The 142,188-nt window shown below is 50.1% G+C and overlaps 3 protein-coding genes across 11 annotated transcripts; 2 read left to right on the top strand and 1 right to left on the bottom strand.

The window, feature by feature from the left end:
* The first annotated feature begins 43,416 nt into the window (after positions 1 to 43,416).
* LOC128343595 (uncharacterized) lies at positions 43,417 to 55,649 on the top strand. The gene is made up of 3 exons (XM_053292933.1): positions 43,417 to 43,697; positions 45,595 to 45,643; positions 46,645 to 55,649. The coding sequence occupies exons 1-3, from the start codon at positions 43,479 to 43,481 to the stop codon at positions 55,539 to 55,541; spliced, it is 9,165 nt and encodes a 3,054-aa protein (XP_053148908.1). The 5' UTR covers positions 43,417 to 43,478; the 3' UTR covers positions 55,542 to 55,649.
* Positions 55,650 to 56,558: 909 nt separating this feature from the next.
* On the bottom strand, positions 56,559 to 105,082 carry GALT (galactose-1-phosphate uridylyltransferase). 9 transcript variants are annotated; one of them, XM_053292936.1, is made up of 11 exons: positions 104,915 to 105,082; positions 100,540 to 100,709; positions 96,513 to 96,588; positions 94,918 to 94,966; positions 93,523 to 93,652; positions 87,073 to 87,129; positions 85,394 to 85,516; positions 85,185 to 85,320; positions 82,452 to 82,482; positions 81,262 to 81,416; positions 77,313 to 80,522 (listed from the first exon to the last, which is right to left on the bottom strand). In XM_053292936.1, the coding sequence occupies exons 1-10, from the start codon at positions 104,946 to 104,948 to the stop codon at positions 81,302 to 81,304; spliced, it is 921 nt and encodes a 306-aa protein (XP_053148911.1). In that variant the 5' UTR covers positions 104,949 to 105,082; the 3' UTR covers positions 77,313 to 80,522; positions 81,262 to 81,301. The 9 variants fall into 9 exon arrangements, with proteins under 9 accessions (XP_053148913.1, XP_053148911.1, XP_053148910.1 ...); XM_053292935.1 differs by having other exon boundaries at positions 82,452 to 82,535; XM_053292940.1 differs by lacking the exon at positions 81,262 to 81,416.
* Positions 105,083 to 105,090: 8 nt separating this feature from the next.
* SIGMAR1 (sigma non-opioid intracellular receptor 1) lies at positions 105,091 to 114,025 on the top strand. Its single transcript, XM_053292944.1, has 4 exons — positions 105,091 to 105,492; positions 107,640 to 107,840; positions 110,673 to 110,765; positions 110,848 to 114,025. Exons 1-4 carry the CDS (start codon positions 105,318 to 105,320, stop codon positions 111,072 to 111,074), a joined length of 696 nt encoding a protein of 231 aa, XP_053148919.1. The 5' UTR covers positions 105,091 to 105,317; the 3' UTR covers positions 111,075 to 114,025.
* The last annotated feature ends 28,163 nt before the right edge of the window (positions 114,026 to 142,188 follow it).

The raw sequence follows: 142,188 nt of genomic DNA on the forward strand, positions 1-142,188 counted from the left end.
ACAACCCCCCTACCAGATAGTATAAGTCATGTCAGACAAGGGTCAAGAGAATAGGTGGTAGGCCACACCATTCCAAGCAGCTTATCCACACCCTAAGGAGTCACAAACTGAAACTGATCTATCCAAACCATCTAAGAGGAATTGCTGGAATTGTGGAGTCTGAGTCTAATTTGGCCCAAATATGAGATATGTTTTCTCCACAAAGAACTCATTAAAAATATCACAGTGTGTAATTGATGGTTCCAAATTCTGATTCAAGGGAGGAGGGGCATGTACTGGCCCTCTTACAACCCTAAACAACTCCACTGAATGTGAGCTTGCAGATGCAATATGGGCAGAAAAGAATAGCTTCTTTGATGTACGTATAGCCTGAGCATAGGTCTTCAAATACACTCTCTGTTGCAATCTGTCAGATTCGAGTTGCGTCATTCTCCACTTGCACTCCAGTCGTCCACCTTGCCGCTTTAGCTCACATAGTTCTTCCACATACCAAGGGACCAATTTCAAAGAGGGTCAGAGAGGATGCTTAGGAGTGATGAATTTCACCAGGGCATCAACAGGATCACTGGCAGAGCCAGCACTAAATCCATCCCAGGCTTCATGGAATCCCATTGGATCCAACAGACTTCTCAGGTGGACCATCTTAATAGGCCCCTCACCCCTGCAGAGGTGGGACGTGATTGTGAATCCAACCTTAACCAGATGGTGGTCCGTACATAAAGATATTTCCCTCAGGGGATGGAGCCGCTCTGGGAAGAGCAGAAAGTTTCAAGTTCCCTCCCTGGCTTCTCCAAGATAGGGCTGAGAGAGAGATTCCTGCCTGCAACCTTGGAGAAGCCACTGCCTGTCTGTGAAGACAATACTGAGCTAGATAGACCAATGGTCTGACTAAGTATATGGCAGCTTCCTGTGTTTGCCTTCTAGGCTCTAAATCCAAAGGTCTTTATCATGTGGAGGATCAATCTACAGACAGAGAAAGACCAGCCCAGTCCAAACCTGAGGCATACCAGCCTAATGAAGTGAACCTTGCTAAGTCATGCCTGCATGAAAACTGCTTGCAACTGTGGCATAGACGCCTGGGACACAGGAGCTATGAGTCAATCCAAAACATGAAGGAAAAGGGATTAGCTAATGGCATTGCTTTTGTACCATGTGGCATTTTAACTAACTGTGTTTGTTGTCTTGAGTCCAAAGCAGTTAACAAGTCATTTCCTAAGCAGAGTGAAAGGAAGACCGGAAGACCCCTAGAGCTGATCCACAGCGATATATCTGGACCACTACCAGCAACCATAGGTAATCAAAAATATTTTCTAACAATAACAGATGATTTCTCACAATACATGTGTGTATTTCTACTAAAGGAGAAATCACAGATGCTGGAGAAACTACAAGAATATGTAGCCATGGCAAGCAACAAATTTGGCTGGAAGCCAAAGATCCTGCGCACAGACAATGGAGGAGAATATATGTCCAGCGCCACACAGCAGTTCCTGAGAGAACATGGAATCATGCATCAAACCACGGTAGCTTCCAGTGCATCACAGACTGAAGTGTCAGAAAACAGAAGTCTACTGGACATGGTAAGATGCATGCTTGCTGACGCACACCTCCCACAGAAATTCTGGGGAGAAGGCATCATGACTGCTGCATACATACAAAACAGAATGCACACAAAGCCTATAGGAACAACACCATATGAACTTTGGCATGGTCATAAGCCATCCATGACGCATCTGCGTGTCTTTGGAAGCACGGCTTACTCATACATCCCAAAGGAAAAAAGGACTAAGTTAGGGTCTAGGGCCACAAAAGGGATTTTTGTAGGCTACTCAGCACAATCCAAAGGCTACAGAATTCTGGATCCTGACACCAACAGGATAACCATAATCAGAGCGGTGTATTTTGATGAGAATTAGTCATGTGCACGGACCGGTTTGGAGGCCATTCTAAAGGCCTCCAGACCGGTCCGGTCACGGGGTGGTTTTGGTTCGGGTGGGGGGTTCCAATTTAAAAAGGGTGGGCTTTACTCACCCCTTCCAGCAAAGTCACGTATTTTATGTAGTAATCGGGTGGCAGGGTGCCGCCCGCTTCAATCTCCGCTGCGCGGGCTCCTTTGTAGACATAATCGGGCGGCAGGATCGCTTCCAGTTCCTGCCACCCTCTTCAAGCTAAGCAAGCCCCCCTCGGCTGGCGGCCGCCCCCTGCAGCTAGCCAGCAAAGGGGAAGGGGATGGCAGGGAGTTCTCCTGCCGTCCTCTTGTAATGGGGGGCCATTTGACAAGAAGGGGGCGGCGGGGAGGGGGAACCCCTTGATAGCTGCAGGGGGCGGCCGCCAGCCGAGGGGGGCTTGCTTAGCTTGAAGAGGGCGGCAGGGACTGGGAGTGATCCTGCCGCCCGATTATGTCTACAAAGGAGCCCGCGCAGCAGAGATTGAAGCGGGCGGCACCCTGCCGCCCGATTACTACATAAAATATGTGACTTTGCTGGAAGGGGTGAGTAAAGCCCCCCCCTTTTTAATTGGAACTCCCCACCCCAGTGCCAGACCGGTTCCGTGCACACCCCTAATGAGAATGAAAGAGCTACACCTTCAGAGGGGGACTACACCAAAGCAAGCAACCAGACCAAGCACCCTGATGACTGGATCATGCTTCCTGATCTCAGAGGAATTGAGGAGGAGGAGACAGCAGATCCAGATACAACCACGCTCGACACAGAGACCCCCTGCGATCCACCAGATGCATCTGAGATAATGGGAGAGACCACAGAGGGTGAAGTGAGGCAATCAACACGCTCAAACAGAGGTGTTCCAGCTCCGAGACTGTCCTACCTCGCAAGAACGGCGGAACAACCAGAACCTTCATCATGGGAGGAAATATCCCAGCTACCACAACCAGAAGCCCAGAAGTGGAAACAAGCTGCAATTGAAGAGCTTGAGGCTCTACAGAAAAACAAAACCTGGACTCTTACTAAGTTACCTCAAGGAAGGAAAGTTATAGGCTACAAATGGGTTTTCAGACTCAAACATGATGCTGATGGTGAGATTCAGCACTACAAAGCCAGATTAGTAGCAAAAGGATATTCACAAAAATATGGAGAAGATTATGATGAAACCTTTGCACCAGTGGTTAAACATACCACAGTAAGGACTCTGTTAAGTATTGCTGCTAGCAAAGGAATGCATGTTGAACACCTAGACGTGAAAACTGCATTCATACATGGTGAACTAGAAGAGGACATTTACATGCAACAACCACCAGGTTTCTTAGAGGAAGGCAAAGAGGACTATGTATGCAAACTGCAAAAGAGCATTTATGGTTTAAAACAGGCTGCCAGAGCATGGAACATAAAACTAAATGATATGCTGCTTCAAGCAAACTTCAAAAGAAGTGACGCGGATCCCTGCCTATACACGAGGTGCATTGATGGCAAGTGGACTTAAATTTTGGCATATGGTGATGATTTGATTCTTGCCTATGAAAATCCAGATGACAGCAAGGAAATGATGCATCATCTGAACAGAGATGTGGAAGTCAAGCAACTTGGCAACATTGCACACTACTTGGGCATTCAAGTACAAAGAGAGAAAGATGGAAGTTTCCTCATCAACCAAGAACAGAAAATTAAAGACTTGATAAACCTGCTCAGACTGGAAAATGCGAATCCTACACCAACTCCAATGGAAGTGAACTACATAAAGCAAGAAGATCAAACTGAGCCACTATCTGACAACCATAGATATCGTGAAGCATTGGGTAAGCTTTTATACATTAGTACATTCACTAGACCAGATATTAGCACAGCAGTTGGCTTACTTTGCAGAAAGACTGCATCACCAACAGTCAAGGACTGGAATGCAATTAAGAGACTTGTTAGGTACCTAAAGGGTACTGCACACTTTAAGCTCAAGCTACCAGCTAACAGTCAACCAAAACTAGAAGCATACGTAGATGCAGACTGGGGTGGAGACCTAACAGAAAGGAAATCCACCAGCGGTCACATAATTTTCTATGGAGATGAAGCCATAAGCTGGTCAAGCACAAAGCAAGACATAGTAGCATCATCAACCACTGAAGCGGAATATGTATCAGCTGCACAGGGCAGTCATGAGATACAATGGCTGTGTCAACTACTGAAGGACCTAGGTACAGAGGTACCACAGCCCATACCAGTGTATGAAGACAACCAAAGCTGCATTCAACTCTCCAAACAAGAAGATGTAAATAGGCGTACCAAACATATTGATGTGAAGTACCATGTAGTGAGAAGTCTGCAGAAGGATAGACTAATCAAGCTGATCTACTGCCCGACAAATGAAATGCTTGAAGACATACTCACTAAGCCACTACCAAGACCCTGCTTTGAAAAGCTGAGAGAGAAAATGAATCTTGTGAACTGAGTCACGAGACATCGAGAGGGGGTGTTGGAAGTTAAGGACTTTGTGCTGTCTCATCTCAGGACAGTGGAGGACAGACTAGTGAGTCAGAGGGCTAGAGGGTCAAGACACTGGTCATCCCTTCTCCACTGCTCTGATACTATCCCTTTGAAATGTAGATTGCTAATCTCAGGGACTAACTTCCTTCCTCTCCTCTCTTCCCTACCTGTCTTTCTACCTTGCAACATGGCAAGCCTCTCTCCCTGCACCATATGTGCAGAGAAGATGCAGAATCCATCTGCATCCATCTAGATAGATAGATTAGAGATCCTAACTCCTCACTTTCCTGTCTAGAATGGAGTTCCTTAATAATTGCTTTATATATTGATTTGAAACTATGAACTGGTTCCAAGTTACTTTACTCTCAGCATACATGCATGCCTAACTAAATTCCGCTGTGTTGTGCCTCTGTGCACTCTGCTATAATGAGAAAGGGATTCTCTCACCACAGAGAATTTCCAACAATTCTTATAGACCACAGTCACTCCACCTCCCTGCCCACATCTCCAGCTCCCCTCACCTGCTCCTCAACAGAGGGAGAAGCTGGGACCAGACTGGGCCACCATCCTCCACCGGCCAAGTATCTGTGATACATACCAGGTCGGCCCCTTCATCCATAATCAGATCATGGATGATTTCTGATTTATTCTGGACTGATCTGGCATTACAAAGGAGCAAGGTAAGGCTCTGTGGGTAGTTGGCACTGCTCCCCAAGGTCAAAGAGAAGAGCTTGCAGGATAATCAGAAGGGGAAACAGCTAGGAGATTTCTCATTTCCCTTCCCCTGTCATGGCCTGCTGACCTGCCAACATTACTTCCCCAAAATCTTCCACAAAGAAAGGTCAGATAGAAATTCCTTCCTTTCCTAGAATCTCTTACACAAGTGCTAAATTTTTGTTTGTTATTATTAAAAGATTTGTACCCTTCCTTTTATGCAAGGGGCATAGCTATCACTGAGTTCATGGGTTCAAAGTACCTGGGCCCCCCAACTCCTGAGAGCCCCTGACCCAGTTCCACCTCTACCTATTTTCTTCATTACCTCCCTCACTCCAAGGGGCTGCTGGGGAGAGGGGCAAATTCGGGCCCCCTCTCCCCTAGCTACGCCCCTGGTTGTGCCAAAGCTCCCCACCAGCTGACAGGAGAAAACCAAAAACGAAACCCTGAGATGCATATTGGAAAACAAGAAAACAAGCAGTCATCAAATATAAAATAAAAGTACAGTCAGAAGTGGGAGGGAGAAACCATAATCTCCACAGAGCAGCTCAGACACGCCCCCCCCACCCATGCCCTCTGAAATTAAATGGTCTTAACTTTCCACCAGAAGTCCAGCAGAGAGGAAGCACACCACTGATAAACCACATCAGCTCCTTGACTTGAATCCACCCTGCTATTTTGCACGTTAGGGAAAGCTTGCAGGCACAGTATCTGGCATTCTGATATTGCAGCAGCCTTGAATATGGGCCTCTGGGACAGGGACCCTCCATCTGGCTGGGATCCAAGTATCAGACACTTGAACCTCTGCATATGTGTGCCTTCGACATCAGAGTTTGCCTCTTGTAGCAAAACGAGAGAGAGAAAAGAGGCAGCCGCCGCCACCACCCCCTCTCAAATGCATAAGCGATGGTCAATTTTAGGAGGGAAGTGAGTGACACCAACACAGGACACTCCCTAGGGTCACAGAATCCGAGGAAGTGGGAGTTGGAAGGGACCTTCGAGGTCAGCTAGTCCAACTCCCTGCTCAGTGCAGGAGTCTTTTACAGCATCCTGGACAGATGGACGTCCAGACTTTCAGACTTTCAGCAACAACTGGCAGTGGTGGCCAGGGGTGCCTTTGCACGGCTTCGGCTAGTGCGCCAGCTGTGTCCCTTTCTCGAGAAGGCAGATCTGGCCACGGTTACCCACGCCTTAGTCACGTCACGGCTGGATTACTGCAGTGCGCTCTACGTGGGGCTACCCTTGAAGAATATCCGGAAACTGCAGCTTGTACAAAATACAGCAGCTAGGGTTCTATCTGGAGCTGCCCGGTGTGATCATATCACACCTATTTTGAAAGAGCTGCTCTGGTTACCAGTGTGTTTCTGGGTCCAGTTCAAGGTGCTGGTTTTGACCTTTAAAGCCCTTAACAGTTTGGGCCCGGGGTATCTGAGGGACTGCCTGCTCCCAAGGGTTGCTGCCGGCTTCACAAGATCATCTGAGGGAGCTCTGCTCCTGGTGCTGACAATGAGGGAGGCTTGGTTGTCGTGCACTCGGGACAGGGCCTTCTCTGTTGCTGCCCCCAGACTTTGGAACGCTCTCCCAGTGGCCATTCGCTCCTCAGACTCCATCACATTTTTTAGAAAGCTTGTTAAATCTTGGCTTTATCCAGGCCTTTACATGATTGTTTTATTGCTGCTTCTTCGTGTTTTTATCCGTGTACAGTTTTTATGTTTCTATTTTTATATATTTTAAATCAGATCTGTTTTCATATTTTTAGCTTAATACTTTTAACTGTCATTTTTATTATATATTTTTTAACATTTGTAAATCACCTTGGGATTGTTTTTAATGAAAGGCAGTATATAAATTTAACAATAAAGATAAATAAAATAAAACATTGTAAAGAAACCCAGAGTGCCCCTCACAGTGGAGTAGGGAGCGCATGGAGGGCCCCTGAGCTTGCGGGCAGTCTTCTGAGGGCAGTGGGGGCAGTAGGCTCTCTATACCAGTGCAGACTCCCCCAGTGGTGACAATGGTGGAGACATGGAGGGGCTGGCCTCCCTAACCCCAGCGATGGCAGAGGCATGTTCCTGCCCACCACACTCCAGCCAGTTCTGACCCTGAGGCAGCAGGGAATGAAGCGCATGCACACACACACACACACACACACACACACACACACACCCTCGCTCCCAGTCACCTTGAAACTGCTAGAACCCAAGTGGGAGCTGGGAAGCAGCAGCTGGCTGCAGGAGCACCATGCGCCTCTTTGGGGTGAGGAGTGCCCTGCACCACCACAGAGAGCAAAGTGTGTGGTGAGGCGGCCCCAGAACCTTCCCACACATCGCTTCCAGCTCTCGGGGTAAATGTTGAGCGAAGCCACTTCAAATTACACTTGCAGCATGAGGGGAACAGCCTCTCCTCTCTGCTCTCAGGTTTCCTTTTTGTCCAGGTTCACATTGCATGGCTCCATGTTTTACTTCTAGCCAATGGTGAGGGATAGAGAGAGAGTGTGTGTGTGTTTGGGAGGAACACAACCTTGCCTTCAAAACTTCGTGTTCTAGTCTGAGAGCATTTGTTTACACTAAGAGATTTCTTCCCTTTTTTTTCCAACAGATGCATGGTGTTTGTTGGTAAAACTTCTTTTTTAACCAGTGAAAACCGTAAGCAAGCAGACTAATATTGTTCAAAAAGGTCAACTTGAGCATACACAGAGGTTTCATAACTAGAGTTTGCTTCCTGGAAACTGGTTTTTCCACTCTTCACATCTAGGCAAGGCAGTTCTATTTGCATTCCTGCTTTCCTCTTCTCATGTTAATGACTCTAGTCAGTGTCTCTCCCTGGCATTTGCTGTGGTGTTCTAAGAAAAACCTGCTTAAAACTAGGATTTTTTAAACCCGGGAATACAGTGGGACAAGCTAGGATTCAGAAGACAAAGCCCGATTTGTGTGTGGGGTGCTTCCAAAGATCTCGAATGGACTTCAGGGTATGCCTGGCCAGTGTGTGAATGCACAAGCTCTCTTCCAAAGGGGATTTGCAGTAACCACCCCATGTGAAAACCCTCTTGGAGGCAGTCCACTATTAGTAATTAAAATCACCCCGCTAATTAGCCAAAGGTCCCTGTGTCCCTGAGCATGGGATGGAGCCACACCCCATTTCCATCTCATGCAAGATGTGCAGATCTCATGAAGAATGAAGGAACCTCAACACTTAGCTCAGTCCAACAAGCTTAGCGTGCCCTGGGCTGGCTTGGCAAAGCTTCTTCTTTCCACACCTCACGCAGCCATTTCAGAAACGATGCAACTTTAAGGCAGGAGGTGTGCACTCTAATGAGCTGGGGGTGGGGGGTGGGGGTGAGTGCCCAAGGAGGAACAGCTTCCTCTGCTTCCCACAGCTCCATTTTTCCCCTCTCCAGCATTAAATGAGAGCTACATTAAATGAGAGCTACACTACAGGCTGGCTATTCATCAGGTAGAGCTGAGCAAGGAAGAGCAAATGGAGCTCCAAGAAGCCCTCCCCCCTCCTGCTTTAAGGCGGTTCACACGGTTGAAAACCGGGTAGGACAAGGCTGTCCTAGCATTTGAACAAGGTGGGAGGAGCCACCATCCTACCCAGCTCCTCTCTCACACACTATGACTTGGCCCTTCCTCCTACCTGGTTCTTTGCTGACCAACCAAATCAGAGATCAAAAGTGCTCACAATTCCTGAAGTGGGGCAGGACACTTGTCCTCCCCAGGGCGCTTTCCAGACTAGCTGCTCAACAGCACCAAAATGACTCCGTTCAAACAATTCGCATTGAAAACGTAAACAGCAGGGGGAGCCATCTCACCAAAACCGACAACCCGAGAAAAGAGCAACCTTTTTACACTGGATATACAACGTCCTAGCTCTATATTGCAGCGATTAAGTTTGAGACAAGGCATTGGAAATGTGAAGGACACCCTGCTGTCTGCGTAGGGACTGCGGTGTCACAACACAGGAAGTGTGGAAGCACACTTCGGAGATCCAATGTGACCCCTTTGCAGGGTCTAATCTGGAAAGCGCCCAGTTTTTGATCATGTGAACTACCTTTCCCCCCCCTCTCTCCGGCTTTCCTTTGTAGGAAGATGCCTACATTTGAGCTAGCTGGCCCACCACAGAGGTGTAAAGCACAGTCAACTTTATTTGCTTCAAAGCAAATCACCTGATTAAATCAGCAGGTCCCACTGCAAACTGCCAGAGCTTCAAGTGGCAGCAGGTTCTCCACAGAGTTGATGCAGGCCTGGCCAATATGCCTGGCCAATACATCAGCATGGCTGCCTGGCAGAGGCAGGGATAGGGTGCTCCCTAGACCAAGAGTACCCCTAAGCAGAGAACTGGTCCCGTCCAAGTTCCTGGACCACAACGAGGGCTCCTCCCCTCCACTCCGCCCCTTGCTCTCCACGCTGGTGGTGTGCCTATTCAGCAGTTCCTATAAATTGCTTTCCCAATTGCGCTGAGCTGTACCTGCTGCAATATTAAAAGGTTATGGAGGTTTTATGGAGGCAGGCCGACAGCTCCCATGAATTTCAATGCATTTACATCGCAGCCAAGAGTCTCCCAAAGCTCCCATGACATTTCTCTAATTGTCACATGAATTCCCACACAAGCAGCACCCAGACACCTTTCCACATGGAGAAAAGTGGCCAAGAGCAGAAGGCGAAGAAATATCTTGCTGAAGCAGACTTAACCAGGCACCCTCTTTCCAACAGCAGCCAGCCAGATTGCCACCAGGAGGCTCACGAGCAGGACAGGGAAGGGGAGGCCTTCATCTATTCCTTGTCTCCACTCAGGGGTAGACTGCCTCTGAATGTAGAGGTTCCCTTCCATGACCATAGACACTGGTAGAACTGACCTGTCCTCCAGGAATGTGTCCAATCCTTTTCTTTTTTTAAGCTATGTAAGCTAGTAGCTGTCCGCATGCCTCTTGACCCTGAATTCTGTGCCACTGCCAGTGAACCTTCTTGGGATTAAGACTTCGATGGGATGCGATCTTCCCGGGACTTTGCTTCCGGATCTGTTTTCTGTGTCAGTGCAGCGACTTGACTCATCTCTGAGACCCGTGGAGCCAAGAGCCAAGCTTAGTGCCACTGAGTGTGCTGAGGACATCCCATTGCATCAACAGATTTCAGCCGCGAGGTTTGCTAATGTTAGCTATGTTCAGGGGTGTATCTAGGGTAGGGCAGGCAGGGCACGTGCCCCGGGCGCCACTTGAAGGGGGAGCCATTTCGTAAAATTAATTAATTTTTTTTTTAAGGCTGCCAAAAACCAAATGGCCACCGCGCATGGTCAAATGGCCTCTGTGAGGCCCTCGGCCATGCCAGGCCTTGCAGAGGCCATCTGAGCATGCACGGTGGCCATTTTGTTTTCAGCGGCCATTTTTTTTAAAAAGCTTATTTTTTTAAATGGCCACCGCACATGCTCACATGGTCCCTGTGAGGCCCTAGAGGCCAGTGGGGGGAGGGGGAACCTTTGCAGACCCACCCCCCACAGCCTTTAGGAAGCCCCCTGAAGGGGCTACAGGTAAAAAAAATTAAAAAAATTAATATAATATAAAACACTGTATACATATTCAGATTGGCACTATGTACAGGGAATCAGGGCTTGTGAATACTGAGCTGAAGCTTATGAGCTAGGATTGTTTTCATTTGCTCTTACTTTGCTTCTTGTGATAAGTGAGTTAAATGTGATGTCTTAATAATATGGCTATTAATGGTGAGTTTGTCTTTGAATCAGTGTGAAATCCTTAGTATTAATGCCCACTGGGAGTTTCTTGCTCTCTTTCTCTCATTTTAACTGTCTTTCTGAAAGACTAGAATATATTCCAAGCAGTGGCACAGTTTACTCTGCATATCCTTTAATTATTTTCCAGAGTATATGGGCAAAGTCCAATTCTCTATTTATTTTTAAAACTTATGTAATAGTGATGCTACAATGCATAGTAGAGAATTAGACAGGCACTTCTGTTTAGTTTTCCAAGTACACCTCCACATAGTATTTAGGTATTTCATGAGCCCCAGCATACTGAAATTTGTAGTTTTCCAGCCCTTCTTGGTCTGGCTACGTCCACTGCTAAATAGTTTTTGAAATATTAAAAGATTAACGAGCTTGACTTGTATTTTTCAGCTGATATTATGGTAAAGTTATCTGAAAGATGGGTGTCAGATGCTTGGACAGGGGGCGCAATTTCAGTGTTTGCCCTAGGCACTATTTTCCCTAGATACACGTCTGGCTATGTTTGAATGGTGTCACAAATCTGCAGGTAGGTTTCACTCTGCGGAAGCACGCTGAAGCTGCCAAGCTGTGTTGTGTCTGTGTTGTCTCTCTCTCTCTCTCTCACACACACACTCACACACACACACCGCAGAACAGGGAGTGTGCGGAGGGCGGGGAGCAAAATTGATCTTACCTTCCCCTCAGATGACCGCTCTGCTTCCCTCTGGCCACACGGCTTGCACAGCCACACAAGCAGCTCTGCTGAGAGCCACGTGGCGTTTGGGAGGCCGGGGAAATGCAGCCCAGCCTCCAGAAATCCCACAATGCACTGTGCAACGAGTGTGCTTCATGGGGGGGTTCCCCATGTGCCAGGTGCTCTAAGCACCTGGCTGTGTGTCTGCTGGGCCTGCCTGCATCCCCAGTAGACACATGACCGGGGACCGAGGTAAGAAGGCACATGCACTCCCTCTTACCTCAGGAAAAGCCTGGGGAATAATTCCGGGTTACCCGGCAGAGCAGTGCCAGTATCGGACTAGATCCCAGTCCTCCAGACAAGCAGCAGCCCCACCCAGGTAGGGATGCTCATGTGAACAGCCTGAGCGCCTTACAGCTAATATTTCCTCTTGGTCTCCCAACTCAAATATAGGTGCCATGGCGAAGGCTATCCTTCCTCAAGAGGCTCCTGCCCATATCCAGCAATTCAAGGCGCGGTGGGTTCATTTCTTCTGTTTTTCCACGCTCAGGTGTATAATCTTGAACTTTCAGGGCTGCCAGCGGAAACATCCAAGTTCCTTTTTCTTTTTGAATTTCAAGGTGAATGCATTAGAGGCCAGGGTTCCTAAAATGCCTGGGCCAATCCCACTTGCAAGGCTTTGGGTTTAAATCCCAGGAACAACAAAACCAACCACAAAAGCTGTTCCTCAAATCCACTTAGGTGCGCTCTCTACTCTGATAGATTTCGCTTTCCCTCCAGATCACATTTATGGGACAGCTGAACGTGCGGATGTGCTTGTGGGAGTGTCTGTGTGTCAGGCGGAAGCCCCGCCCTGTTAACTTAAGGCCGATTGACTCATTAGGTTCAACGGCCTGTGTCCAATCAGCTCACAAAGTGGGAGGGGATCGTGCTTGTGGTCCCTGCCCCCAACCCGCACACACTAACACATCCCAGAGACTGCCTGCACAAAGGCAGGCACAGCCCAGGCAGGGAGGCCGGAGGGGTGGGTGGGGTCAGCAGGTGTCATCCCCTCCCACTTCCGGCTTGTCTTGCATGTGGTTGGAAGGCCCCATGAAAAGGACTAGAGACCCTCAGCCCCAGCCCTTTCCAGCTGACCAGTCCTCAGCCTCTCACTTGCTCCTCTCCTGTCCGGCCTGATCCCAGGCCGGAGGCTTTCCCTGCAGAAGAGGAGCCCGTTCTGCTGACGCTGGCACCGGCGGGCAGTTTCCTGGACAGTGGCCAAGCTGCTTCTGGCTTGACAAGGCTTTTCTGTGATGGATCTGTCGGGAGCTCTTCCTGCCAGAAGCGCTGGGGGAGAAGCGAGGCAGGAGGCATTGCTGGGAAAGCATGTAAAACTTCCGCTGATGCAGCATTTGGAGCTGGTGGAGAAGCCCCGAAGGGAAAACCCTGGCCTGTCAAGACCAGAATCCTGCACTTGCATCGCCCTCTGTCCACAGAATGGCCAAATCCTGCTCCAGTTTGATGTTGCCTTGGCAGCCGGAGGCAGTTCAGATGGTGTCTTTATCTGATGTCTCAGATAAACAAGGAATTGGCTGTCACACCTGTTGGTTGGATTCAAACCCCCAGACATCCGCTTAGCTGCTGTGATGTCTCACATTTGTCTTTATCATCATGCTTTTTGCTTTGTGATCATCTAAAGCTGAAAACATACATTTAAAAAAGGAAATGAAAGTCTGCGGAGTAGATATGTGCATATTTCTGAGAAGTTGCCATGTGCCCACAGCTGGCATAGTGTCGTGAATGTTTTGGAGGGACTTTCCTGGGCACACATCATGAACGTGTCCTGAGATTGCTGTGGTGGTGGTGGGCGCTGAGCCCCGTGGCCGGCCTCATAGAGCCTGCCTGGGAATGCAGCAGTTCTTCCAACCCAGCCGCTGCAGCCTGATTGCCACCTTCTTTCCTGAGTGGTGCCTCCATCTCGTTCCGAAGCTGCTTTGGAATCCCAGTTCCTTCCCTTGGAGCAGCCAACATTTGCTACCTTGGCAGAGAGGCTCTGTGGCTCCAGAGCAATTGCTGCTGACAGATCATCTCAGGAGAGCCAGAGACGACGACGACGACCTTCCTTCCGGCTCTTTGGAAAGCAAAACCGTAACAGATGGGCAGGCCCCTTCTCTGCTGGTGAATGCTATCTGCCAGCCCGTTTAGAAGGTGGGGTGGACTGAAGGCTTGATGTGGTAGTAGCACGTGCGGCTACGCTGTGCAGATTTCACTTCCAGAACTGTCAGCATGCTCAACATGAGCTAAGGCTGCAGTCCTCTAGGCACACTTTCTTGAGAGCAGATCCATTGCACTCATTGAGCTTTACTTCTGGGAAGACATTGTACCTTCCCACAGGATGCACTTTAAACGTAACAAGGATCACTGCCTCCACACCTCTCCCATTATTACACATGGCTGAAGGCTCAGCTCTCCCTGTGGAATTCATGCGCTCTGTCGTGACTTTTCCTCCACGGATCTGAATGCCAGAAGGACGTCTGCTCTTTGGGTGACAGACAGGCATAAGAGGAAAACACAGTGGCTGACACCACTCAGAATGTGCCTCAGCATCTGCAACATGTGAAATTGCACTTCTGCACTGCATACTGCGTTCGTTCATGCACATGCAGTTAACTGCACATGTGCTGCAGAAAATGTGCATCTTTCCCCACTCTGAGGTTTCAGTTGCAGAGGCCTGAAAGAGGAATTTGGAAGAGTGACTGCTCAGAGCTCTCACACCAGCACATTTTTAAAAGGCAGAAATGGAGACAGGTACCAGAAAACAGGGACTGGGTGGAGCATATGAAGCATGCATGAAATCAGGCTGCACACCAAGGAGTCTCACTCTGTCTTGTGGAGCCCCATGAGGTCAAGGGAACCATCGGTCACGCTTCTTTTCACACATGTTCATTGACTGGCACTACAATGACCGTTTTGACCTGGCCAGCCATGCGCAGGTGCTGCTGCAAGGCTTCATAACAATCAGCACCAGAAGGAGAACTGGGTACTTCTACGCTCTTTTATGATTTCCCATTTTGTTTTAAAGTTTTATTGCCTTTTCTTCACTATGCTCCACACAGCTTTGGATGCTTTGCAGAAAAGCAGTTTATAAATATTGGAAATGAATAAAATCCAAAGCATCGTTGCCTTCCTGCCGGCTGCAGACAAAACTCAGCATGAAGCTCTTTGGAACTGACTTCCAGTCTGGAAGGCACGCCCTGAACACAAGGCAGACAACCAGGCCTCTCTCCCTGGACCGTCAGTCTCTGGAGAATGCACACAGCCAGCCTAGTTCGGAGGGTGTGTTCTGTTGGGGTGTGCAGCACTTCGGTTTTCATTCCCTCCTGTCAAAAGCAAAGGCCATCCAATAATCTCTTCTGAAAATGGGGCCCCACTGGGAAATACCCCTGACTCATTTCGGGTGTACGTGTAATCTGTTCTTGTAAGTGTTAATTAAATGATTGATTTGCGGAGTGCTTTAACTAACTCTGATAAGCTCACACAATTTTCTGGCCAGTGATTGCATTTTCCTCCAGGGGGCAGTTGAGAAAGTCATGTTGGGGCAGAGAGAGAGAGAGAGAGAGAGAGAGAGAATTTACAAGAATTTTAATAGGAGTTTTGCCTTTTGGACCCGAGGAGTGAGAAATATAAAACAGACTAGGCAATACCTTCATAGAATTGCCCAACTTATATGGTTTCCTTTTTATTTGCATAAACAGAACAAATGGATCCTCAAAAAGTTTACTGCATTAAAAGCAGCAGGCTCAGTGGGTGAGTATCTGTAAGTCTTTGCTAGAGCATGCTGCTAGACCTCATGGACATGGTTTTTATGCAATCAGCTTGTTCACTGACTGCCTACTATCTCCTGACACACTTTTGCACTGTTTTAATCCAGCAAGTATTAGAGGCTAAATGAATAAACTCAGTGATGTTTGTTTGCATTTCGGATAGTAAGGGTCATGGTCAGCATCTAGTTTTATTTGTGGGTCATTTTGAGAAAGACATTAAGACAATGAACATACAAAGCTGCCTTATACCGAGTCAGACCCTTGGTCCATCCAGCTCAGTATTGTCTACACTGAGTGGCAGCAGCTTCTCCAAGGTTTCAGGCAGAGGTCTTTCCCAGCCAAACTTGGAGATGCTGCCAGGGATTGCCACTGGGGCCCTTCTGCATGCAAAGCAGGACCTGTACCACGGAGCTATGGCCTGAAATGGTTGCCAACTTTTTGCCATCCTGGGATCCTGCACCTTGACAGCAGCTTGATGTGCAGAAAGACACCAACGGGGATAACGTCCGTCTCCATGTCAAGAAACGCTGCACCCATTGAGTTGTGCAGATCTTCCTAGGCTAGTTCGTATGATTTATATGTGTTCCCATTTTGTGCTCTTGTGCGAGTAAAAAACAAGATTGGAGGTGCAGGCAGTGATGGTCTGCTAAGCATCAGCTGAGTCGGAGGGCTCCATCCAACCCAGCAACTTTAATGAGGGAAGAGGGAAAGCACTCTCACCCAGCTGACACTTAGCAAGCGATCACGGCCCACACCTCTGACCTTGCTTTCTACTCACACACAGTCACAAAACTGGGGTGTGCGCAGCTCCCAAACTGAGGTAGGACACTTGTCCTACTCAATTTTGGATTGGGTGAACCAGCCTAGTGTGGCGAAGCACAGTTTTTTTGGTCAGTTGGCAACCCTAGTCCTTGTCGGAGGAAACTGACTGGAGACGGAGCAAGACAGGATGGAAGACCGGGGGGAGGGGGGAATGAGTGTATGAGCCCCAGTTGCAGACCGTGGACCTCCGTGTGCCTCCTGGAGCAAAGCGTTGCTGAAATGCAGCCGAGGACGGGAGCAGCCAGTGTCAGAGTGTGGACTTGGATTTATTGTGAGGTCTTCGTCTTGTGTATGACCTCCTGACTCGCCTGTCTGGCCTAAAGTTAGAAGTATCTAGTTTAGCTTGTCAGAAACACTTACAGGATGATGGAAGCTGGAGTTTGTGTCAATACACAATGTCTGTGAGAGTAAAGATTGCTTCAGAATGGAGACACAGATTGCAAAAGGAGATTATTTTCTCTTATGGCTTCCAGGAACTCCAGTTCCTGGCTCTGAGGTGGTGAAACTAAATCTGGGATCTTTTCTTTTTTAAAACAACAACAACAAAACCCTTGAACGTAGAAGTTGCTACCAATCGGACTATCAAGAAAAATGCTCCTCAACTTTTGTGTTTGCTTCAAGAGTATTTGACCAGCATGGGACTGTGTGTACCATTCTTGCTCAAGGGGATGCTAATCAATCCTGAATATTTGCTAATCATTGTTCTCTGACTTGATTGTTTCCTGTGAGCTCACATATGGAATTTGTACTCTGGGAACTGAACGCTGCACTCCACACCTCACCAGGATATTGGCTAGTGCAGAGATGTGTAAAATCTATTCATTGACTTCCCCCACAATTTACGGTTTTGAAAAAAGTTGGCTGAGTCTTATCTTAACCAGCAAGCGTCTCTGGCTGCATTCACACATAACGCGGAACGGAGGGGCCAACGGACCCGCAATCCCATCAGGGAGACTGCAGAGAGGAGGGGGAACTGGCCGAGTGGGCTTCCTTCTGGAATGAAGAGCAGCCCCAGTAGCCAATCACAGTCAGAGCGAGGGAGGAGCTTCCTCCCTCAACTCCGGTTGGCTGGACTGCAGCGTCCAACATTCAGACGTAACAACCCAGCAATGGAAGCTCAGGTACAAGCGCCGAAACTCACTACAAACCAAATGTTCAAACTGAGCACCTCGAGTCCCGTTTTTGTCCTAACCGTGGTTGCACGCATTCGGATGTCCCACAGATTCTACCTCCATAGCCGTCTATGGTGGGTAGACCGGGCCTCCACTCCCGACTCGGTCCCTTCGCCCTGGTCGGTGGTGGTTCCGTCCGCCCCTTGCCTGCCTGCAAGCAGGGCATTAAGCCCGGGAAGGGGTGTGTGTCTCGGCCTGGGGAAGCGGAGCGTTAAGGCCCGCAAGGAAGGGGGAGGCTGTGAGCCTGAGGACCCCTGTCCAAAAACATGCCTCCTTCAGATGCAAGTGACCCTTTGCACTGGCGTATAGGGCAGTGTGGGCCTGTGTTCAGCCCTCACCCCATTGGGACCCCAGCAGTGTGCACACCCTCCACCCCTACTGGGGTGCGCACGTTGCTTCTTGCTGCTGTTTCTACTGGCCACGAGCCACCCACCACTCAGCTATCCGGTGCTGGGGAAGCAGGGAGGCTCCATTTCATGTCGTTCCTTTCTGGAGAGAGGAACGGATCGGAGCCGCTCTGCTTCCCTGCACCCTGAGTCAGATGAGAATGGGGAGGGTGCATGTGCACTCCATTCCCATCCGGTTCGGGGGCTGCTAGGAAGCAGAGAAACCCCGTATCGTTCCCCTCTCCAGAGATGAAAAGATGGGGACCTCTGTGCTTCTCGGGGCCCGGCATGCTCGGCCCTGACATTTCTATAGTGCCAGCAGCCTTGTTCACCTCCTCCGGGGTTCCTGGGGGTTCCTGGAGAGAGGAGCTTTTGCCCCCTGCGATCCCCTTCTCCAGAGCTCCCCAGCACGGCTTATGCCTCGCCCTCCTTGGAGTACTGCCCTCAGCAGCAGCCACTGCCCCCTTACACACCCTCCCACAGGCCTCACGCGAGACTTGGCCCAGATCCCGCGCTCGGGTTTCGCGAGAGCAGTGGGGCCTGCTGTCCTTCCTCCTCCTGGCCCTGTCTGGGCTTCAGCAGACCCCTCCCCCCCATCAGTGGGGCCGCCACATCCATGCCGATCCCCAGCGCAAGGGAAGAGGACAGCGCTTGAGCGTGGGGGCCACAGTGGGCCCAGCCAGTGATTGTGCCCCTCGTCACTGCCGTGCCGGGGCCTGGGGCAGCCACACCGTCTGTGACCTCGGCACACAGCAACACCCTGCTAACTGAGCAAAGAGGCCCCTTTTCCCAGGGGTGATCCTCTTTAGGGAGCAAGGGGGGAGGAACTGGCCTGATCCAAGCCCAGCCCAGCCCCCCTCCGGAGGCCGTGGCTGGTGTCTGCCCCGTGTCTCTCTGGAGAGGGTGAGCCCTTCGGGGACAGGGGGGGAGCCATCTTATTTATGTTTGCTTTTCTGTGTGGGATATAATTCTGCAAAGTAGTCAGTAGTCGTCATCAAGGAAGCAAGCCCAACTTGTCCTAGCATGGAGAAAAGCGGGGGGCGGGACGTTCCCTGCTTGATTCCTGTGTGTCAAGCTGCCACTAAAGGCACTGGGGCAGGAGCATAAGAAGAAGAGCCAAGCACTAGCCCAGGCTGGTGGTCCCGGTAGCCCAGCATCCCCCTCCCCACAGTGGCCAGGTAGATACCACATGGAAGGCACCAGCAGGGTGTAAACACAGGAGCACCCACCCACCCCTTTCTGTCCCTCCCCACCCCCCAGTGCTGTGGCTGAATACCCAGCAATTGGTATGTCGAGGTCAACTGTCTGGGAACATGAAGGTCCCAGGTAGCCATCATGACTAGTAGCCAGCCGTGACAGAGCTCTCCTTCAGGAGGCAGCTGGTGGGGGGCGGGGCGGGTTGGAGGAGATAGAAGGAAGCTTGCAATCTCAGCATCCTTCGCCTGTTGCGAAACGCACCCAGCTGCTTTCGGTTTTCCTTGCCACTTTGTCACTTGGGGCTCCTTCATGCTCCCAGAGCTGGGCTCCCTTGTAGGCTGGCCCTGGAGGCAACCCCCAGGCGACCTCCCCCCCAGTTCCTCTGCAACCAGTTAGGCACAATTAGGGCTTAGATGCAACCTGGGTATTCGTGACTCAGTTACAACCGACCATGCTAGACTTGGGTGTGTGGTGATGAAAGGAAGTGGGCAGTAGGTGGTCAGTTACAAGAGGGGGCATCGATCCCGTGGGCCCCTCGGGGAGTGCAGGGGCCTCCCTCACTCGCAGCTTGGCTGAAGGCACTGAAGGGCTTTTCTAAGACCTACCCTCTAGTTTTAAACCGAACGACAGACGGAGCTTTTAAACGGAAAAGAGGTCGAACCCGGCTGTACTTCCCAAGCTGCCCTGAAAGCTTAAGGTGAGCTTGAACGACAGGCTACGCTGGTCACAGAGTTCTTCATCTCGCTCAGTCTGTGCTGTGGCTCTTCTCAGCCGAACACGGCCTGGCACTCCCCCTTTCAAGACTAGCTTTTCTTCTTGGGCTCTAGTTAAGGCTTAATTGCAGCCAATCAAGTTGTAAGGGCTACAGCAGAACGGAACATATGGCAGTTGCTACTGAACGGTCTCCCAGGGATTCAGCTCCTGACATGCAATGCCCCGTGCTCCAGCATCAATTAATTCATTAATTAAATGAGCAGGTGTGGCTTCCCTTCTCCTTGCACAGGTCCTTAACTCATCTGGCAGCTTGCTGTTATCCCTGGCCCTTTGTTGCGGGGCTGGGGCAAACAGGGGAAAGGCGGGGTCTCCAGTGGGGAAGGAGCTTGCTCGGGGGTTACTCCCTGTGGAGTACCTTCCACAGGTACTCAAAGTCCTCCACTTTTTTTTTTAACTTAATCAGTAGCAGGCTAGAGAATAGATGCTGCTGCAGGCTTCTCTGTATTGTGTTTTGCCAAAGGATGATGTTATATTAGCACCAAGGGTCATCTGTCAAAGTGGAGTTGAAGGTTCACAGCAAAACACTCTGCAGGACATGCAAAGGGGCTGACCATCCCCAGAGCTGCTGACCGAAATGGTGGAGGGAGCCATCCTGGTCTGCACATGTGCAGGATGAAAAGAGGGTGGTATTTAGAAGAGTGCCTTCTTTGTCATGCACCCTGCCGCCCCTATTACAGTCTTCTGGAGAGGTCCAGTTATGGTTGCCACCAGCCAGTTTGGTGGCGACTTGGGACCGGGCCTTCTCTGTGGCTGCCCCAGGGCTTTGGAGTATGCTCCCTGTTGAAATAAGAGCATCTCCTTCTCTCTTTGTTTTCAGGAAGACCCTTGAGATGCACCTGCTCTCACAGGCTTTGACCAGGAATGAATTTTCATAATTTGTTTTCACAACTTGTTTTATGAGGTTGTTTTTATTGTGGATTTTTGAGCTGTTTTTACATTAAATTTTGTACACCACCTAGAGATGTACATATCAGGCAGTATAGGAGAGGGAGAGGGAGAGAGCGAGAGCGAGAGCGAGAGCGAGCGAGAGAGAGAGAGAGAGAGAGAGAGAGAGAGAGAGAACACATAAGATCTTAGGAACAGAGGAATAGGAACCTGCCTTATACTGAGTCAGACCATTGGTCCATCTTGCTCAGTATTGTCTGCACAGACTGGCAGCAGCTTCTCCAAAATTGCAGGCAGGAATCTATCTCAGGCTTATCTTGGAGATGCTGCCAGGGAGGGAACTTGGAACCTTCTGCATACAGATGCCATTCCCAGAGTGGCCCCATCCCCTAAGGGAAATATCATACATGCTCACACATGTAGTCTCCCATTCAAATGCAAACTAGGATAGACTCTGCTTAGCTGAGGGGGCCCTTCGTGGTAGCTACCACAAGACCACCTCTCCTCCTAAACATGATTATTAGGATGGGAATAAACAAGCACAGCCGCAGGAAGGTGGCCCTCGTCTCTTGAGGAATCTTTCCCATCCAGGAGTGCCACGTTCTTTCCTTATATCTTTCCTCTTTCTTTCTTCATCTTTTTTTATCTTACATATTTTATTCAACTGTTTTCCACACTGTTCTGTGCAGCTCTCTCAGAAAGACCATTAGACTGCAGAGAGAAGTTGCGTAACAGCAAGGAATCAATCTAGCTTATCATGGCCATATGCAGAATGCACAGCAAGACAATTTTGTCCACACAATGGCAGACTGACGTGAACAAATACAAGCCTCCCAGAATGTGGGGAAAGGATACAATCAATTCATCGGGCTGAGGGTAGGGGAGTCAACTTCTCAACACGGAAAAACTAGAAGCCTTTTTCTGATGTCCATTAGGAGTAATGCGTACATATTTATTTCATTTATCTTCTGCCTCTCTTCATCCAGGAATTATCCGATGAGCACTCATGCAAGTATTGACTCAGCCTAGATCAGCTTAGCTGTAGCAAAAGAGCGAGAGCTATCCGGTGCTTTCAGACCATGTCCTGGGAGTTAGACCCATCCACACCTGTGAGGCCACCTAGCAGCAGGATCAGTGGCACGAGGGTCTGCAGCCAGCCCCCCCCACACACACACACAATGGGGGGCTTTCTCTCTGCAGTTGTTGTAATGGACACATTGGTGGGTGTTCAGAGCCAGCTGCCACAATGCCAGCCCCACCCCCAGGTGTGTTCATTTGATCCTCAATGAGCCTCTGAAAGGGGCTGGACTCTTCTTCGCTTCCTCTTACAAAGTCTAATAAAGTTCAACGGCTACAGTACTAGCGGGTAGGCCACTGAATGGCGCAGCGGGGAAATGACTTGACTAGCAAGCCAGAGATTGCCAGTTCAAATCCCTGCTGGCATGTTTCCTAGACTACGGGAAACACCTCTATGGGGCAGCAGCGATCTAGGAAGATGCTGAAAGGCATCATCATCTCATACTGCACAGGAGGAGGCCATGGTCAACCCCTCCTGTATTCTACCCAAGACAACCACAGGGCTCTGTGGGCAGCAGGAGTCGACACCGACTCGACGGCACACTTTACCTGTACAGTACTAACACTGTCCTCCTATACAGATAGAAAGAGCCTTGTGCTCTGATGTATTTAATCCCTTCTCTGGGCTACTATCAACCTAAGAGATAAAGGGGAGCCATCCTGAGAGACAACCCTTTAGTTTGCACTGACCTCTTGCAACTTTTAATTGGTGAGAAGGTTTCTTCATTATCCGAGGACCCCAGGTTTGAGAGAGAAACAATTCTCCATGGCTGAGATGATTTCGGCTTTCCAGAATGTGGCAGTCACATGCCTGGTGGTTGCTCATAATGGAACCATCCGCCATTTTCCATGAACTGAGCTTATAGAGGCCCATGCTCCCTATCAGCAGGAAGAAGCACTTCTTGAGGAAAGGGAGGGACTTCCTCTTGCAGAATATCTCTGGTTAATGTTCACCGGTCGAGTAGGGGCAACCCACCACATGTGTAAGCACCTTTCTCTCACAGCCTCGACAAGAAGACCAGTACAATTGTTGTCAATGAAATTTATTTTCAGTGGTATCAGGTACGCTCTGCTATTATTTGAATCAATTTCTTTGTTTAAAAAAAAAACTTTAACACAGATGTCCTCAAACTTGGGTCCCCAGATGTTGTTAGACTACAATTCCCATCATCTCCAGCCACAATGTCTGAGTGGATGATGGGAGATGTAGTCTAATAACATCTGGATGCCCAAGTCTGCAAACTATTGTCTTAACACATACTGACAATGATGGGCCTTCATACCTGCTTTCCTACTTCTTTGTTACAACATGTGGGGCAAGACCCGTGTGGACTAAGGGACCTTTGCAGCAAGGGCTAACCTGTGTGCAGACATGGGGATCACAAAAACAGGGACAACAAGCTTCTAATGCAAAATATTCAAACTGGACCAGTCCCCCAAAGGGGGGTGCCAGTCTAAACCAGACCGACCCCAGTTCAAACCAAACTGGTTCAGACTAGTTCAGGGGCATACTGGTAAAAAGGAATCTGGTGAGGATTCTCCTTTACCAGTAAAGAGGCAGGGGGGCTTCCCTGAGCCTAGAGGGAGTCTGTAGTGCTTACAAATAGCGGCAGAGGCAGTGGGGAGATGATGAGCCCGGAGATCAGCAGGTGAAGGGGTGGAGGGGAGATAGGGGCTTCCAGGTGAAAAGCAGGTTGGATTCCCATGAAGGCTTAAGAATGTCCTTCCCTTGAGATTTGAAGAAAAGGGTTGGAAAAACTTCTGCAGGGGTTCCCTTTTTGCTGTCTCAAAAGAAGAGGCTAAGCAAGATGAGAATTGCTTCCAAACCTGGGGCTCCAAGGGGAAACCTAAGAGGGGACTGGCAGGGGCAGGAGGTTGGGAAATGGTGCCCCGCAGGTTCTGGGGCGGGGAACAGCTGCTCAGCACTCCACCTTAGCACCAAGGGGGCTTGGGCCAGGCCAGGCTGTCCTGTTAGCTAGAAAGGACGGACAGTTTACCGGGTAGCCGCTATGCAAGCCAGACCTTGGTGCTCCTCACCCACAAGTGCTATAGTCATTCAGCTCCCATTAGATCTCTGCGTCATGTAACAGATCTCCAGCTGAGATAATGATGGTGTTGTAAATAAATCACGCAAGGGGGGTGTCCTTCAGGAGCCTTTCGCTCCAGCTGCTCTTCCGTTGCCTGCCAGGGGTGTATTGCTCTCTAGACTGAACATCCACCTCCCTCCTCACTACTCATATGCAGCTCTAAGAGAACTGAGGAGCATCGGGGATGAGGCTTCCCCCTGCCAATGTGGGTCTCCACCCTTTCCAGGGGTGTCGCTATAATTGAGCGGATGGGTTGCAAGAACCTGGGGCCCCCAGCTCCCGAGGGGCCCCCAGTCCCAACCCTCCCTATTATCTCCCTCACTCCAAGGGGCCACCAGGGAGAGGGGCAAACTCGGGCCCCCTCTTCCCTAGCTAGGCCTGTGGCATTCTGCACACCTTTGCTGCTGGGGAAGCAACTGGACTAGAGACCCAAGGGGCAATTTTACACTTTGATTACTGCTATAATAAATGTTGCTAGCTTCCTTGGAATTTTTCCCTCTGGTTATCTAGTGTTTCTGTTTGTGCTACATTGAACATCAGAAACAGCCCTCTGCTGAGCCATGTCGCAGTGCAGGTGCGTGGCCAGCAGTGTTTATTATCCTTGTTCTTACTCCTGTGTACAGAACAGTCCTGAGCCCTACTTAGACATTGGATTGGGGCAGAATGAACAAATGTGGGGCAGCAGCACAGGGGCAGGCTCCACCCCCAATATCGGTACATTTGTTTTAACATCTGAAGTGACCCTGTGTGCACAGAATGGGGAAAAAATGCACACATAGGTTTGGGGCAGAACCTGTGTTGGGTCCCTCCTCCTTCATGCCCGGACCAGACCAGAGCTGGACACAGAGGAGAAGCCACCCATCCACAGCCTTTGTAGAGATCCAGGCATCCTGTTCCAGGTGGGGTCATGAGGCTGACTTGAGGTTTCCGCTGAGATAGGGGTCTAGATGATGGCAAGAGTCCCAGAAGGATTCAGGTGGCTCTGAGGAAGAGCAAGTATCAGAGAAGGGAGTCGGGACAGGGGAGGTTGCACTAGAAGAGAATAATACCAGAACAAGGAGGATGCTGCTCCAGCAAAAGCACCCAGACTCACAGGCTGATGTAGGTTGCTGGCTCCTTAGGGTGGATGCCCCTTCTCTGAAGCAGCTTTTCAGGCATAAAGGGGCCTTGCCTGCTTTGACGGGCTGGTTTCAATGGCATGGAGGGGGGCATCTCTGCTTCAACGATTGGGTCCTCAAGACCCTCAAGGGACACAGGCAGAGCCATATCTCTAAGTGCAGCAGAAGAGACCCTTCTCATAGTGCATGAGATTCTGTCTGAGTCGGGGCACCCAACGCCTTGGCCAAGGGGGACTTCCTTCCCCGACTCTTCCCCTCAGTCTTCTGCCTGGTCTTCAGATGGGGGAGTGCTAACTCCAGTGCTACGACACAAGAGGAGGAGTCAGCAGGCAGTTAGCACCCGCCCCCCAACTGATGATGATGATGATGATGATGATGATGATGATGATGATAAAATAACCACTCAGGACAGCACGAATGCTACAACAATATCTTTAATTTTTCTTTAGTTATCCTAGACCCTTAGAAAGGGCCCGATAATTAAAGTACCAATAACATCTGGCAGACCGTGTGTAAATATAATACTAATAAGGCTGTGGCAGAAGACCAAAATAATCCCAGTAGTAATTGGCGCCCTAGGTGCAATTCCAAAACATCTTGAAAAGCACCTCAACACCATAGGGGCCACAGAAATTACCACCAACCAATTACAAAAAACAACTTTACTGGAACAGCCTACATTTTGCAGCGATACCTATAACAACTACAATATTGATAACAAAATTCTGGCATCCCAGGTCCTTGGGAAGGACTTGATGTCTGGATAGAACAAACCAGTCAATAACACCTGTTTAGAACATAAGAACAGCCCTGCTGGATCAGGCCCAAGGCACATCTAGTCCAGCATCCTGTTCCGCACAGTGGCCCTCCAGATGCTGCTGGAAGCCAAAGGCAGGAGTTGAGGGAGTGCCCTCTCTTCTGCCATTACTTCCCTGCAACTGGTACTCAGAGGCATCCTGCCTTGGAGGCTGGAGGTGGCCCACTGGTAGCCATAGACCTCTCCTCCATGAAGTTATCCAAACCCCTCTTAAAGCCATCCAGGTTGTTGGCTGTCACCACATCTCATGGCAGAGAATTCCACAAGTGGATTATGCGTTGTGTGAAAAAATACTTCCATTTGCTGGTCTTAAATTTCCCGCCAATCAATTTCATGGGATGGCCCCTGGTTCTAGTGTTATGCGAGAAGGAGAAAAAATTATCTCTCTCCACTCTCTCCACACCATGCATAATTTTATAGACCTCTATCATGTCACCCCTCAGTTGACTTTTTTCTCAACTAAAAAGCCCCAGGTGTTGTAGTTTTGCCCCATAAGAAAGGTGTTCTAGGCCCCTGATCATCCTGATTGTCCTCTTCTGCACCATTTCGTTCTACAATGTCCTTTTTTAGATGTGGTGACCAGAACCACATGTTTGTTTGACTGTGCAAACTTGTTTGACTGTGCAAACAAGAAATAATAATAACAATTATTATATATTATTACAATTATTGTTATATGTAAATAACAGCAGTGTCAAAGAAGATTAGCAGATACAAAACCAGAATTACACAACACAGAATTACACAACATAGGCAGAACCTCCAATTCCAATTGAATCTAAGACATTTCTACCAAAGCATAGCGGGAGAAACTGCAAGAAACATAGAAACACCAAATAAAGAAGAAACAGTGCAATTCTGGGGGAAATTATGGGACAATCCAATAGATTATAATAAAAAAGCAGGCTGGGTAAAAGAGGTCAAAAAATGTAACCAACAAATGCAAGATCTAATAACACCAGAATTAATAAGTAAAAGAGCAAAGAAAATTAAAAATTGGACGGCACCAGGCGACAATGATGGGTAAAAGAAGTTGAAAAATGTAACCAACAAATGCAAGATCTAATAACACCAGAATTAATAAGTGAAAGAGCAAAGAAAATTAAAAATTGGACTGCACCAAGCGACAATGAACTGCATGGCTTTTGGCTTAAACACCAAACAAGCCTTCATAAACAACTATCAAAAGCAGTTCATTCACATTTTGTAAGGAGGTGATATTAAACAATGGCTAACAACTGGGAAAACTCATTTCATAATGAAAGACCCTGCAAAAGGTGCAGTTCCAAGTAATTATAGACTGATAACCTGCCTGCCAACCATGTTCAAAATTATTAACTGAAATAATAGCAGATGAAGTAATGCAACACTTATTAACTAATAAGCAGCTTCCGGTTGAACAGTAAGGAAATTGCCCGAACACCAGAGGCACAAAAGACCAGCTGCTGATTGACAACATGATTTTAGAAAATTGCAAGAGAAGAAAAACCAATCTAAGTGTTGCATGGATTGACTACAAGAAGGCCTTTGACTCATTGCCTCACACATGGTTACTAATATGTTTAGAAACAACTGGTGTCGGCAAAAAGGTTTAGATATTTATTTTTAAAAAGCAATGAGGATATGGAGTACACAGTTAACAATCAATCGCGAGATACTTGGACAGGTTAGCATTAGAAGAGGTATTTTCCAAGGGGACTCACTATCCTCTCTGTTGTTTGTAATTGCCACTTTCACAAATAATAAACAAAACAGGCCTTGGATACCAAACATCTAAAACATCAAGTAAAATAAACCATCTGCTGTACATGGACGATCTGAAGTTGTATGGAAAGTCCCAGTCAGAAATCGAATCACTGCTAAACACTGTCCATATATTCAGCAGCAATATAGCAATGGAGTTTGGACTAGACAAGTGTGCTGCATTAATAATGATCAGAGGAAAAATAAGAAAAACAGAAGGAATAGAACTGCCCGATGGAAGCAACATCAAGAACTTGGAAGAGAAAGAACATTACAAATACTTGGGCATTCTCCAGGCTGATAACATCGCACACACTGAAGTTAAAAGAAAAACTGGAAGTGAATACATCAGGAGAGTTAGAAAAATCCTCAAGTCCAAACTCAATGGTGGGAACACCATACAAGCCATAAACACCTGGGCTATACCTGTTATCAGATACACTGCAGGAATAATAGACTGGACCCAGGCAGAGCTAGAAAAGCTAGATCGTAAGACCAGGAAAATAATGAGCATCAATCATGCTCTGCACCCCCGCAGTGATGTCGATAGGCTATAACTCCCTCGCAGCTCAGGTGGAAGAGGAATGCTGCAATTCCATCAAACAGTAGAGGAAGAGAAAAGAGGCCTTGAAGAATATATCAAGGACAGTGAAGAAGATGCACTTCAAATGGTCAAGAATGAGAAACTATTCAACACCAATGAAACAAAGCAGGCCTACAAGAAAGAACAAGTCAAGAAGCGAGCAGAAAAATGGAAAAATAAGCCACTGCATGGTCAATATTTGCACAATATAAGTGGAAATTCAGACATCACCAAGACCTGGCAATGGCTTAAGAATGGCAACTTGAAGAAGGAAACAGAGGGCTTAATACTGGCTGCACAAGAACAGGCACTAAGAATAAATGCAATAAGAGCAAAAGTAGAAAAGTCAACAACAAACAGCAAGTGTCGCCTTTGTAAAGAAGCAGATGAAACAGTGGACCACCTAATCAGCTGTTGTAAGAAGATCGCACAGACTGACTACAAACAAAGGCCTGACAAGGTAGCAGGGATGATACACTGGAACATCTGCAAAAAATACAAGCTACCTGTAGCCAAAAATTGGTGGGATCATAAATTGAAAAAGTTGTAGAAAATGAAGATGCAAAAATATGATGGGACTTCCAACTACAAACAGACAAATATCTGCCACACAACACACCAGATATAACTGTAGTCGAGAAGAAAGAAAAACAAGTTAAAATAATTGACATAGCAATACCAGGGGATAGCAGAATAGAAGAAAAATAAATAGGAAAAATCACAAAATACCAAGATCTACAAATTGAAATTGAAAGGCTGTGGCAGAAGAAGACCAAAATAATCCCAGTGGTAATTGGCGCCCTGGGTGCAGTTCCAAAAGTCCTTGAAGAGCACCTCAACACCATCGGGGCCACAGAAATCACCACCAGCCAATTACAAAAAGCAACTTTACTGGGAACAGCCTATAGTCTGCGACGATATCTATAATAATAACAGCAACAACATTGATAATGAAATTCAGCCATCCCAGGTCCTTGGGAAGGACTCGATGTCTGGATAAAACAAACCAGTCAATAACACCTGTCTGACTGTGTAAACAACAACAATAAATGTGTTAGCTGCCCCATAAGCAGTTGTGCCATGACCCAACTTATCACAGCCCCCGCCCACAGCAGCAAGACTGTGCTGGACACTGAGGAAGCAGGACCAGCACTAGCCTCAGGCCTGGAGCATCCGAGGCAACACCAGACTGGAGCCTGAGAAAGCCTTGAGGCTGGGGTCCCCTGAGGAAGTCCCCTCCGGGTCTGGGCTCCCTGGAGCAGCCCCCCTGGAACCTACCTGGGCCCCCTCCAGGGCCAGCCCCCTCCACACCATCATGCCTCCGCCCCCCACCCCCGATATCTGCACACCTGGAACCTGGAGGCTATCTCAGAAGAGGAGGGATGCCAGACTCCAGAGGGCCGCCCCTTGAAGGCTGCCTGATAGCCGCTTCTCACAAGGCCCTCTTATGTAGGCTTGACGAAAGGTTGATTCAGCAACGACGACTCATCCTCAATCTTCATTACGGTCATAGACCAGCATAAAGTAAGAGGGGTGATTACAGATTACATTTTAAAACCAAAGTGACAGTAGATATTAAAAGCCTAATACATACAGGTACTACAAGCATAAATCAGGAATAAAAGTAACATTTCTATGACTGAGCAAACATGACAATGGGTAGAGGCATAACAGAGAGGGTTAAAAAGTCACATGAAGGCATCATTAAAAAAGCAGAAAAGAGAGTAGCAAGAATGCAATAAAATGATATATACGATGGGTGATTACATGTATAATGGTTACATATGAAATGGTACATGCCGATACGAAAATGGCTTAAATACTAAAAATAGTAGAAACAGAACTGAGTAAGAGTAAAAGTCATAAAAATGCATAAAAAGCATTTTAAAAACATTAAAGGGGGGGGATGACGACTCCCCCCTCCTCCTCCTCCTCCTCCTCCTTCCGGTCCCTTTGCCTTCTCCGGGCTCCTCCCCCATGCATGCCCTCTACAGGACCCCCCCCCTGGGACCAATGTCCTAACAAAGACCCTGCACGAGATTACGGGAGGAGGCCCCCCCCCCGAGGGCTCGTCTGTGCTGGGGAGTCCAGAAGGGCTCCGCCGGCCTCTGAGCCCCGCAGCACGGAGCCCGCTTGTTTCCTGGGAGCTCTCCAAGGGCTGCCGACTGGCCTTGCCTCTGTCTCGTGGCAGCCACTGGGGAGGCTGCACTTTCCGGGGGGGGGGGCTGGTCCCAGTCTCTCACACACACACACACACCCAGCGCCAGGCTCTCCGAAATCAGGGTCTGAGTAGAGGCCTCGACTAGCAATCACTGGGCCAGCCTGGCACTGCACAAGCCATCCTTGGGGGGAAGAGGAGGAGGAGGAGGAGGAGGCCAGAACCAAGGTGTGCTCCGGATCGTGGCCATGCTGAGACTTTGGGGATGGGCAGACCAGCTGCCCCGTTGGGGCCTGGTAGTGGCTGATTCCGCCCCTCCTCCCTTGGGCCAACTCTGCTGCTTTCCAGGGGACTCTTGAGGCAGAGGGATCTGCCGCCCTCGGGGAACCCTGGCCAGCTCCTCGGTCCTGCCAGTAAGGGGGGAATCTGAGCCCCACAGCAGTGTGGGGAGGGGGCAGCGAGGCCGACCCTGACGGAATGTCTGGGAAAGGTGACTGGGGAGCTTTTCATTCACTCCAATGAAGCCATGAAGCCATTTTTGCTCGTCTTTCCATCTCTGTTCAGAGACCAATAATAGGATTACTTGAAACGTTGGGTTTTTTAAAAAGGTTCTATGTCGAATATTCACTTCAGTCATTGTAGTCCTGCCAAAGAGTGGTAGTTTCAGCTTTTTCTCATGCCCTAATACCTTCCTTTATTGTAGAAAATAATTGACTATGATTTTTCTCAGCAGTTTCACTCCGATTTGAAACAATTGTGATTCGCAAGTATTTCCAAGAAGCAGTGATCTATTGGTAAGGACATTTCTGAGCTAACGGGATTTGGAGCATCCTGGGCGGGAGAAACTCCTACCACTTCAGATTCATCATCATTCAATCTAAAACCGGAGACATTGCTATATTCTTACAGTCCGTGCTGATGATCCTTTGCGCAATGCTCTCCGGACACTCCGTCAGTTAAATATTGTCATCTGCAAATAGTGCAACAGTGTGCTTTGGGTTCCCAACTGTGGGTCCCACCATCTGGGGGCTGGTCTAATAATTCTCACAAAGGGCTCGACTGGAATTGCAAAGAGAATGGGGGTGAGGGGGAGAGAGAGACACCCTCATTTTGACTCAGCCGCAGAAATGTGTCTCAGACCTCAGACAGTTCACAGAGACAACTCGTTCTGGGCTTGCACATAAGGCCAGAACTGCTTTACTGAAACTTCCATCCTTGCAATCAGAGCCCACGAGAGCTGCAAGTCCAAACCATCAAATGCTTTCCCGGCATTCAGGACCATGGCGGCCAGGTGTTGCTATGAGCCCTGCAACAAGGCATTCCAAGTGTCGCTGCTGCTGGGAGGTGTTGATCTTGATCCCTGCTAACTGGGGAAAGAGGTGCTGCTTGTGGGGCTGCCCTTCGAGTTAGCAACGGGGACGCAACCGTCCCTAGTCAGCCCGCACAGCCTCCTCCAGTGGCCATTGCTGGTGGCTGCCTTGGGGGTCTTTTTAGACTTCGGTGCGACTGGGAGCCGTCTTCTCATCCCTCTTGCTGTGTCAGCCACCTGAAGAACTTCTTGTGGAAAGGCGGCATATAAATACGCTCAACAATAAAAAGAAAACAACACCGTCAGGTCAGTCTCATTGGCTTCAGCATGTTTGTATGGGGGGAACCAGCCACATGTTTAGGTGAGAGCTCTCCGGCCTGGCTTGCCTTCCTGACATTGTGCGCCTGGAAAGGTCAGCCCACAAGGGGAGTCACTTTAATCCTCACGCCGGCATACTTACAGACCTCTTGCCTGGAAAGAGGTCAGGCTGGACATGTACGTTCTGTGTCATTTTACTTGGCATGTATAGCTGTAAACTCATTTTTCCCGTATCTTCACCCCTGGAAACTCATCAAAGCCGTTTCAGGCTTTGTGACATCCGTCTGCTTCATCTGATTAAGCTCCTTCTGGGTGGCTGGCATAACAATGCTGATGATATGACCCCCAAACCCCCCAATTGCCCAGTGTCCTGCTTCAGGGGGTTGGGACTCGGGGGGGGGCATATTCTCCATCCACTGAGTTGTCGGATCTTCTTCAGGTGCAGGAGGGGAGGCGTGTTAAGGAAGAGAACTAATCTGTCATTCTGCAATTTTCCCCAGTCCGAATTTCACACGCAGGAATAATTCACAGTTGCATGACCATAAGCAACTCCTTAGTGGAAGGAAGGAAGGAGGAGACCTGCAGAACAGCTCACACACTCGGGAAAAAGACCCTGATTTGGATCAGGGCTAGAGCGTGCTGGGGCCAACCTTTCCCCCACGCCACAGGCTAGGGCATAGCTATGGGGGTTAGGGGGCCCGTGTTCAGCCCTCTCTCTGGAGGCCCCTCAGAGTGAGGCAGATCATGAAGAACATAGGGAGAGCTGGAGCTGGGGGGGCACTCAGGAGCTGGGGGCCCGGGTTCTTTGAACCCTTTCATTCAAAGACCAGGAGAGCTGGTCTGGTGGCACCAAGCATAGCTAAGTAGGGTCTGCCCTGGTTGCATCTGAATGGGAGACTAGAAGTGTGAGCACTGTGAGAGATTCCCCTCAGGGGATGGAGCCACTCTGGGAAGAGCAGAAGAAGGTTCCAAGCTCCCTCCCTGGCAGCATCTCCAAGATAGGGCTGAGAGAGACTCCTGCCTGCAACCTTGGAGAAGCCGCTGCCAGTCTGTGAAGACAATACTGAGCTAGATAGACCAATGGTCTGACTCAGTATATGGCCATTCTGCCCTCAGACAGAGCATGTTCCATTTCAGGTGCAAGCCGCAAGCATTTCAGCTCCGTCCTTGCTCTGCTGGCGTGAGCCCCCCACCGTGACTCCGGCAAGACCCCCTTTGTCAGCTCCAAGCTCAACTACCTTCCTGTGAAATTCTCCCCAATCCGCCATCTGCATAATCCTTGTCCTAAATCACAGCCCAACAACCACGGTGCTCGTTAGCTGCTGTTTAATTAAGCAATATGGAACTTTCCTTGATATTTACAATTCCACTCGCTCTGATTGATTGGGGAAAGTGTCTCATTTTTAAATACGGCGGCTGTAAAGTTTAATACCGCTTGACTTATTGCGAGTTTCATTTACCGCTCCAGATGCTGAACCTGCCCAGCCCAAAGCAAAGAGCTGCTGGCCTATTAAATCAATGCTAACTGCGCGTGTAGAAATAGATGATGAGCCCCATTACAATCGGTTTGCTGGGTCATTATGGTGCTCTGGATTTACACACTCGTGCAAAACCAGCATTGCTTTTCCCGGACTCTGGGAAGGAAGCAGGAGAGCAGATAGATGAAGGCAATACTTGATGCGGACTGTGGCAAGCGAATCACGTCCCACCAAGGAAATGACAGACAAGCAGCTTAGAGCACTCAAGGTTCCCACTGGGAAGGGAATGAAGCTGATTTCACAGCTAAGTTGTCCATCCTAGAAGAAACAATGGCCGACATGATGCGCAGTGTACCTGCGGTGAGGCTGCGGAACGTTCTGGGGCTGCTGCAGACTTCTAGGGCCGCCCCGACACGGTTGAGAGTGAGTCGTTGGGCAAGCAGCGCTCCCGCAGTTATTCCCTGCTGCTGCTGCTGCTGCTGCACGGTTGGCACCATTGCCACTACACTGCACAGCATGTCAGCCAATATTGTGTTGGTTTTGGTTCTGGGAAGATCTTCGACATGCCTTCTCTATGTCCACTGATTTGGAAACTTGTGCTGAAAAGCGGCATATAAATATTAGTGATGGTGGTTGTTCTCTACCCGCCAGCTAAGATGGTTGTCTGAGCTCAGCATTGAGCTTAATTGCTCAGTTAAAAGGATCCCAAACCTGTTCCCGCCTCCTCTCTTCTTTCCCTTCTTCTGAAGCAGAGAAGAACGACCCATCTTGCTCTCTCAGAGGGGGCTTTGCTATAAACAAAACCAGGTGCAGGGAATAGTTTCCATCCGGCTGCCAAGCAAGGATTTTGCCACTTTCTGCAAAACAGTGCAAGATCATGCTCTGAAGCCTACGGCATGCTGGTGATACACTCAGCTCTCTAGTCCTTCTCATAAGAACCACACAAAGCTGTGAATAAGCTGAAGGGGTGCCTGGAATCAGCAGTCAGGGGCTGGATGAGGGTCCATCAGCAGAAGCTCCAATCCAGAGAAGGCCGAGGTGCTTTGAGTGAAGGATCGCTTGTTGGGAGGGGTGAGACCACTGATCTGTCCCAACTCCAGCAGAAGGTGCACAGGTGAGAAAGCGCTGCTCATTCAGAGTGTCTGGAGACGAGGAGTTAAGGTTCACCGTAAAGAGATTTATTTCGGAAATACATCTGCTCGACAGAGAGCCTGCAGGCCTAGCTGCTGCCTACAGGAGGAGCACGGGGAGCAGAGATAGAAGAAGGTGGAAATCTGTCTCTAAACCACGTAGAGAGCCTTTTTTTAAAAAAAAGATGAAAAGCCGAATGTAAATATTTCTAGAAACAAATACCCTCCACAGTAGAAAAACACGGCGGGAAACAGAGACCCTCTTTTCTTACCCCACAGCTCCACCCCCAACCCCTTCTACAGTCCTGAAGGCTCTTCCCTGCCAGCCGCATCTGGGATCCATTGACCCTGCAATCACAAAGGCAAAAATCCTGCCTCCCTTTCCAAGGAGGAAACGTGCTGGGCCGGCAAAATGGCAAGGGCTTCTTTTCGAAAATCATGTCGGAATCCTTAACAGAACATGTGAGGTCCAGTAACATCTGGGGACCCAAGGCTGAGAATCCCTGCCCCAGAGACCTTGGACAGCTCCAGGGCAACCCATCAGGGCCATGGTCAGAGCCCCTCTGCAGAATGCAGAGCCAGGAATGGCAACAAAAGGGGACTGCTCCAGTTCCTAGCCTGCTGCTCAGGCGGGGGGGCTGACCTCACCCCTCCCAGCGGCAAGCCTTTGGCTTTGAAAGGGGCCTGGCTCAATTTTGCAGGAGACTTGCAGTACTTGGGGGGGTACTTGGGGGGCAGGGTGCTTCCATCCAGGCTGGGAAGTCTTGGGAGTACTCCTCCAAATCAAAGGACATTGGCAGGAGCATGTCCTTGGGTCCTGGTGGGGTCTTGGATGAGATTGTTTCTGGTTCTTTCAGTGTGGGGGTTCTCAATGGCAGGAGGTCACCGGATGCCTGGACGACTGACTCCTCTCCCACACTCTCTCTGCCCCCATCCCCTACTCAGGAGGCTCCAGACTCCAAGGTCATTGCCGTGTCCATGTGGGTGTTTTTACAAGTGGATGTGCTGGAGTCATGAGTCAAAAGCCAGGCAGTCTGTTCAGCATGACTTGAGAAGCCCACTCTGGATTAGGGATGTGCACAGGCTGTGTTTCCAGAGGCCATTTGGAAAACGTCTGCTGCCCCTTTAAAATGGAGAAGAACAGGTGCATACTGCCTGAATTGGCAGCTCTCCTCCCAGCTAACTTTATGTGTTGGCGGCACTCTCCCCCAGCTGCCAACCCCCACCCCCCAAAATGCTGGCATGCACATGGCCTCCACACATGCGTGGCAGCCATTTGTGTGGTCAGCAAAAATATTTGATGATACCCAAATCTATTTCTTCTTGTCCTCAATATCAGGAAATGGCATTGGCCCCTTGAATGCCTGCCTACAGGCCGTAATGGGCTGGATGGGGGATAATAAACTGAAGCTGAATCCAAGCAAGACAGAGGTGCTCTTTGTTGGGGGTTGTAATCTGCAAGATGGGATAGAACTTTCTGTTCTGGAGAAGGGTATGCTCCCCCAGAAGGAACAGGTTTGTTGCTTGGGAGTGCTCCTGGAGCCTGGTCTCACCCGTATGCCTCAGGCTGAGGTTGTGGCCAGGAGTGTTTTCTACCAGCTGTGATTGATTTCCTTGAGGAGAAAGACACAGCATTCCAATCCTTGAGGGGAATGACCTGAAAACACTGGGGTGCCAGCTGGGAACCTCCAGGTTGGATGACTGCAATGCAGTCATATTGGGCTACCTTCGTACATAGTCCGGAAACTTCCGTTAGTTCAAAATGCAGCAGCCAGATTGGTCTCTGGGGTATCCTGGAGAGACCACATGATGCCTGTTCTTAAACAGTGGCACTGGCTGCCGATGTGTTTCTGGGCAAAGTATAAATGCTGCAAACCACAATTTCTAACAGAGGAACCCTTTCAGTTGCCAAACTTAAATGCTTAAATACCACAGAGTGCAAAGTCCTTTTGCACTGGAAACTGTCATTGTGTTTTAATCAGTGAGGAGAAAAATGGATTTTTTAAAAATCAAAAATCTGATTATTTAAAATTTAAATCTGTTTTTTTAAAAATTGAATTGATTTTTTGATTCAAATTTGATTTCATTTTTTGTTAAAAAAGAAAAAGAAAAAAAGAACCTAGGTCAAAGATATCATCATGCATAATAATGATAACCTCATTATATTATATGAACATGTTAAGGGCAGTATATGAGGATAAGAGATAATAGCCCTGATCAATCCTATTCTGCAGGTGGTGTACATGCAGCACACCTCCACAGTCAAGCCCTTTCCTGCTGCCCCCAAAGTGCAGTGACAAAGATGGTTAACAAATTAATTGAGGATTTGGGATGCTGGAGTAGACCTCAGTGAGGACAAGTTATAAATTATTATAAATGCAAGAGACGGGGGTGGGGAATAGAAAGGGAAAACAAAAGTGAACAAATCAGTCATGCAATCCAGAGGAAATGGTTTTGGAGTGTATCCTCCACTACAGAAGGGAAACACCTAACATGGCAGCAGGCTTTGAAAGAAACCCCATTTGGGAACCTTTTAATGACGTTTTTGTGGGTAAGACAGGCATGTGCGTGAAATGCAAACAGTGCAACAAAGGAATGCAAGGCCCAGTTGCCCGAATGAAACAGCACTATGAGAAGTGTGTGCCTATTACAGTGTGTACCTATTTTCTAAAAAGAAACCCACATCTATCTCTGAATATGCATTAAGGTTGTATTAGATTATTATTTTGTTAATTAAAAGATTAACGAGCTTGACTTGTATTTTTGAGCTGATATTATGATAAAGTTATCTGAAAGATGGGTGTCAGATGTTTGGACAGGTGCACAATTTCAGTGCTTGCCCTAAGTGCTATTTTCCCTAGATGTTCCTCTGTCTGCCCAGGAGGTAGTAGTGGAAACACTGCAGAGCAGTGCCTCCCACCCCCAACCCTCTCAGATGCTCCAGAAGGATAATATGGTTGATAGTATCGAAAGTTGCTGAGAGATCCAAGAGGGCCACAGAGTCACACTCCTTCTGTCAATTCAGAACAGACCACACCATTCCAATCAGCTTGTCGACATCCTCAGGAGTCACAAACTGAAACTGATCCAATCTAACCTCATAAGAGGAGTGGCTGGACACCTCATAGGAACATAGGAAGCTGCCATATACTGAGTCAGACCATTGGTCCATCTCGCTCAATATTGTCTACACAGACTGGCAACAGCTTCTCCAAGGTTGCAGGCAGGAATCTCTCTCAGCCCTATCTTGGAGATGCTGCCAGGGAGGGAACTTGAAACCTTCTGCTCTTCCCAGAGGGGTGGCTCCATCCCCTGAGGGGAATATCTTGCAGTGCTCACACTTCTAGTCTCCCTTTCATATGCAACCAGGGTGGACCCTGCTTAGCTTAAGGGGACAAGTCATGCTTGCTACCACAAGACCAGCTCTCCATCAGACACTGCAGTAATGGTGGGATCTGAATCTAAATCATCCTGGATTCAGGAGATTTTATCCACAAAGAATTCATTAAAAACATCACTGCGGGTAATTGATGGTTCCAAATTCTGATTCAAGGGAGGAGGGGTGTACACTAGCCCTCTCACAACCCTGAACAACTCCACCGGACATGTACTTGTGGATGCAATACAGGCAAAAAAGAATAGCTTCTTTGTTGCACAAATGGCTTGAGCATAGGTCTTCAAACATGTTCTGTGTTGTAATCTGTCAGATCCAAGTTGAATCTCCCTCCACTTGTGCTCCAGTCATCTGTACCTGGCCGCTTCAGCCCCTATAGTTCTTCCGTATACCAAGGGGCTAATTTTGAAGTGGGTCCAAGAGGACGCTTAAGAGTGATCATGTCTACTGCCCTTGTGAATTTGCTGCTCCAATTCTCCACCAGGGCATCAACAGGATCACCGGCAGAGCCAACACTAAATCCTTCCAAGGCTTCTTGGAATTTTGTTTTGTTTTGTTTTGTACATTTATATACCGCTCCATACAAAAAGGTCCCTGGGCGGTTCACAATATAAAACCAACTAAAGCACTAACATAATTAAAACAATTTAAAATACAATAAAAATTCTAAAAATGAAGCTTTAAAATTATAAACTAATCCTACTGGATTCAAAAACCTTCTCAGGCAGACCATCCTAACAGGCCCCTTACCCCTTCGGAGGTGGGACGTGATTGCGAGTCCATAAGCAGGTGGGCTGCCGCATTCTGGACCAACTGAAGCTTCCAGGTTGTCTTCAAAGGCAATCCCAGGTAGAGTGCATTGCAGTAATCCAGATGAGAGATGACGAGGGCATGAGTGGCCGTGGCCAGGGCCTGCTGGTCAAGACAGGGCCGCAACTGGCAAAGCTGGGCAACGGCACCTCTGGCCACGGCCTCCGCCTGCTGCTCAAGCAGGAGCCGCGAGTCCAAGAGGACCCCCAAGTCGCAGACCGCCTCCTTCAGGGGCAGCGCAACCCCCTCCAGGGAGAGACTCGGACTCTGCAACTGGCCAGATCGAGGAGTCAGCAAAAGCAATTCAGTTGTGGAGGGATTCCGTCGGAGCTTGTTTCAGCCCATCCCGATCATGACAGCTGCCACGAGTCCTATCAGCCTTCATCTGACTCTCGGTGACTCTGGGTAGGCCCTGCAATTGCTCACACACTTCCCTTTTTACTGTTCCTTGAAACCTTTAAGCTGGCTGTTTTCCAGTTTTATTACTCAGGCTTTTATATAAATCTGTCTTCTCATGTCTTTTAACTTTATTACATCCATTTTTATGCCCCCCCCCCCACTTTTTAATGCCTTTTAGGCTCTCATGCTTTTGGTGTATGATCTACTATTTTAGTATCTTTAGTCCTTTTAGTAGTAAAATGCACCATTTTATATGTCATCACTTTTTAAAATCTCACTTTTAACATGTAATCACCCTTATACTTTATGCTGGTCTATGACCGGAATAAAGATTGAGGGATTGATTGACTGACAGCCTCCAGACCCTGGGCAAGCACAGAAACGGCATCTCCGGAGTGGCAAGATACAGCTGAGTATCATCAGCATATTGATGGAATCTTGCCCCAAACCGACAAGTGACTTGCCCCAGCGGTTTCATGTAGATGTTAAAAAGAATGGGTGTGAGAACTGAGCCCGGGGGCAGCCCACAAGGGAGTGGCCACAGGGTAATTGTTGTAAGGATTAGATAATTAAGGGGTGTATTTTGTTATAATGCTAAGTATTATTTAAGGGAGTTGAACCAGTCTTGTGGTAGCAAGAACAAGTTGTCCCCATTGCTAAGCAGGGTCCAACCTGGTTTGCATTTGAATGGGAGACTATAGGTGTGAACACTGTAAGATATGTAAGATGCTTGCATGCAGAAGGTTCCAAGTTCCCTCCCTGGCAGCATCTCCAAGATAGGGCTGAGAGAGACTCCTGCCTGCAACCTTGGAGAAGCCGCTGCCAGTCTGTGAAGACAATACTGAGCTAGATGGACCCAGGGTCTGACTCGGTAAAAGGCAGCTTCCTGTGTTCCTATAACAATCGGCAGATTCAGCTTCTAGAAGTCATCTTCCTGTGTGCTTTGCCTCCATTTACTTTCCTTTAGAGAAATGTTTTAGGATAGAAGAGTTAATGTGAAAGAAGTCCTTATGTCCCTTCCAGAAATCTAACATCTGGGCCAAAGCCCTCACGTCCCCCACCCTGAAATGCACTCTGCCTCTTTTGTGCTTTCCCAAGTGTTTCATTTTCCTGGAGCAGCCACTGGAGTGGGGAGTCTGGAGGCTGCCTGCTCACTGGGGGACAGTGCACAGCTCAGGCACCGTGCCTGGACATGGCACAGCTGCAACAGTGTGAAGAAGAATCCCCCACCATGACAGAGAGGGGGTCGCGTACAGTGAGGATGGAACTGCAGACATTATAGGCCCAGATGATGGGGACCAGGCAGCAGCAGCAGCGAAGCTGGTTTGGGCTGTGTCTTTCTGACAACCAGCATGTTCAGGCAAAACACCTCCGGAGGAGAAGGGTAAGCTCCTCTTTAGAAAGGCCGTCCCCCTGCTGCTGCTGCCGCCGCCTCCCTTCCGGCAGATAAGGAGCAAAGATGTGCTTATGGTCTGTTGCGTCAATGTGCCTTTGTGTGCGCATCTGTGTACTAAGGGTACGCCAAAGAAACCGCAGGATTTGTGAGGCAGGACTGGCCGTTTGGTCTTTGCAGAGACAACGCGGGTCGCGTAACTAGAAGTTAGCTGGAACAACTCATGATTTTTCCTTGGCCTCCATCTTTGAAAATCAGCTTGACTTTTTCAGCCCATCTTCACGCAGAAACATGCCTCAAAGTCTTTGCTTGGCTTTGGATTGTGCAGGCCTACACGGAAATGCCGCCACATCACCGCCACGTCACAGCAGGCTCATTGAACAGCACGCGTGGTTTGATGCGTTGACGCACGTGGGCTTCATGTACTTGAAGAACGCTCCGCAACATGAGCCCCACATGCAGTGGTGTAGCCACCACTGAATGGCGGTGGGGGATCCATGACCCCAGGCTGCTGGTGTTCAGGGGTCACCTGGCAGCCCCCTTGCCTTCCCTAGGGCACCCACCCAACCCACAAATGAAGTATTCACCTGTTGAGAGAGGGGAGTTTAACATATAATATATTTTAGGTATCATGAATTTCTTAGGCTGATAGCATATTAAATGATATCCTTAGGGGAAACAATATTAAGCATGACTATACTTAATATGTATCATGTTTGTGAGTTGTGGTGGGCAGAGAAAAACAATTTGCAGACATCATCATCAGGAGGTAGCAAATTCCTTCGCATTAGAACCCGGTTCGTTCCCTCAAAAGAGACTCCCTGCCTCTCAGAAACCAATTAGCTAAATAACATAGTTCTCATTGTCGAATTGGTAAAAATGTCCCTGATCACAGCTGGAGAGCAGAAACACACACCTTCTGTCCGAAGGCCTGACAAGCACTGCCTGGGAAGAAGGAGCTGGTTGGCTTCCCTGGGGGACAGGATCCCTGTTTCATTTTATTGCATGGTGGTGGTGGTGGTGGAGATACAAAGAGCCTGGAATGGTTAGACTGTAGAGCCGGCTGCTGTGTGTGTCAAAGAGGCAAATCTCCAAATGAGAAATATTTAGCATCCGTGTCACGTTCCAGAACATTCACATCACTTCTGGCTTCCTCAAGTCTCTCCTTCCTCCTTCTAACACTTTTGGAAAATGTTGTAGAGTTGCTTCATAGGACAGCAAAGTATTGGAGTTGGAGAGCAGCACTGTCCATGGAGAATATCTCTTGCAGAGGCCTCGTTGGAATGCCTGTGCCTAGCCCCAGTGCACAACTGCTATTTGCACAGGAGAAGTCCCCCCCCCCCAATTGTGTCCTTTAGCTCTGTAGCCCAAACCTGAGGACCGGTTTGTGCAATGCTTTTGGCATGGTGAGCTACATGATTTCTGAGCAATGTAGACATGGGATGTGTGCCAAAGGAGACCCTACCGAGTTTCCAGTGAGGTCCAGTAAAACATTCAGCTCAGCATTCCATTGATCAGGAAAAGAAGCCCTGGAAGGAACTCAGTGTATCTATCCCCATGCATTGTATTGTCTTGCTGTTTCGTCCACCTTCTGGAAAGGCCAGGATATGATGGCTGCTCTTTCGCATTTCCACTGTTTGAAGACCACGGCTTCCTCAGGCTCTCCCGGGGCTGCGGCTGAGCTAGGCCTGGAAACAGCCTCTCTCCACCAGCAACTCACTGATGCAATGCCTCACCTTTTGCTGTGATCTTGGCCTTCTGGCCCTCCCATCCATGGTTGCTTCCTCCTCTGGGGCCACTAGTTTAAAAATAAAATGCTGGGTCTGTGGGCAGAGAGCTCTGCCTCCACACACAACCACCAAGAAGTGCCCCTACAAAGGTATGGGAGAGATCAGACCTCTGTGGGCTTCAAAACTGGTTGTGGTTGTTTCATTTCATTTGTTTGTTACATACAAACAGTGCAGAGGGCTGTCTCAAAAGGGCTCGCAATCTTCACACACAGAGACACACAGCAACAGCCACTAGAGAGATGCTCCATTAGGCTGTAGAATGCAGAGGGACAGCAGAACCCCAAACAGAATCAGGTTCTATCTTGTCCCTGCTTTTCAACCTCTACATGAAACTGCTGGGCGGGGGGGGGCAGGGAGAGCAAGGCCCCAGGGGCCACGGGAGAATGAGGGCCACCAGCCACCTCCGGCACCCCCTCCCCTTTTCACCCCCAAGTGGCACCCGCTGCTCTCCAGCTCCGTGCAGCAGAGCTGCTCCAATGCCAGCAAGAATGGTGGGGGGGGGGGGCGCCTTACAAGCACGCTGTTCTCGCTAACCAACTGGGCAGCCCTCCCAAGGTCATCAGGCCCCATCAGCTGGGCCAAAGAGCAGCCCGCGTGCCCTTGGGGCAGAGATAGGGACTGGCCAAGGTGGCGGGGGGGCATCTTCAAACCTTGTCCCAGGGCTCTCTCCCACCTTGCAATACCGTTGGCTGAGGACGTTCTTTGGAGATTTGATCGGAGGAGTCATCAGTGTGCTAACGTCGGTCGGCTCTATTTCTCATTCTCATGGGAGGCTGTGGAAGCCCTGAACCTGTGCCTGGTTGCTGGGTCGGGGAGGACAAGCTGAAGCTCGGTCCAGACAAGACGGAGGTGCTGCTGGCTGGGTGGTCAGCCCAATGGGGATGGGTGGGGCCGGACTCCCCCTGCAGGACTCGGTTGACAGTCTGCGACGCCCACATGGCAGCAGTGGCAAGAGATGCCTCTCCCTACCAGCTTCCGCTGATCTGCCAGAGCTAATCTAGGGAGCACTTTTTTATGGTCACACGGTGGGGGGGACCTCAAAAGCAGGCCCATTCACAATGAGGAGGGCAGGGCAGGGCAGAGTGAGGAGTCTCTCTGGCTGAGGGGAGCCCAGCGTCCTGCTGAGAGTTCTTTCAGACACCAGGTTGCACAGAGACCTCGTTCTGTTCCTTTGTGATGCACTCCAGAACTCTCCCTCACACCGCATTATTCCTGAATCCACCTTTGGCTGGGAGTACCATGTAGTGGCTGCAGTTTGCTCTTACATTTTCTTACAAAGATGCAGGGAATTTTCTGTTGTGGTTTCTTGTCCCTTGGGGAACTCCTGCGTTTCCTAGGCCATAATATCGTTCTAATGCCTGTCCTCTACTTCTCATGCAAAATTCTACAAAGTTTCCCTTGGTTGAATCGGAGTTGCGCCTGGCTCTGGAGATGTTGCAGGCATACCTTGGTGGTCTTCTTTGAAATGTCAGCATGGGTTTGGTCCACCCTGGAATGGGTAAGCATTGCGTGACTTGGCTGGTCCATCTATGCAAAACCCTCATGGTTAAGGCTAATGGGAGTTCTCCATATAATGAGGTGAACAAACCTGAATTGGCTGAACCTGGCTCCAGGGTCCCCATATCACTGTTGAAAGGGATCCCAGGGGTTCCATCATCACTCAGTGGTTTGGAAAGAGGCCGGAGGTTCTTCACCTAGGCCTGACCTGTGCACAGGAATAGCTTGTTGGCTGCAGAACACAGAACTGGAAGCTTCTGCTGCTGATGGGATTTGGCTACAGGAAGGGAAAGGCACCTATTTGTTTCACTTATTTATTTAAAATATTTCTATCCCACCACTCCAGAACACTACTGTCCAAGGTGGCTCACAGGAACCATCGAACAACATCTGAATTAAAAATAAACGGGCAGCAAAGTAGTCTCAAAATAGTGCTAGGAACAGGCTAAAAACAAGGGCCCCCGTTTAAAATCCAACCAATACAGAAACAGTTTTAAAAGTCTCTTTAAAGGCAGTGGTCTTTAAATCCTTTACATATCCTAAGAGAGGGAGTCCAATGAACCTCCAGGAAGGCATTCCACAGCCAAGTGGCCACAACCAGAAAGGCATTTTTACTGGAATTCACTGGAGAAACTGTGCCAGAACAGAAGAATAGCCCTGCAGGATCAGACCCAAGGAGGCCCATCTAGTCCAGCATCCTGTCACACAGTGGCCCACCAGATGGCTAAAGATGCCCTCAGAAGAGGCCCTGAGAAGCTGACAGGCAAGAGGTGAGGGCCTGCCCTCTCTCCTGCTGTTGCTCCCTTGCAACTGGTATTGACAGGTATCGTGCCTCTGAGGCTGGAGGTGGCCCACAGCCATCAGTCTAGTAGCCATTGACAGACCTGTCCTCCATAAATCTGTCTAAGCCCCTTTTAAAGTCATCCAAGCTGGTGGACATCACCACATCCCATGGCAGAGAATTCCATAGATTAATTATGCACAGGGACTCCAAGTGTGGGTTTGGGCCCCGCTGGAAAACCTATTTGTGCCCTGGGCCCCCTTCTGGACCACCAGCCCCTGGACATCTGTACCAGCTCCCCCCACCGCTGCCCCTCACCGGCCCTGATTATGCACTGGGTGAAAAGGTACTCGCTGAACCTGGCTCCAGAATTCCCTATTGCTTACACTGTAGAGTTCCCTATCGCTGTTCCTTTAAAAAAAAAATCATCAGTCTGATGCATATTCTTTGTCATGTGAAGTGGGCAGGAGTATTCTGTTTGGGGTGGGGGAGTTCTGTGACCAGGTATCCAGAATTCTGTAATTAGAGAACAAATCTAGCAAAGTACGTGCATCTCTTTGAATCAGTCATTTTACTTTAGTCATTCTGATTATCATATATTATCATATTATATATATCATATATTATTATATTATTATATTATTATATTATAAAGGAATGAGAAACAAGAGGAGGAAAGGGCATGGAGATATTTTTGAGTTTTACTGAGGTTTCAAACTTTTCTTGAGTTTCTCATGAGAGCTTGATCCTTGTTTTTTAAAAAAACAAAAACAAAAAAGAATGGGGTGTCAGATTGCACACTAAAGAGTGGACCCTGTGCTTGTGTGGAAACTCATGGTTGTGCAGAATGCATGTTGCCCTGGGTAAAGGGAATGCTTACATGCAAATTTGATGAGAGAGAGAGAGATCAGGAGAGAGTTGTTGGCATAGAACTCTAACAAGAAGCTATGTTGGCTTCCAAAAAGTAGCTCTGGTGACATAGAAACCTGGGTGAATGACTGATATGAGAGTCTTTTGGCACATGACTACTGTGAGGGTAGGTCATCTGTGTGTCATCCCACTCTGGATACTGAAACACCTTTCTCTCTCTCTCTCTCTCCCCCACCCCCAATGGCAGGTACATCGGGGAATCAAAGACAGGCAGCAGCAGAACAAAGAATCAAGAGGTAACCATCTTTTCCTGCCCCTGAGAGCTGAGCCACCACACCCATGACAACGCCCACAGTCTTCTCTTTGGGCTTGGCAGGCAGGCGACACAATGGCATTGCTAATGTCAAACCTTTTGATTCCGGGCAATGTGAGGGAGAGTATTTCCATCCTTCTCAGCAACTTGACTCTTCCTGGTTTCCTTTTCCCCACTTGCGAGTGCTCTTCTTTCCCCACAGATGTTAGCTGCTGTGGGTGTTCCTTGAGTGGAACACAAGAACACAGGAAGATGCCTTCTATACCAAGTCTGACCCTTGGTCCATTTTGCTCAGTCTTGTCTACCCTGACTGGCAGGGGCTTCTCCAAAGTTGCAGGCAGCAGTCCTTCCCAGCCCTACCCGGAGATGCCGGTGAGGTTACTGGCATCTCCAAGTGCTCTGCCACTGAGCCATAGTCCTTCCCCAGACCTTTGGTCCATCTAGCTCAGGACTGTCTACACTGACTGGCAGCGGCTTCTGCAAGGTTGCAGGCAGGCATCTCTCCCAGCCCTACCTGGAGAAGCTGCCAGGGAGTGAACCTGAGATCTTCTGCATGCGAAGCAGATGTTCGGCCACTGGACTATGGCTCCATAGAATGAAGATCCCCTTTAGAAATCAATGCTATAAACCATGGGCCATTTTTCTTAAACAAAGCACCTTTATGCTAGCTGCCTGGGTTATGGATGCTGGATCGTGCTTTGGTGATTTTAATAGCTGGCTTTTAAACTTGCTTTCACATTTTTCCATTTTAATTTGTATCATGAATCACATTTTTGGAGGAATTGTAAATCTTTGGAGGAAGGGGTGCTGCTTATGGACTGAAGAGCAGGCTAAACACCAAGCACATCAACACATGCACTCAGTTTCCCGGAACATACAGCATCCCGGAAGAGCCGAACGAGGGTGGCCGTGCCTCTGGGATGCACTCAGATGCCCAGGTGGAGAGGAAGCGTCATTCACTGGAGTCTTCCTTTTCTGTTGCAGATGCCAAGCAGTGGCGGCCCCCCTGCCTACAAGCTGATGTCGTCCCCCAGAGAACACCCAGGGACCGCATTCGCCAACTGCTCTGCGATGACATGGCCTGCACAGTGTGTGACCGTGTGGCTCAGGAGGCCCTGCTCTACTCCGAGGGAGCAGACGGCAGGCACCACCATGACTCCATTGTGCGGAGTGCCAGCGAGCCAGCCTCCGACTCTGCCCACATCCGTCTTGCCCCAGGGAGACCAGCCCTACCCAAGTCACACCCTTTTGCTGACTTCCCAGCAGAGGGAAAAGAGGAAACAGCCCATGTTGCCCAGCCCCCTGGCCATGACTGGAAACCCAAAGGAGGTGAAGAGGGCTTTGTGCTGCCTCTGATCCAGCACGTCATGAAGAGAATGCCTTCCATCATGAGGCCAAGCTCCTCCAAGAAGTTTGGCTTCTCGTCAGGGAAGCCTTGCCAAGAGCTGAGCTGGGACAGGAAGCGGCAGATGCTGCAAAGACACTTGGCCAAGAAAGCCCTTGAGTTCCCTCTGGGCGCAACTCCTTATCGACTTCCACAGTCCCGGGACGCCGCCTACCAAGCTGGGAGGTGTGTCCTCCCCAAAGTCATTCCACCTCGGTCTAATCCCCGAAAGCTACGGTCCCAGGAGCTCCTCTTTGTGGATCAGGCAACACTCCACCACATCCAACTCAACATCATCCACAAACACCTGGCCTACAGGTGGGGCCTGCCTACGATATACTCCAGGTCCCTTGCTCGGCTCTTCCAGTTGGGTGCTGCACCCCATGTTCGCACTGCCTTCCTGCCCAAAAGATCCACCAGATCCAGCAGGTTCAGATTCACGGCCAGACAAACCCCGTTCCTTGGTCAGAGAACCCGAGAGGCCATGGAGTGGCACGTGAGGAGGAAGGGAGTGCAACACACCTGGGGGCTCCCACGCCTCATCCAGAGATCCATCCAGTCCCTTATGACAACCGTCCCTCAGATCCAGCAGAAGGCAAGGCACAGGGAGGTGGTGGCTGTTTCCTCAGCAGAGCTCGCTTTCCTCAGCAAGGCCACCAAACGTGAGCTGGAGAGGAATGTGCAGAAGAGAGTCCTCCACCAGCGGTGGCTGCTGCCTAGGAGGGTCCTGGAGTCCTTACGGCTGCTCTACCCCACATATGAGCTTGGCGGTATGATGGGCCCAGAGGGGGGCCGGGCTGGTGCCACAAGGAAGGAGCAGGGTCGCAAGAAGGCCAGAAGGATGGTTGCCGCCACAGCCCCGCATCGAGCTCAGCTACTCCCTCCTGCACAGAGTGAGGCTTGCAGGAATCTGCAGCTCCATCTGGCTAAGAAATGCTTAGAGGTGCATCTGGAATCTCTCCCTGCTGCCATTCGAGTGTCCCGGAGATGCACATTCCCGAGTTTGAAAAGGCCTTTCCCCAAGATGATCCGTCCTGGCCACAAGCCGTTGCTGCCCCGCAGATCCTTACTGCCCTGTGTGTGCCGAGAGGAGATGAGCAGGATTGACATGGCCGTGCGATGCAACCACTTGACCTCCCTGTGGGAGCTGGGCACCCGCTACGTGGAGGCACTCCGAGGAATGATGCCCGGGCGGCCATCCCATCCCCCCAGACGGGGAGGGGCCGGCGTCGAGTTCTCAGGAGTTCAGGCACCTGTCCCTCAGGCAGCGGATAGAGAAGCTTTAGAGCTTCACGTCAAGAGAAAGAGGTTCCAGCATGAGTGGGGCTTCCCAGGACTTGTCCAAAGATCACTCAAGGGCTTCATAAACAGGCCACCTTCACTGCTCTCCACCACTAAGGCAAGCATCTACATCCATGTTCTGGTGCTGGAGCTAGTGTTCCTTCCCAGGAACATCTGCAGCCGCCTGGAGTTCCATTTGCAGAAGATGAAGCTTCACCATCTTTGGGGGCTGCCTCGAAGGGTTCTTGAGTCACTGGGGCTGCTACATCCGGTATTTAAGGCCGGAGCCCCCAGGCAAAAACCCCCAGCAGGGTTTCCTTTTGAACAGGGGGATGAAACATTTTCAAGCAGCAAAGCTGTCCGTGTGACTCTCCCCGTATCCCTGGTTATGGGTGCCTTGTGCACTGCCTGTTACAAGAGGAGAGCGGCGGCTACCACCCCACATCTACTCCAGGGGTTCCCCACAGAAAGGACAGAGAACCTGGAGAAGATTCAACTCCACTTGGCTAAGAAATGCATGGAGGTGCAGTTAGAGGCTTTCCCAGCTCTTGCTTCACACTCCTGGAGGGGCACGGTATCCCAGTCCCAGCCGCTTCTCCCCAAGTGGCTCCCCCCTGGCCACAAGCCATTGCAGCCCCGGAAAGGTTTCCTGCCCTTTGTGCCCAAAGTGGACGCAGAGCGGATGGAAGTGTCTGTGCACCTTCGCCACTTGGCCTCCCTCTGGGGGCTGGGCACGCGCTACACAGAGGCCCTGCGTGCAGTCATGCCCGGGCCCCTCTCCCAGCCTCTCAGACGCCAACGGGCAGCTCTCAAGTCCCCCCAGGTGAAGGCCCAGCTTCTCCAGGGACAGGTCGGCGGCCTCATGGAGCTGCACATGAGGAAGAAGAGGCTGCAGCACGAGTGGGGGGTCCCAGCCCTGGTCCAGCGCTCTCTCCGAGCCTTCATGCCCGGTTCCTCCCTGGGCCCTGGCTTCCACAAGACCACGCTGCATGTCCGGGCCCTTCAGGGAAAGCTCCCATTCCTTCCACAGGGCACCTGCAGCCACCTGGAGTTCCACATTCAGAGGCTGAAGCTGCAGCGGCAGTGGGGGCTGCCCAGGAGGGTCCTAGAGTCCCTGAGGCTGCTGTTCCCAGAAACTGCTCCCCGCGAAGGGAAGGACCGCGTGGTGCTGAGAGGTTTTCCTAGTGGGTCCAGCCATGGGGCTTGCCCCCTGTGTAGGCCTGTGGGCCCCAGAGGTACTGTGTGGGACAGAAAGAAGCGACCAAGGATGCCCAATGCAGCCCCACCGCAGCCTTCACTGTGTCTCAGCTCAAGAACCGAGGTCCTGGAGAAGCTGCACCTGCACGTGTCTAAGAAGCACTTGGAGGTGCATCTGGAAGCGTTTCCGCCTGTCCCCAGGGGCTCCTGGAGGCGGGCTTCGTTGTCACTGAGCCAGACTCTCCCCAAGCTGATCCACCCGGGCCTCAGGCCACCGCAGCCCCGTAGCTCCCCCTTCTCGTCCAGCAGAGAGCAAATGGATAGGATCGAATTGGCCTTGCGGCGGAGCCACTTGGCCTCTCTGTGGGGGCTGGCGTCGCGCTACACAGAGGCTCTTGCTGGGATGGTGCCCAGGCTGCCCTTCCCGTCAGCCAGGCTCCGAGGGGCCGCCTGCGAGTTTTCGGAAGCACAGACGCGGTTCTTCCAGCAGTGGGCCCGAGAGGCCTTAGAGTTCCATGTCAGGAAGAAAAGGATCCAGCGCAGCTGGGGGATTCCCTCCCTCGCACAGAGGTCACTCCAGGGCTTCATGCAGGAAGCCGCCATGCTGCCCAGTCTTACCAGGAGGGTGATTGGCATCTCTGTGGCCTGTGAGGAGCTGGCATTCCTGCCCTGGGACATTTGCAGCCATCTGGAACACCACGTGCAGAGGCAGAAGCTGCAGCGGAGGTGGGGGCTGCCGGGGAGAGTCCTCGAGTCTTTGAGGCGCTTCCTCCCCCCTGCGTCTTTGGGAAGGGCTCCGTTTCCTCAGAGCGACAAGGGAGAAGCATCCACAGAGGCAGAGTCTGATGCAGGAGAAGCTGAAATGGCAGACATGAGATCGATGGAGACCAGCACTAGTGCCCCAAAGACACAGCGTGCCTTGGAGTACCACCTCGACAGAAAATATATTGAGATATGCCTGAAGCTGCACCCTGACCTTTCGAGTCAGTCCCGGAGAGCAGCACGCCGTCGGGAACCCCTCCCCGCTCCTTCCCATCCGCCACAGGGAATGTCTGTCCCCCCTGATCCGGTTATGCCCGGCCACCGCCAGCTGAAGCCAGCAAGAGTGCTCCTCACACGGGAGACCTGGGATCTCCTCGAATTCCATATCCAGCGCAAAAGGCTCCAGCACGAGTGGGGGTTGCCCTCTGCAGTACGGAGATCCCTACGTGCCTTTGCCCCGTTTCCCCCTGAGCCAGAGAGGAGAGTGAAGGCCGGTGCGGTAGCACTTGCCAGAGCTGGGAGACCACCAGGGCACAGGAGACAAGCGGGTGTCCAGAATGCGCCACAGTCTATGATCAATGTGATCATCCCTTCCTGGGTCCTGCAATTTCTGAGCACAGATCTGAAGAATTGCCTGGAAGCTCATGTGAGGAGTTGGGCCACAGAGCACAGGTGGGGGCTTCCCCGAATGATTCAGAATTCCCTACGGGCATTTGCTCCTCCTCAGCTTGAGTTCCATTCTGGAGAAAGGAAGCAAAGAGTCCAGTCCCCGGCACATCCCTGTAAATCTCACAAGAGGCAGAATGAAACCCATCCCCATTCAGAGGCAGAGGAGTCACTGCAGCGACTTAGAAAGGGAGCCATAGAAAAGCTGAAGCTGAAGCCATCTTTCTTCACAGAGGAGGTTTGGAATCGGCTAGAATTCCACATCCAGCACAAGAGAATCCAGCATGCATGGGGACAGCCAGCCATGGTGCTGAAATCCGTGGGTGCCTTTGCTCCATTCCCTCATAAACCAGAGAAGCGCACACAACAGGCAGGACAGAGCAAACCCAGGACAAGCCCATGGGAAAGGACAGACGTGCACCCTGTCCTCCAGAATCTCTCATTCATCCGCTCAGACACAAAGGAGCGCCTGGAGGCCCACATGAGAACTGTGACCACAAGGCACAGGTGGGAGCTTCCAAAGCGGGTTCAAGGACCACTGAGGAGGTTCCTGACTCCCAGACCCCATTCCCAACCTGAACTGGATCAGAAGCAGCCCAGATCTTTCCAGCGGGCTGAGGCTGGTTCCCAGACACAACGGAGGTTCAGGACAACTCCTTTCGTAGGGCCAGAGGTGAAGCTGCATTTCCTCAAAGGTGAGGCCTGGAAGCGTCTTGAATTCCATGTCCAACGCAAGAAGCTCCAGCACATGTGGGGCCTGCCATCCATGGTGCTGAAGTCCCTGAAGACCTTTGCCCCATTGCTGCTTGAGCAAGAGGAGCACACACCACTCAGAGGAGAAAGCACACCCAAGACACGCCCTTGGGAGACAGCAGAAGTGCGACCCGTGGTCCAATATCCCTCATTCCTGAGCTCAGACACAAAGGAGCGCCTGGAGGCCCACATGAGAACGGTGACCACAAAGCACAGGTGGGAGCTTCCAAAACGGGTTCAGGAATCACTGAGGGCACTTCTGCCTCCCAGACCCCATTCCCAACCTGAACCTGATCAGAAACGGACCAAATCCTTCCAGGTGGCTGAGGCTGATTCCAAGGCACCAGTGACTTTTAAAGGAACTGCTTTCTCAGAGCCTGAAGTGAACCTGTGTGTCTTCAGAGATGAGGTTTGGGATCATCTTGAACTCCACGTCCAACGCAAGAAGCTCCAGCACATGTGGGGCCTGCCATCCATGGTGCTGAAATCCCTGAAGGCCTTTGCCCCATTTCCACTTGAGCAAGAGAAGCACACACAAGGTGCAGGAAAGAGGGCAACTGAGACACGCACGTGTTTGCAGGCAGAAGTGCAACCCACTGTCCAGAATCTCTCCTTCCTCGGCTTGGACACGAAGGAACGCCTGGAAGCTCACATGAGAACTCTGACCACAAAACACCGATGGGAACTTCCCAAGCGAGTTCGGGAATCACTGAGGGTGTTCCTGCCTCCTAGACCCCATCCTGAATTGGATCAGAAACAGCCCCAATCCTTCAGGGCAGCTGAAGCTGATCCCCACAGCTTCAAAGGAACTGCTTTCTCAGGGCTGGAGGTGAAACTGCATTTCCTCAAAGATGAGGCCTATGATCATCTTGAATTCCACGTCCAGCGCAAGAAACTCCAGCACATGTGGGGCCTGCCGTCCATGGTGCTGAAGTCCCTGAAGGTCTTTGCCCCATTTCCACTTGAACCAGAGAAGCACGCACAAGGTGCAGGTGAGCATGCTACCAAGACATGCAAGTGGTCTGGGACAGAGTTGCAACCCCTTGTCCAGCATCTCTCTTTCCTGAGCTCGGACACCAAGGAACGCCTGGAGGCCCACCTGAAAACTATGACCACAAAGCACAAGTGGGGGCTCCCAAAACGGGTTCAAGAATCGTTGAAGGCGCTTCTGCCGCCCAGACCCGCTTCCTGGACTGAACTAGGACAGCTGCAGCCCAAATCCTTCCAGGTGGCCAAGGCTGACTCCCAGACACAGGTGAATTTCAAAGTAACCACTTTCTTATGGCCTGAAGTAAATCTCCATTTCCTCAAAGATGAGGCCTATGATCGCCTTGAATTCCACATCCAGCACAAGAAACTCCAGCACATGTGGGGCCTGCCGTCCATGGTGTTAAAGTCCCTGGGTGCCTTTGCACCATTTCCTCGTAAGGCCGGGAAACACACACAGCACACAGGAGAGAGCACATCCAAGACATGCCCATGGGGGAGGACAGAGGTGCAAGCCATGGTCCAAAGTCTTTCCTTCCTGAGCACAGACACAAAGGAGCGCCTGGAGGCCCACATGAGGACGATGACCACAAGGCACAGGTGGGAGCTCCCCAAGCGGGTTCAGGAATCCCTGCGGGCACTTCTGCCTCCCAGACCCCTTTCCCTTCCTGGAGGCATCCAGGCTGAGGAACAGTCTTCAGCGTATTGCTGTGATATGGCCCTCCAAGTACCTGATGCTGAATTTCAGCTGGGAACAGAAAAGGAATCCAGTTCCAGCTCTGAGGATACACACATATACTGCTCAGAGCTGTATTATGAAGAGGGGCAAGATGGGGGAAGAGCTGCTTGGACACCTACTGGAGAGCCAGGCCTCTGCCTTGGTGCAAAACCCCAGCATTTCACAGCCACCCCAAGGACACGTGGCCCCTGGAAGGCTGGGAGAGAAGGACCCAAAACGAGGTCATTGGAGAAGAAACCTTTGCAAAGATCTGCACAGCATAGACATCCGCTGGAGACTACACAAAGGCAGCACTCCAGGATTTCTGCCAGGACCAAGGAGCCTGGGGTCCCCCCCCTCTCCCTGTCGGGACCTCTGCCCCCAAAGTACAGCTGCAAGACTAACTGCTGGTCTGCGATGCTGCCTGGCTCCCAGAGGGCAACCTTTGCAGATGGAAGACCCTCTCAGACAGCCAGGGGCAGAGATGCAGCTCCACGCTCTTCCAGGACGTCTCTTCGGAAGAAGAGGGTGATTCTCCAGCAGCCGAAATGTGGCGTTCAGGGAATGGCAGGCCAGAGCCATCGCCATCCCTCTGGGCAGACGCAACCTCAGGCATCAGGCGTCTCCTGTGCTGGCTGTGAATGGAGATGGTCTCCTGAGACATTCCAGTATCCCTGCATGTGCCATTTGTCAGTGTCTGGGAAACGTTCATTCTCCTTGCTGCAATCAGATGCAGAGCACAGGTGGCAGCAGCAGCAGCAGCAGCAGCAGGAAGATGAAGCCCCAAGAGAAGGAGAAGCAAACTCCTCTCTGCCATCAGAGGATCATGAGCCCCAGAATGTTCCAGGTTTGTCCTCAGGAGAAAGCATGACGGACATTTCCCTCTCAGAGCTGGAAGCTTCCCCAGCATATAGCCAGTCTTTAGAGGCAGGAGGATCTCACCAGCATAGTACTCCCATCTCCCAGCATGCCCTGCGTTCCTGCATACAGGCTTATCCTGAAGGAACTGTGGCCACACATGGCAGGCAGGCAGGCAGAGAACACCGGGGGGAAATGAGCAGAAAGCTGCAAAGAAGAGGGAGCAAAATTGACTGCAGCCAGGAATTGCTCTGCCAGATTCTGGGCTACAGAGTCACGGCCTCCATGGAGGCCGCTGGAGAATTCCAAGACCTTCCAGAACGAGATTTGCAGCCACAGACAGACGATGACGTGGCAGACTCTACGGAAGAGGAGGGCACTTCCTCAGCCTCTGAGAAGCAGCGCCATTTTTCTAGGGGAACCATGTCCCAGTTCAGCACTGAATCTGAGTGGGAGAGGGTGGGAGACTGGAACAGTGGGGGGGAAGCAGATGTGGGAAGTGAGTGGCTGGACGAGGGGGAAGGAGGTGCCGCCGAAGCTGCAGAAGAGATGCCCAGAAAGGAGGCAGGCCTGAGGGCCCAAAGGAGCCCCAGATGGGCAGAGTCCCTAGGAGCTAACAAGCCCCAGGCATATCCAGAGAAGGCTTCTCCTGCACAAGTAGCCCCAATGAGGGAAGCAAGAGCCATTCACCAAGAGCAGAAGTTTCGCATTATGGGACAAGAAGCAGCTTCAGGTCACTTTGAGCACCTCCGTGCACCTCGGTCAACAACAGGCCAGATGGACCGGGACACAGATGCCTTCGTGCCCCCTGGGCAACGGTCTCCCTCCCCACAGAGCCTGGTTTTCCAGGAGGAAAGCCATGCTTCAGTAGAGGTCAAGCAGTCAGAGGTCTTGCTGTGCGGCAGGAGCAAGGGAGAAAGGGCTGTTGTTGGCCAGGCATCCACAACAGGGCCTGAAGTTGGGAGCCACCAAAGAGCGAGGGAGGAGGAAGAAATGAGGCTAATCTGGGGAAGAGAAGCATTCCCAAGAGAAGCTGCTGTTGGCAAAGAGACATTCCTTGAAGACAAAATGCTCAAAGCTTTGCAAGCGCTGAGCAAGGGAAGGCCTGAGGGAGGAGGTCACCACCCGGAACTCATTGATGGTGTGGATGAGAAAATCTCCATCCTCGCCAGGATCCTGGAGAGAAAACTGTGCCTGCGACAGGGCCTCTCCATCTGGATGCAGAGCAGTAGTGAAAAGCTAGGAGGCTCTTGGGAAGAGCAGGAAGCCTCGTGACTCCCCAGTGATGATCGTGGAAATGATCATGGAGCTTCTAGATCTCCTAGGATGTGCTCACAGTTTTATGTAGTCCGTGCTAGAATAAAACTTTTGTGCCCGAGTAATTATATTGTGTCAAGCAAAGTGGAATTCTGCGACCAATGTCGGATATGCATAATAAGCCAGTAGGGAAGATCAACAGATGGATGGACGGATGGTCAAAGTGGTCTTTTAGCGTCTTTGGAGCGTCCTTTCACCACCTCTCAAAAAGGCTCTTGTTGAGATGAAAAAGGGGCAGCCCAAACCATCTCCTCCTCCTCCTCCTCCTCCACTATTATGTGCTGAAGCACCATTCTTGTGAGGAAAGACTAGAACGTTTAGGGCTTTTGGTGTTAGGTGACTGAGGTGGTGATTGAGGCGTGGGAGTGGGGTGTGACAGAGGGTTATAAGGAGGTGCATGATTTGGAGAGAGAAGAAATTTGCTCCCTCATAATACGAAATGTCCAATGAAGGGCAGGAGATTTAGGAAAGACACAAGAAAGGATCTGTACGTGTAGTGCATAATGGCATGCATGGGATCCACGGCATTCGTGGAGAACCCATCTGCCCGTGATGGCCCCCGGCCCCCTCCAGTTCAGGGGCAGCATGCATCCAAACACCAGCTGCTGGGAAGCAAGAGCAGGAGAAGAAGGTGATTTGCCTGGCTTCTGGGCTTCACAGAGGCATCTGACTGGGCAAACTGGACGCTGGACAGGATGGTCCATTGGCTCTCTTCAGCAAGGTAGTTCTTGAGCTGCTTATGATCTGTGAGAAGGGCTAGAGAGAGGTCTGCGGAGAAGGCAGGTTAAGCAGTTCACACACGCATGCAAAACTGGGCTGGGCTCCCTTAGCCCAGTTTTGCACATGCGTGTGAATAGCCTCCTTAAGTTGAATGAGGCACAGCTGGTGCATCCATCAAGGTAAACGCACCTAACTATAAGGTAGATACCAGCAACAGCCACTGGAGGGATGCTGTGCTGGGGTTGGATAGGACCAGTTGCTCTCTCCCTCAGCTAAATATAAGAGAATCACCTCTTGAACAGGTGCCTCTTTGCTCAGTTAGCAAGGGGTATCTTGCTTGGATCCAGCTGCAGTGTGAGGATGGGAGATGAAAGCTGGATTGGACACTGGCAATCCTTAACTGTGTCCAAGTCCAGGTTTCCCTCCCCAACACTTTCAGATCTAGGCCCCTCAGAGGAAGATCCTTGCCCCTCCCGGCTTGGCCTGTCCCCCTACTCTAGTCTGGCTCCAGCCTGGTTCTATTCACGGATCTGGCTGCTTTGGACAGGCTGGCTTTCTTCTGGAGCTTGGGCAGGACCTCTCGCTTCTTCGATTCTTCACCAGATGTTCCCACTGGGCTCCTCCTCCTCCTCAGGTCTGGCACAGCTTCCTGGGGTTCAGGGCTCCTCTGGCCTCCTGCTACCCAAAGCCATTTCAGCACTTGCTGCTGCTGCTGCTCCCATTTTTGCTGCAGCCTCTCCCCTTCCTTCCTCTCAGGATCCTCCTCAGGAGCTTCTCCCTGGTCCTAGCCAGCATCCTTTGCTTAAGAACAGAAGAACAGCCCTGCTGGATCAGGCCCAAGGCCTATCTAGTCCAGCACCTTACTTCACACAGTGGCCCACCAAATGCCTCTGGGAAGCCCTCAGGCTAGAGGTGAGGGAGGGCATGCCCTCTCTCTTGCTGTTGCTCCCCTGCACCTGGGATGGAGAAGCATCTTGCCTCTGAGGCAGGAGGTGGTCCGTGCTTCTGGAATCCTTTGGAGTTCCAGCCTGTCCACTTCTGACCAAATGACCGCTTCAGCTGAACTCCTCCCAGGCCAATTCCCATGCACTGATTTCCCAGTCCTCCAAATTTGAGTATGAGGAGGTGTGCCAAAAATCACGTCAGTCAGGACACCTTCTAGACAGCACACACTTCAGGTACCTGACTGACCACTTCCAACTATGTAGGTGTTTTTGCTGCTGGCCTGCCTGAAAGGCTTCCAGACCTCACTCAGACTTCTTATTTCTTTGTTTATTTTTGTTTTAAATCGCTTTGGGTAGCAAATTCCACACTGCCAAGGCTGGGCCAAAGTGAATTCTCCACAACTACAACTTATATTCTGCCTCGTGCTTTTCAAAAAGCTCCAGAGCAACTCACAAAACAAACAAACATAATGCGACTCTATTGTTTAGTCCCAAGTTCTGTCCAGCAAGAGTCCCTGGAGGCTTCAAACAGACCTTTCGCGCTTGCAAGTTCAGCTCCTTTCATTGCTCCCTGTTGATCTCAGCTGGGGGACTAATGAGGAATTGCCCCTTGAATAGCCTGTTCCTGTGAATTGCCCCACGTCAGCTGCCATTTGCAGAGGAAGGACGGGTAGGATTTAGTTACTGATTTCCTCTCATGGTTTATTTCTTTTTAAATGTGCTATAAAAAGTATAAATTACTAGGGAGTAAGTTCTATCGAACTCACTGAAACTGGTCTCCTAAGAAATATGCTCAGGATTGCTCTGTGAAGCAGCTCAAACTGCAGGTTAACTTTGGCCAATATTTCCTGAACAGTCAATGCTTTGGGGAGAGGACATGGCAGGAGTTTGGTATTTCTGAAAAACCCTAAAATGAGTAAAATCCACCCCTAACTAATATGACATTGCCATGACTCCTGCCAGGGGAGCGGGGGCGGGCGTGGAGTTCACTGGGCTCTGTAAGGTAGTCACAGTAGGCTGCCACCATTGCATGTGGGGAAACCCACTCTTTCCACACAAGACTCCTTGGGGAGGTTAAAGTGGGAAACCTTCCCAAAAGGGGCTGAGCAGTCCTGGGCTGCCAAATGCATGTGACTGACCCCAAATGAAAAGTAGCACACTTAAGCAACATGGATTTATTTTTGGATTTAAAGGGAAAGGTATGCAATAAGAACAACGGTCTTTTCCTGAAACAGATTGTGAGAGAGTTTTCATTCACCGGGCAACGCAGATTCCAAGCAATTAGTAAAGAAAAATAACTTCCCTCACACGTCTAACTGACTTGGTCCTAACTTATTAATCACAGACTGCAGCCTTCCCATCTCCCCAGCAGCTCTCAGCCTGCTGCTTCCTCAGGGCCCTCCTGGGACAGACTAACTAACAAGCCAAAGCTTCTGCTGGTGGCTGAGCCAGAAATCCTTGCCCAGTCCTCTGGATTGGTCCCTTTGATGTGGACTTCCCTGGCTTTTCCCCTCACTAGGAACTCCCACACACCCTGGCTGAGGAGAGCTGGTCTTGTGGTAGCAAGCATGACTTGTCCCCATAGCTAAGCAGGGTCTGCCCTGGCTGCATATGAATGGGAGACTTGATGTGTGAGCACTGCAAGATATCCCCCTCGGGATGGAGCCGCTCTGGGAAGAGCAGAAGGTTCCAAGTTCCCTCCCTGGCGGCATCTCCAAGATAGGGCTGAGAGAGATTCCTGCCTGCAACCTTGGAGAAGCTGCTGCCAGTCTGTGAAGACAATACTGAGCTAGATAGACCAATGGGGTCTGACTCAGTATATGGCAGTTTCCTATGTTCCTATGTTCCTCCCATCAGTTGCTCCAAGTCAGGCCTAGTCCTCCCTCCAAGCCTTATTATCACTAAAGACATAGAGATCTTATTTTTAAAATAAATTGCATATTCTCTGCACATTTCAAACATAAACTGAAACCACTCCCCCCGCCCCAAAAGCCATGAAGCCACTGTTTATTATTCTACTGCTCAATCAGTCTGTGTGGTGCTTTACGGAGTACTAAAACAATCTCTGCCTGGTGGCGCTTACAATCTAGAATGCAAAAGAGAGACTGGATCTCAGTGGGGCAAGACCTGCTTTGCATGGAGGAAGTCCCAGGTGCAATCCCTGGCAGCATCTCCAGGCCCCTCCCCACTTGTCAGAGCAGAACTGCAAGTTAAACCTGTGCCCACTAAAGCACATTTTCTTTGTGCTTTTAAAACACTGTCTTATGGAAGATAACAAGATCCCAAAGTAAAGCGGAGCCTCACCTGTTGAATGTTGTGCAGGTGTTAAGAGACACAGGAAAGCTTCCAGGAAAACAGCTGGCTGCCTACAGCTGTCATCTGTCAGAGAGTGATGCTCCAGTCGTCACGACAGCTCTTGGGCCAAAGCCTCTAAAACCACACAGATTGAAGCCTAAAGGCAGTTTAGGGCTTGGTGGGATGAAGTCCTGAAAGCACCTAGCCGCTAACCCTAACCCCTGCTAACTGGGCAAAGAGGCAACTTTTTAATATGGTGATTCTCTTTATTGAGCAGGGGGAGAGTAACTGGCCCTCTCCACCCCCAGGGCAGGACCTCCAGTGACTGTTGCTGGTGTCTACCATGTTTCCTTTTAGAATGTGAGCCCTTTGGGGACAGGGAGCCATCATGTATCTCTCGCAAGAGTTTGCGAGCAAAAGTGCCGTGGTGATTGGGCAGTGGGGATTCCCTATGCAGACAGGGAGGAAGAGCCTGTGATGCTTAAGGTCAGTTGGAAGGCAGCTGTTCCTGGTCGGAAGATGTCTTTGACTGCAGAAGAGAGGGATCTGCATATACAAAAGGAGAGCAAGCAGGGGGCTGCGAAGAGAGGGGTCGTGAGGGAGGAAAGAGCCCCTTCAGGAGGAGGAGGCTGCCGTTGTGTGAATTAGAGGAGGAAAGAAGATGAACAAGGTCTGTTAACTCAGGGAGGGACAAAGAAAGAAAGAAAAAAGAAGGGAGGGGAAGAAAGACAGAGGGGAAGAGTGAGTGAAGGAGAGAGAAAGAGAAAAGAGAGGGGACGAGAGAAGGAAGGACGGACAAGGGACGGGCCTGTCAGTGGCTTGAGGGGAATGAGCGGCCATGGCCATGGTGGTGGCAGCGAAGAAGGGCCCGCTCAAGCACTGCTGCTCCTATGAGGAGGAGGAGGAGGAGGAGCAGGAGCGGGGCTCGGGGAAGAAGGCCTCTGGGGATAGGGGGCTGCAGCTTGGCCAACAGGCACCAGCAACGCTGCAGCCACAACAACCAAGAGGGGTGAGGGGGGTGGAGTAAAAGGGGGGGGGATCAGGAGTGCGGCTCAGGGGAGGGGGGCTGTGGCAGGGGGTGAGGGGGAACAATCCAGTACTAGCGCCCAGATGCTCTGCGCGGGTTAAGGTAGTGTATTGAGTCTTTCTCGATGTAAACCACTTTGGAGCCTTTTGTTGGAAAGCGATATATAAATAGTTGTTGTTGATGTTGTTGTAAGCGGACAAGGAAAATTCTGCCTGTTTCCATGGACCTGGTTCAGAACACCTTGCCTGCGCGGATGAGAAATCAGGGCAGCAGCCTCTTCCCAGAAAGGTCATGGTGAGGAGACCTCAGGATACGCTGCAGAAGCCAGGGGAACTCCAGGGCAATTCTCCTTCTTGCATTCAAACTAATGCCATGCGTTAAATGATGTAATAAGCACAAGCAATTAAAGAACTAAGCACTGGTGGGTCCCCTCACAGCTTTTGCGCTTCTGCCTTGGACAGAACACTGGGAGGAAGAGGGGAGCAAGTGGGGGGACTTCTTACTAAGCATTTGAATCTTACGGTGTATTTACAATGGAACTACTAAATCAGAAATACAGGGCTTGGGGCTCATGAAAAGGGGTGATTCAGATGAATGCCCCCTCACAGGATTAAAGGATGCCTCAGCAGCATGTCGGGACATCCTACAGTGAGGTCAGGACGGGTGCACTCTCAGCATGACCTTGCCCGGCCCTTGTCCTGGCCCGCATCCATCTGAACTAGCCCATTATCTTGAAATGCATTTTCCAAAAAGTTATGAAAAGCCTATGTATGTCAGCCTACGTTGCCTCAGAGCTTCTTAAAATAAGTCAGTTTAAACATTAGCGGAATGCTCCAAATTATTTTGAATCAGTCAATTCTGTTTTCTTTCCAACAGCAGCTATCTTTTAAATTCAATTCACAGTGGCTGACATCCAGACTAGCGCAATGAGCAAAGGGGCCCACTTGCAAGGTGGTCACTGAACTGGGCAGATGCTCAAACGTTGTGCAACCCCAAGCACTCTGAGTCCCCGTTGCCACTTTTGCTCAGGTGTGTGATTGTTGCCACACTCGGAGACTATGCTTTGGGCTTATATGGGGAGGGGGGGATTAGTCATACAGCAGTGCTGTTTTGTGGGGTAGCTAGAAAGCTGGCATGGATCAAGGCAGGGACAGAGTAAGAGTATCCAAAACAAGAGCAACAAGAGTCGAGATAGGTTTCTTTGATAACAAGACGCTGAGTTTATTCAAGAACAGGAATAACTGAAGTGATGGGTACTTAACTTGGGGAACCAGCAGAAGTGAGTAACTTACAAGATACTGGACCTTATAATGGATATAAAGAGGATCCTAGCAAAGAGGGATGGGGAAAAGATTTGTTGAGGGGAAGGGGTGGGGGTGTGTGGATAGATAAAGTGAAAGAGACAGTCACAATCAAATACCTATCCCAAGTTGTCTGTGTAGCTGCTGTGTGATGGTTGCTGGCCATCTCTTTCTGGGTGGAAAGAGATGGATAGGCCATGCCTGGGTGACAGACAAGACTGAGGGCCTGAGCAGTCCAGAGACTTGAGTGTAAAACTCACATTGATCCACTCCAGAAGACCCTTCAGCAACAGAAGTTGCAGAGAAGGGGCTGAATCAGCAATGCTTCCAGTGATGTGGAAAGCAGCCTGGGTTTGGCCTGCCAGCCCCCCACCATTTCGCCAGTCTGCCAAGACCCGGAGTGCGTAGAAGAGTCCAGGGAGGTTGGGAAAGCACACTTGAGTGCAGACCCACATGGTGGGGGACAGTTTGCGTGCACACAAATGGACAGAGTTTTAGCATACTTTGGGCTGCATTGGGAACCCTTCTCAGAGGTTTCTTGCCCTTGAGGCAGAGTTAAGTCTACATCCGTACTGGAAATGATCGTTAATGGCGCAAAGGCTTGATTGGTTTGACCTCTCAAGGCTCCAAGGTCATTCACACAACCGGAAACTGGATAGGACAAGTGTCCTACCCAGGTTTAGGAGCTCTGTCTGCTCCCAGTTTTTGGTTGTGCGGGAGCAAGTAAGTAGGACAGACGCAATTGTGTGGAATCCTGGACATCCTCAGCTTTTCCTCCAACTTTAGTCAAATGCTAGATAGGACAGGCCTGTCCTCCCCAGCTTTTCCTCCTACCCGGATTCCACACAATCACGTCTCCCTCCTCCTACCTAGTTCTTTGCTCCCACACAACCCAAAACTGGGAGCACACACAGCTCCCAAACCTGGATCCTACCCTGGTGTTTGGTTATGTGAAAGACCTCTTCCCCTTTCTCTTTAGCTGCTCCAAAGGACAAAAGGCAGGCAAATGCAGTAGCTCCCTCCTTCTTCGGGGTGGAGAGGTAGGGGTATTTCCCTGATGACTGCAGGAAAGTGATTACTTCTCACACATTCCTCAGAGGGTGTTTGTCTTTAGCTTTTGTGAAAGGCAGGCTTGACATGCCCTTTTCTGCTCCCAGCAACTCTCATCATGACAGTTCACTGGACTTCCCCTGGGCCATGAAGCAAAGTCTGTGCTGATATGCTCATCACTTCATATCAGTCTTCAGTCTCATTATGCAGCTGGCCCTTCAGACTACTACTGCACCAGGGCGGCTGTTCCTCACCCATTCCAATTATTTTCTTATCTATGATGCCAGGAATGCACAAAGTGGGGATTGGGCAGGCCTACTCCTTTTTATCTATCTAGCTATCTGTCTATCTATATTTTTATACCACCTGATATGCCTATCTCTAGGCAATGTACAAAATTTAAAACATTTAAAAGTCACCAATTAAAATACATGGCAATAAAAACAATATAATACCATTATTTAATTTTTTTTAAAAAAAATTATAATTATAATTATAATTAATTTTAATTAATTACAGAGAACAGGAGGGTCTTGAGGTTCTTCCTGAAAACAGAGGAGATGCTCTTATTTCAGCAGGAAGTCTATTCCAAAGCCTAGTTGGAAGCTTATTTTCTGGCTCTTCTCCCAGTTCAGCAGCTCCAGGGAGTTCTGGGGACACTCTTTCAAGGATAGCGTGCTGCTGTTGAATGCCAGGTCAGTGAATGCAAACACATCTCTCATCCATGATTTAATTGTGGATGAGCTTGCTGACCTGGCATGCGTGACTGAGACATAGTTGGGTGAGCTCGGTGGTGTGGGTCTCTCCCTGCTCTACCCTCCAAGTTCCATGATCCTACAGCCTTGAGGGTGGGGAAGGAGGAGTTGCTCCTCTCCTGTTGTGAGTCCATTCCCCTCTCCAGCTGCCTGGTTAGGCAATATCAGACCTACAGAGGCGCTCTTACCCCTGGACTTCCAAGCCAAAGTCCAGGTCCTCCACAGCCCCTGGGGGCCGCCAAATCCTCTTTAGTCTGTCCCGGATGGTGTGGTTGCCCAGCCGAGCACGATGATGCTTAATTTGCAGGGGAGGGAGGCCCTCTAAAGGCCTTTAGGTCAAGGCTCCAACATTACCTAGGTGCGCCTCTGCAGACTGAGTGTGTATCCCTGAGATAGGATAGGGATTCTGTTGTTCCAGTCCTTTCTTGTGGGGAGGTTCCAGGAAGTAGTCACAGGAGAAAGTGACTACTGCTCAATTCCTTGGCCTGTGGGCTCCTGCAAGGCTCAGTATTGTCCCCCATGCTGATTAACATCTACATTAAACCACTGGGAGAGGTCATCAGGAGGTCTGGTCTCACGTGTCATCAATATGCAGATGACACTCGGCTCTAAAAACGTAAGAACAGCCCTGCTGAATCAGGCCCAAGGCGGCACATCTAGTCCAGCATCCTGTTTCCCACCATGGCCCACCAGATGCTGCTGGAGAGCCCACAAACAGATGACTGCATGCCCCCAATCCTGCTGTTGCTCCCCTACAACTGGTATTTAGAGGCATCCTGTTTCTGAGGCTGGAGGTGGCCCATAGCCCTCAGACTAGTAGCCATCGATAGACCTTTCCTAGATGAATTTGTCCAAGCCTCTTTTAAAGCCATCCAAGCTGGTGGCCATCACCACATCCCATGGCAGAGAATTTCATAGTTTAATAGTATGCTATGTGAAAAAGAACTTCCTCTTGGCCCTCAATTCCGCACCCTTCAGTTTCATGGGGTGACCCCTAGTTCTAGTGTTGAGAGAGAGGGAGAAAAAGTTATCTCTGTCGACTCCATGCATAATTTTATAGACCTCTATCATGTCTCCCTGCAGTCGCCTCTTTTCCAAGGTAAGGAGCCCCAGAAGGCTACCTTTCCCTGGCATCATGTCCTAGGGAAGCAGTGGATGTACTGAACAGGGGGCTGGAGGCAACGATGGGCTGGACGTGAGCTAGGAAATGGAGGTTAAATCCAGACAAGGCGGAGGTGCTGCTAGTCAATAGAAAAGCCAATGGGGATAGAGTGATTCAACAGCTCTGGATGTGCTTGTACTCCCCCTATTTATTAATTTATTTAATAAATTTGTATACTGTCTACAACCAAATTCTCTAGGTGGTTTACAGCACAAACCAAACCAAGGAAAAACAAAGAATTTAACAGTTAAAGCATATAAAATCTGATTTAAAACATCCATAAAAACACACCAACTAACTAAAAAGCTTGGCTGACGAGATGTGTCTTTAGTTGTTTCGTAAAGGTCAACAGGGACGGAGCAGCTCTGACCTCAGCAGGAAGTGCATTCCACAGTCCTGGGGCAACTACAGAGAATTCACACCTCTGAATCGCCACCAGCCAAGGTGGCGACACCCTCAGACGGCCCTCCCCTGAAGATCTTAATACGCGGCAGGGTTCATACAGAAGAGGGCATTCTCTTAAATATCATGGGCCCAAGCCGTTATGGGCTTTATAGATAATAACCAGTAGGGATGTGGCCGGGTCACCAGGCCATGCAGAGGCCCATTGGGCATGCGCAACGGCCTCCAAAATGGCCACCACGATGGGGGTGAGGCCCAGAATTGGCCAAAGACTGCCTGAACAGAGCAATTGGCTGCAAAATGAAGGTCGGTGGGGGGACCAGTGGGGGTCCTGTGGAGGACCCCCCCCCATGGCCTCAGAAAAGCCCACTGGAGGAAGTAAGTACCCCCTCCAAATTTTTAAATTTGCTCACAACCCCCCACCTGACCAAACTGAACTGGGGGGTTGGGGGGGGTGCCAGACCGAATTGGCTCCAGTTCAGACCCGAATCGAACCAGGCCAACTGGTTTTGTGCACGCCCCTAATAAGCAGCACTTTGTATTTTTGTATTGGTAGCTTGTGTAGATTTTTTAGAATCTGAGTAATATGGTATCTACAGGACATCCTGGAGACCAATCTGGCAGCAGCATTCTGCACCAACTGCAGCTTCCAGACTACATACAAAAGCAGCCCCACACAGAGTGCTTTGCAGTAGTCAAGCCTGGAGGTTACCAGCATGTGCATCACAGTCTTAAGGTCACTCACTTCTGGGAAAGGTCGCAGTTGGGGAACCAGTCCAAGCTGATAAAAAGCACTCCTGGTCACTGCCTCCACCCGAGACACCAGAGAGAGGGTTGGGTCCAGAAGTACTCCCAAACTGCAAACCTGTTTCTTCTGGGGGAGTGTAACCTCATCCAGAACAGGCAGGTCTATCCCATTGCCTGATGAAGCTGACTTGGAGAAGTAGATTTGGGTGTCATCAGTGTACTGATAATACCCCGCACCAAATCCCGATGATCTCTGCCAGTAGTTTCATGTAGATGTTAAAATGCGTTGGAGACAAAATGGTGCCCTGTGGGACACCTTGAAGGAGCAAATGTGCAGTTTGGGGTGTTGCTGGACCTGGTTCTGCTTTCAGATGCTCAGGTGGAGGCCGTGGCCAGGGGTGCCTTTGCCCAGCATCAGCTAGTGTACCAGCTGCAGATCTGGCCATGGTTACCCATGTCTTATTTATTTATTTTTATACCACCCTATCCAGAGGCTCTGGGCCTTAGTCACATCGCGGCTGGACTATTGCAATGTGCTTTATGTGGGGCTGCCCTTGAAAAATATTCAGGAACTTCAGTTGGTGCAGAATGCAGTTGCCAAGGTTCTCTCTGGAACTGCTCTCACGGAGCACATCACACCGATTTTGAAAGAGCTGCACTGGCTGCCAATCTGTTTCCAGTTCCAATTCAAGGTGCTGGTTATTACCGTTAAAGCCCACAATGGTTTGTTTAGGTCCTGGATACCTGAGGGACCACCTGCTCCCAAGGGTTTCTCCCAACAAGCTTGTTCAAGGGGCCTTTGCTCCTTGTGCCGATGTTGAGAGAGGCTAAATGGTCGTGGTCGTGGACGTGGGTCAAGGCCTTCTCTGATGTTGCCCCCAGACTCTGGAATGCTCTCCCAGTGAATGTCCTCTCTTTGCCATCTGTGGCTGCTTAGAAAAATCAAATATACATGTTTTTGTTTAGGCTTTTGCCCCTTAAGGGCTGCCAGGTCTCTCAGCTCTCCTGCTTCTGTTTGTCTTTTTTTATGGTGGTTGGTTTTTTGGTGTTTTATGGGCTTTATTATTTAACTGATTTTAAGGTTTTACATGAGATTTGTATGGAGTTTTGTTGTATTTTAACTTTTGTAAACCACCTTGGGATGCCTTATGGAAGGTGGTATAAAAATGGAACAATAAAAAAATCAAGACGACTGATTGCATTCCTGCATTTAAGAGCCAGATCTTGGACACAATGGAGGTGATGGGGGAGGAAGACCGATGGGGTACAGCAGGCGTGTAGGCCGACATCTGCTTACACAACAAGGACTGTGGATAGTTTTGTATCATTCCTTGCAACAGAGGTGGACTGAGGAAGAGGTATGCACTCTTGAACATCTCCAATAAATGTGACACCCCAAAATAGGTTTTAAAAAATCATTTAAATCCACAGATACAAGCTTAGAAGGGGTGTGGAGGAACTAGACCTCTTGGGTTTTTTGTAAATAAGCCCTTGTAAATGAATTGTATTATTATTGCATTGATATTCCTAAAACCTCATTATTGTAAATAGATTGTGATTATAAAATGCTTGCAAATCCCTATGCATGAAAAAAACCTGGCAGGGTTAAAAATCCATGCCTGCTATATTTTGTTTTCATTTCAAGAATGTCAGTCTGACAGTTTGGTATTGGAAGGAAGTTTTTAAAAATGGAGGGGACTTTTACACTGAGTGGGTTATTTTAAAAAACTGTTGGAGTAAAATTGTGTCTATAGAGAAAGAGTCTGGCAGTCACAGTTGAGTTTGGAAGCTTTGAGAGGAAGAGTCCCTGAGATGGTCAAGAAGAGAGAGTTGCAGAAAGATTCCAAGATTTACATGCTGGAGAGCTAGAAGAGAGTTGTCTGCAGCAGTCAAAGTTGGACCAAGAGGAACAGAGCCGGACAAGGAGTCCGAACCAGGAGACCAGTTGGTGAATGTGGTTTGAGAATCAGTGAAGAATCCAAGGGAGGAACTGCACAGTATGATAGTTTATCAGAACTAGTTTATCAGCTGTAAGCAGAGCTGTTAAAACACTTGCAGAAGAGTGTAGTCTCTGCAGAGCTGAAACCACTCACAGAAAGAACCAGACTGGACTGAACCTCAGAACTGTGAAAAAGAACAGGGACTGAGGCTGAATGAAGGAAAAACTGGAATCATTGAACTGATTGCCAAGTTAGGTGAGTGGATGCATTTTGATCACATTTAGTTTATTCCTTATGCTCTTTTGGTTGGGTGTTTTTGGGGTGTGTGTGTGTGTGTATTTGTACTAAACTTGTTAAGCAACTATTGATTTAAAGTGAACTAACTGTGAAGTAAAATTACTTGTTATCTTTAAAGAAAAATTGCAGCTTCTGTTTCCTCCACCCCATGCCAATAGGCCTTACCACTCTACCAAGGTTTGGTTTTGGCAACAGAGGTTTGAAAGGCTGTTGCGGTAGACTCAGCCGAGAGCACAAATGTCTACTTGGTGGCGGTGGTTAAACTTGTAATTTTCGGGGAGATCCGTGTCTCGTGTTAGCAGCAGGGCAGATCCTCTACACGTGGTGGCAAGTGGTGGGATTGGCAGCTATTCCTCCACAAGGGGTATTTACCCAAGCCCATTAGCTCATCTGATACAGCACAACTCAGGCTCTTTCCCCATTTACTCAATATTTGGTTTGCCAGATTTTCAATATGTATACATTTTGTTTATCAGTCTTTTGACTAAGTGGAATTGCTCCTGCACATTTTCCCAGATCTCTGCATAAGTTTAAAAAAAAACCCTAGCAACTTAATTTAATTTTTACTCAAAGCTGAAAATTCAGGGACTGCCCCCAAGATATCCCTAAGGGGAGTAAGCAACGGACCTGCAGAAGGGCTTCCCTGTGCTTTCTTCAGCTGCTGACTTCCAGAATTCTGGCAACTAGCAAAAAATATTTGAGGGGTGGTAGGAATAACCAAGTAAAACCCTAGTCAAAGCTGGGGCACCTCAATAACACATTCCAGAGAAAGGAGCATTGGTTTCTTCTTCTTGCAGCTGATGTTGAGGACATCTCCATGGGTTATCCTTCCCAGCATGCTCCAGGCAGGACGAATTCAAACTAGTGATAGCTTTAAAAAGGCCCAGAAGGATAACCCCTCCCAGTTTAGTTAATACAGCCAAGCTTCTGAAATGTAAGATAACTATAACCATAGTAGTTCTAGGTAAACCACCTTGGGATTGTTTTTAATGAAAGGCGGTATATAAATTTAACAATAAATTTTAACAATAGTGAAGATATGAAAATATGAAGATAGGTACATGCAGACTAGAAATGCGAATGGAGAGCAGTAGCTGTGGTCACCCAGGGTGCGGTTAAGTGACCAATGCTCCTTTCTCAGCTGCAGGGTGAGGACATCTTGTGGAACATACCACAGCTAGTAAGACCCTGGGAGGGTGGGCGACCCCGACTACTGAGGTGGAAGGACGTGTTGTACAACACGCCTGCCGAAGGAAGCCTCAGCAGAGTGCCAGAGGTACAGCTTGTAGTGTCTTGTAAAGGTAGATGGGACAGACCACGTCGCTGCTCTGCAGATGTCCTCCAAGGGGACGTTTGTCAAGAAGGCAACTGACGTGGCTCCTGCGTGAGTGGAATAGGCTGTGATCTTCAGCGGGGTAGGCAGGTGTTGTGCTTCGTAGGCCAAGGTGATACAGGCCTTTATCCATCTGGCTAGAGTGGAAGATGACACTGGTTGTCCCACCGTAGAAGGCAGAAAAGATACAAAAAACGCTTCTGTGGTCTGGAAGGCAGATGTTCAGGAGAGGTAAGTCTTTAGGCAATGGCGGACATCAAGCTTGCACCATTCTTTTTCTTGTGGATGAGAAGGTTTAGGGCAGAATGAAGGGAGTACTAGGTTCTGCAACCTATGGAAAATTGAAGCCACCTTTGGTATAAAGGTCAGATCTGGAATGAGGGTCACCAAATCCGCAGAGTAAATGCAGAATCTTTCATTGGCTTAGAGTGCCCGCAGTTCGGAAATTCACTTGGCCGATGTGATGGCTATTAGGAAGGACGTCTTCATGGAAAGTACCCATAGTGGGATAGAACGCATAGGTTCAAAGGGAGTCGCATGTAAGGCTCTAAGAACCTTGGGTAAGTCCCATGAAGGGAATCTGTGCACCGCTGGTGGTGATAGTAGCATGGCTTCACGAAGAAATAGTTTCAAGTGTTGGTGTGACGATATGGCCTTCCCCTTGGGTGGAGTCAGGAGGTGTTTGTTCGTAGGCCCTTGTCAAGCCCATCCTGCAGAAAGGTCAAGAGTTCCAGAAGTCCACATTCAGTGGGTATGAGTTTGTGCTGCCTGCACCAGCACAAAAAGACGTGCCATATACACTGGTAAATCCTATTTGTGGGTGACCTTCTTGATGCTAATAAGGTATCTAGGACTCTCTTATCATAGCCAATGCGGCCTAGCAGGCTGCGTTCAGTTGCCATGCGGCAAGCCTGAACCAATTTGGGTCATGGTGCAGGATCAGCCCAGTCCATGGCCCCGAGAACTGCTATACACAACTGAGTAGGTCACCTCTTTCGGGGGAAAACCATGGGCCCTTCACTGAAAGATGCCTGATCTTCACGAACTAGGGGCGGTGGGGCCAGTAGGGAGCCACCAGGATCACCTGTGCCCTCCACAATCTGACCCTGCAAAGGAACCTGGCAGAAATGCATATAGCAGTTCTCAGGGCCATGGACTGGACATGGCATCCAATGCTTCTGCCTACGGGCACGGGAAGTGGGAGAAGACTCACAGCGTTTGGTTGTTGAGTTGGGATGCAAAGAGGTCCACTGCTGGTTGACCCAGAGCTTCCGTGAGTAGACGGAAAACCTGCGGGTCGATCCTCCATTCCTCCGGATGTAGATCTTGGCAGCTCAGACAATCCGCCTGTGTGTTGAGTGTGCTGCTGACATGGTGAGCCATGATGCAGACCAGGTGGGTCTCTGACCGAAGAGTTTCCATTCTGAATTTTCTATGTCTGACCCATTTGTTTAAGTATTTGAGGTCCAAGACTGCCTGAGATGATCTGTCTTTTTTGGGCACAGTGAACAAGATAGAGTAGATGCCTAGATGGTACTGTTGTGGAGGAACCGGTTCTATTGTCAAAATGGTGAGGAGGCAATTTATTGCTTGTTGAAGTGCAGTATGTTTCAGATGGGATTTGGATCTTGGCATGGGCAAGAAGCAGTCCCTGGGGTGTGATGTTAACTCTATCTTGCACCTGTTCAGAACTGTATCGAGGACCCACTTGTCAGATATGGAGGACTCCCATGTGTGAAAGAAGTGAGCTAGGCGGCCTCCAACCCCTATCAAGTCAGGAGGACTGGCGTAGTTTGGTCTGCTGGCCAAATTGCTGCTTTGAGGAGTCAGGCCGGGTGTTAAAGCGCTGTCTATTCCATCCAGTGCGCTGTTGTCTGGTGTCCCTATCTTTGGGGCAGAACCCACCGTGAAATGGCTGAAAGGGCTGATTAAATCTTCAGGTGGGTGGCTTGTCCTCTTTGCGAGTGGCAGATAGAAGCGCCTTCTTATCTTTCATCTTGACCAGTATGTCCTTTAAGGTGTCATCGCTGAACAGCTTGGCAGATGTAAAGGGGACTGCAGAAAGTTCACAATCTAAAAAGAAAGTTTGAGATGCAGCATCCGCTTGCCATTGTTGCAGCCAAAGGGTGCGCCTGGCAACAACACTGATGGCTGCAGCGCGGGCTCCAAAACGCACCACATCGAGGGCTGCATCTGCAATGAACACTTGGGCCCTCTGGATTTTTAGTTGAATTTGCCTTTGTCTGGTTGGCTCAAGCGGGAGCGACTGCATCAGCTCATCCATCCAAAGTAGTGCAACTCTGGGGAAAATCGATGCCTCAGCTGAGGCTCTTCTAGAAAGGGAAGTGCACTCATTATTTTTCTTCAATTGGAACTCCAGTTTCTTCTCTGTCGGATCCTTAAGGACCGACTCTCCATCTTTAGGTAATATGGCTCCCGATGTGAGAGTGGCCACATGAGTGTCCACTGGGGGAACCTGCAGTAAGGCTGCTGCTGCTGCTGGAGCAAAGCCGTAATGCTTCTGGCTAATGTTGTGGTCTTTTTCTGCAGAGGTGGGGCCTGCCATTCCTGGCGTAAGACCTCAGTAAAGATTTCCAGTAAGGGAAACAAGAACTCTGGTGAGGATGAAGTGGGAAGCACTATGGAGTCCCTGGAGGGGGCAGGAGAGGCTTGCAAGCCCTCAATTGTAATGCCCAGTGTCTGAAGCGCTTTCAGAAACAGGGTAGAAAAATCTTCAGGTGGGAATAGACTGTGGGGGTGAGCAGAATGCGCTATTTGCAGGCCGTCCGACCATTTCCCCTCTGCCTTTGAATCCAGCCCCGGGTCTGGGTCAGCGGGAACTGTTCCTGAGCCAATGGGCCCCTCTTGTGGGATAGGTGAGCCCTCCGGGGACAGAGGCTCTGTGGGTCTCCCCGGGTGCGGGTTGGGAGATCATAATCCAAAAGCTCAGAGGAATGAACGGAGAGGGGACACCTAGGTAATTTCCTTGGCTCTCCATCGGATTTTTCCTTAGATCTCTGTGTGTGCTTGCTCTTATGGCTCCTTTTTCTCCTTCTAACTGGAGATTCTGAGGAGTTCGAAGAGGAATCTGAATCCCCCGACCCAGAGGAGGAAATATACCGCACTCTGTGCTTGGCACACTTTTTGTGCGATTTGGTGGGAAGGCGTTTACTCCTGCTTTGCTGCAACAGGTATGCCAGTCCTCCAGCATGTTTCTCAAGCAAGGGGGAATGGCGGGGTTGGAGGGGGAGGGACCTGGAAGCCGGGGCTGGGAGCCGGGAGCCGGGATCTGGGAGCCGGGGCTGCAAGGGTTCCATGGGGACCGAGGGTCCTGAAGGACCGGGACTCACCCCCTCCTCGATAGGCTGCTGCTCCGGCTGGCTGGCCGGCGGTAGAAGCTGGTTCACAATGGATGCTTCTGCGCCCGCGTTGTCCTCCAGTTGGTGGTGAGGAGGCATTTTTCCCCCTGGAGATGCTCCCAGGGAACTAGAGTGCCCTGAGGACAGCAAGGCACTTGGCGTCTCAGTGACGCCATCTTTCCCCACTCTGCTCTTTTTTTCTGGCCGGCGTGGGCCTGCAGCGCCCGATGGCAGTGGGTGAAAGCTGCAGGGGGCCGAATCTGGCCCTTTCCGAGGCTACGCGTTCTGGGCTTCCTGGCTGAGTTCAGAGGGAGGTGGAATGTTCATGCCTCCCGGCGTGCCTTCGTGTCGCCTGCTCTGTTTCTCTCTCTCCTCCATGGTGGCCCGCCCCATCCTCTTCTTCTGAGGTCACCGGGGAAATGTGTGTGGGGGGGTGTTGGATCGATCACACCTCTGGGCGTATCAGCACGGCTCCCGCTGGCCCCCGTCCTGGGTCCTCCAACCTCCCACCATTGCTGCTGACTCGGATGCAGTGGTCCTCAGCTGAGTTCTTTCTGCAGTGGGCACCAGCACACTGTGGTGCTGAAGCCTGCTATTTTGCCCTGAATCCGCCGTTTTCTTGCCTTTGGGCAGTAAACCTTGCAGCAGTCCGACTCTAAGAGGCTCCATCAGGTCAGTGGGGAAGGCAGAGAGAGCAGGCGGGTAGAGCAGGGAGTGAGCGGAAGGGAGCTTTTAAAAAGGCTGTGTGTGTGTGTGTGTGTGTGTTGTATAGGCAACAGAATGGAACAAAGCAGTGCCGATGCAGGCAGGAGGAGATCAGAGGGAGTAAAAAGCCAAAAGAGGTAAAGTAGAAGGGAGATAAGAGGAAGCAGGGCTTAGTCGGCCGTTCTGGAGCAAAGCAGGACAAAACTAAACTGGGAGGAGTTATCCCTCCCGGGCCTTTTAAAGGCTATCACTAGTTTGAATTCGTCCTACCTGGAGCATGCTAGAAAGGATAACACACGGAGATGTCCTCACCCAGCAGCTGAGAAGTTAAGACTATTTGAGTGACTCAAGTGGGCTTCCTGGCTTGTATGAAGGTGCATTAGAGCAAATACTCTGTAAAATATGATAAAGGGGAAATGCTGGAGGGAAACCCAAAGCTAGTGCTGGGGCACCCCAAGAAAACAACTCTCTGAACCACAGGGACCACATCCACGCACAGAAAGTATTTGGTGGCTGGGGGGGTGGGGGGTGAAGGACTGTTGTATAGGCCAAGAGGGGCAGAAAGATGAAATCCACAGTCTTTCAATAAGAAGCTTCCTGTGTGGACAAAACAAAGGCGGGGGAACAGAAAGGCAGTCCATGTGGACAGTCTGTAGTAACTCATAAGAACAGCCCAGCGGGGTCAGGCCCAAGAAGGCCTCCCTAGTCCAGCATCCTGTTTCACAGAGCAACCCACCAGATGCCTCTGAGAAGCCCCCAGGTAAGCGGCGAAGGCATGCCCTCTCTCCTGCAACACACTCCAGCTTGTGTTTAGCACACTTCCCCCTCCCACAATAAGCCTCCCCTTCTGGGATCCCTGCCTCCAGCATGTGTATATGAAATGATGATCCACCTGTGGCTTTCATGCATTTTCCACATAGGTGAAAGTGACCCTAAATCACCCAGATGCCTTCCACTCATTCTGCTGAACACGCCTATCTTTCAAACACTGCAACGTAACTGCACAGGTTCACTTAAATACACACTTCTGAAAAATCCTGTCACAAGTGGAATTTTCTGGATATGAAAACAAAGTGGGGGAGAAATTCTGGACCCCTCCCCTCTTCAAAATAGGTTGGCCAGGATTCCATGATGGAATTTTAGTCGGCATTCAAATACCTTGAATGCCCTCCTCCTGCACCCTGGCTGATGCAGGCTGCTGTGTACTACCGATGGCAGAATTTGCTCTCGCCTGGCCTGGACCCAGCCACACACAGGACTTTTCCAAGGTTAAATAAGCATCTGGGGCCAAGCTGAGGCTTGAGCCACTGCTGTGGCCACCATCTCCTCCTCCTCCTCCCACACCCCGGGCACACCTCCTCTGGTGATTTGCAGCCCACAGAATACCTCCCTGCACCCTGGGGGTGTTTTCACACAAGGCATCTGTTATTACTTGAAAGCAGGAGGTTGGAGGAGGCAGGAGCAGAATCTCAATCCCTTTTGGCCGTGTAAAGATTAATTACAAATGGGCCTTTAAAAATAAATTTGACAATTTAGATGCAGAGAGGGAGAGGGAGAAATAAAGCTGTGACTCCCATTAGGCACAAGATGACTTCTAAATACACTGTGTTAACAGCATTCAGAAGCAGCAGCAGGCCAGCAGCTGCCTCAGGCACATCAGCAGAGATGGCTGCTGGAGCTGCACCCAGGTCAGACGACTGTGGTAATTAATTAGACACAACGGCTTTTGTCGGGCACACCAGCGCAAAAGCCTTCTGGGCCTCCTCTGCAAGCCTCTTCCTCGGCTTAATCCCAGCCACCTGGGTCAATTGCAGGGGAGAGAGAAGGTGCGTGGCAGATGTGTCCTTCTTCCCACAGCCTGCTTCTTCTTGAAAACTTGCACACTTTGCATGAAACACACATGCAGGCTGTGGGAACGAGGACACAGACCTTCTCTCTCCCCTGCAACGGACACATGCTGCGGCCTCTGGTTTGGCCCGTGTCATGGGCAAGTACCTTGAAGCTGCTGAGAGCTCAGCCCAAACAGCCCCTGCAGCATTCGCTCCAACTGCCCCAAGGAGGAGAGCTGGTCTTGTGGTCGGGGGCATGAAAGGCCCACCCTGGTTTGCATTTGGATGGGAGGCTGCACATGAGCACTGTAAGAGATTCCTCATAGGGGATGAAATGAAATACATAGGAAGCTGCCTTTTACTGAGTCAGACCTTGGTCCATCTAGCTCAGTATTGTCTACCCAGACTGGCAGCAGCTCTTCCAAGGTTGCAAACAGGAATCTCTCTCAGCCATATCTTGGAGATGCTGCCAGGGAGGGAACTGGGAAATTTCTGCATTCAGATCCTCTTCCCAGAGCATCCCCACCCCGTCAGGGAAATATCTTGCAGTGCTCACACATGTGTTCTCCCATTCAAATGGAAACCAGGGCAGACCAGGGATGGGGCCCTAGCTCAGTGGCAGAGCATCTGCTTGGCATGCAGAAGGTCCCAGGCTCAATCCCTGGCAGCATCTCCAGATAGAGCTGGGAGAGACTCCTGCCTGAAACCTTGGAGAGCCGCTGCCAGTCAGCGTGGACAAGACTGAGCTAGAGGGACCCAGGGTCTGACTCTGCAGAAGGCAGCTTCCTACATTCCCCTATTTACCTGGGACAATCCGTGTTTACTTGGCCTTTTCCTAGTAAATTGCTGTCTCTGTTTTGTCCCAGGATTGCTTGTAAGGGGAACCTTTTTCAAGTACTGTTGATGCAAGTTGCTATTCTTCAGAGGTCAGCTCCCTCCCCAGGGTCTGTAGAAGTTCAATCTCAGTCTGGGGAGTGGATCCATCACCCCTCCTGTCAATGCACACACAGGAACACCAGCACTCAGCCTGCCTTAGAGATCTAGCATGAACTGTTCATAACCTATTGCAGGACATACACACTATCACCCCTCACATGCAATTAAAGGACATCAACACTCCCTTGCAACTCATGCAAACGTGTCAACATGCCCTCGGGTGACGTCAGAACAGGCACATTCACACCAGCAGCCCTGACATTATCACATGTAGGGCTGCTGCAGAGCTGTTCTTCATCTCAAGTGGCCCGCAGTCAAGGCAAAATAACAGTAAACCTTGTTGATGCAGAACATCATATGAAGCTCCTGACAAATCCTGAGTAGTGAACCCATTAGGGCTGTGATATGCAGTCAACTAAGTGGTTCAATTAAACCCCTTCTGACCAATTAAAAAAGTAGCACCTGAGTAATCAAGCAACAGATTTTTTAAAAAGCCATTTGAGGCACTTACAAACATTATGGTAGCACATTTCAGAAGAGGTATTCCCCCTTCTCTCACCTAACCACAGAAAAGAATGCCTCTTCTCAGATGGCCTCTGCTGCAATGCAGGGACCATCCAAAATTAAACAGCATGCTTTCCTCTGCAAAACAAATGGTGGTGTTGGTCATTTACAACTGATTAATCAATTAGTTCTCATATTATCAATAATTTCTTTAATTAGGCAGTAACCCTAAAAGTGATCAGGAGGGAAACCTTTGAATCCAGAGGCACGCTCATTAACACCTCACCACAATGGAAAGACTCTGGCCAAAGTATACACATCACTGGGCAGGTGATGGACAGGGCATCAAACCACACAAAGTGACTTGATTCTCTCTAGCCCCTTTGCTGATGAAAACCATAAGGAGAGGCAGTCTAGAACAGCTGTCATTCCATTTTTGATTATTATTTATTTAACATATTTGTAGGGCTTGCGCCGAGAGGGGTGGGACAGGATTGGGATAGGGCGTGCAGTGAGGGTGGGGGATGGAAGAAAATAGCAGCAAGAACCAAAGTTTCAAACTAAGCCCCTGGAAGAGTCTGTGTTTAGCTCCATTCTCTTTTATGCTCAGGCAGACTAAAATCCAAAAAGCTTGTGCAAGCTTTAAAAAGTCTGATCCGATCCAAATCTGACCTGATCTGATTCTGAAATTTTCAGAATCTGATTCTTTGCCCCCTGGGTATGTCAGATATCAGGATGCTAGAGCATCCTGATATCTTGGGACCTTCTGGTTGGAAATCCCACTTAAAATTTGATTGGATTTCCCCCCCTAGAGGTGAATGGGGGGGGGGGGGAGAGAAAATAACTAACATTCACCAGTTGTGCCTAGAGCCTTGAAACTTGCCACACATGCAAGGAAGGAGGTCAGGCCCCCTGTAGTCAATTTGAAGAGAATTGGGGTAATTTTCTGATTTTTGGTGAATTTTTGAAATTTGTTTAAAATGTTGAAATCTGGATTGTTTCAAGCCAGAACTTTACAAAAACTTCTGAAACTGGAGATCCCCCTTGGATCATCATTCCATCAGCTTGCGGAGGAATCTGCCCTTTGTCTCCATGAAACGTGGTAACAACATCCCCACCCTCAAACTAAATGGATGGGCATACAGAATTGTGTGGTTTTTTCCAAGCCTATAGGTAACTCTTCTGATTTGGGGGGGATTTTTTGAAAAATGTTAAAATAGAAAAAAGGGCTAAAACTGGCTTATTTACGCCAGAACATTCTGGAGCTAAAGCCCTCTCTAGGACCATCATTCCACCCCATGCGGAAGAAAATGGACATTCCTTTGATTTTATATTAGGTTGTTGTTGTTGTTTAAACAGTCAGACAGGTGTTATTGACTGGTTTGTTTTATCCAGACATCGAGTCCTTCCCAAGGACCTGGGATGCCAGAATTTTATTGTCAATGTTGTTGCTGTTGTTATAGATATCGTCGCAGAATATAGGCTGTTCCCAGTAAAGTTGCTTTTTGTAATTGGCTGATGGTGATTTCTGTGGCCCCGATGGTGTTGAGGTGCTCTTCAAGGTCTTTTGGAACTGCACCCAGGGCGCCAATTACCACTGGGATTATTTTGGTCTTCTTCTGCCACAGCCTTTCCATTTCAATTGGTAGATCTTTGTATTTGGTGATTTTTTCTATTTCTTTTTCTTCAATTCTGCTATCACCTGTCGATTATTTTCACTTGTTTTTCTTTCTTTTTGACTACAGTTATATCTGGTGTATTGTGTGGCAGATGTTTGTCTGTTTGTAGTCCGAAGTCCCATAATATTTTTGCATAATCATTTTCTACAACGTTATTCATTATTATTATTATTATTATTATTATTACTACTACTACCACCCTTTGCAGGAACTGGCAGACCTTTTGAAATGGATTGAAAGGACTTTACAGCTTTTAATCACATAATGGCTAGAAGGGAGTGTGAGAAATTCTTTCTAACCACAAGAAACAGAAAATTCAAAGTACTGACTTTTACTGACTGTGCTTCTGCAACGGGGAAGACAAAAACTGATATAAAATCAAATGAATGTCCTTTTTCCTCCACATGAGGGTGAAATGATAGTCTACAGAGAGCTTCAAATCCAGAACATTTTGTAAAGTTCTGGCTGGAAACAAGCTTGTTTTAGCCCTTTTTTCTATTTTTATTCCACCACCATCCCAAAATCAAAGGAGTTATCCATAGCCTCAAAACACACACACAAACACAGAGTCTTGCCAATATGGAATTCAAATGTGCCAGATTTCATAATGGTAATCCCATCCATTCCGCAAAATATAAAGCGGGAAGGGGGCCAAAGGGGCATGCTGTTACCCCTTTTCATGAAGGCAAAGGGCAGATTCTTCCACAAAATTGGGCAGAAGGGGGAGTTGACCAATTCTCTTCAAATTCACTACAACGGACCCTGACCTCCTTCCCTAAGTGTGTAGCAAGTTTCAAGGCTCTAGGCCTATCAGCGACTTTTAGTGAATTTTTTTCCGATTTCCCCATTCACCTGAGGGGAAATCCTATTTTTAAAAGGTTTTGAAATGGCAGTTACTGCCATTTTTTACCTCCGACCTCCCAACATGAATTGCAACTTTCCAACACAGCATATTGAATCTTTCCAATCCGATTATCTGAAAATCAATGTCAGATTGGAAATGTCAGATTTTCTGAAACTGATTTTGCAAATTTTGGATGAATTCTGACATTTCCAATCCAACTTTGCACAGGCCTAGAATCCAATGTGTATCAAACCCTCCGTCACCCAAGAAGTGGTGCGACAGAGAGTCTTCCGCCCCCACCCACCCCATCCCTTTACCCCTAACTAACCATAAATCTGTTGCATACACATGAATTCTGCTGTTCCAACACCCACGGGGAAGAAGGGAGAGGAATTAAGGCATACAGAGACAGCCAAAGACTACAGGGATATTAGGCTGGCTGCACAAAAGAACAACAGCTCCACCAGACTAAATTTGGAGGGGGTGAATTTGGGTGCTCACTGGCTAGAGCAGGGCTTCCCATCCTTGAGCACCCAGATGGTTGCTAGACTACAATCCCCATCATCCCCAGCCACAATGGCCAAAGGATCCTAGCTCCCTCTCACAGTGACACTGGGCCTTTTCCTCACCCTCATTTAGAAGGCTTCAGCTCTCCACAGCTGTAGAGTTCAGAGGGGGTATCTGTGGCAGCATTAAAAGGTGGCTTGGGAAAGATGCTCTCCCACTTTCCAAGCCACAGCAGGCTATACAAGCCTAGAGAGAAACTAGAAGGTTCTGTGGAGGCCTTGCAGCAGGGGAGAAAGCGGCAGCATCTCCCACCAAAGCTCATGAGCACCACAGGGCTTCAGTGCAGCACTTCAGGGAGACTGCAGCTCTTCCTCAGCTACCCGAGTCCTCAGAAGGTGTCCTCACTAGTCCCCACACAACAGACAGCTCCCCTGCCCCGGAATGACTGCCGAAGCTTCCCCACCCCTCCCTGATCCGAATCACAGTGTTCATCCAGCTACCCCAAAGCCAGAGAGGTCCCTATTATGCGTTGCACTATGAAGCTTCTTCCCTCTGCTTCTGCTTATAGTGTTCCTCAGGCAGGTTCCTCAGACGCTCAGCAGCCTGTAGAAAGGAGACCAGCATGTCGGGTGAGACCCTAGGAGGGGGCAGAGGGTTAGGCATCCATTCTCCACTCTGCTAGGGCTGAAACAGGCCCCGCCTACTGGCCCACTGGTAACAGACACACTTCTGTTCCATACGCCCTAGAGGAGCACGGGCTTGCTCCAGAGTTCACTCTGTGCCCAAAAGAATCGCCAGTTCCGCTCCTAACGTCTTCATGGTTCCCACTAATAGCACCATCCCAACTACTTACCATTAATGGAGCACTTCTGCCCCGTCGCCGCTAGTGTGTCCTCTACCAGAACACCACAGTAAGGCAAGGGTTTACTAGGCACATGGTCTGGACAAGAACCAAGGGGCAGGGTGCTACTTCAAGGCCACACAGCACAACCCACGGCAAGGGCGTGACTCACACCCAGAGGCACATCCAGGTCTGTGTGCAGGGCTCCCGCTACTGCCAAGGAGGGCCGCTCCTCCCTGCTCTATCCAGTCAAATGTGTCAGGAGCGGAAGGCTGAATCCCCATGTGCTTATACTCAGGGGTAAGCCCCATCAAAGACAGCGGCACTTACTTCCAAGCAGACAGGCATGTGGTTGCACTCGAAGTCACCAGGTGCTGATTCCCTCTTAGGCAGAGGAAAGGAGCCCCTCTCTTTCCGGGACACACACACACCTGCAAACCATGCTTTCCCAAGCCATGCCTCTGCCCACAGCTTTTTCCGGTGCTGGGCACCGCCACTCACCTGCTCCGGAGTCAGATCCCTCTGGGCCTGAGCCAGCATTTCATAGCCAACCATGAACTTGCGGACAGTGGCAGAGCGCAGCAAGGGTGGGTAGTAGTGGGCGTGCAGCTGCCAGTGGCTGCAGTCGGCATCCCGGTGGGGCCCGGTGGGGGCTCCTGCCAAAGGCATCAGGCAGTCAAGGGGGCTGTTAGAAGCAAGTGCCGGGCCTAGTGGTCAGGGCTCGGCAAAGATGCCTTGGCCTCATCTGGACAGGAGCACCCAAAGCAGGCAGGCAAGACTGAGGAGGAACTCAGAGCAGCCTGCAAGAGGGCCAGTGGGAGCAACCGCCCAGGCTATCCAGACCCCTCTCCTATCCCCACAGCAGGCCCGGCATGCTCAAGAAAGAAGGCCGTGTGGGCAAGCCAAAGTGAGAGGGGCCGGGGGCAGAATCCTCTACGGGCTTAATCCTCCTTCCTCTCTACAAGTCTAGATAGGAGTAGGATAATGAGAAGAGACAAGAGGCCAGGTCAGACTAAAGCAGGGGTTCCCAAACTGGGGTTGCAGCTGCTGTTGGACTACAACACGACCACTGTGGGGACGATGGGAGTTGTAGTCCAAGCAGCTAAGGACCCAAGGGAGGGAACCCCTGGACAAAGGCATGCCCACTGAGCCTGATACCAGCTCACAAGAGCAAGCTGGGGAGTGATTCCAGGCACAAGGGGCCCACTGAAATGGGGCAGAAGAAAGGGAAATTAAAAGGAGGCAAGGCCTTGGGAGCCCAATAGGCTGTACCCTCTAAGGTTGAATCATGACTGGGGGACTGAAGTGGGCAAGTCCTCCCTTCCCACTCCACACCACAAGGACAACCTGAGGGCCAGTGGCTTGCATGGCTTGACAAGAGGATTCAGAGAGGAGGAGAGATCTGGGAACAGCGGCCAGCTGGGAGAGCTCCATGGCTGTTGCTGAGAAGCAGCAGTAGAAGAGGACCACTGGCCTCCCTATCCCCCTTCTGGGCTTCCCGGAGGCCTCTGGCTGGAGGCAATGGGAGCCCACAGCATCTCAGGACCAAAGAGTGGGAACCTTCAGCCCCTAGAGATGGGATAGGGCTGGAAAATACACACCTCAAAATCCTGAGGTATCTGAAGAGGGGAAAGGATGGGCTCTGGGGTTCTGGGAAGGAATGAGGGAGCCAACCTATCTGCAGTGCTTACCATGCCAGCCCATGGAATAGGGAAAGGAGATCTGGAAGAGATTGTCATACTTGGTGAGAAGCCTCTTCATGATGGAAGCCAAGCCTGCAACACAAGAGGCTCCAAGAAGTCAGGCTGGACCATGTGCAGAAAGCCCACTGCTTGCAATTCCAAGGTCATGGCCCTTCACCAAATCTTGCAAGTGGGAGGGGACCTCAAACCCAAGTCCCTGCCAACAGCAGGGCTTTTTCCTGAAGTACCTTTGCCAATTCGAATCTCTGGTTCAAATCCTTGCCAGTTTGAATCCCTGCTGCTGTGTTTCCCAGACTATGGGAAACATATATGTCGGGCAGCAGTGATATAGGAAGATGCTGAAAGACATCAGCTCACACTATGCAGGAGGAGGCCATGGGAAACCCCTCCTGTATTCTACCAAAGAAAACCACAGGGCTCTGTGGGCGCCAGGAGTCGACACCGACTCGAGGGCACACTTCACCTTTACCCTTGCCAGAAAAGAATTGTCCCCCTACTCACATCCGGCCACTAACACTGTGGAAGTGGCCTGAAATAGTCGCTCGATCTTGTGCCAGGGATTCCAAGGCTTGAAGCAGGAACTTCATGGCCTGTGAGCAAGATCCAGCTGAGTGAGCGACTTGGGACTGCCCCCCACCCCCAGGCATGGAAGGGCAACAGGGCTATGCAGCATCTGACCCTGCTCTCAGCAGGCAGCTTCCGGATTGGCCAGGTGTGGTGTAGTTACTGGGAGCAGCAGAGTCATAACTGGGAGCCTGGCCACCTTGACCGTGCTTAGCCAGCAGACCTCACTCTGGCTCCAGACCCTGGGCTGGAGAACAGCCGCCAGTACCCTGGATTCTGCTATGGCTTCGCATCGTGGGCCTCCTGGGTCAAACCCACCTAAGAACAAGGCAAATAATGGGAGCCCAGCAGGCTCTTCCTGCCATCCCCTGATCCACGGGGAAGTTTCCTCCCTAACACCACTGCGCAAGGCTTCCTGAAGCAGGGAAAGGTCTTGGTGGACCAAAGTTCAGCAAAAGAGAGCTCCAAAAGATCTCTCCAAACTGGAGGAGTGGGCAACAAAATGGCAGGTGCAATTCAATGTGAGCAAGTGTAAAGTGATGCATATTGGGATGATCGGGGGCCTAGAGCACCTTCTTTACAAGGCAAGGCTACATCATGGTGGGGGGGTGCTTTCAAGTTTAGAAAAAAGACGACTGAGGGGAGACATGAGAGAGGTCTATAAAATCATGCATGGTGTGGAGAAAGTGGATAGAGAAATGTCTTTCTCTCACATAACACTAGAACCAGGGGTCTTGATTGCCAAGGAATTTAGGGCCAAAAAAAGGAAGTACTTTTTCACACAACACATAATCTATGGAATTCTCTGCCACGGGATGTGGTGATGGCCACCAGCTTGGATGGCTTTAAAGGGGCAGCTTAGACAAATTCATGGGGGTCACATCTATCAATGGCTACTAGTCTGGTGGCTATAGGCCACCTCCAGCCTCAGAAGCAACATGCCTCTGGATCCTGGTTGCAGAGGAGCAACAGGAGGAGAGAGGGCATACCCCTCACCTCTTGCCTGTGGGCTTCCCAGAGGCATCTGGAGGGCCACCGCAGGAAACAGGATGCTGGACTAGATAGGCCTTGGGCCTCATCCAGTAGGGCTGTTCTTATGTTCTTAACGTGGTCCCACAGATCATGGATCATCTACCTGGTCTTAAGGAACATTTCTGAACACTGGTCCCATCTGGTCTCATAGATCTTGAGTGGTGAAAACCTCAGGTAACCTCTTCTACTGTTTCACCCAGCTTATATTTAATAAGAGCTTTTAAATAGGGCTGTTTCTTTCCCCAGACACCCCACCAGCCAATTAAGAATGATTTCCAGAGAAAAGGGCACTCTGGCCAGCTGGAAGTGTCCCATTCTTCCCCTTACATAGGAAGCTGCCTTCTATCGAGTCAGACCATGGGTCCATCTAGTTCAGGATTGTCTACCCAGACTGGCAGTGGCTTCTCCAAACTTATAGGCAGGAGTCTCTCTCAGCCCTATCTTGGAGATGCTGCCCGGGAGGGAACCTGGAACCTTCAGCATACAAAGCAAATGCTCTAGGGAATGTACTAGAATAAATGAATGACAGGAAATACCCACTGAAAAGCTCTGGTTCCTTACAAAAGGCCAAAGGAATGCATAGAATTTCCGGACGGACATTGGACATGTGGAAATTCCATGCATTCCATGGCTATTTGGAAGGAGGAACATAGGAAGCTGCCTTATAGCGTGTCAGACCATTGGCCCACCTACCTCAGTGTGGGCCACTTTTGGTAAGCAGGACTAGCCCACTAGGTGGCTCACATTCCATGCCCTGCTCCACACCAGCAAGCCGGGCTTCTTACCTGTATATTGTCTACACAGACTGGCAGCGGCTTCTCCCAGGTTGCAGGCAGGAATCTCTCTCAGCCCTATCTTGGAGATGCTGCTGCCAGGGAGGGAACCTGGCACCTTCTGCGTGCAAGCAGGCAGCTACTCTTCCCAGGGTGGCTCCATCCCCTGAGGGGAATACCTTACAACACTCACACATGTAGTCTCCCATTCAAATGCAAACTAGGGTGGACCTGCTTAGCAAAGGGGACAATCCATGCTTGCTACCACAAGACACTTGAGTTCCCAGTACCAATGGTCTGAGCAGCTATGTGCCCTCCTCTATCGAACCAGGGGGCAGTGCTGGGCACTTACTCTCTTTCTCGCTGTCACGAAGGTCCTGAAGGCGACTGACGTGTCGACGACGTGGCAGCAAGAGGGTCTGGAAAGGCCAGACTGCCCAGTAGGGGACGACCACCAGCCAGTCAGCATTCTCCACCACCATCCGCTCCTGCAAGCAGTCACAAATGAGGGGTCAGCCGCAGAGCCCAGCAGCAGCCCCCCAACTCTCCCGAGGGAACTACCTTCTTCTCAGCCTCCAACTGAGCATACTCGAGCAGCATGGGGATGCCACGGTCCTTGAGGTGCTTCTGCTGCGTCCGGTCCTCCAGGGAGGCTTCGTTGGGCAAGAAGTTGCTAGCCCAGACCTGGAGACGAGAAAAGGTGATGGGAGTGTTTGTGGCTTGTCCTCTCCCCAGCCCTGCCTGCTTCAAAGAAGTGGCTGCCCGGATTCTCTCTTGGAAAAGAGAATCCGGCTATTTGCAGGCTGATGCTGCCACCTCCTGGCGAGTTTCTCAACAGCAACGACAAGGAACTGGGACAAAGCCCAGAGAGAACCCAGGAGCTCATTTCCTCCCCCCTCCACAACCCTGTAAGCTTCCCCTTCACCGTTTAAAGGGTTGCGGTGGGGGAGCGCTGGAAACGGGTTCAAAGGAAGCTCGCCCTAAGGAGCCGGGGCTGGGCTGCTCCTCTCTCTGCCAGGTAGCAGCAGAGGCAGCTGTGCCTCCTTTGGCGCCCCCCTGGCTTGTTCGGATGAGCCGCTACTGGCCACAGGGCACGTCTCCTCGAAAGCCAATCCCATACTCCCTCCCAGACCCTTTCAATGGCGAGTCCTCCGAGCCCAGCCCAGCCCTCCCAGTGCTCAAGGGAAGCACGCCCGTCGGCTGCGCTTGCTGGCGGAGGGCTCATGCCTCCTTGATGCATTCCCCGACACGTATTCCCACCAGTTGGCGGGGCAGGAATTGTTCCAACCCCTCGGGGTCAGGGTTCTCCTGCATGCATACAGGTTCTCTGCCATTGGGAGAGACCCCCATTTACTACCCTACCCTCCCGCCGCCCCCAACACTTTGCTAACAATTCTTTCCTTCATTCATATCCTGCATGTTTGGTTACACATGGGGAAGGGTAGAACCGTATTCAGGGGAGATGGTAATCAGCTGCATCCAGAGCTGGCCCAACACCCAAATGGCACGCGCACACACACCCCTTCACTCTAACGTCGGGTCTACATGGTGGGGAGCCTCCCCAGCTTCTCCCACTGACAAGAACGACAGTGGTGATACACACACGGCTGCAATGATTGACAGCATGTCATCTGGCTCCAGACATGGTGGGAGCCCCTTAGCACGCACGGGTGGCCCATCTACTCACAAGGCACAGACACTGCAGTTCCTGCTAATGCCTCCTGCAGTGCCCAGCATTTATCTTGGAGATGTCCATGGCAGGGCGACACTTACTTGCTGGGGTGTCACCAGTTCAGTTGTGTGCATGAAGCCTACTTCTCTTTCCCAGCCCCAACCTGACCATCACGGAATGAATCGGGCGCCAGAGACACCTTCTCCCTGGCTACCATCAGGCTGAGCCAAGGTCTCCTGAGTTTTGACTGTCATGTTAAGTTTTCAAGAAGAGAGAATCTTTCCAATAAATATGAGCGTTACACAAAATTCAGAGGTGCACATCTGTTTTTCATCCCTGGACAATGAGCCATGTCCAGCCAGAACCAGTCAAAGCCCCCAAGAGCCCGATCCTTATGGCTCCAGGGAGGTGTGCCGTTCCTCGGCTGCTCCACAAGGTCTCAGCTTGGGGTACATGCAGGGCCACTCCAAGGGAGCAAAAGCTCGAGAAGCAGCAGCAGCCCCACTGTGGCCAGGCCCAGGCAGGCAGGGGAGCTCTGCTGCTCGAGACCCACAGGCAGCCTCCTTACCTGGCAGTGGGGATGTGGGTTGGAGCAGCCCATCATGGCTCCTTTGTTCTCAAAGATCTGCAACAAGAAAAGGGCTCCTTCAGCATAGCCACAGCGGCTTCCCCCACCATTCTTTGCAAGCCAGAGGGCGGCGTGGAGAAGGCAAAGAACCAGCCGTCCAACTGTGGAAGCAGGAAAGGGGCCTCCCTATGCGGGATCCTTAGCTCTGCTCCCAAGCACCCGAAGCAACATTCATGTGGCCAGCACTAGATCATCCTGTAAGGGTTGCACAGCAGGGGAGGCAGGAGTAGCCTACGGGGGCTACATACTCTTCTACGCTCTTCAGATTTTTGATTTTTTACACACGGTGGACATTCCTCGCCAGAAGAATCATGCTCTTAAGAACAAAAGAATAGCCCTACTGGATCAGGCCGAAGGAAGCCCATCTAGTCCAGCATCCTCCTTCACACAGTGACCCATCAGATGCCTCTGGGGAGCCCACAGGCAGGGCAGGCCCTCTCTCCTGCTGTTGCTCCCCTGCAGCTGGGATTCAGAGGCTAGAGGTGGCCAACAGCCACCAGACTAGTAGCCACTGACAGACCTATCCTCCATGACTTTGTCTCAGCACCTTTTAAAGTCATCCAAGCTAGTGGTTATTTTTATTATTTTTATTTATTATTAAAACTTTTATAACACCCTTCCAAAAGGCTCAGGGCGGTTTACATTAAAACACCATTAAAATCAGTTAATAATTAAAACAAAAATTATAAAGCATAAAAACGATAATTAACAATTAAAAACATCATAAAACAACAATTAAATAAAAAGAATTTAAAAACAACTTTTAAAAAGCGGAGAAAGCCTGGTTGAAGAGATGTGTTTTCAGGTGTTTTTTGAAAATTGCCAGAGATGGGGAGGATTGTATCTCAGCAGGGAGTGCATTCCACAATCTCAGGGCAGCAGCCGAGAAGGCCCGTCTCTGTGTAGCCACCAAACGAGTTGGTGGCAACTGGAGACGGACCTCCTCAAGTGACCTCAGCGGCCGGTGGGGCTCATAGCGAAGAAGACGCTCTCTTAGATACCCGGGGCCTAAGCCATTTAGGGCTTTATAAGTTATAACTACGAGCATTTTGTATTTTGCCCGGAAACCTATTGGCAGCCAGTGTAACTCCATCAACAAAGGAGTAATGTGGTCTCTCCGAGATGACCCAGAGACCAACCTGGCTGCCGCATTCTGAACCAACTGAAGTTTCCAGACTACGTAAAAAGGCAGCCCCACGTAGAGCGCATTACAGAAGTCCAGTCTGGAGGTTACCAACAAATGTACCACTGTCTTGAGGTCACTGATCTCGAGAAACGGGCACAGCTGGCGTATCAGCCGGAGCTGATAGAAAGCACCCCTGGCCACCACCTCCACCTGAGAAACCAAGGAGAGACGTTGATCCAGAAGTACTCCCAGACTGCGAACCTGTTCCCTTTGGGGAAGTGTGACCCCGTCTAGAACAGGCAGATCAAAATCATCTCTAGAGTTCCGACCCCGCACAATAAGTACCTCCATCTTATCTGGATTCCGCTTCAGTTTATTCTCCCTCATCCAGCCCATTACCACTTCCAGGCAGGCATTTAGGGAGCATATGCCAACTCCTGAAGAAGTTGACATGGAGAAGTAGATCTGGGTGTCATCAGCATACTGGTAACACCCAGCTCCAAATCCCCTGATGATCTCTCCCAGCAGTTTCATGTAGATGTTAAAAAGCATTGGAGAAAGTATGGAGCCTTGAGGGACACCATACTTAAGCTCAGATTTTGAAGAGCAACAATCTCCAATTGACACCATCTGGAATCTGTCCGAGAGGTAGGAGTGGAACCACTGTAAAACAGTGCCTCCCACCCCCAACCCCCTCAGACGTTCCAGAAGGATACTATGGTCGATAGTATCGAAAGCCGCCAAGAGATCCAAGAGGACCAACAGAGTCACACTTCCTTTGTCAATTGCCAATTGGAGGAGATCATCCATCAGGCCGACCAAGGCAGTCTCCACCCCATAGCCGGCCCGAAAACCAGTTTGAAATGGGTCCAGATAGTCAGTTTCCTCCAAGACCGCCTGGAGCTGAGAGGCCACCACCCTCTCAATTACCTTGCCCAGCCGTGGGAGACTGGAAACAGGCTCAACTGAGAGATATAACACAGGCTTCTTTAGAAGAGGTCTAATAATTGCCTCCTTAAGACAAGGAGGCATACTGCCCTCCCTCAGAGAAGCATTTATGATTTCTACCAGGCCGCCTACAACAGCCTCCCTGCTAGACAGAACAAGCCATGTTGGACAAGGATCAAGAGGACAGGTGGTAGGCCTCACCGCTCCAAGCAGCTTGTCCACATCATCAGGAGTCACAAACTGAAATTGATCCAGTCAAATCGTATAAGAGGAGTTGTCAGACACCTCCAGTTCAGACATAAAATTAATTGTGGAGTCTCCATCTAGGTTGGCCCGAATCCGAGAGATTTTGTCTGCGAAAAATTCATTAAACACACCACAGCGGGTAACTGATGCCTCCACATTCTGGTTCAAGGGAGAGGGAGCAGATACTAGTCCCCTGACAACCCTGAACAACTCCGCCGGATGTTAACTCGCAGAGGCAATACGGGCAGAAAAGAACCGCTTCTTTGCCGCACGTATCGCCTGAGCATAGATCTTTAAATGTGCTCTATGTCGTAATCTGTCGGATTCGAGTCGAGTTTTTCTCCACTTGCGCTCCAGTCACCTACCTTGCCGCTTCAGCCCCCGTAGATCTTCCGTATACCAAGGGGCCAACTTTGAAGCAGGTCCGAGGTGACGCTTAGGAGCAATCGTGTCTACTGCCCTGGTGAGCAAGTTGTTCCAGTTCTCAACCAGTGCATCAACAGGATCACCAGCAGAGCCAACAATGAATCCCCCTCCAAGGCTTCTTGGAATCCTACCGGATCCAGTAACCTCTTCGGGTGGACCGTTCTAATAGGCCCCTCGCCCCTGCGAAAGTGGAAAGCGGTTGTAAGTCCAACCTTAACCAGATGGTGGTCCGTCCATGACAACGGGGAGATCGTAGGAGTCCCCACCCACGGAATACCACCCTGATCAGAATAAAAGACCAAATCAAGCGTGTGAACTGCAATATGCATCGATCCAGAGACCGCTTGGGATAGGCCCATAGTCGTCATGGCCGCTATGAACTCCTGAGCTGCCCCGGACAAACTGGTCCCAAAATGAACATTGAAGTCCCCCAGCACCCAAAGTCTGGGAGACTCCAACGCAAGTTCTGCGACCAAGTCCGTGAGCTCAGTAAGGGATTCCGTTGGGCAGCGGGGCGATCGGTACACCAACAGAAGTCCCAGTCTATCCCTGGTCCCCAAACTCAAGTACATGCATTTGATATCTTCCGATACCCTAACAGGGACTCTGGTAAGGGGGGTATTATAGACCACAGCCAATCCACCCCCCCGCCCACGTCCCCTCACCTGCTCCTCTACAGAATAACCTGGAGGGAGAAGCTGGGACCAGACTGGGCCACTAGGCTCCCCCAACCAAGTCTCGGTAATACACACCAGGTCGGCCCCTTCATCCATAATCAAATCATGGATGAGTTCTGATTTATTTTGGACCGACCTGGCATTGCAGAGGAGCAAGGTAAGGTTATGTGGGATGTTGGCAGTGCTCCCCGAGGTCAGAGAGCTGGCAGGACAGCCGGAAAGGGGGACAGCTATTAGATTTCTGACTACCCTTCCCCTGGAACAGCCTGCTGACCTGCCAACATTTCTTCTTCTATTCCCCACCACCACCGGAATAGCTGCCCCACATTCAACGAAGGCACTCCCTGCCTTCCCATCTCCAGACAAACCCACACACATTGCAACTTAAACCCAACCTCAGCACAACTTAAAACTGATTAAACAGAAGCCCCACTATTGAATGCCTCCCTCTATACAAATGGTTGGACAAGATGTCCCGCCCTTGCCCTCATTTCTCCCCCGAAGTGGCCCCCCCAAAGGGGCAACCCCCTTTGGTGTCGCCCCTTCTGTGGCAGGCCCGCCACCACTGGCAGTCTTCCTATATAAGATGAACAATAAGCTCAGCAGGTGGAACCAGGAAAAACTGCCCAGGCACCCTTACAGCCCCAGTCCTGCAAAGCCTCTCCGCAAGCAGTTCTGGGGGGAGGCAGATGCCAACCAGGGAGGGCAGAAGAGAAGAGGTAGCCAGGCAGGCACCCCAGTCTCACACCCTGGGGAAGAGGGCATCCTCTTCTCCCCCTCTCCAGCAGGCTTCTGAGGCTTATTACTGTGGCAGTGAAGGTACGCTAAAATATTCCATTTCCAAAGACAGATCCGTTGTGTTACTCTGTTGTAGCAACAACAACAAAGAGTCCAGCGAAACCTTAAAGACTAACACATTGGTTGTGGCATAGGCTTTCACGGGCTAGAGTCCCTGGCCTGTCAAATAATCTGCACGTTGGGGCTGGTAATAATCTGCACAAATAATAACTTCAGGCCTGTCAAATAATCTGCACGTTGGGGCTGGTATCGCACAAACACTGCTGCTCACAGCACAACCATCTTCCCACCGTCGTGTGCACTGCTGGAGCAGGAGGGCTCCTTCATGGGAAGCCCAGCCCTGTACCGCTCCAGTAATGCTTAGCGTGGTGTGCAGGGAGCACTGTAGGGGGAGTCCCTCCAGAAACTAGAGGAAAGCATCTGGAGGAACGACCCCCCACCCAGCACTCCCCATGGACACCGCCCACAGGGTCCTGTGCACCACCCTAGACATCGCCAGAGTGGTTCGCGGCTTGGCTTCCCCTAAAGGAGCCCGCCGCACCAGAAGCGCACAGTACTGCCTGGAGATGCCCACACTGTGAATGGCTGCCTCTGAGCAGTGCCGGCACAAAGGTGCAGGTTACTTCACCTCAGATCACATCACTGAAGCACAAGCCTATTGGCAGGTATAAACACACACACACACACGTGCAGCGGAAGCAATGTAAAACAGTGAGCCCAGGGAAGGCAAGAGGCCTGATCTCCGACAAGTCTATGTAAAATCAAAATGTATATATAGGAGATTAGCCAACAGTAACTGATGATAAAACTGAAAGGAGGATTCTGTTATGCTAATTACCTTTGAGATGCAATACAAATCCATTGAACTGATTCAATCCCCAAATCGGATAGGTTCCTCACAAATTGCAGCCCAACTATTTTGCCTGAGAGTCTTTCTTCTGAAGCTCCTCTGCTCAAGAATGGCAACCTCCAGGTCCACAGCACTGGGATTCCCCTGCTGCTTGCCGAATGTTGCCATTCCTGATCTCAGTGTTGCACAGAGACCGAGCTGTTTACCTGGTGTAAGCAGCAGAAGGGCATTGCTGGCAGATACTGTACTCTAATAACATGTCACAACAGAGGTTAGGAACATAGGAACAGAGGAAGCTACCATATACTGAGTCAGACCATCAGTCCATCTAGCTCAGTATTGTCTACACAGACTGGCAGCGGCTTCTCCAAGGTGGCAGGCAGGAGTCTCTCTCCGCCCGATCTTGGAGATGCTGCCAGGGAGGGAGCTCACACTTCTAGTCTCCCATTCATATGCAACCAGGGTGGACCCTGCTTAGCTAAGGGGACAAGTCATGCTTGCTACCACAAGACCAGCTCTCCTCTCAAACGATTTGGGGATTGAATCATCTCAATGGATTTGTATTACGTCTCAAAGTTAATTAATGAACCCCTGCTCGTATTATGAGAACATGATTAACAAACAAACAATCATTATGCCCATGGCACAGCTCTGGTGGATATGGGGACAGGGTTGGCAGCTGGAGTTGGTCCCTGGATTAGGCTCTCTGTTGCGGGGACTGTTCTGGTAAGTTGATTTTTCTTAATATTGGAGGGACTATCTGAGAACAAGGACAGGCCTGCCCAACATCATATCCTAAGGCAGGCCTGTTCTCAACTTTGCCCCTGACCAGCTGATTTTGGACTGCAATTCCCATAATCCCCAGCCACAGTGGCCAACAGCCAGGTATGATGGGAGTTGTAGGCCAACATCTGCAGGAGGGCCAAAGTGGAGCAAGTCTGTCCTAAGGATACCCCAAGCATGCTTCACTTTGCTTCTGAGAGAGAATCTAATGCTTTTTCCCTAGGGTGGACAGCCAGGGACATTTGTAGAGATGGAGGCACTGAATACCAGGACCAGAGGCAGCAACAAATCCCTTACAAGTGCCCGCCTTTGTTCCACACACAGCCCTGAATTGCCTCTAATTCCCCACCCATGTGCTTGGGAAAGGGAAGCGCCCACAAGCCCACCACACTCCTGCCCCACCTCCTTCCACAACTTTCACCCGTGCTGCAAATCTGTCCAAAATGGAATTATGTGCAGGTTGAAGGTTTTTCCACCAACCCACCATGCCCCAGTAAGAAGTGTCTAGGGTAGAAACAGTCCATGCAAGCACCAACCTGCACCCAGGAATACGAGGCACCCAACTCCACAGCTATATCCATCCATTTGTCGATCACAGTCCGGATCTCAGCAAGAGACATGAGGGGCAGAGTCAGGTCAGACCAGGGGTGGAAGCACATGACTTTGCTGGGAGGGAGAAAAGCCGTTGAGCAGACAGATTAGAGAATCATTCATCTGGAAGGACCATAAGGTCACCCAATACAATCCAACCCATCCCAAATCAGACTCCCGCACACCATATTGCCCCATATAAATTCTCTGGACAGTTTACAATTAAAACCCAGTCCCTACTAGGCTGGAAAAATCCAGAGCAGGCATAGACAACATATGCCAATCCTAAATGGTTTCAGACCAAAGAACTCTAGATAAGTCAAGCCAGGCAGTCAAATCCCAAGCTACAGAGGAATGCAGAGGGGGAGAAAAGGCAGGCACACAAATAGCCCCCAAGTCACTGGCCAGTCTAATCCAGGAGGAAAGGAGAAGGGGAGAGATGGAAGTCTACATCACACCCCTGGCAAGATTCACTGTCTGCATTACCAACAGGCCAAACTTCTGCAGAGTCAAGGTACTGTGGAGGACACAAGTGACCTCAGGACATTTGCGTCCTCCAAAGCAACTTCTAATCTCTGCAGAGCTCAAACTTAAGAGCCACACTGGGAAACCATGTGATTGTTGACATTTCCAGCTCCACATTCTCCTACGGCTTTTCTTCTACTGGGCAATGTCATCCCTGGCCAGAAGCCTCACTGTACAAAAAAGGGTGGGGGAAAGGAAAAGATGGACCCCAGACTTCGCAAGTAAGATAGCAGCAGGGTTCCAGTGTGCCACAGCAGCACCTAACAAATGGGGACCATCAGCCTCCCACAGAAGGGAAGAAGTGGCTGAAGGAGGCAGCAAAGGAAAGCAGAGGGGCTGTTTCACTGATCCTAATCAAAAACCTCTTGGTAAAGCACCTTGGAGCAGAACATGTGGACAAGCCAGGCAGGAGACAGGCCGAGGGAGTCCCCCGGAAGCACCGAGCGGGAAGTGCTACAGCTGTGCTGGTGGGAGCTGCAATGCAAGGCTCTCCCGCAAACAGCTCAAACACGATACAGCACCTGAGTGTAGCAAGCACTTCACTCTGGACACGTGTATGTGGCCAGTTTTAATGGCATTCACTAGCCTAACGTGGCTTACCCGTTCAACCGTGTGCAACTCAACTTTTGGAAGGGTGCCAAGAATACCTTGAGAAGCAGCCATAAGAGTCAAGCTGGCTTACGTTTTCCACAGAAGTGAAAAGCCCGGCAACTCCATAGGTCAGGGGAGGCCAACCTGAGGCTCTCCAGCTGTTGCTGGACTACCACTCCCATCACCCCCTGCTGCAATAAATTGAGAGGCAAGGCTAAATTTACCACACGCCTTGGGCAGACGCTGCACGGAACAAGGGGTGGTCACCAGCATCTGAGAAAGGAGAGGAAGCCCAGTGAGAAGAGGCAGGCAGCGATGGATGTCATCAAGGAAAGGCAGGAGTTAGCCCAGCACACCTGGAGCCTGTCCTGGCACACACACCCCAAACCCCAAACCCCACCACCACCACCACCTAACCCAGCCTGTGGCTCCCAGCAGCTCTGCCACAGTGTCCCACCCAGAGCATCCTACAGTCCACTTTGCTATCCCCAGCTCAGGAGACACTCAACTTCAAGATGCATTTGAAACACTGAGAAAGCCAAGGAAGGTTTTTTTGCAAATGATCAAGGCTGTGCAGAATTCCTATGTACTGTAGAACAGTGAAGCAAAACCATGCCTGATCCAGGGTTACACACAGCATGGATGTTGAGACAGCGGAAACACTAACTGGGCCGAGCACCGCTGCGCTAAACCCTGCCAAAGTGGTGGCTCTCTTATATTTTGCAGGGGTTGTTATGTGTAGTGAAAGCAGCTCTCTGTTCATTCCAGCACAGCATCTGTTCCAGCGGCTGCTGGCATTTCCCTTGTGTCTTTGTTTGTTTAAAGACTGTGAGTCCCTTCGGGACAAAAAAACATCTTTTCACTTCTTGTGCTATGTAACCCACTTTGAAAACTTGTTTCTTGAGAAGCAGAATATAAATATTCGAAGTAATGCCAGAGGGTATTTTTCCACACTCTCAGTTTGGTTGCAAACACTGAGTGCAGCAGACAAAGGTGATACCACATTTTCCAGGCTCAAAATGTAGCCCCCTGCAGTATTGGAGACACACAACCCAAGATAGTTTCACAGCTGCTGTATGAAAGATTCTTCGTCGTCATCAGAATAGCAGTAGTAGCTGTGACCTGTGTGCCGTGTGGGCAGAAACATGCAGGAAACCAAGTGAGATATGTGCATGGACCATGAATGTGGGTATCCATGGCCTGTACATCTGCTGCCCTTCGAAACGACTAAAGAGTCCAAGTCCCAAACACAAAAGGTAGGGGAGACGTCTATTCCACTGCCTACTGGGGCATGAAAAGAAGAGCATCCTCCTGCAGTACTTTGGCAACTGGTCACATCAGGATGGGTTTTTGAACCCAGTCCGAAAGCTACTTAAGATTAAAACGTTTCTTTCTCTTCCACCAGCCACCGCACCCCACCCCCAGTATGAAGCCTCTGTCCACCAAGCTAATTTCTGAGGACTGGGAACTTCCTTCGGCTTAGCTAACATCCTTCAGCTAAGTAACACATCTCCAACTTTCAAGAAATAAAATGCTTTTGTTCTCAGTTGCAAGTGAAATTGCATTTCCCCCCCTAGGAGTGCTCCAATACTTTTAACTCCCAAAGTTCAGCCCTGCCAAAACAAGCACCATGGCAACCCTAACTGCAAGCTGCTTGTCCTCTCAGTCCGAGATCCTAGCCTATTTCCTCAAGAAGGACAAAGCAGCAGCAGTAGCAGCCATCAGAGCAGTTTCTTAATGGGTTTGAGATGGCCAAGCCCCATTCCCTGGGTGACACAGTGAGAGTCTGAACAGAGACTGAGACTGAGTGAATTCTTACCAGGTTCTGGGGCATCCGGTTGTAGGGCAGGGAAATCGTTGTCAAAGACAAAGGTGCTCTCATATTGGGGATTCACCTGCATGAGAGAGATGTGAATTGCACTCAGGACTTCTGAGCTCCAAGACTTCCAGGCTTTGCTGGGTAAGATCTGGGACCTGACTCCAAAAGTTACCCAAGACAATGCTTTTCAACCAGCAGTACAAGAGCCACTGAGGGTTCTTCACAGCGAGGCAGGTGATACTTGCCCATGTGAATTATTCTACACGTGTGTAAAACACCACTGCTCTGTAGGAACCACCCAGCACGGCTCTGCCTAGCCGTACCAGAAGTGGAAATGGCTGAGGCAGCAGTGTGCTAGTAGCAAGATGCAGTAATACAGCAACCAGGGCTCCAGACTTCAAAAGAGGCACAGTCGGGCAAGAGGGGATGAGGAGGGAAGGCACACAGGGAGGAAGAGAACCCTTCTCCCTCACTACAGCCCTCTCCTACGCCCAGCAGCCATCCCTGGAGGCAATGGTACTCATAAACAAGAGATCAAAAAGGCTGAAAACCCCTGTTCTAGGATTGCAGTCCTCAAGGGCAGGAATCGAAATAAGAATCCCCAAGGGAACCGAAGATCAATAACCAGCTGTGAAGTCCATCAAAAACCAACATTCCTTATTGGGGTGGTGGGGGCGGTAAAAAGGTTGGACACTTCAGGTCCGACAGGGCATATTCTGCAAGAACTTGAAGATGGGTCACAGAGTGAAGGTGGAGAGGAGAACAAAAAAGAGCAGGAAGTGCTGTTCAGAGAATGACTCCCAACCACTGGAATCTCTGGGGGAAATTTTCTTTGGATCTCTGATCCTCCCGAAGACACTGCTACGAATTTTCTGCAACCATAAAGCGATGCCAAGCAATGGATAACAGGATCTCTCTGCTTGACAACACACGCAGTCCAGTCCTTCCTATGTTTGTCACAGGGACTTGTTCACCTGATCCATCAGGCCTGGAAGCACAGGACAGCCTTCTGAAAGAGGATTGTGGTCACCAACCCTGAGCCATTCTAGGAGTTCCAAACGCTCATGTGTTCAGGACAACTCGTTTGATAATATGCAAATCATTCTTAGACAATATAATCTCTAATGAGAAACAAATTTATTTATTTAATACATGTGTATGTTACCTACTACAAAAGTCTCACAGAGGTTAACAAACAAATAAAAATTTAAAACATCAAAACATATACAGAATTCAACTTTTAAAAGAACCAGTAAAAAAATCAACTAAAAGCCTGGATGCTGCACACAGGCGTCAATATTTTAAGGTCCTGGCCAGTGTTTCCTGTAACAGGGATTCCCAGATATTGTTGACTGCAACTCCCAGCATCCACAGCTGCCTTTAGCTGAGGATGATGGGAGTTGTAGTCAACAACCTCTGGGAACCCTTGTTACTGAGAACACTGGTCCCCACACCCCTAAGCTCCAGGAATGGCCAAAGGGCCAACTCTATACAACCTCCCCTCTGCTCTGCCCCCAAGATTCTGGCAGTTCTGCTGCACAAGGAGAGCGAAGGGGGAGCAAAGGGAACTTTTATGTTTGACAACACAGGCCAATGTCAGAACGCCAGCTCCCCAGGCTCACTGCCACTGTCCCCTGTATCCATCTATACTTTGTGACCCTGATTTACTCACACAACAGTCTGCCAAAGAGGGGGAGGAGGGGGGACATGCAAACGTATGCAGAATGGGTCCCAGGGTATGGTCTGAGGACATATGACACAGCCGCCTTGCTAAAGCTAAGAAGGTCTGAGTTTGGCCAGTGCCACAAATGGAGACCACCTCGCCCCCACCCCCCGCCAGACCTCAAGCTCCATCATGGAAGAGAGGAAGGATAGAAATGCAACAGAAAATAAAGTTGAAGTCCCCCTGCCAGCCCGTCAGTGGCAAGTGCCCCCTCCCTCTGGCGAGCAGGACACCCAGCCCCACACAGATCTCCACCCCAGAGGTCTCATTTGCACTGCCATTTTGGAGAAGGCAAGAAACCCTTTCTGAGCAGGAGGAAAGGGCTCCCACTGCTCCTTACCATCTCCATGTTCCAGTGCAAATGACAGGAGACCCGCTTCTCTCCGAAGCCTTCTGCATGTACCAGGAAAGGATCCGAGGGAAGAGAGAGGATTGGTGGCGAGCACCAGTAATGGATGGCTAATGAGCCAAGCCTACGTCTGTGGTAAAATACATACAGTGAGGGAAATAAGTATTTGATCCCCTGCTGATTTTGTCCGTTTGCCCTCTGACACAGAAATGACCAGGCTATAATTGGAATGGTAGGTTTATTGTAGCTGTGAGAGACAGAATAACAACAAACAAACCCTCAAAAGCCCAGTGCCCAAAAGTCAGCGATGGATTTGCATTGTAGTGAGGGAAATAAGTATTCGATCCCTTCACAAAAGATGTCTTAGTACTTGGTGGCAAAACCCTTGTTGGCAATCACAGAGGTCAGATGTTTCTTGTAGTTGGCCACCAGGTTTGCACACAACCCAGGAGGGATGTTGTCCCACTCCTCTTTGCAGATCCTCTCCAAGTCAGAAAGGTTTCAAGGCTGATGTTTGGCAACCCGAACCTTCAGCTCCCTCCACAGATTGTCTATGGGATTAAGGTCTGGAGACTGGCTGGGCCACTCCAGGACCTTCATGTGCTTCTTCTTGAGCCACTCCTTTGTTGCCTTGGCTGTGTGTTTTGGGTCATTGTCATGCTGGAATACCCATCCACGACCCATTCTCAATGCCCTGGCTGAGGGAAGCAGGTGCTCACCCAAGATCTGACGGTACATGGTCCCGTCCATCGTCTCTTCGATGCGGTGAAGGTGTCCTGTCCCCTTAGCAGAAAAACACCCCCAAAGCATAATGTGTCCACCTCCATGTTTGACGGTGGGGATGGTGTTCTTGGGCTCATAGGCAGCATTCCTCCTCCTCCACACACGGCGAGTTGAGTTGATGCCAAAGAGCTCGATTTTGATCTCATCTGACCACAACACTTTCGCCCAGTTCTCCTCTGGATCATTCAGATGTGCATTGGCAAACTGCAGACGGGCCTGTACATGTGCTGCCTTGAGCAGGGGGACCTTGCGGGCACTGCAAGATTTCAGTCCTTCACGGCGTAGTGTGTTACCAATTGTTTTCTTGGTGACTATGGTTCCAGCTGCCCTGAGATCATTGACAAGTTCCCCCCGTGTAGTTCTCGGCTGCTTTGTCACCGTTCTCATGATCATTGCAACTCCACGAGGTGAGATCTTGCATGGAGCCCCAGACCGAGGGAGATTGACAGTTGTTTTGTGTTTCTTCCATTCGCGAGTTCTCGTGCCAACTATAGTCACCTTCTCACCAAACTGCTTGGCGATAGTCTTGTAGCCCAGTCCAGCCTTGCGCAGGTCTACAACCTTGTCCCTGACATCCTTCGACAGCTCTTTGGTCTTGGGCACGGTGGTGAGTTTGGAAGCTGAGTGATTGCTTGCTTCTATGGACAGGTGTCTTTTATACAGGTACTGTAACAAGCTGGGATTAGGAGCACTCCCTTACAGAGGGTGTTCCTCATCTCAGCTCGTTACCTGCACATAGTGAAAAGACACCTGGGAGCCTGAAATCTTGCTGGTTGATAGGGGATCAAATACTTATTTCCCTCACTACAATGCAAATCCATCGCTGACTTTTGGGCACTGGGCTTTTGAGGGTTTGTTTGTTGTTATTCTGTCTCTCACAGCTACAATAAACCTACCATTCCAATTATAGCCTGGTCATTTCTGTGTCAGAGGGCAAACGGACAAAATCAGCAGGGGATCAAATACTTATTTCCCTCACTGTACCTGAGTGAGCTCTGCACTCTTCACTGACGGACAGCCCAAGTAAAGTGCAAGATTTAAGATAATAAAGTAATAGACTATGGAGAGATGCGGGGGCGGGGAGACACCTCGATCTACAGAGCACCCCACTTATGGGGAAGATCCAGAGGATGCCCAGCAGGGCCTGTCCCCATCCTCTAGGGGCACCATACCTGGCCGTTGGCTCTTTTTGCTCCAGGGCACAAGGGGTTGGCCAGATCACAGCGTGGGACGTCCTCCTGAGGGGGTCTCTCCACCTGCCCCTGCCACGGGCGCCGCATGCGATGGGCGGAGACCAGCACCCAGTCATCACGCAGCGGGTTGTAGCGGAGGTGCTGGTGCTCTGTGGCAGAGGCAAGAGGCAGAGGCTCAAGCCACCGCGAGGCTGCACAAGCGCAGTCCCACAACCACAACCACCGCTCCTCCCACCCCAGCAACAGGTTCCTCCTCCCCTACTCCTTGGCAACAGGCCATGCCCCTCCAGGGCAAGCCCCACCCTCTCCAGGGCACCATCAGAACCACTAAAGCTTCTCCTACCCCAGACTGCACAGCTTCATCCTGTCCCCCCTGTAGATGCTGGCCTGACTACTGTTGTTGCGGGTGATGGGAGTTGTAGTTCAACATCACCAGGCGGCCCAGGATTGGGAAAATTTTAATTGTGCTCAGCCCACACATCTCATCTAAAAAGACAGTGCTGATCCTGTTTTTACAACAGAGTCGGGACTAGAAAGAAAACAGGATCCAGCACTCTCTCTATCTTCTCTCTAGCCCAGGAATGCACCACTTCATCCCTCAAACAGATGCTGGACTACAACTCCCATCATCCCGAGCTACTGACCACCAGTGTTCCCCCTAACAGGGATTCCCAGATGTGGCTGACTAAAAGAGAGCCAGCGTGGTGTAGTGGTTAGAGTGCTGGACTCAGACCGGGGAGACCCGAGTTCAAATCCCCATTCAGTCATGAAACTAGGTGGGTGACTCTGGGCCAGTCACTTCTCTCTCAGCCTAACCTACTTCACAGGGTTGTTGTGAAAGAGGAACTCAAGTATGTAGTACACCGCTCTGGGCTCCTTGGAGGAAGAGCGGACTATAAATGTAAAAATAAATGATAATAATAATAATCATCATCATCCCCCAGTGAGGCACTACCTTGGCGTGGTTGTGGGGCTTGCGTGCTCTGAGGAAGGTGAGAGCTATGCCAGAGGTCCAACCATACTGGACAGGTCTCACCAGAGGAGCCAGACAAAGAGTGCCTCTCCCATCAACAATATGGTGAGACGTAACTTTAATAAATCTATACCGGATCGGTCGTCGCTTGGGTCAACAAGGACCGCGCCAGGTGCTGGAGTCCCTGGACATCTGGTGGCAAGTGGGCAACAAGACTCAGGATCTTCAGTTGAGCAACCAGGGCTGGAGACTGCAAAGTTACTGGAAGAAACGTTGCTTAACCAGAAAAAATATACGAAAAGCGCCAACAAGGAAATAATGATCTGCTATTACAAGTCTAGTCCAACTAGAAGAGGTTATTTAAAAAGAATGTACCAAATTTGGAAAGAGAAGCATCCAGACACAGAAATAACAGAACAAAGGCTAGCAGACCAGAGAAGATTCATAATAAGAAATAAAGTATTCACAGGAGTTGAGCTGGAAGAACTGCAAAGAGCAACACAGGCTCAAGACATGGAAGAAGAATTACCACCAACTGAAGAAGTTGCTCAGGCGCAGGTGGAGGAGGTGTTGGAAATAGAGGATGCCACTGTTGCTGAACTGTTTCAGAATCAAAACCAGGCAACCTCCCCTTTGCCTTCACCTCAGAAACCCGAATGCCGTTTAACAGAAAAGCAACAAGAACTAAAGCAAAAAATAACTGAGCACATGAACCAAACAACCACCAAGGTTCGACTTCCAGCTCTAAAAACAGTTGCCAAAAAACAACTTGCTCAGGCATTAAAAGATGTCAATGCTGCACTTGCAGAAATAACAACCAATAATTTGCAAGAAACAAACCAACTAATGTACAGTGCAGCAGCAATAACAACACAAGAGCTCGGATATAAGATCAGTGGACCTGTCAAAAAAGAAAGTAGTACATCACCCAAATGGAAGATTAGATTAGAAAATAAAATCTCCAGGCTTAGATCAGATGCTAGTAAATTGAAAGATATGAAAGACAAGAAGCTGAAGAATGAAAACACCAAACAGTATCTGATCCAAAAATACCACCTAGATTCAAGGAAAATTAGAGAAGTACTGGAAATAATAAAGCAGCAAATAACAGCAGTGTCAAAGAAGATTAGCAGATACGAAGCCAGAATTACACAACACAGGCAGAACCTCCAATTCCAGTTGAATCAGAGACGTTTCTACCAAAGCATAGAAGGAGAAACTGCAAGAAACATAGAAACACCAAATAAAGAAGAAACAGTGCAATTCTGGCGGAAATTATGGGACAATCCAATAGATTATAATAAAAAAGCAGGCTTGATGAAAGAAGTTGAAAAATGTAACCAAGAAATGCAAGATCTAATAATAACACCAGAATTAATAAGTGAAAGAGCAAAGAAAATTAAAAATTGGACTGCGCCAGGCGACGATGAACTGCATGGCTTTTGGCTTAAAAACCTAACAAGCCTTCATAAACAACTATCAAAACAGTTCAATCACATTTTGCAAGGAGGTGATATTGAAAAATGGCTAACAACTGGGAAAACTCATCTCATCATGAAAGACCCAGCAAAAGGTGCACTTCCAAGTAATTATAGACCGATAACCTGCCTGCCAACCATGTTCAAATTATTAACTGGAATATCAGATGAAGTGATGCAACCCTTATTAACTAACAAACAGCTTCCAGATGAACAGAAAGGAAATTGTCTGAACACCAGAGGCACAAGAGACCAGCTGCTGATTGACAAAATGATTTTAGAACATTGCAAGAGAAGAAAAACCAATCTAAGTGTTGCATGGATTGACTACAAGAAAGCCTTCGATTCATTGCCACACATGGATACTAAAATGTTTAGAAACAACTGGTGTCAGCAAAAACATTCAGATATTTATTTAAAAAGCAATGAGCATGTGGAGTACACAGTTAACAATCAATGGCGAGACACTTGGACAGGTTAGATTTAGAAGAGGCATTTTCCAAGGGGACTCACTATCCCCTCTGTTGTTTGTAATCGCCATGACCCCACTTTCACAAATACTCAACAAAACAGGCCTCAGATACCAAACATCTAAAACATCAAGTAAAATCAACCATCTGCTGTACATGGAAGATCTGAAGTTGTATGGAAAGTCCCAGTCAGAAATTGAACCACTGCTAAACACTGTCCGTATATTCAGTAGCGATACAGCAATGGAGTTTGGACTAGACAAGTGTGCTGCATTAATAATGAACAGAGGAAAAATAAGAAAAACAGAAGGAATAGAACTGCCCAATGGAAGCAACATCAAGAACCTGGAAGAGAAAGAACATTACAAATACTTGGGCATTCTCCAGGCTGATAACATCGCACACACTGAAGTTAAAAGAAAAATTGGAAGTGAATACATCAGGAGAGTTAGAAAAATCCTCAAGTCCAAACTCAATGGTGGGAACACCATACAAGCCATAAACACCTGGGCTATACCTTTTATCAGATATACTGCAGGAATAATAGACAGGACCCGGGCAGAGCTAGAGACGCTAGATTGTAAGACCAGGAAAATCATGAGCATCAATCATGCTCTGCACCCCCGCAGTGATGTCGATAGGCTCTACCTCCCTCGCAGCTCAGGTGGAAGAGGAATGCAGCAAGTCCATCAAACAGTAGAGGAGGAGAAAAGAGGCCTTGAGGAATATATCAAGGACAGTGAAGAAGATGCACTTCAAATGGTCAAGAACGAGAAACTATTCAGCACCAATGAAACAAAGCAGGCCTACAAGAAAGAACAAGACAAGAACCAAGCAGAAAAATGGAAAAAGAAGCCCCTGCATGGTCAATATTTGCACAATATAAGTGGAAAATCAGACATCACCAAGACCTGGCAATGGCTTAAGAATGGCAACTTGAAGAAAGAAACAGAGGGTTTAATACTGGCTGCACAAGAACAGGCACTAAGAACAAATGCAATAAGTCGAAAAATCCACCACAAACAGCAATTGCCGCCTTTGTCAAGAAGCAGATGAAACAGTGGACCATCTAGTCAATAACACCTGTCTGACTGTCCGTAAACAAGAAACAATAATGATAATAATATAAAAACTCCCATAATCCCCAAGCAAAGGCTATTGGAGCTGGGGATTCTGGGAGTTGTAGTAACCACATCTGGGAGTCTTCGTCAGGGGGAACACTGCGGAGGCAGCCCTGCCCTGCCCCCACAGTAGACCCCACCCCCTTCCTTGGCAACAGGTCCCACCCCTCCACAGGCCCCGCCCTTACCAGAAAGCCCCGCCCCCTTCGAGCTCCATTCCTCTCCGAGCAACCCCCCCCTCCCCGCCTCCTCTCTCCAGCCACAGCAACGAGCCCTCCCCTCCCCTCCCCGTTTCTTTCCCTCGCGCGATACCGCTCGGCTCGAACTTCGCCCCGGCGGCGGCCATTCGCTCCAACGCCCATCAACCGCTCCTTCCTGATTGACCAACACGTGACCGACACGCTCTCACGTGACGCAAGCCGCGCCCGCAGCCTCGCTCTTCAAAGGGCCCGCTGTTCCCGGCGCGCGCAGCCGCTCCGCCTCCCACCGGAAGACGGCTGCCGCGATTGGCCGAGCGCGGGAGCGGACGTGGCGTGACGCCCGGACGCGCCGCGCGGCCGTTTCCGAGGCGGGTCGCGATTGGCTGTCCGCGCCGAAGCGGAGGCGCTGCCTATTGGCTACTGGCGCTTGAGGCGCGCGCTCCGCTCTCTCTCCCTCCTCCCCGTCCTGCCGCAGGGGCTGGCTGGGATCCGTCCGGGCGGCGAGCAGCGGCGGGATGCGGGGGCTGCCGTGCGCCGGGTCGGGCTGGGCCGGACGAGGCCTGCGCGTGGGCTTGGCCGTGGCGGCGGCGGCGCTGGTGGCGCAAGTGCTGCGGAGCTGGGCTGCCTCCGAGTCGCGGCGCTTCGAGTTCGACCCCGAGGAGATCGCCCGCCTCGCCAAGCACCACGCCGGTGGGTCGGGGGTGGGGGAGCCTCCCTGTGCAGGCGCAGTCCACCTTGGCCGTGCTGCTGCTGTGCACGTGGGTCAAGGCAAGGGGCTGGAGTCTCCCTGTGCAGGCGCAGCCCACCTTGGCTGTGCTTTCGCCGGCTTTGTGCACCGTGGATCAAGGCAAGGGGTGGTAGAACCTCCCTGTACAGGTGCAGTTCACCTTGCTCTTGCTGCCGCTGCCTTTCTACAGTGTGGGTCAAGGAAGGGGGTGGAACCTCCCTGTGCAGGTGCAGTCCACCTTGGTCCTGCTGCTGCTGTTTTCTGCAACTTGGCCCTTTACAAATCTTACAAAAAATAACCTGGAGGGGTGTTGGCGGGGTACAGGAAGGTCTTAAGAATAATATGAGTCACTATTGGCAAACTTAGTGCCTTCTTTTGACCATAGCACATTTACTGACTGGCAGTTATTCCTGGGGACTTTGTGTAAATCCCCGCTGCCGCTGCCGCCAAAAAAAAAAAAAAAGACACTCTGGTAGTGCTCTCAAGAGCCACCTGGAGACGGGTGCAGATTCCTGGCAACCCCCGGCTAGTCCTGCAAGGTTGGCAGCCCTGCGTGTGCCCACTCTTGGATTGTGCCTTTGGTGCCAGCTACATAGGGAGCAGCACCCCAAGACACCAAAGGAGGTGAAAATGGGGGTTCTCTCTTCTGGGGTATCTTTCTGCACCATGAATTGGCAGGGGACAACGGAGGAGGAGAAGGCATGGCTGGGAGTACACACGAGTACTGCTGTGCCTATGTTGGACATGTTTTCTAAATCATCTGCATGTGGATTCGTACAGGCATACACTGTACAGCAGGGCTGCTCAACTTTGGGCCCCCAGCTGTTTTTGGACTGAAACACCAATAATCCCTAGCCACAGTGGCCAGTAGTTGGGGATTATGGGAGTTGCAGTCCCAACATTTGCAGGAGGGCCAAAGTTGTGCAGCCCTGGTGCATGCATTCCAACAGTTCATTGCACATGCGTGTTGCATGAATAACTGTACATGTGTGTGTTTTAAAAGTGGACTAGGTACAGGTGTACACTCAAATGCAGTGTGCAGATAGGAGGCGTACTACTACTACTACTATTATTATTATTTATACCCCGCTCCTCCAGTGCACTGCTGCCCAGGGCGGCTCACAACAATAAGATAGACACAGATCTACTATGTGTGTTGAACCTGATGTCTGAGTAACTGTACATGTATACAGATCTGTTTGTGCATACATTGTACATAGTATGTGTTTTTAACATAATGTGTGGAAATGGCTACTTACTCAAGGCACCACACTGCTAATAATAACCTTGAGAATGAGTCCACCACATCACTGCCATATCTGTGGAGGATGGTGGTTAATAAAGTGTACGTGTGCATGCACACCAATATGCATCGTCCATGTGCACAGCACTTTACACAGTCTTGGCCCATACGGCTGCCAAAGGTTAGCTGCCTGAGTATCAAACGTCACATGCTATGCAAATCATTGATAATTTGCAGTGATAAGCATGGAGCATCCACACTTGGAAGCCGTGTACCTTGGTTTACCTGACGCTGGGACAAAGGGAACAGGAATCTTAATCAAGCCCTGCTTGTGGGCATTTGGGTTTTGTAGGCTAGTTGGCACTCAGTGCCACCAATGAGGTAATCTGGGCAGGGTAAATAGGTTTGTTGCAAAAAAGAAAGGAGTGATGGGGCTGTAGCTCCTTGGAAAAGCCCTCGCTTGGTCCCAGGTTCAGTCCCTGGCAGTATCTCCAGGTAGGGCTGGGAGAGACTCCTGCCTGAAACCTTGGAGAGCTGCTGCCAGTCAGTGTAAGCCATACAGAGTTAGATGGGCCATTGAGGCAGCTTCTGATGTTCCTAACGGCTGTGTTGATCTAAAGTGATCTTTGGCCTTGCCAAGCAAGGCCGCTTTTATGAGGTCTAATGATTAGACTGGATACTACATTTAAAGCAATATGTCTGACAGCCTTTCTGCTTTATGAGTGAGACTTTGCTATATAAAGTCTGCTTTTAGATCAAGTTGTGGTGTCTCCGTTTTCCGGGAAATCTTCCTCACTTTCTGTCCAAGAGAAACAGAAGGCCCTGTCGCCAAGGCTCAGTGGTGGTCCTCCGTGTTTCCTCCCACAGGTCTCGACCATGAGCTGGCCTTCTCCAAGATCATAGTGGAGTTGCGCAAGAAGCACCCGGGGCACATCCTGCCTGACGAGGACTTGCAGTGGGTGTTTGTCAATGCTGGAGGCTGGATGGGTTCCATGTGCCTCCTCCATGCTTCTCTCTCAGAGTATGTGCTACTCTTCGGCACAGCCATTGACAGTGGGGGGCACTCAGGTAAGCTGGATCAAACCAGGCAGGGAGCTGGCACAAGGCTGGGGGTGCAGAGTGGGGAGAGGTTTCTCTTTGAGGGACACCGAAAGGCGAGAACAGACGCCTGTTCTCTCAGCTTAGCGGAGGTCCACTCTTTCGGCGGTGGTGGTGGTGCTGGTTCACATGCTTACAAAGTGGCTATTGGCAAGTTGCTGACAGATATAAGTGGCCCACATCCTGGAGTGCTGGATAGAGGTTTGTAGGACTGTGCAGGTTGGGAAATCGGTTTTCCAATATCAGAAATCCAGCCCTCACCATGAGGAGGCAGCAGACCACACGGGCAGTTGCCTTTGGTCGTGTGGTGGTTGCCCTTTAACTGCAACACCAGAAACGAATTTCTGGTTATTTTAAAATTGTTTTTAAGTTTTTGTATATGTTTTTAACTGGTTTATATTATTGTAAATGGCCCAGAGACGAAAGTTTGGGGCGGTTTACAAATTTGATAAATAAATAATAATAATAATAATAAATAAATAACTCCAGCGCTGGCAAGGGCAGCTGGACTGATTCTCAGGAGCTTTGGGTCACGCAGGGCAGTGTTTGGGAAGAAGCAGGGCTTCTGCAACTCCCAGGTGCCCGTGCATCCCAGGCTGCCCTGCATCACTCCCCGTCCACTCTCAGGAATCGCTGCAGCCACCCCTGTGGGCCTCCACATATAAGCCCTATATGTGGCATTATTTCAAGAGAGAGGCAGGCGGGGCTGTGAGGGGCGGGGCAGCAAGGGAAAGATTCTCTCTGTCTAGACACAAGTTTAGATAGCTGCCTTGCCCCCCCCCCCTTTGTTTGCTTGGAGGAAGTCACAAAAAATGGTGTGGCTAGTTCCAGGTTTGTATTGCCCAGATAAATAAAGTGGCTCCTTTGCCTCCAATAAGCCACCAAATGGAGCAGCGGGGAAATGACTTGACTAGCAAGCCAGAAGCTGCCAGTTCAAATCCCCGCTGGTATCTTCCCCAATCTATGGGAAACACCTATATCGGGTAGCAGCGATATAGGAAGATGCTGAAAGGCATCCTCTCATATTGCGTGGGAGATGGCAATGGCAAACCCCTCCTGTATCCTACCACAGACAACCGCAGGGCTCTGTGGGCAAAAGGAGTCCACACCGACTCAATGGCACATTTTACAGGTGAAACTCAGAAAATTAGAATATCGTGCAAAAGTCCATTAATTTCAGTAATGCAAATTAAAAGGTGAAACTGATATATGAGACAGACGCATTACATGCAAAGCGAGATAAGTCAAGCCTTAATTTGTTATAATTGTGATGATCATGGCGTACAGGTCATGAAAACCCCAAATCCACAATCTCAGAAAATTAGAATATTACATGGAACCAAGAAGACAAGGATTGAAGAATAGAACAATATCGGACCTCTGAAAAGTATAAGCATGCATATGTATTCAGTACTTGGTTTGGGCCCCTTTTGCAGCAATTACTGCCTCAATGCGGCGAGGCATGGATGCTATCAGCCTGTGGCACTGATGAGGTGTTATGGAAGACCAGGATGCTTCATTAGCAGCCTTCAGCTCTTCTGCATTGTTTGGTCTCATGTCTCTCATCCTTCTCTTGGCAATGCCCCATAGATTCTCTATGGGGTCAGGTCAGGCGAGTTTGCTGGCCAGTCAAGCACAGTACACTGTATACTTTTCAGAGGTCCGATATTGTTCTATTCTTCAATCCTTGTCTTCTTGGTTCCATGTAATATTCTAATTTTCTGAGATTGTGGCTTTGGGGTTTTCATGAGCTGTACGCCATGATCATCACAATTATAACAAATTAAGGCTTGACTTATCTCGCTTTGCATGTAATGTGTCTGTCTCATATATCAGTTTCACCTTTTAATTTGCATTACTGAAATTAATGGACTTTTGCACGATATTCTAATTTTCCGAGTTTCACCTGTACCTTTACTTTGCCTCGTATGCAAGAAAATCTGCAGTGATTATCTGAATTCAGTATCTGTTGACAATTATTAGTGTGTGTATATGTTGACAGTTGCCTTTAATCATTTCTCTTTAACGAGTTAACAATCCACCGATTGTTTTTTCGAGTTGAACAGGCAACTGTATAAGAAGGGCAGTTTCTTAAGCATGCGACTATATGCTCTTCTACCTCTTTCCCACCCCTCCAGGTAGCTTCGGACTGGGTATCAAAATATCACCTTTGATTATTTCTGCATAATGGCCCAACACTTTTGGATGATAACAAATTGTGAATTTGTTTGACTGCAGTACAGTCTCGTGGCCACCATTTTGCCTGGTTGGGTTAAATGGCTGATGGGGCTTACAGTGGACCCACCTGCTCCTTATTCATGATGGCACGATATATAAAGGAGCTGGCTGCTGAGGGGCTTTGGTCCCTTGGCCACGCTTCCATTCCAGCCCAGTGCAGCCTCTTGTCCTCTCGAGTGCAGCTTGTACAGAAGGTCTTGTGTGAGCAAGAAACACCCCCAGTCTCCGTCTCTCCCCTCCTCACCTTGTCCTACTGACAGGCACCAAGGGGCCTTGGGAGTCAGCTCAGGCTGGATGTTGGATGCTGCTTGGCCATCACATTGTGGTTGCAGCCACTTCTTGGAAGCAGTCGGATCTCTGCTACTTCCCTGCATTGGTTCCTAAATCTGCTCTTGACTTCTAAGTTGTTTAAGTTGTTCTAAGTTTTGTGTACGTTTTAAACTTGTTTTATGTTATTGTTAACCACCCAGAGACGAAAGTTTGGGGCGGTGTACAAATTAGATAGATAAATGTAAAAGAAAGAAATGCTCCTGCCATCTTGACCCGACCTCCTCCTCCTCCTAGGTCGATACTGGGCCGATATTTACGACACGGTCATCTCCGGGACCTTCCGGCAGTGGAAGGAAGGGATGACCAAAAGTGAGATCTACTACCCAGGTGAGTGGCGGGGCTGGGTCTCTGGAGGAGGGCGAAGGGGCCAGGGGAGAGACTGAGTGCCGTCTGCCTCTCTGTGCTGCAGGAGACACCATCGTCCACCGCTCTGGAGAGGCCACCTCTGTGCAGTGGAGTGCCGGCACATGGATGGTGGAGTATGGCCGAGGCTTCATCCCCTCCACGCTCACCTTTGCCCTCGCCGACACGGTCTTCAGCACTCAGGACTTCCTCACCCTCTTCTACACGGTGCGCGTTTACGCCAAGGGGCTGCTCCTGGAGGCCAGCGCCTACTTCAGTGACCCGGGTCCCTGAGCGCTTGCTCCTCGGCCCCCCGCCTGCCCGCCCACCCACCTTGGAATGGAAAGAGCTCCTCTCGCCCTGCCTCCCTCTGGCTGCATTTTGTATTAGCCTGGTGCGAATCGGGTACTTGCACCTACCCCCCCACACACACACACACACAACGCTGGGAGCGCTGTACATCTTTTGACAAAGAGGGATCCGACAGCTGTATTATATATTCTTAGGCTGCTGTTTATTAATACCTGAGTGTTTCATGTATTTCTGTAAACAGGCCCACTGTCTCCTTGCCATGCTCCTCAAGGTGCCTGCTGGATGCCCTCTGGAAATGTAGGGACTGAGCATTTGGGGTGTCCTAGAGCCCCGTGGGCGGGGGGGGGGAGTGCGTTCACACATTCTGGGTAGGATAGAATCGCCTCAGCTGCAGCCCCCACCCCTCCACCCCTCCCCAGGCTCGGTGGCCGCACAACTTCTGTTCTTTAAAGTGGGGTTATGCTTGACCGCCACGGAAGTTAGTGGGAGTTGTGCAGCCACAGCCTGTGGGGGACTGAGCCCTTAAAGTCTGTTTGCACTACTGTATAACGCAGACAATAAAGACTTCTTGCTAAATTAGCCCACCCCTGTTCAAACCCAGCTTAGTTTCTGAGTGTGGACCAGGGTCCCCTTATTGCAGGCAAGGAGTGGGTGAGCATTGCCTCAGTCTTGGCTGCAGAAACCAACTCCTGCAATACCTTGTGCAGGAAGGACCGGTCGGACCTCCTGGCTGCGCATTGTGGGCCGGGCCCTAGTTGAGTTCTAATCCGCAGGGCTGGCTTGTATTGTCGGCTACGCCTTGGAAAGATCCCTTCTCTTCAGAGGTGAGTAATGGGCAAGCCTGTCCGGCTGCCTCGGTGGAAACCATTCGTATGACTTGCAGCCCTGCTCCCGCACAGACTTGGAAAATGCTCTTGCAGCAAAGCTCTTTTGTTCTGCAGCGGCTGTGGGCCAGCTAGCTCTTGGTCTGTGTCCTTCACCTGTTTTTCCTGTGTGGCTGAATGAGTGCCTGCCGGGCCAGCAGCTGGGAGAGTCCCCTTCTGCCCCTCTGCTGAAGTGGGTTGCACGTTCTCAGAGGGCCTCATCCAGTGCGATCCTGCACTATGGAGAGCCGCTATCCATTGCCTTAACCTAGAGCCTTACTCTGGCGGCCTCTTCGGCTATGCACGCATCTCTCTCTCTCTTTCTCTCTCTGTATTCCTGCTGGTGTTGATGTATCTGGCAGGGGGCCATTGCTCCCAGGGACGTGTTTTCTTGGCTCAGCCCAGGGACAAGAGCGTTGGCTGCTCAGCTCGGCTGGAGCCTGCTCTGCCTGGAAACGACCTTTCCTTTCTTTTCTTGCACAGTTCCTAAGGACCTAAGAGAACTTGTGCCTCTGCTGCTGTTCTAGACGCCTAATGGCAATGTTGTCTAATGACTGGTTTGGGGGGAGAAACCCTTCTCACCCTAAATGGAATATTATTTGGTGACTGGGCACCCCAAAATACTTGACTGCAGAAATTCTGTCTGCCAGCACTCATTCTTTGCAAGCATCTGAAACTGGCCTCAAACCTCCTCCCTGCAGATAATTTCTAGTGTTGGTCAGCAGTTGCTGGGGCTTCTGCTTCCTTTGCCCTTATTGGAACCAGACAGGCTCCTTCTCCCCACCCCATCCTTACCCTCTTCATCCGTGCTGGCTCTTGTGCTTTACTTCCTGGGTACAATTCCCCCAAGTGCAGGTGGAAACCTGTCTTGGCTGCAGGGGGGCTAGTGCTGGATAGATTTCGGTCTCAGCAATACAGTCGCCCTGTCCAGCAGGGAACAGAGGAGGCCTGTTGCTGGAGCAGGAGTATTCCAGTTGGCAGCTGCCTCGGCATCCGACTACCTTCTCTCCCTCCCACCAGCAACAACACACTTGCCAGTCAAGCAGACCGTACAGTCCAAGCAGCTTCCAGACGGTGGGTGGGGATTAGGTGCAGTTGAGTCACCCAGCTTGTGGGAGGGGCCACGTTCCTGAGGAGGCTCAGTTTGGAAGCAGCTCCTAAGAAGACAAGGCTCACACCAAGGGAGCTTTGGTCCCCTGAGCTTTGCAGACAGAAGTTTATGTCGTGATTGTGAAAATGTCAACTCCATGCATAGCAGCTGTGAAAAAGACAAATTCCTTGTTAGGGATCATTAGGAAGGGGATTGAAAATAAAAATATCATGCCCTTATACAGATCTATGGTGCTGCCACATTTGGAGTACTGCGTACAGTTCCTGCATTGTAGAAGTGGAAAAGGTACAGAAGAGGGTAACCAAGATGATACGGGGCCTGGAGCACCTTTCTTATGAGGCAAGGCCACAACACCTGGGGCTATTTAGTTTAGGGGGGGAGATCTCCGCGAGGAGACATGATAGAGGTCTATAAAATCATGCATGGTGTGGAGAGAGTAGATAGAGAGAAATTCTTCTCCCTCTCACGTAACACTAGAACCAGGGGTCATCCCATGAAATTGATTGCCAGGAAATCTAGGACCAACAAACGGAGGTACTTTTTCACACAACGCATCATCCACTTGTGGAACTCTCTGCCACAAGATATGGTGACAGCCCACAACCTGGATGGCTCGAAGAGGGGTTTGGATAACTGACCAATAGTGCAGTGATGGCTTGCAGAGAGATGCTCCATTGGTAGCCTGCCTCTGCCGCAGCTTCTGTTAGTCCCCCTTGTTTGATCAATCCCACGGACTCGCATTAGCCCCAGCGGTGGGTAGCAAAGAATTTGTGGTCTCTGCAGGGCAGCAGCCTCATCACCATCAGCCAAACATGTAGCATGCGTCTGGTTTCTGTCTCAGCACTGTGCATCTGATCTTGGTCTCCTGTTTGCCAGCCAGTCTGTTCAGAATGAATCCCGTGTGTTTGACTGTTTATACTTGACAGAAGGAGAATATAATGAATCGCCATTAAACTTGTCTTCTGTGTGTTGGCTCATTCTTTGTTATAGGCAGCTGTTGCCAATTGGAGATCTTCATCTTCTCACAGGAAGAGCAATTTGCCATAGAGCCACTGGGAAGTGGCTCCGTTTGGGTTTTTCTCTGCTTTGGCAGATGTTCAGGATCATTTGGCATGCTTAGCACCACCATACGACACTCAGGAAGCTGCCAGATACTGAGTCTAGCCTTTGGTCCATCTAGCTCAGTATTGTCTTCACAGACTGGCAGCGGCTTCTCCAAGGTTGCAGGCAGGAGTCTCTCTCAGCCCTATCTTGGAGATGCTGCCAGGGAGGGAACTTGGAACCTTCTGCTCTTCCCAGAGCGGCTCCATCCCCTAAGAAGGGGAATCTCTTACAGTGCTTATACTTCTAGTCTCCCATTCATATGCAACCAGGGTGGACCCTGCTTAGCTGGGGAAAAGTCATGCTTGCTACCAGCAGACCAGCTCTCCTCTCCTTGTCCAGCCCCTTTTTGCATTGAAAAAGTGAGGCCTGGTCCTCCTTAAAATAAACTGCAGGTTTTTAATATTTTTTTTAAAAAAATGATTTCTATACTGCCTTCCCAAAAATGGCCTAACTTTGATATTGACTTAACTTTGGGGGCTAATGCAGAATTTAAATTCCTTCAAGAAGAGGAGGAGCAGAAGGAAGAGAGATGGGGAGGAAAGTGCTGGGGGACACTTTCGCGTTGGGCCCACAAGCAAGGAGGATCAGTTTGGCATAGTGACTAAGGAAGCGGGGAGCCCCAGACACAGATCCCACACCGGAGCCCTATTCACAAGTTATGTTAAACTCCTATGAGTGTGCACAGCGCTCTGCAGGTGTGGTTGCTGACACAGGTGGAACACAAGTACAGCAGTGCCCTTCCTCTTTGTGCCCTGCATTGGAAGGGCCTGTACCCAGCTTCAGTTTTAAAATGAGCACAGGTACAGTCATTCACACACAAGCATGTACGAGCATATGGATGTCTCTACGCTCATACAACATCCCCAGGCTGTTCACACGTGCAGCCTAGGGTAGCTCAGCCCGGGCTTGGCTGTGTGTGTGTGAAGCACCAGGACTGAGCCCGATTTCAGTGCACTAACCCTGAGTTTTAACCCATGCATTTTGGGCGGTATATAAATAAGTTAATAGGCCTGGCGTTTAGCTGAGGTTAAGCAAAACCTCGGCTTAACCTCAGCTGTCAATCATCTGGGCGACCGCCACCCAGTTAAGGAGCTTCTGGCAGCAACTGGGGGCGGGAGCAGCTGTACCACCCACAGTGGCTGCTCCGGACTCAGAGTGCAGGGCACCCTGGGGGGCGGGCAGGCGGGGTGGGGAGATCATCCTGCCCCCAGCTCCAGCCATCGCCGTGCCGCTGTTACTTGTGTTGGCACATGGCGTAGTGGAGGTTGGCAAGCCGTGGCTTCCAGAGGGAGGCCGTGCGAAATGCCACGTGGTCTGAATAGGGCCTCAGTCAGAAACCTCACTGGATTACCCTGGCCCAGTAACCTGACCTACCTTTCAGGATTGTTGTGAAAATCAGAAGCAGAAATCAACCACGTTGTCCTGAGCTCCTTGGGAGAAGAAAATGATGAGCAAGAGGAAGAACTAGATTTTAGATTTGCCTTGTTTCGGGCACAGAGAATTTTAAAGGTCCTTCTGTCCAGCAGCTGGTGTGGTGCCGCTTGAACCTCAAGAGTAGGTGCAGGTAATATACATCTTGTTTATGTATTGTTTGTTTTGCTATTTATTTATTTTGCATTTATATCCCACTCTTCCTCCAAGGAGCCCAGAGCGGTGTACTACCTACTTGAGTTTCTCTTTCACAACAACCCTGTGCAGTAGGTTAGTCTGAGAGAGAAGTGACTGGCCCAGAGTCACACAGCTAGTTTCATGGCTGGATTGGGATTTGAACTCGGGTCTCCCTGGTCCTAGTCCAGCACTCTCACCACTACACTATGCTGGCTCTGTAAAAAAATAATAATAATAATATGTAAGCTATGTAACCTGCTTTGAGAACTTTGGTTGAAGAGCAGAATATCAAATATTTGTCGCAGTCGTGGTGGTTCTTGAAACTCGGTGGGGTCAGCAAGGCCCCCTTCCGCTACTCGCGGTTTCTTCGTTGCAGGAGTCTGGCCCCTAGAAAGTCAAGAGAAGCGGCTGGACTCCGGACTCCTTGTACGTGCAGCCAGCCTTTCTCGTGTGCAGAGTCAGCCCAGGGCTCTCCTCCCGTCTCGCAGGCAGGCAGGGGTTGGACGGCTGCCTGAAAGGAGCTGCTGAAAAGCCACCGCGGGAGGAATCTTTTCCTCGCTCCCTTGCTCAGGGAGGTGGCCACCCATGACCTGGCTCTTTGCACATGGCTTGAGCTTTCTGGCCAGCTCCAGCCTCCCCTTTGCTCAGACTACAATAAGTGGTTTGGTATTCTGGACTTCCAAGCTCTCTCTGCATTTAGGTGTTGCATTCACATTCAGTAGCCTAGTGATCAGGATCCCTGCCTTGGTGCGTCTTCCTCCTCATCGTGTCAGCCTGTCTGTCTAGAGCTGCTTTGCCTGTTGAATGGACCAGCGACTGACCTTTGGCCCAAGCCCATGCTGCATGATGCTGGGCGTCTCCCTCCGACCAGGTGCCTTGCCTGCCTTTGCTCTGACAGACCACGACGTTTCTGTCCGGGAAAGTCTCTCCTCGTTGGCTGTGAGCAGAGGCGCAGGACGGCCATGCTCAAGAGTGCAGCCTCTCTGGTTCCAGGGCCTGTTGAAGGGTTGCGGGAGGGTAGACGGCTCTTGTGGCTCTTCCAGGGGCAGCCTCACTTGGTTGCTTTTCTAGCTGTCCCCCAAAGAAATAACTGCAGAGGCCCAAAGGCCGAGCTGCCGGGGGGGGGGGCTCATTTGCCCAGAGTCCCCTGCAATGCAAATGTCAAGGAAGCCTTGCGCCTCAGTGCTCAATTGACTCTTCTTCTGTACTAGAGCCTAGAAAACGAATGGGTAAGGGGTGAAAGAGCCGAGGTGTCCATGCACGCCTCATGTGAGCTGCACCCATCGCCCTCAGGACCACCTTTGCCCGCCTCAGGTGGTGGCACTAAGGATTTATTTAAGGTGGGGTCAACTTGCCTTTTCTTCTTCTTGCTGCTGCTGTTGAGTGCCAGCAGGGGGCAGTAGCATCCTACTTCAATGCCAGGTCTTGTCTGTTGTAGTGTTTAAACCAGAAGGTGTTACAGGCATTCTTCCCTTTCCTCTCAAAGCTACTTGCACTCTCTTACTCCAGGTCTTGTGGAAGCAAGCAAGGACTTGTCCCCTTAGCTAAGCAGGGAGACTTGATGTGTGAGCACTGTAAGAGATTCCCCTTCAGGGATGGAGCCACTCAGGGAAGGGCATCTAGGTTCCAAGTCCCCTCCCTAGCAGCGTCTCCAAGACAGAGCTGAGAGAGATTCCCGCCTGCAACCTTGGAGAAGCCGCTGCCAGTCTGTGCAGACAGTACTGAGCTAGATAGACCAATGGTCTTGACTCAGTATATGGCAGCTTCCTATGTACTAGTTGGGAATGTGTGTGCTCATCTTCTTCTACATTGTGGAGAGCCGCTCTTCACAGATGCAAGGGTGTAGCAAGACTGAAGAGGGCCCTGGCTGGGGTCAGCAGTGAGCCCCCACCCTCCTTCTCCCTGCCTGTCTTTGCTGCAGAAGGACTCTATGGACAGGGAGGGTGGAAAATAAAACATGCTCAGCCTGCCCGCTCTCGCTCCAGTGCAAATAACATCACACACTCCGGTCAGGAGCCAGCAACTTGCCACTGAGACAGTCAGGAAGGTGGGAGGGGAGAGCTAAGAGCAGGATGGGTTCCAGCCAGTGCCCCCCAACCCCCATGGGGCCAGGGGCGCTTGTTCCCCCGCTTGTTAAGAACATGAGAACAGCCCTGCTGGATCAGGCCCAAGGAAGCCCATCTAGTCCAGCATCCTGTTTCTCACAGTGGTCCACCAGACGCCCCTGGGAAGCCCACAGGCAAGAGCTGTGAGGACATGCCCTCTCTGCTGCTGTTGGTCCACTGCAAACGGTTTTTAGAGGCATCCTGCCTCTGAGGCTGGAAGTGACCTATAGCGTCCCACCAGCTAGAAGCCATTGATAGATCTGTCCTCCACCAATTTATCTAAACCCCTCTTAAAGCCATCCTGGTTGCCACATCTTGTGGCAGAGAATTCCACAGAGGTTAATTATGCATTGTGTGGGGAAAGTATTTCCTTTATCAGTCCTAAACTTCTTGGCAATCTGTTTCATTGAATCAGTTCAATTATAACCCTGGCCCTGGTGGGGAGAACCTTTTCTGTTGGGGCTGCTGTGCTAAGAGAAAGGGTTGAAAGCGGACCCCTGTGACCCCAGCCTCTTCCTTCTGCCACAGCAGCTGCTCTTTTAAGTTTTGAAGGGGAAGAAATATGAAGGGCCGAACTGCCTGGCGCTGGGCCCTGCCTCTCCCTTGTTTCGACCCCCAGGGAACGTCTTCCCCAGAGCTCCCTTCGCAGCAAGTTACACCACCTCATGGTAGTGCTGTGAAAGAACATGAGCTACAGAGAGCCAAGCATGGGTTAATGACGCTTTGTGTGTGGGAATGAGGAGAAATGAGGAGCAGAGCTAGAACATCTCAAGGCCTCATCTCCAAGGCACAATTCCTTGATTGCCTGAAGGTTTCCAAGGGATCCTGGACAGTGGTGGTGGTTCTTCCCAGAGCATCACTTGGATTCTTTTCTAGTGCTACATTTTTTTAAAAAATCACCCCTTCCCTCCATCACCCTCACCTAGTGGCTCCACAAAACCCAGTGAGCAAGTCGATGTTGGAGGATTCAGGGCCACTGCATGATTGCCTAGGCCAGGACCTCTTCCCAAAAGTTCTTGGGATGTGGTGATGGCCTCCCCATTGTCAGCACAGATCTCCTTGGGTGGGGGGTGGCTTTCCTTCAGCCAAAACAATCCCCACTATATTGGCCCAGGATTACCACTTGTACGTTGGAAACTTCTCTGGCAGCGCGAGGGATGCACACATGCCCAGCCATCGAGGAAGTTCTGACCCTCTGCAAATTGTATGCAAACTACAGGGTCTGGATCTGTCTCATCTGCCCTCCCCCCCCCCCCCCCCCGCAATCATCTGCCGCTACCTGTGTCTGCATGTGGACCCAAAGAGTAACAAGTGATTGGTGAAGATGGCAGCACGGTTCACACGGTCATTAATTTTATTTATTTATTCAGTTTCTAGACCTCCCTTCCAGAATAGCTCAGGGTGGTTTAACTGGATAGGACAAGCATCTTACCCAGCTTCGGGAGCTGTGTGCTCTCCTGGTTTCTGATTGTGTGAGAGTGAAAAAGTAGGTAGGAGGAGGGAGAGCAATACTGTGTGAGCCTCATGCTGGGTAGGACCAATGCGTCCTACCCAACACCTGTACCCAGCTGTTGAATGCAGCAAGAAAAAACTACGTCCTACCCACTGTGAGGCTCAAACGATCACACACCCTAACCCTTGTCTTTCCTTTGCACATGATCCAAAAATGGAATTGTGCATAGCTCCTGGAGCTGGGTAAGACGCTTGTCCTTCCCAATTCAGGCTTGTGTGAACAGCCCTACGGCGTGCTTCCACTTGCTTGGGCTTCCCAGATGTGCATGGATGTGGGAATTTCCTCTCCCTCAAGGCTGCAGTACTACAGCCCTCCTGCAGGTGTTGGACAACAACTCCCACAATCCCTGACTACTAAGCCACCTAACGGTGCAGCAGGGAAGTAACTTGCCTAGGGAGCAAGAGGTTGCTGGTTCAAATCCCCGCTGGTGTGTTTCCCAGACTATGGGAAACCCCTCTATTGGGCAGCAGCGATATAGGAGGATGCTGGAAGGCATCATCTCACACTGTGCGGGAGGAGGCAATGGTCAACCCCTCCTGTATTCTACCAAAGACATCCACAGGGCTCTGTGGGCACCAGGAGTCGACACTAACTCGAGGGCACACTTCACCTTTACTAGCCACTGTGGCTGGCATAATGGGAGGTGTAATCGGAAAATGGCTGGAGAGCTAGAGTTGTGCAGCCACGCCTTACCTAATGATCAAGAACAGGGTTTTCCTTGACAGGGATTAGACTGAAATCTGCACTCCAGGAAGCCGGTTTAAGCATTGGACAGACGTGCAATGACAGATTGGACAGATGTGCAGTCCATGAATGCAGGTCCGTATCACATCCACGAATACCGCCCTCCTTTGTAAACAGCACTGCCCAGCTCAAGGTGGCTGTTTCTTGTTCCAAACCTGGGCGGAAGGGAGAACCCTCAATGCATGCTCTTTCTTTCTTCTTACACTCTCTGCCGTGGTGGACAGACTTCAGCAAGAACTCTGGCTCTTCATGCATTGACCACCCTACGGTATGACTTGGGGCTGCCTGCCTCGGGGGATTCTCTCCCAACCCATTATTAGCATTTCCCTAATGTCCCAGTTTACCTGGTCTGTAGTAAGGACTAATCCATGACTAACAGCTCGATCCTCTGCAGATTCACTTGGAAGTCAGTCTTGCTGTATTCCATAGGGTTTGTGCCCAAGTAGGTTGGCATGGGATTTTAGCCTAAAGGATAGGGAGCCATCCGAAGACTGCTTCTGCTGCATAGCTAGTGCATACCAGTTTAAGGCTTGTACAGCGCAATGTCCTTGTGACGAATAACGGAGCTGTGCTGGGACAAGCGGGACCAGCTTATATGGGTGGGAGTTTTGGGAGAACCTCGGCTTGATCTGCAGGGACATCAGCCACCTGCTCAGCCTCAGAGGTTGCAAGTCTTCCTAGTTCCTCAAGGTCCCTCTCTCCTCTTGTGGTCTCTGCCGCTGGGAATAATTTCTCAGGGGGAAGTAGGAAAGTGCTTATAGTGCCCATCTATACTCTCAGGGTCCCAGTCTGAAGCTCTGCTCAGTCCTGCTGCCTTCGTTTTCTGTGCAATAGCCTGCCCTGAGCTGCCTTAGAAGCTACCATGGTGAGCTTTTGGTGAGAGAAGCTACACAAACACAGTTGTCCTAATCTATTAGCAACATTTCAGAACGAGCATGTGAAATAGCAGGCTGGTCAACTCTTGGCAACTCTATCCTTGTAGGCGTGTGCATGCATAAGGGACAACATGTCTGCACCTCACCCTGCTCAGAAATGAACTTGGGTAGACCCTTAAGAGGGAGATGAACCCCCAAGACTAACCAATGCTCGCAACTTGCACTAACATTTTGACGAGGTATCTCCAAAATCAAACAAGGTCTAGTAAGGACTAATCGGCCTACTTTCCTTTCACAAATATCTTAACTGATAACTACCATCTTCAGCAGTTTGCCCACTTCTGCCTCAGATGTTCAGGCATCTGCCATCTTGAATTGGGGTGGATGACATCATCACAGACTATGCCGTTGAGGTGTTCCTAAGTGTCACTCACTACAACTAGACCCAATTTGGTCCAGACTTCTTGACTATATTACTCCGTGGTACTACACAGGAGACAGCTACTCTAAACTGCTACTAAGTTTTCAACAGGACTTTAGCTAGTAAATTTAGACAGGATGTCAGCTATGGTCCCTAGGGAATGGGGCTAGTTGGTGTGTCTGTGACACAGGTTTGAACGCCTTCGTTTGGAAGGACGGAGGCAGCTTCTCTGACCGGGCTGCCATGACAAACTCCAGTGTGCAGACCATGCCTCAGAAGCTGCCTGAGGAGGAAGCTGTTGCTGCAATGGAGGAGCAACATGCCACCGCCGACAGAGGTTGGTCTGGTCTGGGAGATGGGGCAGGGGTGTGTGGTGTTTTCCCCTGCTTCCCTGTTCCAAGCAAGTGCGAGATGTGAAGCCAATCTCAAAGTTAAATACTAAAAGTTAAAGCCAATCAATGTTGATTTGCATTCCTGTGCAGAGGCTTCTGCACAGCCCAATAGATCGATGGGTTCTACATTCCTTCAGCAAAGAGTTGCTCAAACATAGTTTAAAACAAAATAGATATAGTGATTGCAAGTAACTGGAAGCTGCGGCTTTTGAAATCTTATCGCTGCGCCTGCTGGGAACTTCTCCCAAGGCCCCTGCACAAGCCCCAATCTATCCTATTGATTGTAATAGGTGACACTAATTAATAAACAGAGGAGCTAATGAATGCGACAGCCGCCCCGTCATCCACTGAAGTTCCAACTGGTATCTCATCATTGCAAAGTTTGCTTAGAGGAAGGGATCCAGCTGGATTCATTAAAGCCACTTCCAAGAAAGTTCCAGGACCAGAGGCCTCATCAGCCGGCTCCGTCCGAAGTGTGTGGGGTTCATGTCCCAATTTAGAAATGGAAGTTCTGGAGACAGACGGGCGGCGGGGGGAGGGGGAGGCAGATGTGTGATAGGATCCATGACAAGCTGTCTGAAATCTGCCCCAAATCATTGGACTTGCCCCCTGCCTCTTCACAGCAGCCTCTACATTGGTGGGTGTTCATCCCCCCCCGCCCAATTTAATTAATTTGCCTGTTTTCTCTCTTCAGTTTCCCCGCGCGGTGTGGCTCTCCCCTTTCTCACAAGCTCATTTCATGTTGTCGTTTGTGTATGATGCCTGCCTTAGTCCTTCACTCCCAAATCAATTCCAGGATTCATGTCCACATTCCAAAACGGCTATCTCTGAAAGTGCACACTTCCTTGGGCTGCTGTCCTGCAGGTCAGAGACTGTGACTAGACTTCTTTGCCTTCATACAGTGCTTTAGGGGGTGCATGTTGCTGCTGCACATCCAGTATCTTATCTAGGGGATGGTTTTACCCTAACCCTGTAACAACTCTGAGGCGGGTCAGTATTATAATCCCCATATTGCACTGGCAGGGACGGGGGGCAGGGAGTGACTGGCCTGTGGCAAGGGACCCTTCCCTTCCTTCCACGAAAGCATGCTAGATCCCTCCATCCATCGTGGAAGACCCTCCTCTGGGGTCCCTCCACCATTTGATGCTGAGCATCTGAGTGAGGTCTGGTGAGAGGGCCCCCTTAACTGCAGTACTTCCAATATGAAACACCCTCCCCAGAGAAGCTGGCCTGGTACCATCACTGCTGTCTTTCTGGTGCCAGGCAGAGCCCTTTTATTTGTCCACAGCTCTGTCAACAAAAAGATGGGATATAAGTATTTTACTAAATAAGATTTCTCCCCAAATCTCATCCCATAGAGAGCATTCTAGGATACTGTAGGGTAACTTCATCGCTGTTTCATGTTGTCATATCTCATAGAAAATCATAAAGAACGGTGGCAATGTGATGGGAGGAAAACTGGTCTTGTGGTAAAGGTAAAGTGTAACGTCAAGTCGGTGTTGACTCCTGGTGTCCACAGAGCCCTGTGGATGTCCTTGGTAGAATACAGGAGGGGCTCACCATGGCCTCCTCCCGCGCAATATGAGATGATGCCTTTCAGCACCTTACTATATCGCTGCTGCCCGATATTGGTGTTTCCCATAGTCTGGGAAACATAGCAGTGGGGATTCAAATCAGCAACCTCTTGCTCCCTAGGCAAGTTACTTCCCCACTGCACCATTAGGTAGCGGGGAATCTTGTGTAGCAAGCATGAATTGTCCCTTTTGCAAACAGGCTCTACCCTGGCTTGCATTGGAATGGGAGACTATATGCCTGAGCACTGTAAGGTACTCCCCTTCGGCGATGGGGCCACAGCTCAGGAGGAGAGCACCTGCCTGCTTGCATACAGAAGGTCCCAGGTTCACGCCCTGGAGGCATCTCCAGATATTTGTTTGTTTGTTCATTTATTTATTTTATTATATTTCTATACCGCCTAAACTCACGTCTCTGGGCGGTTTACAACAGAAAGGTTAAAACATTAATTAAAACAAAATAAATGATAACAGAGAAGATTGACACATTACAACAATTTAAAATTTTAAAAAATATTTTAAAAACAATGTTAAAACTATTAAAACACTATTTAATTAAAGGCCTGAGTGAACAGATGCGTCTTTAAATGAGCCCCTGGTGGCGCAGTGGTAAAACTGCCGCCCTGTAACCAGAAGGTTACAAGTTCGATCCTGACCAGGGGCTCAAGGTTGACTCAGCCTTCCATCCTTCTGAGGTCGGTAAAATGAGTACCCAGAATGTTGGGGGCAATATGCTAAATCATTGTAAACCGCTTAGAGAGCTTCCAGCTATAGAGCGGTATATAAATGTAAGTGCTATTGCTATTGCTAAAGACTTTTTAAAAGTTGTCAGAAGTGGGAAGGCTCTTATTTCAGCAGGGAGCATGTTCCAAAGCTCTGGGGCAGCAGTGAAGAAGGCCCGTCCCCGAGTGGGCACCAGATGAGCCGGTGGCAACTGCAGACGGACCTCTCCTGATGATCTCAATGCGCGGTGGGGTTCATAATGAAGAAGATGTTAAATACCCAGGGCCCAAGCTGTTTAGGGCTTTATAGGCTATAACCAGCACCTTGTATTTTGCCCGGAAACTTATCAGCAGCCAGTGTAGCTCTTTCAATCCAGGAGTAACGTGATCTTTCCGAGATGACCCAGAGACCAATCTGGCTGCCCCATTCCAGACCAACTGTAGTTTCCAAACTAAATACAAGGGCACATAGAGCGCATTGCAGTAATCCAGTCTGGAGGCTTCCAGCAGATGTACCTCTGTCCTGAGGTCGTTCATCTCAAGAAATGGACGCAGTTGACATATCAGCCAAAGCTGATAGAAAGCATTTCTGGCCACTGCCTCAACCTGAGGCACCAGGGAAAGGCTTGGATCCAGAAGCACCCCCAGACTACGTACCTGTTCCTTCTGGGGAAGTGTGACCCCATCCAGAAAAGGCAGATCAAACTGATCTCCCGAGTTTTGACCCCGCACAATGAGTACCTCCGTCTTATCTGGATTCAGTCTCAGTTTGTTATCCCTCATCCAGCCCATCACCACCTCCAGGCAGGCATTTAGGGAGGGTATGCCCTCTCCCAATGATGCTGACATGGAGAAATAGATTTGTGTGTCATCAGCATACTGATAACAACCTGCACCAAATCTGATGATCTCTCCCAGCAGTTTCATGTAGATGTTAAACAACATCAGAGACAATACGGAACCCTGAGTGACACCATACAAAAGTTCAGATTTGTAGAACTGGCAGTGTTCCGTGGGTGGGAACTCCTGTGATTTCCCCATTGTCATGGACGGACCACCATCTGGGTAAGGTTGGACTCATGGTCACTTCCCACCTTCACAATACAGTCCGTGTAGGCAATACAGAGCTAGATGAACCAATGGTCTGACTCAGTAAAAGGCAGCTTCCTATGTTACTTTGACATCCCAGGAACTGCAATATTTAGAGTGAAAGAATATATATACTCACATATACTCTCTCTCGCTCGCTCTCTCTCTCTCTGGTCAAGGGCTGCAAACACGACAAATGGGTGAGAAGCGTTTTGACACAGCCTTTGTCTGTCGATGGATGTGCTCTGTGTAGCTAGATTGGAACAGCAGTCTGCTATCCATCGATTGCTGTGCCGTGAAGAGAGGACAGGCACACACTGTCTGGGTCAAACTTTGCCACTGGACAGCCTGTTTGTGTGAGCGGAGAGGTAACGAGGCTAAGTGTATCTTGTAACTGGGAAAAAGCAAGGGGCACTCTCTCTGGGAAGGAAACAAGTCGATATAAATGTCTATGCCTTTTCTGAAAGACGCATTTCAAAAACGAATGCAGGAGGTACGAGCTAGCCATCTGGATGCTATTGCGCCAGCAAAGGTGAATGATCAGAGGGCCCGATGAGCCCATTCCCCAAATAACTGCTGGATCCGCTGTTACTTTCTGTGAGTAATGAAGAGACACTGGAGGGCTTGTTTGAGCCTGAGGCCCGGCCCGGCCCGGCCCAGCCCAGCCCAGTCCAGCCTGCCATGAGGGGAGGGGAGGGTCTGGGGTAGGAATAGCAGAAGAGTTTGGAGGCCAGAGATTGATCAAACGGTGGTTGATGCCGGAAGAGCATATCTGTATATACCTATATTTCATTTATCCATTCATCCATCCACCCTTTCCACTATCTGGTCCTCAGAGTACAGCTCACAAATATATTTGAGTTAAATGGCTTCCAGGCCCAGGGGGACAGGCATCGACATGTACCTCTTCCACCTAGGACTACCCAACGGGCTTTCTCATCTCACCCCTAACCTGCTGTCTGTCACGGAAGGCCAATACCTTCTCGCCGTGCCTTCCAGCGATGCCTCAACAGTGGCAGCCCAGCAAAGAAGATTCAAGGCCTCCTGAGAAGTACCCTGCTGCCACCAGCCAAGCTGGGAGTGGAGCAGAGGAGCAGATGATAATGTCCCAGGGTCTGATGAAGCCATCTTACTAAAGCTAAGCAGGTCTGGGGCTGGCCAGTGCTTGCACGGGAGACCACCCGGGAACCCCCATATACACTGCCTTGGAGTCTGGTGATGGAGGAAAGGTGAGGAACATGGAAGTACTACCTGGCTCAAGGTGGCACCTTCTTGCCTGATGGCACTTAGAATCTTCACAGTACATAGGGACATAGGAAGCTGCCATATACCGAGTCAGACCATTGGTCCATCTAGCTCAGTATTGTCTTCACAGACTGGCAGCGGCTTCTCCAAGGTGGCAGGCAGGGATCTCTCTCACACCCTATCTTGGAGATGCTGCCAGGGAGGGAACTTGGAACCTAGATGCCCTTCCCAGAGCGGCTCCATCCCCTCCTGAGGGGAATATCTTGCAGTGCTCACACATCAAGTCTCCCATCCATATGCAACCAGGGCGGACCCTGCTTAGCTAAGGGGACAAGTCATGCTTGCTGCCACCAGACCAGCTCTCCTCTCCTCAGTAGGGGGACTGGATAGAATAGCCCTGCTCCCGTGGGAAGAGAGCCTGTCCGTCTCAGCACTGGCCATGTAGCAAAGAACAAGCCCACAGCACCACCAGTCCGAGAGCAGGTGACAAGGTAATAGTTGCTGCATGAACGTTTCCACCATGCAGTTACCTTTGGGAATTAATTAATTGCCATGGGGTGTGGTGGGCTATTGCTATGACAACGACAAATATTTACTGTATATGCTGCTCTTTGACAAAGGTTCTCAATGGGGTTTACATAGAAACAACATAAATAAATAAAGATGGCTCCTCGTCCCCAAAGGGATCACCATCTAAAAAAGAAACATAGAGTAGACCCCAGCAACAGCAGCCACGGGCAGGATGCTGTCGTTCTGGGGTTGGAGAGGGCCGGTTGCTCTCCCCCTGCTACATGTAAGCAAATTGCCTCTTTGGAAGGGGCCTCCTATTGCAGCTAGCAGGGGCCATTGGTATCTATGGATTTTTTAAAGAATGAGATAAAATTTTCATGGAACATAGCTAAGAACCACTAACAGATCTATGATCACTAGGTATGGCACCTCCATTGTGGCTGGGGGTGATGGGAGTTGTAGTCCAACAACACCTGGGGACGCAAGTTTGAGAACCCTTCTCCTGACGACCAGGTGGCTAGGACCATCTTGCCCTGTTGGGGGCTGGCTACTGTTGGAAACAGTTCTGTGGGATGACCCATCAGGAAACTCATTGAGGCTATTCAGATGGCCAGGTGGTTGGGCAGGAGGCCAGGGGGAGGCTTTGCCAAATTACTCCCCCCCGCCCGCCCCAGACGACTTCTGGGAGCACATCTCATGCTCCCATGTGATCCACAATGTGCCAAGCAGCGCGGATCTCTGGAGGCCGGGACATGTCTCACAGATATCCCACAATGCACCATGCAATACCCACCCGTGGGACAGGTGCTCTAGGCATACATCTCTGTGTGTGCTCAGGCTGCAAGCATCCTGAGCACACACACCCCAGCACCAGGCTTGAGGGCACACTCATGCCCTTAACCTCAGCTAAAGGCCAGTGTGGTGTAGTGGTTAGAGTGCTGGAGTAGGACTGGGGAGACCCGAGTTCAAATCCCCATTCAGCCATGAGATTTGCTGGGTGACTCTGGGCCACTCACTTCTCTCTCAGCCTAACCGACTTCACAGGGTTGTTGTGAAAGAGAAACTCAAGTATGTAGGACACCACTCTGGGCTCCTTGGAGGAAGAGCAGGATATAAATGTAATAATGTAATATAATAATGTAATGTAATATAAATGTAATAATAAATGATAATAATAAAATAATAAAGGCCAGGCTTCATAGTGGGGTTAGTCTGGTGGGCAGCACTGGGGTCTACACAGATCCTGGCACTGCAAACGAGCAGACCTAGCCTGGGTTAGGTGGCTCATGAGAACAGCCCTAGTATGTTCTTAATTATCTCACTGCGCTGCACTGATTCTGTCACCTTCTCCGCCACCCCCAGATCTAGCCAAATGACAGCCGGGCCTTGCAAGAGATGAGCGAGGGGAGGAAGCACGAATGACTCCCAAGTTCACTAAAGTTTGGCGCAGTGGAGGAACTTGGCCGCAAACTCCACTGTAATTAGTGGAGAAGTTGTTCCATTCCAGTTTGATGGGGGAAGCGAGGAAGTATCAGATGGGGAGGAAGATAAAGGAGCCCCGAGGCTGTGCCGCCTTTGTTCTGCTCAGTCAATAGTTTTATTGAAAGAGATGCCATCACAAAAAGAGAGAGAGAGAGAGAGAGAGAGGATAAATAAAAGCTTTGTTCAACAAAGGGTGACAATTAAAAATGGCAAGGCTAGCAAAAGGAGCTGTGATATAAGGAGGGAATAACCTTGGGATAATCAATTGCCACAGCTACTGTGCACCATAAAATCCAGGAGCCCACAAGTCAGGCAGGTCCCTGGGGTGGAAGGAACAGAAGAGGAGCCCTGTGGGTCAGGCCCAAAGCCCCTCCAGGCCAGCATCCTCTCATCCGCAGTGGCCAGCGGAATGCCTCTGGGAAGCCCACCAGCAGGGCCTGCAGTCAACAACCTACTTCTTCTGGTCCTTCCCAGCAAGTGACATAAGAACAACAGCCTTGCTGCTGGATCAGGCCCACGGAGGCCTCCCTAGTCCAGCATCCTGTTTTGCACGGTGGCCCACCAGATGCCTCTGAGAAGCCCACAGACAAGAGTTGAGGGCATGCCCTCTCTCCTGCTGTTACGCTTCCACAGGGCCTGCTCTTCTATATGCTTAACAATTTTATCTTTGATCATGCTTTCCATCCACTTTCCCAGCACAGACGTTAAGCTAACCAACCTGTAATTTCCCAGATCCCCACTGGATCCCTTTCTGAAAGTTGGTATTACAGTGGCTACTTCCCAGTCCTCTGGTACAGACACTGACTGTCGTTATAAGTTACATATTTTTGCAAAGAGGTCTGCAATTTCACATCTGAGTTCTTTAAGAACTCTCGGGTGGATGCCATCTGGTCCTGGTGATTTGTTAATGCTTACTTTTTCAAGACAGTTTAGAACATCATCTCCCGTCACCTCTGTCTGACTCAGTTCTTTAGCCTCTGTCCCTGAGAAGCTCGGATCAGGCACAGGTATATGCTCAGTATCCTCTGCCATGAAGACAAATGCAAAGAACATTTAGCTTCTCTGCAATTTCCATATCCCATGGATATGGAAATTTAGGATCCTGCCTCTGAGGACGAAGACTGCATAGAGCCACCATGACCTGATGCCACTCTTAGGGGTTCTGAAGGCACTGCCCTATCAAAGCCATCCAGGTGGGTCTGTAACGGAGCAGGGGTTCCAGATGGCACCATCCAGGTTCCTCTGCTGAGAGGGCAGCAGTCAGCCCACAGATTTGCCAAAGAGAGAGACTATCCAATCCTTTGAATTCTGCTAGAAACGTCCTTGCAGGTTATCTGGGACTGATTTGCAATTCACATCACCCCCGCCTAATCACGCCCCCAGCTGTTGGACTGAACCATAGCCAACCCAGCCCCTCGGCGAAGGGTTCTGTGCTGCTTCACCAGCTCTGTTTGCCCAGCACGGATTCTGAGATTTACTATTCCCAGCTCAGGTGGCCCCATCGGGAACTTGTCCGCAGCCCAGGATGCCGAATTCCCTGGCAGCCTCATGCAGGAGATGTGCTCAGCTCCCAGCGAGGACTCTGCCCCTTTGCACCAGCAAGAGCTGGTGTGTGGCCCTCTGGCTGCAGGTAGCATCTGCCGCTGATGAACTGCTCTTCAAGGTAAGCATTTAAAGAGAAATCTGCTTGCCTGCAGTTTAAGCCCTTTGCTGCTATTTCCCAGGCTTGACCATACCTGCCCACTGATCCTCCAGCAAAGGGGACTTCAGCAAAGACATTTGCCTCACAGAAAGAACTTTGAACGCCTTCCCATCCGCTCAAAAGGCAACAAGTCAGTGCAGGCATTCTGTGGGAATCCTTCATCCCCAAGATTCCCTTTTAGCTTTGCCTGGCACAGCACACATTTGTGGGGGACCTGGTGCTAAATCATTCATAGATGACCTGATTCTGGGTCAGGATTTTGTACGTAGCAGAGCAGCCGGGAAGAGGGTCTTCTGTATGCCACATTCTTCTCCTGGTCAACAAGCAAACCCAAATCAAGCGATATAGATGCACAAGTGAACTCAGACCAACACTATCTCATCCAGGAGGGTTCACAGCCCAGTGTTAGAGCGCGTGTCTTGTCTGCAGAAGGTCCCAGACACGACCCCGACATCTCTATCGTAAAAATATTTCAGGTAGCCAGATTAGGAAAGATCTCTTTGTACGATCTTGGAGAGCTGTTGCCAGTTGAAATCAGCAGCACTGAGCTAGGCAGACCAACAGTCAGACTCTGTATATAGAGGCTGCTTCCTATGGTCAAGAGGGTGAATGGTTCTCCCTCTCCTTCCTGGGCACCTTCAGGTTACTTCTTCTTCTGAAGTGCCCTCTTGGCTGCTCTAGACTAGCTCATTGCCTTCAGCCTGCCTTCTAAGGTGTGCATCCAAGAAAGAGGTCCCAAAGCGGCATGCCGCTCTTCCAGGGAAAGAGTCCTCTCGTCTCCTCCATGGAGCTGTCGTCTCCCTTGGGCCATTTGGAAGCGACCTTGTGCCAGCGTGACTGCAGGGCCATTTTCCTTATATTTGGTACATTATCTTGCCGGAAGGCAAGAAGGGAAGCTGACATTGTCAGCAAAGTATTGATGTGGAAGAAGAAAAAAGCCAGGCCTTGGGGGATTAGCCCAGGCTCTTGGCCACAGACCTCCAAAGCCTCAAGTGGAAGATTTAATGAGCAAAGGAAATCGATGGCACTTAATCTGTGTCTAATCAGCGGCGACAGTGGCGTGTGTGGCTTCGAGGGGGCTGGAGGTTGCTCCGCTCTGTGGGAACTGGGCCTGTGTCCCCCTCTGTGCACACACAGAATGGCGAAGCCAGGGGGTCCGTGTCCAGGAAGAAGGACGCGGCCAGAGCTCAGTAGCAGAGCCCCTGCTTGGCACGCAGAAGGTCCCGGCTGCAATCCCTGGCAGCATCTCCAGGCAGGCAGGCAGGCGGGCGGGCTGGGAGAGACTCCTGCCTGCAACCTTGGAGAGCCGCTGCCAGTCAGGGTAGACACTACTGAGCTAGCTGGACCAGGGGTCTGACTCAGTATACAAGAGCTTCCTGTGTTCCTAAGGTCTTGGTGTTGCGGTGGGTGAAAAGATGAGCACATGGTGACCCCAGGCCCAGGTTAACTTCACTACTCCCTCAAACCTGTGCTTCTGGGCATCAATATCGGCACTTGGATGCCAGTCATTCTCAGATGCAGGCAAGCCCTTCCAGGCTTTTCCTAGAGTTTGGAGCAGGACACCATGCATGTGGCCACTGTGGGTGCATGTGGGGGGAGCAAATGCCCTTTAAGCTATTGCTCCCGGCAGTCGCTGGGGCTGAGCGTCAGCAACTCTCTGCCCTTGAGAGACCAGAGGCTGAGTTCACTTCCTCCGGCATGTTCTGGGGCCTGAAAATGCAGCACTGCCTCCCTCCCAGTCTGCCTGGGTCATAAATGTGCCTGGTTATTATGATGCTTCTCTCGCTCTCCTCCTGCCTGTGCATAGGAAATGCCAGGAGAAAGTGAGGCTCTCTGGGACTTGTAGTTCTTGAGAGAGCCTGTCTCATCCTTCTGAGGCATCCTGCTCTTACATAGGAAGCTGCCATATACTGAGTCAGACCCTTGGTCTATCTAGCTCAGCATTGCCTTCACAGACTGGCAGCGGCTTTTCCAAGGTTGCAGGCAGGAGTCTCTCTCAGCCCTCTCTTGGAGATGCTGCCAAGGAGGGGACTTGGAACCTCCTGCTCTTCCCAGAGTGGCTCCATCCCCCGAGGGGAATATCTCTTGCAGAGCTCACACTTCTAGTCTCCCATTCATATGCAACCTGCTTAGCTAAGGGGACAAGCCATCTTTGCTAGCACAGGACCAGTTCTCCTCTCCTCTTGTACGGTTGTGTGATGTTTGCTGGAGTCCAACCAAACAGAGCAAGTGTTTCCTCCCCGCCACATACATGTCCGGCCCTCCATTTGCCGTTCCTCTGCACTACTGAGCCCTTGCTCAGTTTACTCCCCTGCGCACACACCTTGGAGGGGCAATCGGGAAATGCCTCCATAGCTGCAGTGTTGCAAAGAGAGACATTCCCACAGAGAAATGGGAAGCATCTTTCCCATGGAAAACCGGAGAGTGCGACAAGCAGGCCTGAGGCTGCAGGACAAGGTCCTCCACCACCCGCATCCTCTTTTTCATAGACTTTTTCTCTGTTTGTTTCTCTCATTTTTATCTCCTCAAGGCAACTCACAATCCAGTTAAAAGAATTGTACAAACCAGCATGCCAAAGATTTCAAACTATATAAAACATCCAATAGAGCAAAAAGTGGCCATGGGATAAAAACCCATCCAGGCAGGCCAGATCTTTAAAATGCCTGGAAACAGACATAGAACCATCTGCCAAGCCCACCGAAAAGCCTATATCGAAGGACCCAGGGTAGGTCTCCTGGGAGGCCATGCCACGTTCTGGGTGCACAACCCGGAAGGTCCTGTTCCTTGGAACTTGCTCACTGGGCAGAGGGGAGGACCTCTGGGGGAGAGGGGCAATCCCAGGCAAATGTGTGGGGCGGAGGGTGGGGTGGGGGGAGGCCATTCCTGAGAGATTCTGGTCCCAGGCTGTCTAGGGCTTAAAAGGTCAAAAACAACACCCAGAATTGAGCCAAGGTGGCAACCACAGTAGCTGAAAGGGGATCAGGACCAGTGTTTCCTCTTAGGCGTGTGCATGCTCACATGGTTTTTTATGTCTGCTCAGTTCATTTTAGATCCCGCTCCAGCTGAATCAGGAAAACCCCACTCCGAATGCATATGCGCACACACTGCCTTGATACTGCTGCCCAGAACAAAACTCATTCCACACACAGAAGAAAAGAATTGGGGAGAACACTGATCAGAACAGAATCTGCTGAGCCTTTGAATCACAAAAGAACTGACTGCTGCCATGGTCTCATAAAATAAGTCACTGTTAATACACACACACACACACACCTCATGCCACTTTCAAGCTGTCCATAATCTTTGCAGAAGAGCATCTAGGTAATTTTGGAGCCTGAACCTAAAGGCCTTTGGAGCCCCCCCCCACACACACACACACGCTGCAAGTTAAGTAGCATCCCCCTACACACACACACACACACACACACACAGAGTATTTTTAACATATGGGTTCTTGAGGGCACAAACAAACAGCAACTGAACTCACAAGAATGTAAGAATATAGAACAGGTCTATTGATGCAAATATGCATGCGCAGAAACATTTCAACACGCAACTTAACATATTCCCATCCCACAGTTTTCTTTCCCCACTCCACCACCCAGGACAGACTAAAGAGGATTGGGGGAGCCCCCAGGGGGTGTGGAGTCCAGGAGTAAGAGCACCAGTGCCTCATGGATGCTGTGAGGGAGGTAACAAAAATGCCCCCTTTGCTGGTGGAGAACTTGTTCAAGAGCACCTGATGAGCCCCTCCCCAGGCTGAGATCTGGATTCACCCAGAGCTCTATGCACTGAGCAACACTGCCGCTTGCCCAACAGTTGCCAGAGCTGAAACCAAAAAGACAAGACCCTCACTAGACCCTCCTTGAGGCACAGTGTGGTGCTGGTGGTGGTGGTGGTGGGGAGGGGAGATAGCCTCTCCCACACACTCGCACGGACTTCCCCTCTGACAGCTGGATCTTTCTCCCTTCTGTGCCACCAGCCAGCCCGCCCGCCCGCCAGCCCGCCCCCTCCCTGCCTGCCCCCTCGGTGCTTGCAGACAATTACAATCTCTGCTGGAGACTCATAGATCAGCTTTGATGCAGGCTCAGGAGGTCGCAGGTGGCCCTTCCCATCCAGCCTGCCCCCCCAGGAGGTCCTGCTGCCCCCAGCCTGCTAATGAATGCTCCCGAGGCCAAGTCGCACTTGCACCCATGTGATGCTCCCCGGCTCTGCCTTGCAGCCCTCGGAGCGCCACTCTCCCTGCTGGGCGCTGATTGGCAGCAAGAGGCCAAGGTGAGACCCCAATTATCCCCTGGATCAATGGCTGCTCCTTGGACCTCCTGCAGGCGGCCCAGCCGCCAGTGCCAGCCGCTCCAGCTTGTTAGGCTGCTTTAGCTCCCTGCATTCAGCAAGGGAGGGAGGGCGGGCGGGCGAGAATCGGAGCTCAGCACCCCCAGAAATGGAAGCACAGGGGACAGGGGCTTATTACGGGGTTATTGATCTGGAGGTCTCCTGTGCATGGAGAGAAGGCCCGGCCGAGCACAGCCACAGCAGAAACCACTGGCTGGTTCATTCGGAGGGCTCGCCCCCCCCCATTTATTCCACCCAAAAACCAGCCAGCCCTCCCCCTGGCCACTAAAGCCCAGCACAAACCCAAATGTATCGCGGTGGCTTTTAAAAGTATTCAGATTTCGAAATGGGGGGAAACCTGAACTAAACCCACTTGGAAAGGGTGATAGAGATGCAGGAGACCCAGGAATCCTCCCAAAGCCTTTCAAAGACTTTGTTACTGGGCTGTTCCAAAAAAAAAAAAAAAAGATGGGGGGGGCAGAAAGCTTTAAGGAAGCTCTTGGAATGAAAGGGTGGGGCATCGGGCTGCTTTCTGGAAACCTGAGTGCAATCTGAGCCTTGTAAAAGGGCCGGAAGGGGTTCTGTGTAGAAAAGGAATCATAAATAATGATAAAATGAAAGGATGAATGAATGAATAAATAAATAAATAAATAAATAATAAAATAAAATAAAAATTTTAAAAAGAGCCCAGGTTTGTGCCAATGTTCCCCAGAATGGGAAGGGGGGGGACAGAGAAGGAAGCTGCGTACCAAAGCCCCAAAGACTGTGGCTGGAAATCCAGTCCCAAGGCAGAGTGCAGAGTCTGCAGAAGGTGTTCAGCACCCAGAGGCGCTGCTGGGTGTCAGACCAGATGTCAGGTTGCTCCAGGAGCTGCTTGCTCAAAGAAACAGGAATGACTGTTTTGTGTCTGTGGCTTGCTTGCTTGCTTGCTTTATTTATTTATTTATTTATTTATTTATTTATTTATTATCTCTCTCTTGTTTACACAGTCAGACAGGTGTTATTGACTGGTTTGTTTTATTCAGACATCGAGTCCTTCCCAAGGACCTGGGAAGACTGAATTTTATTGTCAATGTTGTTGCTGTTGTTATAGATATCGTCGCAGAATATAGTCTGTTCCCAGTAAAGCTGCTTTTTGTAATTGGCGGATGGTGATTTCTGTGGCCCCTCTGGTGTTGAGGTGCTCTTCAAGGTCTTTTGGAACTGCACCCAGGGCACCAATTACCACTGGGATTATTTGGGTCTTTTTCTGCCACAGCCTTTCCATTTCCATTTGTAGATCTTTGTATTTGGTGATTTTTTCTATTCCTTTTTCTTCTACTCTGCTATCCCCTGGTATTGCTGTGTTGATTATTTTGACTTGTTTTTCTTTCTTCTTGACTACAGTGATATCTGGTGTCTTGTGTGGCAGATGTTTGTCTGTTTGTAGTCGGAAGTCCCATCATATTTTTGCACCTTCATTTTCTTCAACTTTTTCAATTTTATGGTCCCACCAATGTTTGGCTACAGGTAGCTTGTATTTTTTGCAGATGTTCCAGTGTATCATCCCTGCTACCTTGTCATGCCTTTGTTTGTAGTCAGTCTGTGCGATCTTTTTACAACAGCTGATTAGGTGGTCCACGGTTTCATCTGCTTCTTTACAAAGGCAGCACTTGCTGTTTGTGGTTGACTTTTCTACTTTTCCTCTTATTGCATTTGTTCTTAGTGCCTGTTCTTGTGCAGCCAGTATTATGCCCTCCGTTTCTTTCTTCAAGTTGCCATTCTTAAGCCATTGCCAGGTCTTGGTGATGTCTGATTTTCCACTTATATTGTGCAAATATTGACCATGCAGTGGCTTATTTTTCCATTTTTCTGCTCGCTTCTTGACTTGTTCTTTCCTGTAGGCCTGCATGGTTTCATTGGTGTTAAATAGTTTCGCGTTATTGACCATTTTAAGTGCATCTTCTTCACTGTCCTTTATATATTCTTCAAGGCCTCTTTATTATTATTATTATTATTATTATTATTATTATTATTATTTATTACATTTATAAACCGCCCCATCCAGAGGCTCTGGGCAGTGTACAAAAAGACATAAAAACACCCAATTCAAAACACAGTACCAAAAACAATATAAAAACAATTCAAAAACAATTAAAAGCAATTCAAATACTTTTTTAAAAACAACAACACTTTACAGGCCTTGGATGGCCGGGCCAAACAAATCTGTTTTTAGGGCTCTCTTAAAGGCCGACAGTGAGCCTAAACTGCAGCTATCTGCTGGCGGCAGATTTAGGCCAATTGGGCATTTCTGCAGCCGTCGGGAGTCCCTCCTCCAGCCACAAGAGGGGCCCCCAGAGTGCTGGCATGGCCAGGGCAATGCAGACCTGTGTTCAGTCCAGCCCCACCCACCCCAGCAGTGTGTGTACCCTTGAAGCACACCTTGCTTCCTCCCTTACCAGGAGAGCGGCGGCTGCCCTGCTGCTTCTGCAGGTGACGGCCGGCCAGCCAGCCAGCAATATCTGGTGGCTGGGAAGCAGGGAGGCTCCGTCTCATGGTCTTCCTCTCTGGAGAAGGGAATGGAATGGAGCCTCCCTGCTTGCCTGCGCCCGGAGTCGGATGGGGATGGGGAGGGTGCCTGCTGCTTGGGGCCACTGCAAAAGCAGAGAGGCCCTGTCAGCTCCCCTTGCCAGGAAGGAACAGAGCAGGAATAGATCTAGAGATCTCTGGGACGGGCATGTTGGGCCTGTAGGGGAAGAATGACAGTTCAAAGAGCAGAGAACAACCAGCTGGGTGAGAAAGCAGCCAAGCAAGAGGTCTGGAGACAGTTCTTTAGTACTGAAGAACTACAAGGATTTGTTTAAAGAAAAGGTTACAAACAAATGTGAAAAGGCCTACAGCTTAATTTCAGCTGTAGCTCATGGCTGAAGAGAGAGACCAAAAAAACCCAGCCATCTCTAGAGAGACAAAATGGAGACTAACCCAGGAAGAACAAAGAGGGGAGGAGTCCAGCACTTTCATCCAGGATTCTAACCCCAACTCCAGTGGCCACTATGAGACATTGCCGCTGAGAGCCGATGCTGCCAGGGTCCTCACTCCAGCAGCCAGGGAAAGCTTAGGAGCCATCGTGATAGCAGCAGCAGTGGTCCCCCTCAAGCTCCAGGAACCAGAGTGGTGGCTCCTAGGCTCCCCCTGGCTACTGGCCCTATAAAAACGTAATGGTGACAGGCACCGAACCATGAGGTCTTCAAAGGGCCACCAGACAGAAAAGCTTAGGAGCCACCTCCGTGGCTCTTGGAGCTTTAGGGGCCAAGGCAGTGAGTGGGGGTGGGGGGAGGGGGTTGGAGGGCCAGGGGGTGTGAAAGGCAGCTTGGCGGACTGGGGGTGGGCGAGAGGCAGCCCAGAAGGCTCCACCCCTGGGAGGGCAAGAGAACATTTTATTAGTGGGAGCAGCCAGGCATGACAGATTGCTGCAATCACCCACTCATTTTCAAACATGTATTAACAAACTAAAACCTGATCAGTGTTTGGGACTCTAGGTTCAGCATGCAAAGGCCCCACAGAATGCCAGTATTCATACAAAATACTAAACCAAACCGAGAGGCCAGACATCCCGGAAGCAGCCATTAAAGGGCCTATTTCCTTGCTGGGGAAGACGACGAGAGACCTCTGGCCTGACTGTGAGATCATTCTGTTCACAGACATTCACCGCTCAGCACAGAGGCGCAGGAAAGCTCTACTCAGTCTGCAAAGGCCCACTGGAGCACGCACACACACACACACACGTACACACATAAACGTACACATGCACTAACCCTTCCATCCCCTCCTGAAGTTGCCCCCCGCATTTTGTTGGTTGCTGACAGAAGTGTTTTATATTAACGGTATAGAAACTTGGAGGTGCAGCTGGAAACACCATCTAGTGACAGGGGCTCCCAACCTGCAGGTCTGTCCATGGCTACTAGTCTGGTGGCTAGAGGCTACCTCCAGCCTCAGGGGCAAGGGCCTCTCAATACCAGTTGCAGGGGAGCAACAGCAGGAGAGAGGGGATGCCCCTTTCAACTTCTGCCTGTAGGCTTCCAGCAGCATCTGGTGGGCCACTGTGGGAAACGGGATGCTGGACTAAACAGGCTTCCTTGGACCTGATCCAGCAGGGCTGTTCTGATGTGCAGATGTTGCTGAACATAAATTGTAGCTGGGGGTGATGGGAGTTGTAGTTCGGCAACCTCTGGAGCACCACCGGTGGGGACCCCCTGGTGTAGAGAGTGCTGGGCTCAGGCTATGGAAGTCAAGGCACTGAGCCTCACTCAGTCATCACTCCCACTGGGTGACTTTGGTCCAGCTGCCCAGCCTGACCCACCCCGAAGGATTATTGTGCAGATCTAATGAAGGGGGCTATACACACCACCCTGAGTCCATCACAGTAAAATGAGAAGAACATGGAAGTTAACAAGAATGCAACTTTTGCTGTGCAGAGAACTCCGCATCAGGCAGCTGGAGAGTGCTCTCTTGGTTGCTCTGTGTTGCACGGCATGTCGCTCAAATGTGCATCATCATGAGTATGCTTAGTGAAGTTGCACATTGCTTCAAGGAGCGCATTGAGTCCCACCCAGTGCTTTAAAGTCCTTGTTCCCTGGAAAAAATTCCGCAGGTTTGCAAGTTATTTATTTAGCTCCAGCTTCAGCACTCTGGACAGCGTCCATGCAGCAAATAAGAGAAGAGCGGCCGCTATGGAAGTGGAGGGGATGAACGCAGATCCCAGTTGGGGCCAATTCACACTTTGCCTTTTCCCTCCACAGCCACGTTAACAAGAGAGCTGGTGGGTGCTCCATTGAAGGCTCATCCGAAAAACAATCCTCCCGTGGCCAAGTAATTCCGGCTCCAGCTGTGGCATTGGGACCGAGTGCTCAGATTGGAAAGGGGGTCTTCTGGAGACAAGAGGCAAACGGTGAGATAAGGATAATATGGCTCAGCAGGACATTTTCTAGCTATCTGACTTCTGAAAAACCCAAATGGGCAGAACCTGGGCTGAGGTTGCCACATTCTCTTGGCTAGACCCACCGAGGTTGTGTCTGAAAGGCAACATCTTTTGTCTTCGCACGCACTCCCACAGGACAGGTCCCTAGAGGAAAAACAAGTGGGGGCATCACTTCTCTGACCTGCCTAGTGGGCGCTGCAACCCCTACCAAGGAAGCAGCCAGCAAGCCCATCTGTGGAGGGGAGTCTGGAGTGGGGAGGGGTGGCAGGCAGTGGGGCAGGAAGGCCACCTCTTGGGCATCAGGGAAACAGGGCAGGGTTGGCCAGAGGTAGAGGCAAGCTCCTAAAAGCCATATCCGGAGCTTCGCTTTGGCGGTTGCCATGGAGCTTTCAGAAAAGCTGGTCTCCTAAGAGCGAGAGAGGCCTCGTCGCCAGTACTGCAGAACCAGATGGCTGGGGGTCCAGGCCGTTGCATGGGCGCACTCCTGTCCTCACCCGTGAGAGCTCTCCCTTGGCCCCAGAGTTCTTCAGCCTTGATCCCTCTTGAGCACCCGCCTTCGAAGACATCAATGACTGCCGGATGTAGCATCAGGATGCTCGGCAGTGAACAACTGCTGCTCCCCAACCAGGCCTGGGGGGGTCTAGTGGATTGCAGAGGCTGAGGGGGGGAGCATAAGGGGGGTGTGAGTTCCAGAAACCCATACCTGTCTTTCTGGAGGGTGTCAGTTGCCTGGGGTTTCCTCTAAGGGAGGAGAGCTGGTCTTGTGGTAGCAAGCATGACTTGTCCCCTTAGCTAAGCAGGGTCTGCCCTGGTTGCATTTGAATGGGAGACTTGATGTGTGAGCTCTGTAAGATATTCCTCTCAGGGGATGGAGCCGCTCTGGGAAGAGCACAAGGTTCCAAGTTCCCTCCCTGGCAGTATCTCCAAGATAGGGCTGAGAGATTCCTGCCAGCAACCTTGGAGAAGCCGCTGCCAGTCTGTAAAGACAATACTGAGCTAGATAGACCAACGATCTGATTCAGTATATGGCAGCTTCCTATGTTCCTATGAATTCTCCTCAATGGCCAAAGCAGTAATTATTCCCCATTGATACAGAAGGGGCAGAGCTTATAAGAAACTTGTTTAAAAGGACTGGGAAAGTGAATGGTAGACAGACATTGTCTTATTAATCAACAAGCCATATCATGTGTGAATAACAACTTATAGACAGTTGTAGACACTCAGACATCTTAACAGTCTAGCTTCTTTCACAGCCTGTCCCTCAGTTCCGGACTGGACCCAGCTTGAGAGCCCAGCAGAAGATGCAGCTCACTGGTTTCCAAATGTCGCCTGAAGGCATGAGGACTAGGAACCTGATCTGGCCTTTTGCTTCCAGTTGACAGTTTCAACTGTTGCTCCCACCATATAGGCATTTGTTGCATGATATTTGGAGCATGTGAGCGTGTCATCAAAGCAGGATTGAAAGCAGAGCCATGTTTAAAGCAGCTGTGGATGTGGGTCCGTGGCATTTTCTTATTCCCGTTAGAAGAAAGATACACAGTCAGAAGTGTTTTAAGCCTCCTGTGCAAGGAGCCTCATCATGAGTGAACTGGTGGTGGTGGTGGTGGTGGTGGTGGTGGTACATGGCTTGTTCCTGCTGCTGCTGCAAGTCAACTTGCATGCATGCTCACCCAGAACTTCCCCAGCTCCTCCTCCTCCTCCTCCTCCTTCCAGGAGTGTAGCAAGTTCAGTGGTGGGTTGTGTTCAGTAAATGAACCGTGAGCCTCCCCCTTTAAGTGTCTCCTTTCATTCTTTATTTTCTTCAACCTACTGCCACCACCCCCACCACCCCGCCCCACAGCTCCTTGGCTCCACTGCTGGGCAGCCCGTTCGCACAGCCAAGGGGGTGGGCTCCGTGGCTTCTCCCCTCGCTCGAATGAGGAGAGAAGATCCATAGGACCCCTTCCCACGACACGGCGGGCTACAGGAGGGAGGGCCATCAGGGTGCTGGCCTGCTTTCCGCTTCGAGCTGGCTCCGGCAGTGCTGAGGGGTTCTCCTCTGAGGTTTCCCTCTTGCTTCTGAAGCCTTGTAGCCAGAACTTGCTGGCTCTGCGGTCTGTGTGCTGGGAGGGGGTCAGTCAGCACTATCCAGAGCGGAGACCTCATCACCGGAGAGACTGGACTGGTTACCGGACACCCTCCTGATGGTTCATAACTATCTTTCTAGGTACTTTTGTCTGGTATAGGCACTCGCGAGGGAAGGGCTAAGTGTTAAATATGTTTGAATGGTTTAGAGAATCTGCAGACAGGTTTCACTCAACTGGAGTACGTTGAATCTGCCACGCTGTTGTATCCGCTGGATTTACTTGGTGTGTTTGTTGCTTTTAAATTTTGTTAAGAGCTCTGTGCCTGCCTGGAGCTATTCTGGGTGAATACTACACAATACCCAGCAAAGGCTCAGCCACCAAGGACTCCCTGAATCATTTGCAATATTAAAAACAAAAGGATTTGAACAATGGTTATTTATTTTATTGCAAAACATCAATATTCCAGTTTTCTTGTCAAAGTTGAGAGAAGGTGGCTAATAAAAGAAAAAAGAACAAATGATAGAAACATAATAAAACAATACAAAAATCACCAAAACACCATTAAAATAACAGCTAGAATTTTAAAAAATACAATCCACAGCCAACCCCCTACCACACACACACACACACACACACACACACACACCAGAGGAGAACTGGTCTTGTGGTAGCAAACATGACTTG

This window comes from Hemicordylus capensis, chromosome 2, assembly GCF_027244095.1.
Source record: "Hemicordylus capensis ecotype Gifberg chromosome 2, rHemCap1.1.pri, whole genome shotgun sequence".
Lineage (NCBI taxonomy): Eukaryota > Metazoa > Chordata > Lepidosauria > Squamata > Cordylidae > Hemicordylus > Hemicordylus capensis.

What these genes read in the sequence shown, in the direction of transcription:
- LOC128343595 (XM_053292933.1), top strand. Translation starts at nt 43,479, where the DNA reads ATGCAGGGAATTTTCTGTTGTGGTTTCTTGTCCCTTGGGGAACTCCTG. An exon ending in TTTGGTCCACCCTGGAATGG is followed by an intron (nt 43,698 to 45,594) that starts GTAAGCATTGCG and finishes CCCCAATGGCAG; the next exon opens with GTACATCGGGGAATCAAAGA. An exon ending in GCAGAACAAAGAATCAAGAG is followed by an intron (nt 45,644 to 46,644) that starts GTAACCATCTTT and finishes TTTCTGTTGCAG; the next exon opens with ATGCCAAGCAGTGGCGGCCC.
- GALT (XM_053292935.1), bottom strand. Translation starts at nt 104,948, where the DNA reads ATGGCCGCCGCCGGGGCGAAGTTCGAGCCGAGCG. An exon ending in CAAAAAGAGCCAACGGCCAG is followed by an intron (nt 96,589 to 100,539) that starts GTATGGTGCCCC and finishes TCTCTCATGCAG; the next exon opens with GTGAATCCCCAATATGAGAG. An exon ending in ACCCACATCCCCACTGCCAG is followed by an intron (nt 85,517 to 87,072) that starts GTAAGGAGGCTG and finishes TCTCGTCTCCAG; the next exon opens with GTCTGGGCTAGCAACTTCTT.
- SIGMAR1 (XM_053292944.1), top strand. Translation starts at nt 105,318, where the DNA reads ATGCGGGGGCTGCCGTGCGCCGGGTCGGGCTGGGCCGGACGAGGCCTG. An exon ending in TGACAGTGGGGGGCACTCAG is followed by an intron (nt 107,841 to 110,672) that starts GTAAGCTGGATC and finishes TCCTCCTCCTAG; the next exon opens with GTCGATACTGGGCCGATATT. An exon ending in AAGTGAGATCTACTACCCAG is followed by an intron (nt 110,766 to 110,847) that starts GTGAGTGGCGGG and finishes TCTGTGCTGCAG; the next exon opens with GAGACACCATCGTCCACCGC.